At 39.6% G+C, this 102,057-nt stretch overlaps 1 protein-coding gene across 1 annotated transcript; it reads right to left on the reverse strand.

Moving 5' to 3' along the window:
- Positions 1 to 37,939: 37,939 nt before the first annotated feature.
- Positions 37,940 to 81,660, reverse strand: QRFPR (pyroglutamylated RFamide peptide receptor). The gene is made up of 6 exons (XM_046656727.1): positions 81,321 to 81,660; positions 45,548 to 45,706; positions 44,120 to 44,181; positions 40,696 to 40,931; positions 39,081 to 39,178; positions 37,940 to 38,340 (listed from the first exon to the last, which is right to left on the reverse strand). Exons 1-6 carry the CDS (start codon positions 81,658 to 81,660, stop codon positions 37,940 to 37,942), a joined length of 1,296 nt encoding a protein of 431 aa, XP_046512683.1.
- Positions 81,661 to 102,057: the final 20,397 nt, after the last annotated feature.

The raw sequence follows: 102,057 nt of genomic DNA on the forward strand, positions 1-102,057 counted from the left end.
CCACCACCACCATCACCAGCACCACCACCATTACCACCACCACCACTACCACCACCACCACCACCACCACCACCAAACGGAGAGACTTTTGCACTTTTCTTGTTTGAGGAGCCACAAACTGAGTGGCCACATGGTCAAAGTAGAGGGTCTGAGTATAACTTTCCAGGTCCCCATCAAACTCTGTGTGGCAAGAATGTATTTAAAACACCTTGAGTTCCCTTGGGAGGGATGGAGAAAATAGGCAGTGGTCCTGGTCTACCAGCTTAAGTGAAGGAGGGTTGTCAGTGCTGCACAAGCAAAATGCCCCTGGATCCACGGCTGCAAGCTAAGGTTCAAATAGGATTTGTAGCCCAACCTCAGGAACAGAAATGGAGTCGGTGAGAGCCGAGGTCGGGCAAAGTGAACAGGGAGGAGCCCTGAGAAAGCCGAGTTCATTTGCTGAAAAATTCAGCTTCATATGCCAATAGGTTGTACAGTAATCAGGTGGAAAGGACATTGTGTGGAAACCAGAAGAGCTGAGGGCTCTGCAAGGACCTGTGCAGAGATCCCCAAGACCCATCTCTTCTCTCTTGCTCTAAGGTTATTCAAGCTCTCCACTCCCCACCATTCACTGTTGGGAGTCTGTCTGTCTATTCTTTGGGTTCTATCTGTCTAGAGCATAGGGGTGGGGGAGGAGGCAATTTTTGAAAGACTGAGCATTATTCATGAGAATATTTCTAGTATTAGATCAAACTTGGTTTTCCAAGTTGGACTAAATGTTTTTCTCCACAGCTTAGCTGATAGGAGCTCATGAGAAAGATCAGATGAGTTCTGGAAAAGGAAGAAGCCACATTTTGCTTGAACATCTGGGTTAATCTGCATCTTTGCTACGCTTCCCTGAAAATACCCAGGAGGCAGTTTCTATGCTCTCTTAAGGGGGTTGACTCTGCAGGTAACTGACTTTGCCTCCAAAAATGTCCCCCAGTTGGTAGATTGGTGTAGCCATTTTTCCCCAGCAAAGGTAATGGGGTGCCTGCGTGACTGGCTGCTCTTCATTTCGTGTGCTCTAAATTTCCTTCCTTCTTAGATGCATTGTCTTTGCAAAGGAGCTAGCTGTACCAAGGAGAAAAGGATTCCTGCTAGTTCCATTGTTTCCTCAGTCAAAACAACGCAAAAGCCTTAAAAAAATTGTCTTTGGCCACTTTTCTGGTGGGAACTGAGATTACAACTCCCACTTGTGGGGCTGATCCTGCTGGCGGGGAGGAAGCCTGGTGGGGCTCTTGGAGCTGACGTTCCAGGCTCAGGCAGTCTGCGCTGGCTGCAGCCCTCAGGCAGCTCTGCTTCCTGGAGAACTTCAGAGCTGTGGTTCGCTTCCTCCTTAGTGACACGTGCTCCTCTCTGCTATAACTTCTAACTTCTCTAGTATGAAAACAGGGACCCTAATCCACTTAGATACACTGACAGGGTGTGCTTTCCTTTTAGATTTTTATCTAAAATTTTGCTTTATTAAAATTTAGCTCCTTCAGGCAGTTTTTCTTTCTTTGACTTTGGTTGGTTGAAAAGTGAAACAAGGTCAAGGGAATAGATTAAATACACACCTATATGGTCTTCATCTCTAGATTCGGTTATTACGAAGTACAGAGGAGCTGAGTCATGAAAAAAGCTCATGTTTAGAAAATTATTTGGAGGGAGGACATGCCGCACTAACTGCCTCGTTATCACACTTTATCAGGCTTTTTATATGTGTAAAATGTTATGTATAAAATTTAACATGCCATTTTCCTTTTTGCTTTGTATCAATAATAAGTAAAGAGTTCTTATTTGAACGAGATGCTCCAGGCAGTTCATTATCACTGTATCATGTAATTAGTGATTGCTAGTCACTCACCTATCCCTCATGGACTCAAAACACATTTATTAAGCACCCACTGTATTCCAGGCACGTGGTAGGCAATGGACCTGCAGAGGTTAACAAAATCTAATCACAGCCTTCAAAGAGTTCAGAGTGTAAGCAACGAGAAGAGTGTTCCAGAAACAAGAATGAACATTATGGATATCTCATTACAGCCAAATGGTGAGACATATGTAAGCAATATACCAGCTTGCATGAAATGCCATCTGTGTCCATGAACCAGAGTTTTCCTTCTGGACAACTTGTACATAAAGTTCAGAGGCCAGATCTGAATCCACACCATAACCCCACCCCTCAACTTATGGAGACCAAGACAAACCACGTTGACTAATTTACAAGACATTTTTAGATTACACAAGAGAAAATGTTGTAGGTGTTGGGGAACAAAGAGTGTCAGGGCTGTTCCTCTAAACATCATTATCAAATAAACAATCCGGGTGACCATGATGCATGGCGAGAGTGACTAATTGGTGGCCAGGCACATGTTTTTATCGTCTTTAGAGCTTTTTCTCAACGTTGTCCCCCTAATTCCCACTATCACCTGCCTTTCCAGCCAAGGTACCTGCCCTTACTTTCTAATTTCATGGTTTCTTCTTCCACTTCTATGCCTTCATCTAACACCAGTTTCCAAATTTGAGAATCCATTTTTTATCCACCTCACTGTCTCCCACTTTTTAAATCCCAGATTAATTTTTTCCCTAAACACTTGTCCTTCACCCTCCCTGCACTACCTTGGACAAGGAGTGAGGAGAACTGAGTTTTAATACTGCCACTGCCAAGCAGCGTGACAACTTTGGACACCTTTCTAACTGCACGAGTCTGGTCAGCCTCATCTGGCAAGGGAAGAGACCCGAATCACTGATCTCCAGTCTCCTTTCTGGTTCAATGATCTCATGATTCTGTGAATTTTCCTGGAAAAGTACAGTTCTGGAAACATCATTTATGTTTTTACAGTCATTCTTTGAAGTCCCTAAACCCTTCTTCCTTCCATTCTTTGGGTAAGATTTGCAAACAGAACTAATTGGACCTCTATGACCCTTAATCTTTTGGGGCTTTTGGCTCCCTAGAGTTGAGAAAGACAAATAAGGGGTTTCCTAGATATTTTCCGACACGTGGAAATATTCACTTCTGAAGCCCAGCTTGTTTCACTGTCTACTCACTGCCATTCCACCTGGTATTTTCATGTTTCTGAAATGCAGGCCCTAACACATGCCGGAAACCATTTACGAAGGCAGCCATGCTCTCACACAGCACCTATGAACGAAGGACTTGAATCTCAAAGACTGCCTGAGAGTTCCTCTCAGCCCAGCTGAGATGCTCAGCTTCTTATCTCTGCTTCATCTTGCCTCTCCATCTCAGTAAACCAAAGAACCCCTGGGCCTAGGCTCCTTTGAGGCTCCAGCTGTCCCCTGGGGTGTATATGGTAATTTGAGGCAGAATCTTTCCTTCAGTTTGAAAACTTTGTCTATATCCCTCGATGTTGTCTTTTTAAACCCAGGGTCTCCTGAGGCTCTTCCTGCTGACTGATTTCTTTGCTACGCCTGGACCCACTTCTATTTCACTTTCAGGTCACGATTCTCCAGGCCCTCATTTTTCTCCAAAACCCTGTCAGGCCTAGTTCATACTCTGGTTATGAGGGGTGCTAAGAGGGGCCTGTAACTGAGGCCAGAACTCCCGATTATTTGGGAAATGTGAGCTGGGCTCTGTCATGGAAACATCTGGCAGAAACTGAGCCCCAGGCTGGCTCAGACATTTCAATACAGTTCCTGAAGAATGTGCTCAGGTATCACTCACTTGTCCCCAGTCTTTCTGGTAAGTTCATTCTCCTCATCTGCAAGGTTTATTATCTATATAGTAGATTGTACTTGTCCAGCTAACATCAAAGGTTATCACCTAACTATTAAAGCTACAGTTTGGCCAGGACCTAATATAAATCTATGGCATAGTTTGCAAGGAAACAAAAGACATCCCACATCTTCTAACACATTTCCAGGTTCCTAGGTGGGTTATGGTTAGAGTGACCATATACCCCAGTTAACTCGGGACAGTCCCCAGTTTATGCCTGTTCTCCTATTGTCTTTAGGAACAGAGCCTCATTTCACTCTCTAAAGTGTGCCCAGTTTAAATGACAAGTTTTACAGCCTCCTTAGTCTGGACACCAAGTGGGTATCGTGTACTTGTGTGGCTAAAATCCTCCCTCCTCTCTTCTCCACGCTGCTGTCAAACGGCCCCTTAATTACATGTTGAGCCTAACGAAAGATGCGGTCACTTGTGTTTCTAACGTGCATCAGGCCTGTGACAGAGAGAAACTTAAGGAAATGTGCCTTGCAAAATTTCCTTGATTCCTTATAGAAAAAAAGGTGAAACTTTTAACAGTAGAGAATTGGTTAAAAATACTAGACCATTCAGTTGAATCTGTTCTTGCGAAAATTAGAAAGGAATCATTCTAAAAGGATGCAAACATGACCTGCTCTGGTCCCCACCCTCTGTCAGCCCCTTATATCCACCCACATACAGACCCAGCCAGGTGGTCTACAGGTACTTATGCAGGATGAGAGACAGCTCTTCACGGATTCGTGTTCAGTCAAGGAGCTGCACATTTGCCCACATGATCCACACTTGGCATATTTTCACATGGCAATGAAATTAGTAGCCAGTTCCACCTTTGCCAAAAAAATAAGCCATTCAGTTAAAAAGACAAATTTAACACTTTTGTTCCAACAAAGGCTAAACTGAATATTCAAGAGAGTATTGTGCTTAACTGATATAACTGAGTTATTTTGTGCAACTTAGTCATCCTTTGGAAAAAGATGGCCTTTCAATAATGGACCATGTTATTTTACAAAAGAATTCTGGGACACCCCAATGTCAAGAGAGATATGGCCATGTATTGTGTTGAAAAAACACTGCTATCTAAAAACAACAATAATAATAATGGCTAAAATTGATTGAGTTTCCTGAATGTAGGACATCACACTAAACACTTCATGTATAAGACCTCATTTAATCCCACAGCAACCCCACATCAGAAGTGCTATAGGGACACTGCGGGGTCACATTTGTGGATATCTCAATCTACTTACCAATGATGAGTTCTAATGATTTTTTCACAACTTTTCCAATGATATTTTAATGATCCTCTGCTTCAGGGCTGAGAAATATTCTCACTGGTGTGGATTACTATACATGGAGATTATAGATTATTTGTATTAGTCAGAAAGTAGATGGAGTGATAATAGGTAGGACTATTAAAGGCTCCCTCTAGTAACCCTGTAAGATGATCACAGAGAAGTTGCTAGTTAAAAATTTTGTGAATCTAAATCTGATGACCGAAACACCAATGAGAGCAAAGTTGTGTATAGTATTAAGCAAGAAGTATATGTCAAGGCAGGAACCCGAGTTTTAGAAAGTAGGTGGGTATTACTGGAAACCCTCAGAAAAATCCCCACCATGGGTCTGTGGCCCTCTTGGTACCACCATGTCTGACTTTTCCTTCTGAAGTAACAAGTTGGGTTCAACAGGCTTTGACATTTATCTATTGTTAAATAAAATGTGCTAAAGGTATCTGTATTTTTCCAAAAGCAAAGACAAAGGAAACAAAACCGATCTCTTAGATTACTTGAGGGAGGTGAACAAATAATTTGTGTTAATCTACTCAAAATTTATTTGTTTATAAATCTTGCTTACCTGGAATTTTGTTGTACGTATACTAAATGTTTTTCTCTAAGTAGTCCAAATATGACAGAAAAAAATTGTTATTGGATTATCACTGTGGGTTCACAAGGTGGCAAAGGCAGTAAAGAGGGTCAGAAGACTACCATCTCCAACCCTTCGGAGGAACAGTCCCCCAGTTACCCCCACATTATATTGGCCTCAGTCCTTACTGGGGTGAAGGCCCCATCTAGGTTCACACCTATTGACAAGTGAATGATGCCACCTGAGGGCCCAGAAATGTTGGCATCAAAAAATACTCTCCATTTGTATAGCGTTGAGTTGATGGAGTAATAAAAATGAATCAAACTTTTCAACTAGCCCCTACCCCTTGGTGTCCTACATTTTCTAAAGCATGGCAATAAAAAGGATCAACTGCCAATACAGCCCAGAGCATGGAGGCATCCTTAATTTTGGCAGGTTCTAAAACAGCAGGGTAGCTCCACAGGCCAGATATAAGGGTAGGCCTCTCATCCTAGCCTGAGGATCTGACACCTGGGATACAAGGTAGGTACTTTAAAATATCACTATTCTACAATCCGACCACGCCCAATTGAGTGGCTAAGTGTTTTGGCAACACTTCAAATCGGAAGAATTCCATTAACAACTTCTATCCTGAAATCCCCGAATTTTCTCTGTCATCTACTTAGTCATGGATCTCAGAGCTGGCAATACACTGATTTCTCGTCAAAGCAGAAAGCAGCTGGCCATCTAGCCCTGTCGCTCCTCTATACCTTTTGTTCTCTGGGTTCAAGTGGACAAAGAAGGGTTGGGAGGAGACTGTAAAGAAGTCACTTAGAAAACTAGGGCCGGCCTGGCGGCATAGTGGTTAAGTTTGTGCACTCTGCTTCAGCAGCCCAGAGTTCACCAGTTTGTGTCCTGGGCGCGGATATATACACCACTCATCAAGCCATGCTGTGGTGGCATCCCACATAAAGCAGAGGAAGATTGGCAACAGATATTAGCTCAGGGCCAGTCTTCCTCACAAAAAAGAAAAAAACAAAACTAAAAACCCCAGTTCATTTTGACTTCAAGTGCCAGCCTTGACTAAGTTCTAGGTAAAAATCAAAATTAAGGAGGAAAGAGAAATTTTATTAGTTTACTAAAGTTGTATTCAAATTCAATGTAAAAAAAAGATGATCACTTCTGTTTTACATATGGGAAATCTGAAGTAAATTAACTTGCTAAGCCAGGACTTTAACCCAAGTCTGTACTTATTCTGAAGTACATCTTCTTAACCAACCACATTTTTGGTTCTTTTAGGGTGTATTCATTGCTTAAGCCTTGGTGGTGATTTTGGCACAGAGAAAACATGGCAAATCACTTTTTCATTGCCTCATCTACAGAATAGGGATAAAACTCCATGTACTACCTAAAGGCTGAGACTTGACAAGTCTTTTTTTTTTTTTTTTTTTTGCTGAGGAAGATTCGCCCTGAGCTAACATCTGTGCCAATCTTCCTCTATTTTCTATGTGGGTCACCGCCACAGCATGGCCACCGCTGAGTGGTGTAGGTCCACATCTGGGAACCTGATCCAGGCTGCTGAAGGGGAGCATGCTGAACTTAACCATCAGGCCATGGGGCCAGCTCTGACAAGTTCTTTTTTTGAACACAGAGACCATCACTAAGGAGACCTTTCCAGTACTTAGCTTCTAGTTGCTAATATTCTATCAGGCTCATAATCCAAAACAAAGTTATATTATTTTATGGACCCTAAAAGGGCTCTAAGAACAAACACATCTGGGGCTATCTTCTCTTGGAGGTTCAAAACAGTACTTTTAGGTCATTGTTACCCTAATGGAAGAGAGGATGTCTGTAAAGTGAAGGCATATTCCTTTATGAGTCATTTTGATAGTAAAGGTTTCATAAAATCTGCTGGAAAGCAAAGAAAAGGAGTCTATTTTAAAATGTATGAGGCTGGTCTAAAATGGGCTCAGGGATTGCATTGTCTTGAACATGCTAGATTTATCTCCCTTTCTGCCCTAGAATTAAGTGGGTCTCAATGTTTGATTGAGGCTCCTCAAGTACCAAACATATGTAATATATTCACTTTTTAGGAAGAAATTCAACTCATAGCTAAATAAACCATTCTGGCATGAGTCTATAAATAAATAATATTTGTGTAGCTCAAATGGCTGTGAAGTGGTTACATGATAAAAAATAATAGTTGGAACATGAGAAGTGGAAGTGATAAATGGGGGAGGGAAATGGATTCTATATGAGCTATAATTTTCAAAAGAAAGACAGAAGCTTTTTCATTTTTGAGCTAATCTAGAAGCTTGTCTTTTTCTTTTTGAAAGTAAAGAGTAAAATAAATACTCTTTTTGCCACTAGTAATAATATTGTCACAAAAAGAAATGTAGGTGTAGGCATGGCTAAATGAAACTACTCCTGACTAATAAGCTGCAGGCAGCATTTTGTAGAATATATTAAGCAAGAACAATCCTTAGATTCCAGCATTTCATGCTTCCAGGCTGTGGCTAGAACAGAAATGCAGTGTCTCAAAACCCTGTTCTTAAGGTGTGACTTTCCAACAATTTATAAATAGAAAGAACTCCAAATTCTCTGCAAATGTGTTAAAAGTTGTGTTACAAAATGTTCTCTTCTAACACGGACCTCATAAGAAAGAAATGGTATTGAAAACAGAAGAGAATCTGAAATACTACTAAAAATCCCAAATAAAGTGGTGAATCTACAGATCTCAGAAGAAATAAATGGTATAGGAGATAGAAGAGAACCCGAATACTATAAAAACACAAAATAAAGTGGTGAATCCAAAGGAGAGACAAAATAAAATAGTCAATAGATACAAGCTTTGAGATGATCCAGAAGTTGTAATTAGCATGTAAGTCTCTAAGTAACCATGATTAATGAGTTAAAGAAAGTAGAGGGAGGGGCCAGCCCAGTGGCATAGTGGTTAAGTTCACACACTCAGCTTCGGCAGCCTGGGGTTTGCTGGTTCGGGTCCTGGGCACAGACCCACACCCAGCGCATCGAGCCATGCTGTGGTGGCATCCCACAGAGAAGAACTAGAAGGACTTACAGCTAAGATATACAACTATGTACTGGGGCTTTGGGGAGAAAAAAAAAAGATAGAGGGTTACAGTAGAGAATTAGAATCTATAAAGAAGAATCAAACAAACATTCCAGAAGTGCAAAATACAGAATCTGAAAGTAAGAAATCTTTCAGTGGGTTTGAGAGCAGGTTGATCACAGAAGACAGGATTTGTAGACTCAAAATGGGTCAATAGAAAATATTCAAAAAAGAATGGAAGGAACAAAATAGAACACATCAGAGATCTGAGACATGACTAATGTGTCTAACACACGTATAACTGGAGTCCCAAAAGGAGAGGAGAGAGACTTGGACAAAAGAACTATTTGAAGAAATTTTGTCCAAAAGCTTTTAAAATCTGGTGAAAAATAACTCACATTTTCAAGAAATTCAGTGGCTCCCAGAAAGATAAATACAAAGAAAACTTCAGTTCTTATTATTCTAAAAATTACTAATAAGAGAAAATCTTTAAAACAGAAAACAAATACCACATCGCCTTGAGAAAAGTAACACTAAGAAATACCGCTGACGAAAACTATATGCTAGAGGACATTATTAGAAACCAAAAGGGAAAAACAAAGCAAAACAAAACCTTCTAACTTAGGATTCTATACAAAGTGAAAATATCCTTCAAAAATTGAAGAAATAACCAATTTTTTACCAGATACCAAAGCTGAGAGAATTGTTACTAGCAGATCTACAATAGAAGAAATACTAAGGGATGTTTTTTATGTCAAAGGATAATGGCCCCAGGTGAAAAAACAAAAGTGCAGGAACAGAAGTTCAAGAGTTTATAATGATGCAGAGGGAAAAAATGTGACAACAATAGGAAAAATGATAGTAAGGGGATAAGTAGAGTTAAACCATTATAATCTCTTTATAATGTTGAGGACATCATAAAAGTAGACTGTAGCCATGGGTGCATTCTGTCAATTTCTAGGGTGACCTCCAAAACAGTGAATCAAAAATGTATAACAAAACAAGCTAATAGAGGAGATAAATCCAGTAATAAAATGTAAGTTATTAATGCAAAAAGAAGTAGTATCTTTAGTCAGTAAAGAATAAAAGGATTATATGACTCTGAATTTTTTTTAATACAAAGTTGTACTAGTTGAACTAAGAGCTTCTACTTTGGGTTTTTCACATTATTTTAATACCCTGTTAGAAAGAACACCTATCTTAGTATACTCTCCATTTTCTTTCTCACTCCGTATCACCATGCCCACAACTTGGGACTATTGTTGTCTATCAGTCAATTTAAATCATACACTGGTGTGCGTTAGATTCTACCACCTTCTCAATTCACTTGACAATTTCTGCATTACAAAGCTTATAGCACCAAGACACATAAGATAAATATGCTACATGCCTGATAGCCAAAGAGACAACTCACAAAGAATTGGGCCAGCAAAAGGATGATTATTTTTCACCAAAAGTATATCTGATTCCTCTAGTAGGCATAATCAGAAGATGAGCATGATTCTACTCTTAATATATTAAAAGGAACTTGAGAAAGAAAGAGATTTTCATCAAGGTGTCGTCAGAAGACAGTAAAGGGATTTAGATTCCAGGGTTTCAAAATTCAAGTCTCCACTTCGCATGCTCAGCCCATCCTTTCTTTCATTTCCAATTTTTCAAATGCAGCGATTTTTATATTGTATCACAAGTCCTGGGAGTGTAGCCACAGTCTTTCTGGTTTCTAGCATCAATTTTCTTACTCTTTCTCTAGAGGCCAGGCTTCTGAGACTTCCACATTCTTGGAGTGATTTACAGAGCATCTAGGAAAACAGATTCTCAAGTCTTGCCTCAGACCTGACTGCATCACAATCTCTGCGGGTGGGGCTCAGGAAATTTTTGTTTTAAGATATAGAAATCACTCTTCCAGGGTATTTTCTTTTTAGTGCACAAAGAAACATCTCTGCTTACTGAAAATGTACTTGCGCTCTACAAAGCATTTTCTTTGAAGCGCATAGCAGATCATAGTGTTGGAAAGACAATGGACTTCCCTCAAAAGAGCTGACCCACTGAGTCTTGGCCGGACGAATCTCCACTAAGCAATCTGTTTGATAAGGCCATTTATCCATCTGGGTATGTTACTAATGCAACTGCATACTTTCACAAATATGTGACTCAAACTGACTTCCAAGTTACTGGGGTTTTCTAGGAATTACTATTTTCGACCTATTTTCAAATTTGCTGGAGGACTTCAAGAGTTGAAAGGAATGCACAGAAGTCAATGATCCTCTTCAGTGACATTGTCTGGCATTCTGAATAGGTTAATGAGTCTCAGAATTTATCTTATTTGGGCTTTATTGCTCATGTTCATATTCTGCCTTAATTTTTCTTCCAAAAATAAAGTTTTGAGGGAATAATTTATTCAATAAAGCAAAAGTCAGAAACAGACACAATCGATGTCTTGTTACTAAGGTAAGAAAGGGCATCTGGGCAAAAGAAAGAAAAAGCATGAGTTTGCATGAAAACGGAAAACACCTCCCTCACTGGCATGTCTTCCTTTCCCAGGCAACTATCCTTGCTCACCTTCCCGCAGGCTAAGATGGACTTCTGAACAGGGTGTCAAGTTTTTATCCAGCCCAGGTGAGCCCTGAGAGGAGCAAAAGAAGACATGAGCTAGGCTGTCAAGAGCATCCCCACTGAGCATCAAGGAACCGAGCCTTCTCTCCTGCTAACAAACCTACTTGTGGATTGCAACCTCCAACTTGTTTTAACCTTTAATTTCCAGACAGTAGAGGCAACTCGCCAACATTTAACCACAGACTAAACCTGAAAATACTTAGCTCTGACCCGACCACATGCCAGAGTTCTAGACAGATCTTTAAAATTAACCTGTTCCAAGTCGTCGTGAAGGCCAGTTCTTACGCAACCGACCCGTCGCTGTGCAGCAATGGCGCCATCTACAGAACCATGTGTGAAAAAAATGACACTCGGAGATGGAGGTCACGTTTAGGGGAAGGAGAGGAATAATAAAAATTTTTTTATGTTAGCACTTCCCAGTGTAATTTCTGTATGCATTTGGAAGGCTAATGTTATCTATACTTTTAAAGGGCGGCTCTGCCTTTTTCATTATCAATAGTTTATTTTATTTAAAATATGAAAAAGAAAGGATACAAAAAGAAAATGGAGAAAATAATAAGTTTGGAAAACAAACCACAGTCCCTGTAATGCATGGATTGTGGTGAAAGAGATGGGGTCCTGAAGCCAACAATGATGGTGGTCTGTTGATGCCTAACCTTCCAGACTGTAGCAGAGGAAGCAGCATCTAGGCCATTTACGGGCTATTTACACCTTATGAGAGGAATTCCTGCAAACTCAGCCTAGACCCTTCTCCTCCAGCCCTTTTAAAATATTGGGAGTCACCCCAAAACTGCTAATTAATCTCTTTTTACATAAACTGACTAAAAGGTGTTCCATTGCCTTCAACCTAACCTGAGCTCTATATGTTAACATAGAGGTGAAATAGATCGCTGATGGAAGTGAGGCATGAGTCGAGGGGGCCTCTGCTGCAGCTGCCACAGAAAGCCACATGCTCCCATGGGCGTGCTTCCCCGTAGAGACAGCACAAACAGCAGAAGTAAGGCCTCCTCCTAAGTTCCGTTTATGCTCTTAGATGATTATAAAGTGAGTTATGAAGGTAGATAGGTGTGATAAGTGTGTCTCCTAGACCCCAGGCTGATGCTACATCATAGCAAAGCCTGACCTCTAAAGGCATCTTGGGAAATGTAGTCCTTAGCTTGCAGACTATAGTGTGCACTAAGGCCCATTGCATGCGAGTGGGCATGGAGGTAGTGAGCCAGTCTTCAGTACAAGCCTCACATGATTTCAGCCTAAAAGTTCTTTCTGTGATTCACGGAACTCCTCTTTGTTCTCATTCCAGAGGCAGTTTGTTTAGTAAGGCCAGCTGGGAGTGTACAGCGTTTTCTAAGCTTCACTCATTCTTACACCACAGTTAAGCTTAATATTTAATATTTTTAAAAATTTACTGAACATTTTATCTTAAGCGTTTTCCTAAGTAAGGATATCTGAAAAATTGTAAGCTTGATAGAACCATTGCATTTTTTTTTTTACAACACATTAGATAAATACATGACATTTAAATTTCCAAACGTTCAACTGCATGCCACCAAAAATTCATCTTGTGTGCCGTTGCTGAGCACCCTGGTGTGTGGAAAGAATGCAGAGTCTGGAGTTATGTCTGATCCTGGTCTACCTCTATTGACCTCCCTGAGCTTCGGCCTCCCCCTTCCCACGAGGATTCAGTCATGATGCATGAAAATGCTTGCCAGGTCAGTCACCCGGCGGCTCCAAACATGATAAACTATTAGATATTTTCTAATTTTTCAAGGTTTCTAATATAGGAACTGATTTCTCTGGAAATTTGAGGTGTTTAAATACATGCTATTTGACAATTATTTTCAATGGGTTATGCGGGGATTTCACTCAGTAAGAAAACATGGGGCCTAGTTCATAATAAAGCCAACATTAGTGTCGGCATAAAAAATGCTAAAATCGCTTTCATTCTTCCAGCTGTATGCTTACGATTTGTGTACTTTTCTCTATGTATATTATATGCCAAGAAAAATTTATAATAAAAAGAGAGAGTTGCTGAGAGATTTCATTCAAATAAACTTGGACATAGGTGGATCGAGCTAGAGACAAGGCTTTTTTTTTTAATGGAAAGAATGGCCAATGAATGTGGAATAGATATTCAGGTAGAATGAAGAGAGCAAGAAAAAGGTGTAAACAACTGTGTTCTGGGAATCTTCATACAGAGTTGTTTTTCAAATCCAAGAGTCTTTACTTTGCAGCATAATACAAATGGATTTAAGTTAGAAGAGAAAAAATTGTTGAAAATTACCCCTCATTTGGGGTTCTCAGTTGGCTATTTTCCCCACTGATTTGAATGAAGATTATAGTTTTCTTTATTATAGCTCTTTCCCCCTTGCCATATAATTTGTTTCCTTTCTTTGTGGCTTCAAGTAAACTCTCGTTTCTATAGCATTCTATCATCATAGTCACAGGTATTTAAAATGTAAGTATTCTTCTTTCAAATACTTGGAAAATAGCATTTTTCATCTCAGCAATGTGTAATGATGATGTAGAGAGGGAACCGAAGTAAACTTCAGTTCAGGGAACAAAATAAGCAAACACTAGCCGTTATGTAAATGAGTACACAAGAAAGTCTCTAAATATATGTAAAAGCTGAAAGAAACAACACAGTTTAAAAAGATACCACTGGACACAGATAGTTTCATCTAAAGACAAAATACTCTTAAAGGATTTTATGTTTCTAAGTGGCTCAAGTTGTGGTGACTAAAATCAATTACACCAAAAGCATTAGGGAATGAGTGTGTCCCCGCAGTATCACCTTGAGAATGTACAAAATTAGGCTGGGCAAAAGCCTGGATCCTGCTGGGAAAGCTAGAGGCATCTGGCTTTTCTGCGGCAGCTACTGCAGAGGGCCCAGGGCTGAGCTCCTCATTCTCCAGTGTTAAATAGCACAACATGGGATGTCAAATTCTCCTGGCATGGATCTCAGCAGAAGTGCGAGGTCCTGGAGCCAGCAGTGGGGCTTGGCTTCCCAGTTCCCAACCCATCAGTGTTGGGTCCCAAATAGCTGGCTTAAAAGAAAAAAAAAGAGGCTGGCCCAGTGGCATAGAGGTTAAGCTCGGCACACTCCACTTTGGTGGCCTGGCTTCACGGGTTCGGATCCCAGGCGTGGAACTCTACACCACTCATCAAGCCATGCAGTGGCAGCATCTCACATACAAAATAGAGGAAGATTGGCACAAATGTTAGCTCAGTGACAATCTTCCTCAAGCAAAAACAGAGGAAAATTGGCAACAGATGTTAGCTCAGGGCTAATCTTCCTCAGCCAAAAAAAAAAAAGAGCTGTTTTTCTTAATCTCACTAGGCTAGAGTCTATGTGTTCTATTGCCGGTAACTGATCCCTAACGGACACAGGATGACAGAGCAATAAAACAGATTAATAATAGAAAATGCAAATAATTTTTTAAAAAATTATTGAGCAAGAATTGTGGCCCGTTTTCAGAAAATTTAGGATTAAATCAACAACCATGTGCTTTTATGACTTAGTCAAGTCTTGCCAGATGCTGGGAAACTGAAGAAAATATTACTGCATTTAGGTCTATATGTCTATGTAGTAGAATGGAAGGCAGGATATTACTATGAATTTACAGAAATAGAAAGAATCGTAAGGGAATACTATAAAAATTGTATGCCAAAAAATTAGATTACCCGGATGGATTTAACAAATTCCTAGAAAGACACAAACTATTGAAATTGATTCAAGAAGAAATTAAAAATTTGAATAGACCTATAATAAGCAAAGATATTGAATTAGCAATCCATCAAAAAAATCCCACAAAGAAAAGCCAGGCCCAGAAGGCTTCATGGGTGAGTTCTACTAAATGCTTAAAGAGATAGTAACATATTCACAAACTCTTCTGAAAACGAAACAAAAACAGAAGGGCAGGAGCAACTTCCCAATGCATTCCACGAGGCCAGTATTACTGGGACACCAAAACCAGACAAAGTCATCACAAGAAAAGAAAATTACAGACCAATATCTCTTTTTTTTTTTTTTAAAAAAATTTTTTATTGTGGTCTAAATAACTGTGAAATTTCAGTTGTACATTAATATTTGTCAAACACCATATAAACATGCACCTGCACCCCTTGCACCCACCCACCCTTCCTTCCCCCTCATAACCACTAAATTGTTCTCTTTGTCTGTAAGCTTGTTTATATTCCGCATATGAGTGAAATCATGTAGTGTTTGTCTTTCTCTGTCTGGCTTATTTTGCTTAACATGATGCCCTCAAGGTCCATCCATGTGGTTGAGAATGGGATGATTAAGTCCTTTTTATGGCTGAGTAGTATTCCGTTGTATGTATATATATATATACACCACATCTTCTTTATCCAATTGTCAGTTGTTGGGCACTTGGGCTGCTTACACATCTTGGCTATTGTGAATAATGCTGCAATGAACATAGGGGTGCATAAGTCTCTTTCTATTGTTGATTTCAAGTTCTTTGGATAAATACCAAGCAGTGGGATAGCTGGGTCATACGGTAATTCTATTTTTAGTCTTTTGAGAAATCTCCATAGTGTTTTCCAAAGTGGCTGCATGAGTTTGCATTTCCACCAGCAGTGGATGAGGGTTCCCTTTCTCCATAACCTTACCAACATTTATTAATTTTTGTCTTGCTGATTATAGCCATTCTAACAGGCATAAGATGATATCCAAGTGTAGTTTTGATTTGCCTCTCCCTGATGATTAGTGGTGTTGAGCATCTTTTCATGTACCTATTGGCCATCTGTATATCTTCTTTGGAAAAATGTCTGTTAATATCTTCTGCCCTCTTTTTGATTGGGTTGTTTATTTTTTTGTAATTCATTTGTGTGAGCTCTTTATATATTTTGGAGATTAACCCCTTATAAGATATCTGATTTTCAAATATTTTCTCCCAGTTGGTGAGTTGTTTTGTCATTTTGATCTTGGTTTCCTTTGCCTTCCAGAAGCTCTTTACTCTGATGAAGTCCCACCTGTTTATTTTTTTCTTTTGTTTTGATTGGAGAATTCAATCCATTTACATTTAGAATGATTATTGATGTATGAGGGCTTAATACTGCCATTGCATGTTTCCCAGTTCTTCTGCATTTCCTTTGTTTCTCGTCCTGTGTATTTTAGACTACCATTGTATTTGTATTTCAGTCGACATCATATTTGTAAAGATCCTTTTAAGGATGATGTCAAAGAGTGTACTGCCTATATTTTCTTCCAGAAGTTGTATGATCTCCAGTCTTACCTTCAAGTCTTTGATCCATTTTGAGTCTGTTTTTGTGTATGGAGACAAATAATGGTCTACTTTCATTCTTTTGCATGTGGTTGTCCAGTTTTCCCAGCAACATTTATTGAAGAGGCTTTCCTTTCTCCATTGTATGTTCTTGGTTCCTTTGTCGAAGACTACTTGTCCATATATGTGTGGTTTTATTTCTGGGCTTTCAATTCTGTTCCATTGATCTGTGTGCCTGTTTTTGTAACGGTTCTATGCTGTTTTGATTACTATAGCTTTGTAATATGTTTTTTTTTTTTTTAAGATTTTATTTTATTTCCTTTTTTCTCCCCAAAGCCCCCAGTACATAGTTGTATATTCTTTGTTGTGGGTCCTTCTAGTTGTGGTATGTGGGACGCTGCCTCAGCGTGGTTTGATGAGCAGTGCCATGTCCACGCCCAGGATTCAAACCAACGAAACACTGGGTTGCCTGCAGCGGAGCGCGCGAACTTAACCACTCGGCCACGGGGCCAGCCCCTAGCTTTGTAATATGTTTTGAAGTCAGGGATTGCAATGCCACCAGCTTTGTTCTTTTTTCTCAGGATTGCTTTGACTATTCAGGGTCTTTTGTTGCCCCATATGAATTTTAAGATTTTTTGTTCTATTACTGTGAAGAATGTGATTGGGATTCTGATTCAGATTGCATTGAATCTGTAGATTGCTTTAGGTAGTATGGCCATTTTAGCTATGTTTATTTTTCCAATCCATGTACATGGAATATCTTTCCATTTCTTTATGTTATTATCAATTTCCTTCAGTAATGTCCTATAGTTTTCCTTGTATAGGTCTTTCACTTGCTCGGTTAAGTTATTCCTAGATATTTTATTGTTTTTTTTTGTGATTGTAAATGGGGTTGTATTCTTGAGTTCTTCTTCTGTTAGTTAGTTATTAGAGTATAGAAATGACACTGATTCTTTGTACGTTGACTTTGTATCCTGCAACTTTGCTGTAGTTGTGGATTATTTCGAATAGTTTTCTGATGGATTCTTTAGGGTTTTCTATATATAAAATCGTGTTGTTTGCAAAGAGCAAGAGTTTCACTTCTTCAGTGCCTATTTGGATTCCTTTTATTTCTTTTTCCTGCCTAATTGCTCTGGCCAAAACCTCTAGTAGTATGTTGAATAAGAGTGGTGAGAATGGGCACCCTTGTCTTGTTCTTCTTCTCAGCAGGATGGCTTTCAGTTTTTCCCCATTGAGTATGATGTTGGCTGTGGGGTTGTCATATATGGCCTTTATTATGTTGAAGTATTTTCCTTTTATACCCATTTTATTGAGAGTTTTTATCATGAATGGATGTTGGATCTTGTCAAATGCTTTCTCTGGACGTATGGAGATGATCATGCACTCTTTGTTCCTCCTTTTGTTAACAATGTGTATCACATTGACTGATTTGCAGATGTCGAACCATCCCTATGTCCCTGGTATGAATCCCACTTGATCATGGTGTATAATCTTTTCAATGTATTGCTGTATTTGGTTTGCCAATATTTTGTTGAGGAGTTTTGCATTTATGCTCATCAGCAATATTGGCCTGTAGTTTTACTTCTCTGTGTTGTCCTTGTCTGGCTTTGGGATCAGGATGATGTTGGCCTTGTGGAGTGTGTTAGGAATATTTCCATCTTCCTCAATTTTTTGGAAAAGTTTGAGAAGAATAGGTAATAAATTGTCCTTGAATGTTTGGTAGAATTCTCCAGACAGCCATCTGCTCCTGGACTTTTATTTTTGGGGAGGTTTTTGATTACTGTTTCAATCTCTTTACTTGTGATTGGTCTATTCAGATTCTTTATTTATCCTTGATTCAGTTTTGGGAGGTTTTAAGAGTCCCCTATTATTACTGTGTTGTCATTGATATCTCCTTTAAGTTTGTTAATAGTTGCTGTATGTACTTTGGTGTTCCTGTGTTGGGTGCATACATGTTTATAAGTGTTATGTCTTCTTGGTGGAGAGACCCTTTTATCATTATATACTGTTGCTCTATGTCTCTCTTTACCAGGTTTGTCTTGAAGTTTACTTTGTCTGATATGAGTATGGCAACACCTGCTTTCTTTTGTTTGCCATTAGCTTGGAGTATTGTGTTCCATCCATTCACTCTGAACCTATGTTTGTCTCTAGAGTTGAGATGTGTTTCCTGGAGACAGCATATTGTTGGGTCTTGTTCTTTAATCCATCCTGCCACTCTGTGTCTTTTGATTGGAGAATTCAATCCACTTACATTTAGAATGATTATTGATATATGAGGGCTTAATACTGCCATTGCACGTTTCCCAGTTCTTCTGCATTTCCTTTGTTTCTTGTCCTGTGTATTTCAGACTACCAGTTTAATTTGATTAGGTAGTTCTCTCTGTTGGTTTTCTTCTCTTTTTTCCTTGTTTATTGTAAATGTCTAATTATTTGTTTAGTGGTTACCCTTAGGTTTGTATAAAAAACCTCGTAGTTGAGATAGTTCATTTTCTGATAACCTCTTATTTTCTTTGGCTATATTGATTCCATCCCTTTCCTCTTCCCCTTCTAAGTTATTTTTGTCCTATCTTTTTCTGTATTGTGTTATGAGTTTGCGGTTAAAAAGGTGAGATCATTTTTGTTTTGGTGTTTTCCTTTTCTTTATTCTTGATGTTAGAGTTAAGTGTTTACTAACATGATCTGGTAGAGAGTTGCCATTTTCTGATTATTGCCTACCTATTCATCTTCTTGCTCAGGGCTTTGTAGCCCATTTCCTATCATTTTTTTCAGGTATGAGGGCCTTCTTGAGGATTTATTGTAGGGGGGTCTTGTGACAATGAACTCCCTTAGCTTTTGTTTATCTGGAAAGTTTTTATTTCTCCATGATATCTGAAGGAGATTTTCTCTGGATGGAGTATTCTTAGCTGAAAGTTTTTGTCTTTCAGGATTTTGAATATCTCATTCCATTCTCCCCTAGCCTGTAATGTTTCTACTGAGAAATCTGCTGAAAGCCTGATAGGGGTTCCTTTGTAAGTTATTTTCTTCTGCCTTGCTGCCCTTAAAAAGTTTTCTTTGTCCCTGACTTTTGCCAGCTTCACTACTATATGCCTTGGAGTGGATCTTTTTACATTGACAAAGTTAGGAGTTCTGGAGGCTTCTTTCACATGGATTTCCAGCTGCTTCCCCAGGTTTGGGACATTCTCATCTATTATTTCTTTGAACAAACTTTCTGCTCCATTCTCCTTCTCTTTCCCCTCTGGAATACCTATAATCCTTATGTTGTATTTCCTGATTGAGTCAGATATTTCTCTGAGAGCTTATTCATTTCTTTTTAGTCTTAGTTCTCTCTTCTCTTCCCTCTGAAGCATTTCTATAGTATTATCCTCTAACTGGCTGATTCTCTCCTCCATATTGTCAGCTCTGTTGTTTAGGGAATCCAGACTTTTCTTTATTTCATCCATTGTGGCTTCATCTCTAACAATTCTGATTGGTTCTTCTGTATGGTTTCAGTCTCCTTTGTTAAGGAGCTCTTGAATTGATTAATTTGCCTTTTGTCTTTTCTTGTAACTCATTGAATTTTTTTATGATAGCTCTTTTGAATTCTTTGTCACTTAGGTTATGGATTTCTGTTCCTTCAGGGTTGGTTTCTGGGTACCTGTCACCTTCCTTCTGTTCTGGTGCTTTAATATACCTACTCATACTGCTTGAGGGGGTAGATTTTTGCTTTCTCACGGTGTTCTTATCAGGTCACACGTGCTACATACCACCACGGGATGGGGATCAGGCACTCTATATTCTGCACCTGGCATGAGCAGGGGCTCCTCTGCTCCAGCCACTAAATGCTTTTCTGTCTGAGTGACTGATCGATGGTAGATCTGGAGCACCAGGCAGGGGGAGAGGTACTTTCCTTCCCCAGTGCTTCCCTCAGTCCCTGCTTGTCTCTCTGTACGGAACTCTGGGTGATTGCAGGACTGTGCACTTTCCCTTTCTCTTCCACAGCTGGCATACTCTCCACACCATGCTCCAGATGATTCTGGGGCTGGAGTACCAGGCGGGGGCCAGGCGCCTCTCTTACCTGTGCACTTTCCCCCCTGTGGCTGCCACACTTTCCACACTGTGCTCCGGATGATTCTGGGGCCGGAGTACTGGGCAGGGGCGAGATGCCTACAGACCAATATCTTTTATGAATATAGATGCAAAAAATCTTCAACAAAATGCTAGCAAACTGAGTTGGGCAGCATATGAGAATTATATACCTATGACCAAGTGTGATTCATCCCAGGAATGCGAGGTTTATTCAACCCATGAAAGTTATTCTATAGAAAACATATTAATTGAATAAAGAACAAAAACCACATAAACATCTCAATAGATAAGAATAAAAGGAAACTTTTCCAAGCTGATAAAGGGCACACATGAAAAACCCACAACTAATATCTTTATGGTGAAATATTGAAAGCTTTCCCCCAAATCAGTAACAAGACAAGATGTCCATTCTCAACACTTCTATTCAGCTTTGTTCTAGAGGTTCTCGCCAGGGCATTAGACAAGAAAAAGAAATAAAAGGCATTCAGATTGGAAAGAAAGAAGTAAAACTACTTTTACTCACAGAAGACATGATTTTATATGTAGAATATCCTAGGAATCCACAAAAAATAATTGGAGCTAATAAATGAGTTCAACAAGATTGCATGGTACATGATCTGTATACAATAATCAGCTGTATTTCTATACAATAGCAATGAGCAACGAGAAAAGGAAATTTTTAAAAATTCCATTTATAATCACATTAAAAAGAATAGAATACACAGGAATACTTAGGAATAAATTTAGTAAGAGAAGCACAAAACTTGTACACTGAAAGTATAAAACTATTGAAATAAATGAAGGAAAACATAAATAGAAAAACATCACATGTTCATGAGCTGAAAGACTTAATATTGTTAAGATGGAAATATTCTCCAAACTGATATACAGATTCGATGCAATTTCCATCACAATTTCAAGTGCTAAAACTCGTATGAAAATGTGAGGGACCCAGAATAGTCAAACGACCTGGAAAAGGAAGAACAAAGTAGTGGTCATACTTTCAGATTTCAAAACTTATTAAAAAGCTACATTAATCAAGATAGTGTGTTACTGGTATAAAAATTGGCATATATATCAATGGAATAAAATTGAGGATCCAGAAATAAATCTAAATGTTCCTGGTCAGTTGATTTTTGACAGAGGTGCTAAAAGCATTCAGTGGGGGATAGGCGTTTCAATAAATGGCACTGGGACAATTGGATATCCACATGAAAAAGAATGAATTTGGACTCCTTCCTCAAAACGGATCAAAGATCTAAATGTAGGAGCTGACTTGTAGAAGAAAAATAGATCTAATCTTTGGTACCTTGGCTTAGGCAATGGTTTTTTAGCTATGACATAAAACACAGGCAACCAGAGAAAATATGTCTAAACTGGACTTCATCAAAATTTAAAACTTTTGTATATCAAAGGACACTATCAAGGAAGTGAAAAGACAACCTGCAGAATGAGTGAGAAGATTTGCAAATCATAAATCTGGTAAGGAGCTAGCATCTAGAATATATAAAGAACTCTTTCAAGTCAACAATAAAAAGATAAATAATCCAATTAAAAACGGACAAAGTATTTGAATATACATTTCTCTAAAGAAGATATACAAATGGACAACAAGCATATGAAAAGATGCACAGCATCATTAGTCATTAGTAAAACACAAATCAAAATGAAATATCACTTCATACTCACTAGGATGTCTATGATCAAAAAATTGGAAGAGATGGTGTTGGTGAGATGGTGGAGAAATTCGAGCTCTTAACCTCTGCTGTTGGGAATGTAAAATGTGTAGTTACTGTGGAAAACAGTTTGGTAGTTACGTAAAAAGTTAAATATAGAACTACCTTATGACCTAACAATTCCATCCTAGGTATATATCCAAGAGAATTGAAGATACATGTTCAAACAAAAACTTATTCATGAATGTTCATAGCAGTATTATTCATAATAGACAAAAGATAGAAAAAAAACCCCAAATGTTCATCACTGTTGAATTGATAAAGAAGTGGTATATCTATTCAATAGAATATTATTCATCCATAGAAAGGAATGAACTACTGTTACATGTGGCAACATGATGAATGGTATATTAAGTGAAAGAAGCCAGACACAAAGGCCACATATTGCATGATCAATCACATGAAATGTCAGAATAGGCAAACCCATAGAGACAGAAAACAGATTCGTGGCTTCCAGAGGCTGGGAGAAGGGAGGGCACAGTGAACAGTGACAGCTAGTGAGTACAAGACTTTAATTTGGGGTGATTCTGAATATTTAAAAGTAAATTTTATGGTAAGTGAAATACATTGCAATAAAAAATTCTAGGTTTCTTTTAAAAGCAAAGGCAAATATTTTTTGCTAAGCAATAAAAAAATAATTTTTCTTACTGTTATGAAAATGAAACAAATCTAACTCTTCACACGTTCCTTTAGAGTGTTTCTTCCTCTTATCAACCAGGAAGGAGTCAAGTATTTCAAATTTTTTAGTTCTCAGAAATAATCTCTTGGAAAGAGTGAATTCTCAAAAACAAAAAAAATCAGAGGTAGAATAAGGAAGGGAGGAAAATATTATCAATGGAATAACTAAGTGTTTTCGTATGCATTACTGTGTCGTGCATTTACATAAATGTTTTCTTAATCCTCAAAACAGCACGATATGTTTTATTTATTTATTAATTTATTATAATATTATAATTATATTGTATATTATAATTATTTATATATATTGATTCATTATATTTATCATATTCTCAGAGAAAATAAGAAAAATGTTACATAGTAAGATGTGAGCAAGACAGAGTTTAACGAAGAAGTTCCACTTGGAAAAGGGTACGTCTTAATTTGAAGACTAAACAATCATTCTTATGCATAAAACGTAAGGGAAAAATACTTCAGAAAAATCTTGAAGCAGAATAATAGGAAAATAATAGAAACTGGTAGAGGACAGAAAAAACACATCTAGAGAAATTTTCTACGCATAGAAACTCAATATCCCATAAATCAGATTTTGACCAAAAGTACGAAATACTTTTAGAAAATATGTCTGGTAATTTAGACCTTTTTCCTTCCAATTTACAGTCAATTCTAGCGTTGGCTTGTTCCTGATTTCTATTCACCACCACCTATAATATAGCCCTCTTCCTCCAATTCCAAACCAGCCCATTCCTTTGTAGCTGTGTTGTTTGCTTCAACTTGTCCATTTTACCTGAATTTTTTCTCCCTTCCTTCACCAACACAGACTATAAGCTCCCAGGGTGAGCGTTTATTTTGTGTTGCATGCCTAGTGTATCAACCTCTGTAGGCACTTAATAAGTACACACTAAATTAAAAGTACATAAAGGACAATTTCACTGTTTTGGCCAAGTGATAAAAATTCTAATATCAAGCACAATCACAACATCTAGCACAATTGTAATTTAAATATACTTCATTCTAATACCAAATATAAATGGATTTATCTATTTACTATTCTTCCCACTACATTTTCCAAATGCGAGGCAATGAAGATTCATAATCTGAGAAAAGTAGTATCTAAATTTTAGTGGACAAAATCAGAATACCTGCTTTCCTTTTAGGTCTTGACTTTTGTACTCTCACTGATCTATAAAAGCAAGGTAATCATCAGATAAATGACCCTGAACAGCCGTTGGAGATAAAAATTTGCTTGAGTTACTCCAATTTAAATTATTTCTTTACTTAAATTTCTGTATTTTTATTATGAAGCCCAACTCTCTATTCTTTTTAGCAAAAGAAAGCTTACAGTCTGTCTCTTTAATCATCATTTAATCATGTGTCTAATCTGTCCTTATTTTAGAAAATCATGTTGCTGGAAAAACTTAGTTCTAATTGAGTAGGCATTTAAATTAAACCTGTACAATAAGGTACAAACTTCCAGAGCAGCAAAATATAAATAAATTAACATTTGCAGGAGGAGTAACCAGTGACTCAATGTTTAAAAACTGAATTTCCTACCAGCCTTGTAACGTGGACACTCTGTGGTTAGATTTAATTTATTAATTTACTTAAAGTAAGTAAATTAATATGGTATGCTCTACATTTCTGAATTTTAGGTTTTAAACTTTTAGCTCGCAAGTCTCCTTAATCTTTATATTCTGTATATATTCTTCGTTCTATAAATAGGAAAGGTGAGAATCAAAGAGATCAAGCAACTTACCCAGGCCAATTCAGCAAACAAGTGGCAGAGGTGGGATTTGAACTAAAGAATATGACCTTAGCCCATGTCCTTTCCACTATTCCACAGATGACTAACTAGACGAGGAATGGGGACAGGGCACAGGAAGGTATTCCAGGCGTCATGAATGTCCCTCCTTCCAGGTTAAAAGGCTCTGTCTTCTTGGAGAGAGCAGAAGTGCCCCGGTGACTATCGTCCCTCGGTGAAGTCTTGGTGATAACCAGGGAATTAACAAGGGCTTCTCCCCCTTCAGTTCTTCCCACACACCACGTTGGAGGACAATGGTATTTAAACTCTGACCCAGACCTTTGTTCATCCCTTATTCTGGCTTCCTACTCTGGCTAGCACAAAAGTTTCATTAATTGAAGATCTGAGATCTCCCACCAGAATTTTCAAGAATTTCATGATCAAGAGACATAAAGTGTTAAATAAGTTAAGAAAAAATTATGAAGTTCTCAAAAGGAATGATCCGGTGTCGCAGTTCATGTGCTTACAACCTTGTTCTCCTATACAGCATCCTTATCTTTAATAAAGCTTTAATAAGTATCTCATGCACTTTAGAACCACTGGGTTTTTGCTGTGCCATATAAGTTGTTTATAAATACAGAAAGAGAATAAATTCATACGACACTTGGGGATAAAATAAGCATACATATCAATTCAAATCAACTAGTAAATATTTTACCACTGTGAAGTACAGAGCCCTGTGCTTTGTATACCATATGTATAGGAATATATATGCTTTTCCCTTGAAGGAGACTACAGAGTCATTGGCAACATAAGACATAGTTGCAACTCAAACATTATTGAGTGTGAAATAATTAAATAGCAATTTCCTAAGCCATTTGGCAAAAAAAATGTTTAATACCTTTACCAATGCACTTAACCGGCCTTTTGGGATCTCTTGGACATTTCAAAAGCAAAACAACTTAGCATGTGGAAGGCATGAACTTCCTACTCTCTCAGGGATCTTCCACCTTAGTAAATGATGCCACTATCTAACCTGTTATATTAGATGGGAACCTGGAATCCATCCCTCTACACCAACTCCCCATAGCCAATGCACCAGCAAAGCCTGTCTATTCAACCTGCCAAGTATCTCTTCAGTCTCTTTGACTCTTGCCGTCTTGATTTCGATGTGTGTTTCTCTTTCATACATCTAGCCTCCACAGTAGCCATTAAGCTCCACTAGTCAGGGACCATATCTCTTTTTGCTCAGCACGTTATTCTCAGAATCTAACAAAATCTAAAAAAGTCTGATACAGACTACGCCCTCAATAAATGTGTTGAATAAATGAATGAATGAACACATGGAAAATATCAGGACAGTAGTAAATCAGGGGTCATTTTCATTTTCACTTTGAACTCCAAGCAATCAGCAACAGATTCATTCAATGGGTTTTGAAAACTATGTCCACACAAAAACTTGCACACAGATGTTTAAAGCAGCTTTATTCTTACAATGACTTATATTTTTTCAGTTGGAAATGACAAAAAAAGTTGCAAGTGACTTAAGCAAAATTGAATTTATTGACACAAATATTTGAGCATTCTAGGAGCTGTTTTCCCTTAGTGAAGCTTGATTCGGGGCCTGGTTTCTCTTTTTTCCACTTTGTGCCTCACTTCTTCAGTGGAGGCCTATTCTAAGTCACCATGTGGCATTATTCACAAAATGGCTGCATCCACACTTGCCCTGAGTCCAGCAAGAAAGTAAAAGCATTTCTCCTTCAAAGTTGGCAAGAATGTCGTGGGCCTGACTCTCATTGGCCAGAACTGGACCATGTGCCCACCCCTCGACCAGTCGCTGTGGTTTATACTAATCATGGAGCACTCCTGGAGTTGGGAGTAGAGACAATTCCAGTCAAATGCTGTAGTCTTCCCGGGGAAGGGGTGATTTCCCAAAGGAAATTTTTACCACAAAAAGGATGAATGTTTTCACTACGGCAAAAACAACAAATAACAGATGCCCGCTACAGAGCTTTCACAAAGCCCTTCAATTATTGTTGCCACCATGGCATAAAAATATTGACATCAACAGAAAAGCTGGTGGAAATAGTGAACTCAGATAAGAGAGAAAGAACTATAGGCCACCCCACAGCCCTTCAGTGGTGCAGGTGGCAGAGGTATTGAATTCAATATTTGGAACAAATAAAATAAAACACAGCCCCAAACCTACAAATATGGGCCTCAAACAAGCCTAGGAAGCCTCAGCAGATGAGACCATGAGGCCTGAGCAGCACGTCACAGAACAGAATGTGTGTCTTTACCCACCGTGGCTAGGGTTACTATTGACTGGCTGGAAATTTGGTGACTTGCTGAAAAATCCTGCCGCTTATATGCGTATGTTTATGGTTATTCAGATTCCGTTATCCAGAGTGGGCAAAACCAGAGCAGCCTACCCACCCCTCACTTTTACAGAAATATGTCTGTGTGTATATCTGTTACATGAGGACACAAAAGCTAACAAGATCTAAAACAGCAACAGAAGGCAGGGCAGGACTAATCGCCAGACAGGTGCTATGGACAAAAAGTGCCTAAGGGTTGGGAGAGAGATCAATTTACGCCTTGCTCTTCAGGGAGAAACAGAGACAATAAGATTTTGTCCTTTACTTAGAAAGATGATGCAGGAAACATAAAAATACGTGCTTTTACTTGCTTTTCTCCCCCCAGGAATTAGTAACATCTTGGAAGTGATTCAGCCATGTATTTTTACCCTCTCTCTCTTGTGATATGGGCATGTATTTCTAAAAGACTGGTCAATATAAGGATGTTTTCTACAACCATGGAAACACAAAGCTTCAATCAGTTCCTGGGCAATCTTAGGGGCTAACAATTCTCCTACCAAAGTTTGAAAGCCTCAATGAGATTCCATTCTCAGAGGACCTTATTACCAGCAAGTCCAGAGCCCCAAAGGAGAGAAAGATCCCTACCCCTTCCCCACCCAGAGGGGAGACGAAGGAAAGGCGGTGTTCAGAGGCTCAGTCACATCAAATTTTCAACTGGAAGAGTGATATCAGACAATCCTCAATCTCATCTATTCACGAAAGTCTCCTCTACCAGTGTTTTCTGTGCCACATCTCACACCTCCCAACCTCCTTCTGTATTCACCCCATAGCTGTGCCTGACCACAGAGGGGTGATCCTTCATAGCTACTCATTCCCGTCCGAATCAGTTCTCCTCCTCCTCACTTTCTATTTTCTTCAGTTTTCTCGTCATTTTTTCCATTATTTAGACTAGAACAGCTATTACATTTTCTGGAAAACACCTTGTATTTTAGTATTCACTTTCTCTGATGATCTGAATTTCCCAGGGAAAGCCATTTAGTCTTTGGCATGGTTAAAAAATGTTATAAGCTCATGCTGCCTTGGTTGCCCACTAAGTTGTGATAAACTTACTTTTATCTGGCCCACCTTCTCACTCAGTGACCCTTTCAATCATGCCTTGTTGATGGGTTCCCTGTAATTGACTGCTCTGGACCATTTCGACACAGTCTAACCCTCCAAGCACTATTCCCTATTCATAGTAGATGGCTTTGCTTTAAAACCATCTTATCTGAATTTTTGTAAAATTCTCTCTCACTGCCTCCAGGAATCTTTATTTCCACTACTTTCTTTACAAGGCTATTCTTTCTTCCCCAGACCAATCCAAAACAATGGGTCTAAATCCTTCAAATTTCAGCTATTTTACTATTCCAGGACCTGCTCTAAATATCCATGGTAACATTTGTATCTCTCATTTGACACAGCCTTTGTTGTCTAGTGCAAAATAAATGGGACGAGGAGATCAAGAGTTTAAAATAGCATCACAAATATCTTTCAAGAAATGTTAAGAAGGATTCTGGTGACATGAAGAAGAAACTAACAATTATGACAAAAAATCAAATGGATATACTCAGCATGAAAAATACAACATTTGACATAAAAATATCATTAAGTTTGGGATCCAAAGGCAGAGTGGATACAGAAAAAGAACAAATTATTGGGTGAGAATATCAGATTAAGAAACTCTCCCAGAAGACATCAAGGAAGTTCAAAAGGATGAAAAAAATCATTAGTGAAAATTGAGTGAAATGGAGAGTAGAAGTGGAGTTGTCAAACCCACAGAATAGAAATTGAAGAAGAAAAATAAAAATAAAGGGAAGAAAATATTTGAAGAAATAATAACTAAGAATTTTTCAAAATTATAGATTAGAAACTTCAGGTAGGAAGTACTCAAAGAGTGCCAAAGAAAAAATACACATTTAAATACACGATAGTGAAATTTTATAAGATTTAAGACAAAGAGCGAGTTTTAAAAGATGCCAGAGAGAAAGAAGTTATCTCAGACTGACATGAGAATTCTAAACAGCCACATTGGTATCAAAAAGACAAAACATTACAGACTTAGACTTATTGGAAGAAATGAACTTAGAATTTAGACTTTTCTATCCACATATGTTCAGGGATACATGTACTGGATATTTTCCATTTGCCCATCCGGAACCATCCACTGTGCAGCATTCTGCTCCATGCCCAGGTCAAGGGGCTCCCAAGTTTGACTGTGTTTGGGGAGTGGAGACCACCAGCAGATCAGAGGGAAGAAGGAGTCAGGTCAGCATATTTAAGTCCACGGCACCCTCCGTGAAGGCGAGCGTGGGCAGCCGCATGCCTCTACCCAAGGCCATAGCTCCCACTAGGGAGCTCTCTCCACACAGCTCTCGCTCTCTCTTAGTGTCTTCTTTTTCTCCTCCTGCTCCTTGTCTTCTTCCTCCTCCTTCTAGTCTTCCTCCCCCATCTTCTTGTCTCCTCTTCAGGTCCCAGGATGGGAAGAGTGCCTTGCTGGTATTGGAGGCTGGTACCGCACTAACCCTTTTGTTTTTGTGCACCCTGCTCACTCCTTCACGAATGCTCCCCTTATTGATCTTGCCTCAGATTACTTGGTTTGAATGTGCCACCTGTCTGCAGACAGCACTGTGAAATGATAAACAGAGCCTCAAGAGGTGTGCCATAGAATATACTTTAAAGATTTGAGTCTTTTCCTTTTTCTCCCCAAAGCCCCCTGGTACATAGTTGTATATTCTTCGTTGCAGGTCATTCTAGTTGTGGCATGCGGGACGCTGCCTCAGCGTGGTTTGATGAGCAGTGCCATGTCGCGCCCAGGATTTGAACCAACAAAACACTGGGCCGTCTGCAGCGGAGCTCGCAAACTTAACCACTCGGCCATGGGGCCAGCCCCAGAACACACTTTAGAAAACACTTTTCAAGGAAGTTTTGTGGAGGCTCCTATTAAATATATGGGAAATAATGATGAGTAAATTATCTACTTTTAATTTCAGCAATCTATTTCTAATTTCCCAGAGGTTTATTAATCCAATGCCTCCCTTTTTAAGTATGCTTTAGTTATGGCTTTATAAAGGCAGCATCTTCTTAAATCTCTAGGAGAAAACAAATTCAATTCATTTCTAAGTTCTCTTATGCTACCTTGAATTATTTAATTCTTCTAGATATGCTATCTCTTTACTTCAGTTTTGTTCCTTCATTTTTCAGAGTTTTCTAAAATGTCTGCTGATCCTTTAAGAATGTGGAAATGTGAAGCTGATCCAGCTCTGCGGACGGGCTGAGGGTGGCAAGTGGCTGGCTGTCTTCGATTTAGGGTAATTGGGTGTGGATTTGGTCATCACACTTTGCATTGGAGCATTCCAGAACACTGAGCTTTCTGCAAATATTCACGATAACTGCTATATTTCTCCTTCAATTTCTTTCAGGAGGAGATCTCTGTTTGTTTGGAGGGCAGTAGTGTTCAGGACTGAGAGGTAAACACCTTGATGGCCATTCGGTTCACGGCATATGATGGGATGGCCTGCCAGTGGGTAACTGTTCTGTAGACATGGAATCAGCGAATTCTCCTATTTTCAGCCAACTCTCTCTCCAATGCAGATACCATCTAAAAGATCCTAAGTCTCTCTAGGATTCTGCTGAAGAGAATAATTTTCACCTCGTATTGTGGTCTATTCTGGGTATGGTCTATTCTGTGATTTCCTCTATATTTCTTCACGATTTGGATGTTCATAATTAACATCCAGGTTTTTTTTTCAAGAAATTTATTTAAAATTCTCATCTACTGGGGCCAGCCCGGTGGCGCAGCGGTTAAGTGCACACGTTCCACTTCAGCGGCCCGGTGTTCGCCGGTTCGGATCCCGGGTGCAGACATGGCACTGCTTGTCAAGCCATGCTGTGGTAGGCATCCCACACAGAAAGTAGAGGAAGATGGGCATGGATAATAGCTTAGGGCCAGTCTTCCTCAGCAAAAAGAGGAGGATTGGCAACAGTTAGCTCAGCGCTAATCTTCCTCAAACAAACAAACAAAATTCTCATATACTGTGACTACCCTCTCTTTTTCATCACTATTTTCGGTTTATATATTTTGTCGTTCTTTCATTACCATTTGGGTAGGATCTCAGGAGGAGGGAAAATAAACATGTTTACACAGTCTGCTATCTTCAACAAGAAATTATTCCTTAATTATTTTGGAACCCACTCAGGCTTGTGGAGTTTGGAGAAAAACTATTACACTTGAAATGCCCACTCCCTACAGAGAAGAGATACAACCGTAGGTTTCCCAGAGGCTCTTTTTTCTTCAAATCCCCTTTGCAAAAATCGCCTTTGCCAGTTCATTAAAACTTAATTTTAAAACAATTTCTTTATATCTAGGTTTTCCTGAGTTAACAAAGTCTCATAAATGTAGCAGCAGCTGAGGAATCTGGCTTAGTGGCCAGAAGCAAGTGGCGTCAGAATGTCGTTCATTTACTCCTGGGTCTAGTGATTCAAGCAGGAGTACATTTTATGTCATTTTTCTCTCATTTCTTTCTGATTTTTTTCTTTTATAGATGAATCATAATCTCAGTTCTGGAAAACAAAAATTTTGGTGAACAAGAGGAAAAAGGGTCTGACATTGAAGCCAGTAAAGCTATGTATGTTTTTAAAATTTATGGATTCACCTGATTTTTGTGACTTTCCCTTATTCTCTCATTTGCCAACAAACCCTTTACAGACTCATCTAGTTCAGAGTACTATGATTTTCTTGATCTTGAAATGGAAATAGGGTGTCTAGGTCTGACGTTCATTAGGAGCTCCAAAAATATTTGTTGAACAAGTGAATGAGAACACACCGTCAGTCTACACTTTTTAACGGGTGGGTCTGTCTTTGTTTCATCTCTTCAAGAACTCCCCATAAAACCTACAAATACTACATTCGAAAAGTAGCTGAACTGCTGTTTTACTCACTGCTCATAGCAATAACTTCTCAAACATGATATTTAAAGAATCTGCTTGTCTTACAGATAATGGAATTAAATGGCTCCAGGTTGAATTTTAGGGCAATAAAGCAGAAGCTCATGTTAAGGCTACTTTAGTGAGCTGAGAATGGAAGACTGACTCTTTATGGAGTGATAAAGAAAGGAATTTCACCTTTACAGACTCTAAGGGGAGTGGAAGGGGTCAGGTTGAGTATTAGGAGGAAATTCCTGAATGTATGGTTTTCACATTTTACTAGTATGACTTCACCTGCCACACATTCTTTAAAAATAAAGATCCTATGGATTTAACAGAATGTATTTGATGATTCCTCTATTGGTAGGCACTCAGGCTTTTTCTGTTTCTGAGTTATTGTTTCTATCAATGAACAACAGTACACACCATTTTAACATTTTGTAAAATATATTTAAAGAGGGTCTTTTGATAATACTTTTTTTCTTTGAAAATTTCCCTGTTTCTACTGGAGATAAAAGGAACATTTCATACTGATAAAGTGGCCAATCATAAAGAAAGACGTGAGACTCCTAAATGTGCACGTACCTCATAATATAGTCTTAACACATTAGCAAAAGCTGGCTGATGTAAAAGAGGAAACAGACCAATGAAAAACCATAGTGGGAGACTTCAACACACCTCCCTCACTAACTGATAATCCCAACAAACGTGAGACCATAGGCATGAGCTAAAGAAGAGAGAGCCATTGGTGCAAGATTGATGAGTGATAGGGAGGAATGTGCCACCTGTTTGTGCAGCTCATCTGTGCCCTCTGGACCTGCTCTCACTGATCCTGGATGCACTACTTCCATTTTATCATGAATTGTTTCTGGGACTGCCCAACATATGACTTGGTGCATGTGACAGCACCCAGCTCATGATAGGCAGTTTTGACCACATGGTCGGTCTCCCCTGGGGCCCAGTAGCATGTCAGGAGCTTCATTTTGATGGTGAATAGTTCTCTGCTGCACATGACATGGGCTTGCTCCAGATATCCAGGGATATGCACTGCAACTCTTTAACTGGAATTTTCCAGAGGCTCCATACGACATCTTTACCTAATACAGATACTTGCAGTACAATGGGATTTTATGGGTCGTATGATCTAGGTGACAGAATTTCTCATACCTAGACCACTGGATCTTCTAGGTCATATGGTCCAAGTGACAGGGCTGCTTGTATTGCAGCCTAGAACTGCTGCAGAGCCCCTTCTCGCTCTGGGACCCACTCAAAACTGGCAGCAGATTATTTCACCAATAAATTGGTCAAAACAGTATTCGCTAGAGCAGAATATAATGCCTCCCGGGCCCAAAGAGGTCTACCAGCTATCCTTTGTTAGTGGTAGGAGGTTCAAGGTTCAAAAATCTGTCATTTAGTTTGAAAGCTATGTTCTGGCATTTCCCAGAACCTAAGACCCCTAAAAACTTCACCAATGTGGCAGCCTCTAAATCCTTTTAAGTTTTGTCTCTGTCATCTCGCACCCTCTGGGGCACATGTGATTATGAAAGGAGAGTCCTTGCCAGTTTTTTTACTTATCAGATCGAAGTCATTTAATGTCATAAGTATAATGACCAAAATGACCTTCTGTGGAATATCCAGATAGTTCACATCCCTTGGGACTATATTGTAAGGTAACAGGAAAATTAACATAATCTTGGTTAAAACAGTGGCATGTATACTGTTGTTGTCTTGCTGCTGATTCTCCTTTTTAGTAGGCATTGAAAACGGTGCGTTTGCCTGATCTATAGCTGCATACAGTGCACCAGAGCTGGGGCAGTCTGCTCCAGGACAGATACCACAGCCAGCACAGCAGCAGCGCTTGGGGCTATGACTTAAGTTCATGGTAGTCCACTGTCATTCACTGTGATCCATCCAGGCTTGGCAGGGGTTCGACTGGTCAATTAAATGGGGATATGATGGGCACAGTTACATCACTGAAATCTTTGAGAGTGGCGCTAATCTCCGTTGTTCACCCTGGGGAGCAATACTGTTTTTGATTTACTTTCTTGGCTGCTGGTGGTGGGGGCGGTAGGGCAATGTCAAAGGCTTCCACTAGGTTTTTCCTCCTACAGCAGATCTTGTTCTACAGGTTAAGGAACCAATATAAGGATTTGGCATTTTTGCATTTCAAACTGAAATTCCCTTACGTATTTTTAAAAATTGAAGTATAATTTGCATGCAATTATTTTATCTTTTTAATGTACACTATTCTATGACTTTTAACAAATGTATAAAGTCAAGTAACTGCAACCTGAATCAAGATAAACATTTCTATCATCCAAAAAAGTCTCTCATCCTTTGCATTCAATTATCTAAATTTAACTAGCCCCTAGCAACCACTTGCCTTTTCTCTATCCTTATAGCTTTGTCTTTTCTGGAATTTCATGTACATGGAATCATACAGTATATAGTCTTCTCTGCCTGGCTTCTTTCACTTAGCGTAATACTTTTGAATTTGGTCCTTGTTGTTGGATGTATCAATAGTTAATTCCTTTTTATTGCTGAGTTATACTCAATTGGATAGCTTTACCACAAATTATTTTGTGTGTGTGAGGAAGATTGGCCCTGAGATAAGATCTGTGCCAACCTTCCTCTATTTTGTGTGTGAGACACTGCCTCAGCATGGCTTGATGAGTGGTGCATATGTCTGCACCCAGGATCCAAACCTGCAAACCCCAGGCCACCAAAGCAGAGTCTGCAAACTTAACCACTACATCACAAGGCCTGCCCACCGCAAAGTTTTAATTATTCACTAGTTGATAAACTTTGGAATTGTTTCCAGTTTTTGGTTATTTTGAATTAAGCTGCTATGAACATTCCTGCACAAGTCTTTTTTAAGGTGGAGTTCATTTTATTTTTCAATTCTTTCTTGGAGGTGTCCTGCCTTTAGTGCCCTGTCTATGAAATCTTTGTCTCACCTAACCCAGGGCACAAACATCTTCTTCTATGTTTCATTCTAGAAGTTTTATAGATTTAGCTCTTAAATTTAAGTCTATGATGCATTATGAGTTAATTTTTATACATAGTATAAGGAGAAAGCTCCTATTTTCAGTACTTGGCTATCCCATTGTTCCAGAACCATTTGTTTGAAGTATTTTCCTTTACCCATTGAACTATGTTGCCACTTTGGTCAAAATAAGGTGACCATATATGTGTGCATCTACTTCTGGCATCTCTATTCTTTTGCATTTATTTATGTGTCTATCCTTAGCACAGTGCCACACTCTCCTGGTTGTTGGAATTTATAATGTCTTCAAATAAGGTAGTACAAGTCCTGAAACTTGGTTCTTCTTTTAAAAATTGTTTCGGGTTTAGAAATTAGTCTTTAGTCAAACTAGCATGCATAGCACTGGTGTCCTGACTCATACCAAACCATAGGAGAAGGCAAGTATGCTTTGGTAGATTGGAAAAAATCCACAGAGCTCTTTTTGGCATAATGATTCATAATGAAATAAAGGGCTAAGCAGTGATACATATCTTTTCACTGATTTCATAGATATTTTACCCAAATGCTAATAAGTGGAAGGCTAGTTTTCCGTCGCCCTCCTCAATCCCACCTCCTGGATCCAAAGAGATCTTTTCAATTCTCACTCCAAGGACCTGATAAGGGGAAACCAGATGGAATAAAATGAGCGACAGCTTGGGGCAGAGCGAAAATGGGGGAAAGAGCAGATCCCTGGGTGGAGGACAAAGAGGTTGGAGAGACTCAGGGGACTGGGAAGTTAGGGAGGGAGAAAGAAAGGCCGTAAGCAGGGCTCCTTGTGCAAATGCAGGGTGAACTCTCAGTGGACTCCCACGCGGGGCCACACCACTGTCCGGACCCAGTGTCCAGACCGGACTTGGAGCTGCTTTGGCTGATGGTTGGAGTTTCTCAGTAATGGGCTGGACTAGATTTCTCTTTCAAACTTCTATGACAGAGCAGAAGGTTTACATGTTTAAAGGACAAAAAAATGTGCTATAACTATCTTTGTTTCTGAAACAGCATTAATGCAATGTGAGAAAAAAAAAAAAAAAGAAGGGCTTTCACAGGCTGTCTGGACATTTTACAGTAAATATTTAAATTATTATCTAAAATCTAACTGGTTTTATATCAAGCTCTGCAATGTTTAGCAATTTAAAAAGACTATTTTTAATAATTAAACGGTGAGTAACCATGTTGATTTAGCTGTTTTTCATTAAGTCATATTTGGAGCATGTGTACATCAAATTTAGGAACAATCATATGAATACTTGCTGAAAAATAGGATAACCCAAATCAGTGAATCTGATTCATTTTTAATGGTTTAATGATTTAATGATAATCATTGTTTTGCTACAGAGTAACTAGGCATAATTGGAGGACAGTGTACATAAACAACCCATAGTGAGTCCATTTCAACACAAACCAAATCATCAGAGAGTTGTTCTTTCTTCACTTTGTTAACTTTCCTGTGTCATATTGACATTGTTTGCTAATACCACACTGTTTCATCCTTGCGTTCCATTAACTTACGTTACATAATGTGCTTACATTAACACACGTATAAAATTAAATGTCTGTATCTTGAAAGATCCGAATGGCAATGGTTCTCTGGTTCTCAAACCTTAAACCTTTCAAGTGAAATACCCTGAGAGTTCTCGAGCTTCTCTTCCTTTCTATTACCTGGCTGAAAAACTGGAGGCAGAAGAAACACTTTGGCCATGAGGCTGTGACCAGACTTTGGAATCTCAGATGTTGAAAGGGAAATAACAAAGCACTAGGATGGTGGCCACGGGATTCCTGACATTTGGGAGGAGGAAGAGAAGACTAAAAAGAGAGGAGTTGAGTTTAAGGGTGATTTAAGTGAAGAACATGGATGGGGAACGCAATTGTTCTTTCTGACCCAGCTCTCTCTTGGGGGTCAGTCTTGGGCACAATAAAACTGCATGGGCTTGTAAGGGATTCTCTCGTCTACTAACTGCACCTAGAAGCCTTTTTACATGACAAAAACTCTGCCATTCCACTAGTGAGAATAAAGGGCTTAAAAATATAAATATTTGAGATAGTTAGATTGGTCTAAATATATTACAGTCAACCTATAAAAGGGGATCTCAGAAACTTTCTTCTTTTGATTAGAGACATCAGTTCCAAAATAGGCACGAGTGGAAAGGTGGGCAGGGTTGAGGGCAAGTCTCAGAAAGGAAAAGGGAGGAGGAAGCGGAGGCCTGAGACACAAGGAGCTACCCTGATGTTTCAGAACCCCACGGTGTTTGCGAGGACACAGTGCTTTCCAGCGCATGCTCATCTGTTCTGGCAGTTGACTGAAAGAGAGGAGGTACCATCCCAGTTTACACAGGACGGAATGGCGACTTAAAGAGGTCAAATGACTCGCCAGTCATCACAGCAATGGTAACTGGTCGGGCTATAAGAAGCTCAAGCTCAGGCATCGTCCTCTAAATCTCATTCATCCATCATTCTGCTGCTTCTCCCTCTTCAACTGTACGATTCTTGAAAAGACCTCATTTGCAAGAGACTGTATCAGCAAGCTTCACAGCGCACTAAAAATTACATTCTAGTGTTCAGCTATTAAACTTTTTCAAGACAAAAAGATATTTTAAGTTATATTTTAAGTTGTTATTTTCTCGTTCAATTTAGCAAGACATAAAAAGCCACATTCCATTGACTGCATGGGGGACACACGCTAGCCAAGAATATTTATTTATGCACAAGATTTTTAAAAATTCACTTTTCTAATCTACAACGATGGTTTAATAATTGTTCATAATTCTGTTTCTATGTATAATGTCATATTTTTTATGGAAAAATGATTTAAAGTTCCTTCTTTTCATCATTCTAAGAATTAAAAAAGCCTTTGACCTTTGCTCAAAATAATTTTCTCTTCAGATTAAGATATGAATGGCATTAATTATGAAGACAATGTTATATTTAACGCCCACTGCCTAAAGCAGAATTCTCAGAAAGTTCAGAATTAAACAGGGCAAGATGTCGTTTGAGATGATTTTTCTCCTCTGGTTGCTCACACAATTTGACTTCAATGTTGCCATCACTGAAGGCTTCTCCTTTGGTCTCCTCTACTGGGTTCTCTCTCCGGGAAAACACTGCTTTCTTCTGCATCATTGTAATTCCCGAATTTCCACGCCTTCGTGCTGGAGATAAGGTTTTTTTTACTATGCAATAACAAACTGCAGATACAAAATTTTTTTTGAAGTTTTCATTCATAAATGCATAAACAATGGGATTACAGATGGAATTGGAAAATCCAATTATTTGCACTATAGCAAAAATCATCTTGATTGTGACATCATCATACTGCTTTTCAAAATTGCCTGAAATAAAAAGTGATACTTTAGAATGTATATTTGTTTTAATGAGCATAAAATAAAATTCCTGTTTATCATCTGTCTTTAGCGAACACTTATACTTGGACAAATGATTAAGGTGTGAAAAATTCTCAAGACCGCTTTGGGTAAGGCCGTCTGATGTCTGAAGAAAAACCACCTTTGTGATGAATCTTCATTCTTAGGGAATCTAGGCTTACAAGCACAGCCCAGTGCCAGGCACATGTTAGGGGGCTCAGTACATTTCAACTTGATTCCAAGCTTCATGTACACTGGAAGCAGCGGCTCTCTTCAAATGTTCTTGTGTTAGAGAAACACAACCATCTGAGAAGCATGTTATGTCTCAGGTTATCAGAGAGAGGACACTGAGGATCTGGCTGAAATCCTAGGTGTTATCAAATTCATGTGGTTCAAGTCAAGGGTCCTAAATAGGAACACTCATAGGATGTCACACCTCTCCCAATGTTTAAATAACTCAGGGAGAATATAAGGGGCAGCATGAGACAAGAATCTCCAAAGCTTTTCTTTATCTTCTGTAATTATGAAAGATTTAGTCATAGTCATACAGAATTATCTGCCAATAATGATCTGGTGGCACTGAAAACATGAAAGAAACCTACTAAACATTTGATTACCCAAGTGACTAGCAACAAACTTCAATGATTCATTGACCATTCTAGCAGGAAATGAACTACAACTTCCATCAAATGAGAATGGTAAACACTCACTGTATTCAATCATCATGTGAACGACGTGGAAAGGTGCCCAGCACACAGCAAAGAGAGCCACCACTGTCACCATCATAATAACAGCTCGCTTCTTCTTTCTGGACTCATAAGGATATACATTGTATTGGTTAACTTCTCCTTGGCAAATGTGGCAAATTGATAGCAAAGCTATTAAATAAACTTTGAGCCTAAATCTCTCAACCATAATTTCTCAAATATTAGTGAAGCTCATGATAAGTTAATTGTGGGCTGTTTATCATCTTTTCCCATTGCTATTACCCTCATCCATGTATTTATCATATTATAAACATCCTTATGATGTATGCTCTGATCATGGGTCTAGTGCTAGATGCTTGGCATGGATTTTGTTATTAATCTTCCCAACAAGACATTTGACAGATGCAGAAACTGAGGCACAGAGCAGGCTAAGTAATTTGCAAAGTCAGATGGCTAGTAAGAGATTTAAACTAATTAGGGCTAGTTTGGATTTAAACGTAGGCAGTCTAACTTCAGTGCCTAAGTTCTTATTCATTTTATATTGAAGAGCACCCATGCTTGAGACAGAAAACTACGGGACTCCCTCAGGATAGAATTAAAATGTAATCCTTTACTATTTATTTAAATAATATGATTAACCAGGGATTCAAACTAGTTTTCTCCATCACTCCTGTAAAGGAGATTAACATCTGCAAGAGGGTTACACGTTTGCATGGTGCTTTAAGTTTATAAAAATTCAAATTCATTATTTCTTATTTCAACACGGTAGGCCTTTTCCCGGAGGAGGTGGGAGAGCCAAATCAGCCCCAAGGCGAAAGACAGTCAGACCCTGTACCCTGAGAGGGAGGGTTTCTCTACAGACACTGGGCACTAGAGGTCGCTGCACACTTGAAGAAATGATAAAAGTCTCATCAAACGCCTAGACCTCTTGTAAGGTTTTGTTTTCGTTTTTAATAGGCATTCAGCATAGATTATAAAATAAACCATTGGGACTACAAGGACCATGGCAGTCAATTGTGTTTTGAAATTTCTATTAATGCATATGATCAGAAAGCAAAGCTCTTAGGTAAAAATAAAATATATCAATAATAATAAATTTAAAGTAAATAACATACTCTGGATTCCAAAAGATTTTCATACACATCATCTCACGTATTTCAGCATCATCCTTGGGTGGGAGGAAGTAAGGATGGCTATTATGCTCCCTGGTACACATGAGGAAAGCAGGGGCCTCGGGAGCAAGGAGACTGATCCACATCATGTGGCTGTTGAGTGGCAGAGAGAGGAGAGCACCCAGGACCACTGGGTCTTGACATCAGCCCACAGCTCTTCCTACCACGTCTTATTGACATATAGATAAAAATGTAACAATTTTCTAAATTCCAAGTGTCTATCTATACTGGTGGCTTCCCTTTGAGTGGGGAGCTTGTAATCTTGCTGCTTTTTCCTGCCATACGTAAAATCTCGGAAGTTTAAAGTCAGCCTATGTGCTGAACGTAACTTACAAATGACACTTTGACTAAATTGCCCAATTATCCTGAAATCCCTGGCCGCTGTCTCTTCCAGCGCAACTAATTAAAAACATTTGAAACAGAGATGAATATTTCATTAAACAGACCTGGCTATTTTGGACATTTCTTTTCCATGAATAGTTCGAAGCACCGAGCCATCTCCCACTCTTTTCTTTATCCAAAGTTCATAACCGATTTTACTGTACAGGATAAGCATCACCGTAAGAGGCAGGAGGAAGAGGATGACAAGGATGAAAGTAGTGTAGATTTTCTGGTGTGCAGGGCTGGCCCACTCTTCCAAGCAGCAGATGTGTTCTTTTTCATATAAGAAGTCATACTTAATCTTTAAAATAAGAATAATTCAGTTAGAAAGACCCACTAGTCCACGTCAAAAGAGCAGAAAGCAGCCAAGTACGATTGTAACGCAGGATTTGTCAGATCCTTCCATATTTACCATGGGTACATATTTCAAATGAGATAAAATTTTGATTGTTCTTTTGTTGTGAAGCGATTCTTTGACTTTACTACTTTAAATTCTTAAGAGTTTTATGCTTTCTTTGATTTTAAATGGAATTGAGGTCCATAGGCTGTTCAATTTTTTGTCTCTTTCAACTTTTATACTATGATTGTAAGTTTTCCAACTGGGCAAGAGAGCACTACAATGACCAGATTCGGAGTGAAAAAATATTCTGTACGGCATGCCAGCTAGTTTAGTGTTACACTATTTTGCTTCCTCGCTTGTTTAAAAGACAAATTTTGACAAGGGATCAGAGTTCTTCCAACTGTTAGGTACTGCAAGTCTGCATTTTGTTACGGCGGTTTCAGGGTGCAAGAATCAGGCTGCTGGCAAAGATTTCAGAAAGGCAACTGGTAGCTTTTCGATGATGAGATGAATGAGAAATTGGGATTCAAGCTATTGCCAATCTACAAAGGATAGCTTATCTACAAAATATTCAGACTCAATTACAAGCCTTGGAGGTATATATATTACAGAATGGCAATGCCTGTTTATTAATACTATTTCTGACAGGCTCATCTTATGAGTTCAAAAAATTATTAATAACAATATTAATAATAACAGCAAATGCTAGTAAAGGACAAACTAAACATTTAAAGTAGATTCAAAAGTCATTTCTCTAGATAACAGGAATAAAACTTAGAGAGTTTATCAAAACTATTTTCATTTTAGTCACTTTAAAGATTTCCTGATGAAGAATTTTAGACATATTTCTGCCTCCATTCTCAGTAAATTTTATCACTAATCTTCAAAGTCAGTTGAATGGGGGAAAAAAAGCTTTCTGGTATATGCATCAAAGGTATGAAAATTCAAGTTCTGATGTAGGGGTTATTTATAGATACAACTAGGAATGAAAACATGTACTGAATAATAATTTCAAGATCCAAACTCTCCAGGAATAGGATGTTAAAGTGAAATTCATTCTGACTTCCTGCAGGCAGAGCCCTCAAGGGCCAACAAGCATTGGGGCCACATATTGACACACGTCAAAGCACAGGGCTAGACCGGCAGTCTCCCAACAGGTGCACATTGCCCTGGGACAAGCAAACGCTTTCTGAGGACATGTCCAGACGGCTATATGGGAATCAATTTCAGATCTTCTATTTCTAGATGCGCACTTCTCTAAAACTGCACTGCCTAAGAGAATACCTGCGGTTGGAGCGTCATGCTGGGTCAACATCCAACCTCAGGCATTTTCTTAGGCAGTGCCTTTTTCCTAATCACTCTTCTTCCAATTTACATAAGTTATGTCTCTCACCCAGCCCCAATCTTACTATGGGGCACCAAAGAAAGAGATGGTTCAAATTACTGATGTCAGGACGCCGCCGTGATGAAGGCACCAAAAATCTGTCGGCTTTGTGCCTTTCGCTGTATTAAATATATTTCTATTTAGGGTAAAAGTTGGCATTAGAAAAGAGATATTTTTGACAGGTGTTCAGATGTTGTGAATTCACATTTTTCATACAGTGAAGGAGCAGAAGGGATCAGAATTTCAATTTAACCATCTCGTTGCTTCCATCCCCTGAAAATTGTCAAATGCATCACTCTTGAGAGACAGCTCAGTGAGAGCAAGCAAAAAACAATGGTAGAAATGAAGTCAGTGGTGTTTTATTTCATCCAGGTGTGAAATTCAGGCTCTGTGCATGCTCACACACACTCTAATAGAATTTAGGAGTGAGAAGGTGGCCGTGGGGATGGATATTAATACACTTATTTGACTTGAAGAATGAAATCATGTTTTTTCCTGACAGAAAGCAAATCTGATTTGGCTCATCTGTCTGACAGTGAGGACTGACTTTGCCAATTGGATTATATCCATTTTCTATGCATATGAGTGAGCTATATATTTAAAATATATTTAGAGCAAATGATAAAATAATTTTATTAAAACATGGACAAATCTCCTTGTGTCCTATGAACTAGAATTAGACCCCACAAATGGGAACTGGGTCAGGTCATTTATAAAAGGCTCCATCAGTCTGTGTTTCCCGCTGGAGATAAGGACAGCCTCCCAGAAAGGAGCCAGCCACATACAGTTGTGTGTGGAAGCTGAAGCGTCTTCCTTGAGCAGCCAGCTGGAGAAGGGAACAGCAGTCAGAGGCCTCAGTGGTGTTATCTTTGAGAAACCCATGAAGTAAAGAGTGAACCATGGGCAGCAGTCACATGCAGAGGGCACCGACACCAGAGGACACCTGCCCCTTCCACTTCCCGCTCCCCTCAGCAGCTCCCCAAGAGCCAGAGGGCAGCCAACTGAATGGGGAGAGGAAAGAAAACACAAAAGTAAAGAAGCAGAGAAGGGACCATAGCCCTCTCCATATTGCAGGATTCTAGGCTCCAAAATGGCTCAAGCTGGGAGAAGGAAGATGTTTTAAATTGACTGAGAATATGGACTTACGTGATTGTGACCCTGGACTGGATATTTTAATAATGGAATGAACACTGCTCTGTGACCAGTCACTGTTCTTGTGACTGAAAGTGACCAGAGGAATGTTATTATCTGAATGACTGGAAGAGTTATAGGGCTCCTGCAAGGCTTCATGCATGGCATTTCATCAGAGGGCTGGAAAGTCCTCAGATCACATTTTTTTTTCCTTTTTTTCTTTGCTGAAGATTCGCCCTGAGCTAACGTCTGTTGCCAATCTTTCTCTTTTTTCTTTTTCCTCCCCAAAGCCCCAGTACATAGTTGTATATCCTAGTTGTAGGTCATTACAGTTCCTCTATGTGGGATGCTGCCACACCATGGCCTGATGAGTGGTGTGTAGGTTTGCTCAGGATCCGAACCAGAGAACCCTGGGCCACCTAAGCAGAGTGGGCGACTTAACCAATTGGCCATGGGGCTGGCCCCAGGAAAAAGTCTTTAAATAAATTATTCTATTCCACTTAAAAAACCTCCAGTGAAATAATTGAGATCATACAAATTTGCTATAATGCTTTTGCAGGAAGGAAAATAATTACACTTAAGAGGAATGGGAAAATTTTAATAATTTGATTACCAGTCCCAGCCCCAAATCTACCTCAAGTCGTTGTACGTGCCACATGGGTGATCCTACGATGACTGCCACCAGCCAGACCACACCTGTAAAACGTTAAGATCATCAGAACACAACTCAGTGAAACAAAATACATCCGTGCGTAATTCTCTAACCATAAAGGCTCCCTATATTCATGGGGAGATGAATCTACTTGATTTAAAAAAAGCTTCCCGTCTCCTATGACTTTTTGAGTAGGAACTGCCTTGACTACCTACTATCATCTTTGCTTCCAGATGTGGAGGCTCCCTCTGCCTCTTTCTTTTTTTAATGACCTCTCTCCTCCACATATTCCTTTCCTTACCCTCTTTCCACACCCAAGTGATGTTTTCAGATATGCTGATGGTAGAAGGATGTCAATTATTAAAAGTCAAGAGGTCTGTGAATTCTTTATAGGAAGGATGTGACATAAATTTGAAAACAGCTAACTAAAACTGACAATTCCCTCCTATTTTGGTTTATCTAGTCATTTCAAACTACTTAAAATGAGTTTGGCATTGCAAGGCTTTCAGGAGTTCTTTTTGTAATTCCGCTATCCCATGCCGGATAAACTCTTACTGCGGATGTTTACTCATTCTTCTCAAGTGAGACATTAGTAAAAATTACCTTCTTTGTTTATTCTACTAGTCGCTTCCTAAATGTCTGATTATTTAGCTATAATACATTCAGACCACTGTGAAGCACATTAGGGTTTTAAATGACTCAATTATAGTTATTGGATAGAGAAATTCTTCCATGTTACTCTGCTAGGCTTTACCACACTGCCTTAAGTTAACCATTTATCATGAATTACATGCGCATCAGGTCTTGCTGACCCAGGAGTGGGTCAGCAAGCTGAAGATTCAGAAATGCCTAAAACTAAATTATGATGTGGGTGGAATTTGTCTTGTCAGCATCTCCAGTATCTGGTACCCAGTGCTCCCTCTGCAGCCTCCCACTATTGTGTACTCACCTCTGGGGCCACCTCTGGGCAGCACGCCTATTCTCTGCTTTTCTGAAAACACCTTTCCTGCCCCCTATCAAAGTCTACCTGCCCTAACAAGGGCATCTGAGCTTAGAGACCTCTTACCTCAGCATGACAGTTTACCAATCTAATGAATGTGAACGGGGCGACGCCACTAATAGGTTATCTTAGATCAGCTGAAAGTAGTGCTTGAAAGCTCAAGACTTAACTGAAGAAATAAATCTGAAATGAGAACTTTTCTGTACTGGGGTAGACCTAAAGGGGAGAAGGGGTGAGGGCAAGGGTAAATGGGGAGAGAACTGAAATCCTGAAATTACACCCCAATGCCTACAAGCTAGACAAGAAATTACTCCTCTTGTTTATAAATATAGTTCACTTTGAAGAAATTCTCTTTGTTCTATAACGAAGAATGGCATTAACTCTGCCACTGGTCCATCCCATGGCCGCACCTAGCATTGTGAAAGCCCTTCGGTTGGTGTATTGCCACTTCATTTTAAAAGGATGCACCAGGCCCTGGTGCCTTTCCACAGCAATGCAGGTCATAGTGAGAATTTCTGTCACGACAGCTGTAGACTGGACAAATGGCACCATCTTGCAAATGAAAGCACCTGCAACAAGGAAACAGGACAAGTTACACATCAAAAAGAATGAAAGCTTTCTCTGTCTCTTTTTAATTATTGCAGTTAATTAATTGAGTCTCTGTTTAAAATTTTATGAGTATAATTACATTATAGACCCAAAACAATTGAGAATGTTTGCATTGGTGATGTTTTCTCCCCCTAACTGGATTCTAAGTTCCTAAATTATATGTAATTATATATAAGACAATGAGAGGACAAGTAAGTATCTGACTACTGATAATAGGCAGACAAAAATCAGTGTGACTCTGGCTTGAGAAAGAGCAGAGTCAGCGTGAACTGGTCTTGCAGAGTCATTTTTGATTCTTTCTCCCCTCTTGGTTCCACATCAAATCATAAGTAAGGAATAATTCTCATCAGAGACTTCCAAATTTTTTCTTTTATCTTCTGTTCTCCTTTGACTTCCTGTCCAAGACTTTATATCTGGATTACACCATTCCACTGTTAACTGACTTCACTTTCTCTAATGCAAAGGTCTCGAACTGGTGGCCTCTGGGCAAGATTTGGCCTGCAAACATGCTTCATTTGGTTTACATAATATTTTTAAAATATCTGAACACGTTGCCAATGTTTTTAAATGTTTACGCTATCCGTCTGGCTCCCTCACCATTGGTATTTGTGAGGCCTGGTCTGCCATCTCTGCTCTTGAATCTGCCCTGCTGACTGCTACCAGATCAATTATTCTGAACTCTCAGAGAATCATAACTCAAGGGATATAAAAAGCTGGAAGAGACCTCATAAATCACGTAGTCCAAGCTCTCACCAAAGCAGAAATCCTCTCTTCACCTTCTCCCACAAAGGCTCTGCCACGCTCTGCTTCAACACCTCCTTGCTGACACACTCCCACCTCAGGCCTTCGCATGGCTTTTCCCTCTGCTTGGAATGTTCTTCCCAAGATAACTCTCTCACATCCCTCACTGAAGTCCTTGTGTCCCCTTTTCAATGAGCTGACCTACCCTGACAACCACAGCTGTCATGCAGCCTGCCACGTTCCCTTCCCACCTCCTCACCTCTCATTTTATATCTCTGTAACTCTTTCACACTCCAACATACTATATCATTTACTGATTTGTTTGTCTTATTGTTATTGATGGTTTCCCCACTCCTAATAGAATGTAAACACTCCAAGAGCAAAGACTTTTGTCTGCTTTCTTCACTGATGTATTCCAAGCATTCGGAACACACACAGAAGGTTCTCAACCAACATTCACTGAATTGAAGAGAATGAGTCACTAGGAGGCTTCAACCTCTAAAGATGCCTCTGTTCGACTCTGGAGAGGCTCTCATCGGAACAAGTGCTTTTCATGATTCCGCCCCCTTCCTCCAGTTTTGCTTTCTGAGAGTTCCAGAACTAACCAACTATCTTTTCCAAACAGCAGCTCTTCTTACATTTCAGAGAAGCTTTCATGTCACTTTTAAGTCATTTCTTGTTGCCCCATCTGTTCCTCATTTGATTGCTTTTCAGATCTTTCAACTCCCTGGATGCCTCCCGTTGCACTTTCTCTAGCTGGTAACTCTGTGATCCAGAAGGGACTCCACTGTGCTCAGGAGGCGGCAGAACGCTCAGGCTGAGGCAAAGACTGTAGGAATATACTGCCTGCCTGAGTCTGAACACCCTCTCCTGTGACCGTGACCACTATTTACTCAGCCTTTTGTGCTAGGATTTTCAAATGGTTGGTTTCTTTTGAACTTGAAATCGACTTGAAATGAATTGGGTCCATTTAACAGAAAATTTCTGTTAACCCAAGATTCCCTTAATTCCCATCCTGTGACTTAGAGAAAAAAATATTTTTAGAGATCAGTCTAGATGCTCCCTTTCCAGTCCTTCTTGGAAGCTCCAAATGGCAATCCAAGAGCCGATCCTACCCACTCTCCACCTCTGCTCCAGTTCCCCAAATCCCAACCCGAATCAAAGTTAAAGCCGTTCCCTGTCCAGCAAGATAGTTTAGATGCTAAGTGCAGAAATTTACATTCCATAATAATATCTTTCACTGTTTGAATGCTGATCATACTGGAAATGAATTAGTTTACCTCCAATCTTGTTTAGATATGATAATTGAATAAATGAATATGTAAGTAAATTATTCATCTGGATATTTCCCTTATTCTTTTTTAAATTTCATCAGAATTTCTTCTATGTTTTCAACCAAATTGTTCATAAAAAAAGTTGGACAGGCCAAGGTTAAAGGTACACCAAAAGAAACTTTCCATGAAATGGACATGGATCCATTAGCAACACATTTTAGGTATCACCATCCAAACAAATAAGAATTATTGTTGTAGTGTTCATTGTAGAGTTGTCTCATTTTAGTGTTATCCATCCTAAATCTATTCATCTTGTCCATCATAATAGCATGGGAGCTTGGTCAACTGACTCCCTGATACCAGTATACACTCTGATCCTGACTCATCTCATCTATTAGTTTGCTACTCTCAACCCAATTTCATCATTTGTAAAAAGGGATTCATACTACCCACCTGTCATAGGACCAAAGTGAGTACTTCATAAAATGACAGAAGCATCCAGTATAGAATGTGTTCTTTAATAAATGGCAGCTCTTTTATCATCAGTCACATTAAAAGAATGGAGGTAAATTTTGCACACTTGGAGGTGACAGATTCTCTGTGGCTAAACTGCCCATTAAAGGACATCTAATTCAACAACTTTATTTCCCAATTAAAGATATTGCAGCTCAAAGGAGTTCAGTGATTGCTCATGTCCACACAGCTGTTAGTGACAGAATGAGGCCATGAGCCCCAGTGAAATGACTCCAGCTCTTTCCACCACATCACCCTCACTTATCTTAATGCACCCATGCTATGTGGCAGTTTTCTTATCTACATGCTCACAAATCGTCTATTTAATAATCCACTCAAGAATTCTGCACCAACCTGTGGTTCTATAATCTGTCATCTTACCCTTTTTAATGAATCCAGACAGCAATTGCCCAACTCATTACTTCTGACAAGTGTCCAACCAACTTTCTATGAAATTACTGACAGTGTTTGCTTGATCACAGCTCCAAGTTTCTTTAGTGTTGTGGCGTGTAATTTACCTAGGCTGAAGATCTGAGTTCTTTCAAACATGAGTGGATGCTCTTTTGCTATCTAATCAATTATTTTGGATGTTTATTTTCATTCTAACCATCTTTGCTTTGCCCTCTTATATTTGGAGGTCATTTTTCAAGGTCTGGAAGACTGCAGCAAAACAGGCATCGAAGAGTTTTGTTTTTTCTCTGCCTTTCATTAAATTTCTATCACAGAGCCTCCCCTTCTTTTTCAGCTCCTTGTTCTCGTAATCTCCCTGATGACTCTTCAATCAGCCCACCTACACTTTAGCCTTCCCAATGTGAACTGTGTAAGTCTAAGCTATTTTGCAAGAATATGTCCTTTGTGACATTTCTTCCCATAAATGACGATTTTAAACCGGGATAATCATAGAATTCCCTATCTGGGGCACTGTTTTCTTGGGATGTCTTTCTCTTTTTTTCTTGTGGGATTATCTGATTTTAGTATTAGAGTTGTGTTTCTTAGAGCCTGCCTCAAGTGGTTATTTCTCCTATTTTGTCCAGCATCCACTTGCATTTCCTAATAGCAACACAACTTCCTCTGGTGCATAAAGTCTCCCCTATGTGAGGCCCCACTAGGGAAGACAAGGCAGGAGCAGGATAGATTCTCACAAAGAAATTATTGGCTCCAAATTTACCTCAATTTTTTTAATCTGTTGAAAGAGTGCAACGATGATGAAAGGGAGGTGTGCATGGTGTGGTCCTGTGCTCACCAGATCATGAACGCTAACAGACCACTGCTAAGTTACTGCCACTGACCTCTGAGCACCCTCGGCCCCTGCCTGTTGCAGGCCCATTCCTCCAGCTTCACACTGATCCTGTGAGCCTCCAACATCCTTTCAGTACATCCCCTTCTCAAGCTACTTAGCTATCAACTGTTGCTTGTAACCATGTACAGTCCTCCCCCGTATCTGAGGATCCCAGCAGACACCAAAATCCACTGGGAACCTCAAGTTCCTTATATAAAATGGCATAGTATTTGCATATAATCTGTGTACATCCTCCTGCATACTTTAAATTTTCTCCAGATTACTTATAATACCTAATACAATGTAAATGCTATGTGAATAGTTGTTATACTGTATTGTTTAGGGAATGATGACAAGAAAAAAAAAGCCTGTACATGTTCAGTATACATACAACCATTGTAGGCCTTTCAGCCTGTATTTGGTTGACACCATGGACGTGGAACTCGCGGACGCAGAGGGCTGACTGTAAACTTGATACACTTCTCTTTTATTACCTTTTCTCTAGAAAGGACATTTCCTTAAATGTAGAATACTTGGTCAGTGTTCCTTCTGTGTATCGTTAACGTTAAGACACCACCGTCCTAATCCTACCATTACAGTTTGCCTCCACTGCTGCTTCCATTTCGACTACGTCTGCCTCTTGTGTAAGAAGCTACAATAACTCTCCTTTGCCTACTAGATTAGGAACAGATGCTTTGGTTTAGCATTTATTGTCTCCTATTTCCAACCTTAACTTATTTATGCAACTTTATTTTCCAGAACATGAACTTTTTGCTCTAGACATGACTCTTATCTACCCCATGCCTGCCACTATCTCCTACCATACACAGTACAGGTCTCAAAGATTCAAATAGAAACAAGACCTCATTATTTCTAAAAAATGATACTTGGAAATTGAAAAGAATTTGGCCAATATATATTTTCACCCTAGTGTTACAGTGACTTTAAAAAGGATCCAAGTGGAAAGAAAAGAGTAAAAAGAACAAAATATTCATATGTAGACAAGATTAAAAAACATTCTTTTATTAATTTAGATAATAATATAACAAGCAATAATTGCATGAAAGTATCTAATGATGATAACCATTCTGTGAAGAATTTATTCAAAAGTTGGTTAAAAAAAAAGTGTATAGACATTTGCAGTTTTATAAAGGAAAGGTTACTTTATGCAAACACTATTTGAAACAGTAGTCTGATGTATTATAAAATAATCTGGCACATAATTACCATAATTTCTTGTACCAAAAAAACAAGCCATAATCAAAGAATCCATGCACCCTATCCCAATATAGCCTGTAAATTTCTAGTTTTGTCCAACATATTTCTTAAGCAGCTACTAATGAACAAATTTACTAAATCCTGAATCCTACGTCATTCCCCTCAAGCACATCCTATAGCAGGAGAGTAGGGAATAAATTAAACATAGCCAAAATCAGAATTGCTATACAAGCTGTGGCTGCGAACCACAGAGGAACAGAACCATGGAATTCTCCAGCAGGAGGGCCCTCCCAGAGACGACCCAGGCTGGGGCTTTCCATCACTGGTGCACGGAGCCCTGTGTTTCTGCAGGGGTGCTCTCGGAGCTGCCAAGAAGGGAGAGGGGCAGGCCCAAAGTGGGAGGGGAGAGGAGCTCCAAGCCACAGCCCTGCTTCAACGGGAGCAGCTCCAACTGCATGTAGTTTAATTTGTTGGGGTTCCAGCATATAAGTCACCTGCAATTTTAAAGAATTTATAAAAACCCAAAGCAGATTTACACAATATTCCATAAAGACTGAAGAGGAGAACCATAGTTGCTAAATATTTTAAAAGAGACGTGTGGCCCATCTCTCCTAGAATCTCAGCCCTCCTGATAATTATTCCTATTTAGCATGAGACCGTTACCAAGCACTCTAGTAATTATCCTATGACTTAAGAACTTTCCACTAATGCTGTATTTGTGTAGCAGGGAATAGGGAGGAACAGCCTAGGGGAAGGAAATCTGCCTCAGGGCAAAGGAGGAGGCAGAAGGATTCTTAGCTCCTGCAGAGTGGAGGGACGGGGAAGAGACTTACAGCTCCCAGGTGCCAAAGGAACACTCGGTATAGAGATTGCAGTAGGAAACTGATAATGAAGAAGATGAGCCATTTTTCTCCAGAATTCTTGCTGGACTTAGGGAAGAAGACAGAAGCTGCCTAGCTGGCTCTGAGAGGAGACATGTCTCAGTTTGTTTGAGCTGTTATGTCAAAATACCACAGACTGGGTGGCTTACAAACAACAGAGATTTATTTCTCGCACTTCTGGAGGCTGGAAGTCAAAGATCAAGGTGCCAACATGGTTGGATGAAGGCCCCCTTCCAGGTCACAGACTTCTCATCGTATCCTCACTTGGTGGAAGGGACTAGGGGGCTCAGTGGGATCTCTTTTATAAAAACACCAATCCCATTCTTGAGAGCTCCACCCTCCTGACATAAGCACCACTCAAAGGCCCCACCTTCTAACACCATAACACTGGGCGTTAGGATTTCAACATACAAATTTTGGGGGGACACACTCAGACCATAGCAAGACACCTCCCCCAAGTGGAACTGAAGAGACACTGGATGAAATGAAACACTGCTGGCCCTGTCTAAAGTGCAGGAAAGAGTGAGAGGTCCATCTAGGAAGAAGGAGAGGGGTTGTGATGGCTAAGTTTACGTCAACTTGTAAAGACCAATCCATGGGCTGTGGCGAATGAACTGGCTGAATGGTCAAGGATATGGAGGAAACATGATTGGAAAATTGGTGACAAAGAAATTTGGGGAAGAGGTCTGTGAATAGATCTTTCTGAATGGGCAAAAAAATCAGGAAGATATTTGTGTCCCGTGTGAATGCCCACCAAGGGGTGACATTGGCAAAGGAGGATTTTAATAACCAAGTGAATAAGATGGCCTGTTCTGTGGATACCAGTCAGCCTCTTTCCCTCGCCACCCCAGTCATCACCCAATGGGCTCATGAACACAGTGGCCATGGTGGCAGGAATAGGGGTTATGCATGGACTCAGAAACCATCCACTCACCAAAGCCCATCTGGCTACGGCCACTGCTGAGTGCCCAGGCTGCCAGCAGCAGAGATCAACACTGAGTTCCTGACAAGGCACCATTCCCAGGGGTGATCAGCCAGCTATCTGGTGACAATCATTGGACGGATTCCATCACAGAAGGGGCAGTGTTTTGTTTTCACTAGACTAGATACTCACTCTGGGTATGGATTTGTCTTCCCTGCATGCAATGTTTCTGAGGAAACTATCATCCAAGGACTTATGGAATGCCTTATCCACCATCATGGTATTCCACACAGTATTGCTTTTGATCAAGGAACTCACTTCATGGCAAAAGAAGTGCAGCAAAAGATCCATGTTCATGGAATTCCCTGGGCTTCACCATGGTCCTCAACATCCTAAAGAACCTTGCTTGATAGAACAGTGGAATGGCCTTTTGAAGACTCAGTTACAGCACCAGCTAGGTGGCAATATTTTGCAGGGCTTGAGCAAGGCTCTCCAAAAGCCTGTAAATGCTGAATCAGCATCCCATACATGGACTGTTTCCCCCATAGCCAAAATTCACAGGTCCAGGAAGCAAGGGGTGGAAATACAAGTGACACCTCTCACTATTACCCCTACTGATCCACTAGCAAAATTTTGCTTCCTGTTTATGCAACCCTATGCTCTGCTGGCCTAGAGGTCTTAGTTCCAAAGGGAAAGATGCCTCCACAAGAAGACACAACAATGATTTCACTGAACTGGAAGTTAAAGAAGAGAGTTACTGTGCCGGCTAGGGTGACGGATCCCGACTACCAGGGGGATATTGGACTGTCACTCCACAAAGGAGATAGGAAAAGCACATCTGGAATACAAGAGATCCTTTAGGGCATCTCTTACTATAACCATGCCCTGTGATTAAGGTCAGCGGAAAACTATAACAATCCAATCCAGGCAGGACTACTAGTGGCTCAAACCTGAAAGTCACTCCACCAGGTAAAGAGCCATGACCAGGAGAGGTGACGGTGAAGGTAAAGGGATAGAGAATGAGTACTGAAAGAAGGCAGATACAAATACCAACTCTAGCCATGTGACCAGTTACAAAAACAAGGACTGTAACTGTCACGTGTATTCCCACTTATTGTTTTATGAATATGTTTCTTTGGGTGTGCATATATATTAATATCTATATTAAGCAAATATCTTCATTTTTTTCCCTCTCTTATTTCCTTATCATGTAACATAAAATGTATTGACTTTATCTCATAGTATTTAAGTATTACTAATTTTACATTTTAAATACATTGTATTTAAGTTATGGGCTACCAAGGAGAACAGTAAACATCACTCCAGCACTTTACCTTGTCGTCTGGGGAAGGGATTAGTGAGTTCTTGGTTGTATGCAGGATAATTGTATCATGTTAGGCTGAATTATGACCATGTTATTGTATTTATCTGGAGATTAAGTATGGTTTAAAGAGATGCATATGAATGCCAAGTTGACAAGGGGTGGACTTGTGATGGTCAATTTTGTGTGTCAACTTGACTGGGCTATGGGGTATCCAGTTATTTGGTTAAACATTATTCTGAGTAGATATATGAGGGTGTTTCTGGAAAAGATTACTATTTGAATCAGCAGACTGAGAAAAGCAGATTTCCCTCCCCAATGAGAGTGAGCCTCCTTCAAGGTGTCGATGGTCTGAACAGAAGGAACAGGCCGCGTGCAAGGGGATTCTCTGTCTCTGCCTGTCTTCAAGCTGGGACATAGGTCTTCTCCTGCTGTAGGAGTCAGACTTGGATTGGAACTTACACCCTCAGCTCTCCTGGGTCTCAGGCCTTTGGACTCAGACTGGAACTACGTCATCAGCTTTCCTGGGCCTCCAGCTTGCCAACTGCAGATCTTGGGACTTTGCACCTTCCATAGTTGCATAAGCCAGTTCTCATAGTAAATATCTCTTTTGAGAATATCATATATATATATATATATTTGGCTCTATTTCTCTGGAGAATCCTCACTCATACAGATGGGACTGAAGAGCAGGGCTCCAACAGTGGTCAGATGGCCTTGGCAGCAGAGCAGCCCAGTGTAGCACCCTTGCCCTGGAGCAGCAGCACCCTGCCCCTTTCTGGACTAGACTCACACCTGTTCCACGTGGGTGCTGCCTATTGCTTAGGGAGACGCTCAACCCAGATGCACAGAACCTCGGGGATCACTGGGTTTGCATGATTGAAATGATGCTTCCTGAAGCAAAGCAGGATTATTTGTTACGTTACCATTACTGTGACAGATATTCCTTGATATATTTTTCACTTTTTCTTTCTTTTCATTAATTGAAACTTTTATGAGATAACTGTAGATTCACATGCAGCTTTAAGAAATGATACAGAGAGATCCCTGGACAGGCTGCCCAGTTTCCCTCAATGGTAACATTTAGCAAAACTACAGTAAAATAGCACAACCAAGATATTGACATGAATACAATCTACTGACTTTATTCAGATTTCCCAGTTTTATTTGTACTCATTTCTCTGTGTGTGTGGGTGTGTCGTATACCACCTTATTTCTTGTGTAGGTTCAGTCAAGTTGCTGAACAGCACCAACACCACAAGGGTCCCTCCTCTTGCCCTTTTATAAGCACACCCATGGCCCTCCTGCCTCTGTCCCTAACCACTGGCAGTCACTAAACTGTCTTCCTTTGCTAAAATTTTCTCATTTCCAAAATGTTATATAAATTGAGTAATACAGTACATAATCTTTTGGGATTGGTTTTTTTTCTTTTGGCACAATTCCGCGGACACTCACAAAAATTGTTGCACTTATCAATAGTTTGCTCCTTTGTATTGCCAACTAATATTCCACAGTATGTATGTACCACAGTTTAACCATTCATCCACTGAAGACCACCTGAGAGATACCAGTTTTTGACTATTAGAAATAAAGCAGTTATGAATATTCATATACAAGCTTTGATGTGAACACAAGCTTTCATTTTTCTGGGATAAATGCCCAAGAATGCAATTTCCTGGTTGCGTGGTAATTGCACGTTTAGTTTCATCAGAAACTGACAAACTATTTTCTAGAGTGGCTGTATCATTTTACATTCCTGCTGGCAATGTATACGTGATCCAGTTTTTCCACATCCTTGCCAGTGTGCGGTGTTGTCACTATTTTTTATTTTAGCCGTTCTGATAGCTGTGTAGTGATATCTCATTGTGGTTTTTATTTTCCTTTGCCTCATTTCTAACAATGCTGAACACCTTTTCATGTGTGTATTTGCCATCTGTACATCCTCTTTAATGAAAAGTCTCTTCAGGTCTTTTGTCCATTTTCTAATTGGATTGTTTGTCTTTCTGTTGCTGAGTTTTAAGAGTTCTTTATATGTTCTAGACACTGGCCCTTTGTCAGATAGACGCTTTGTAAATCTTTTCTCCAGTCTGTAGCTTGTCTTTTCATCACAAGGGTTTTCACAGAGCAAATGTTTCATTTTAATGAGGTTCAATTTATCAATTTTTCCTTTTAAAGACTGTGCTTTCGTGTCAGTTAAGAACTCTAAGAACTCTATGCCTAGCCCTGAAGATTTTCTCATACTTTTTTTCTGAGAGTGTTACTTTTACATTTAAGTCTACGATCCATTTTGAGTCAATTTTTGTATAAAGTGTAAGATTTAAGTTGAGGAGGGTTTTTTGTGCTTTTTGTCTGTTTGATTATCTTGGACTATGAACGTCTATTGCTCCAGCACTACTGAACAGTCAATCCTTCCTCCACTGAACTGTACCTTTGTCAAAAATCATTTCAGCATAATTATGTAGCTCTATTTCTGTGGTCTCTATGTCCGCCCCTCTGCCAATATCTGGGATAAATCTCACTTGGTCATGGTATATAATCTTTTTTATACATTGTTGGATTCTGTCTGCTAATATACTGAGAATTTTTTTGTCTTAAGTTCACGAGAGATGTTGGTCTGCAGGTTCTTTCTCTTGTCCTGTCTTTGTCTGGTTTATGTGTCAGAGTAATAGAGGCCTCATAAAATAAGTTGGGAAGTGTTCCCTCCTCTCCTATTTTCTGGAAGAGTTTGTGTAAAGGCGGTGTTAATTCTTCTTTAAATATTTGATAGAATTCTCCAGCGAAATTATCTGGGCCTGCAGACTTCTTTTTTGGGAGCTTTTCAGTTACAAATTCAATTTCTTGACCTCTTCTTTTTAAAAAATGTCTTGTTAGGCAAAGAATTATAAGCAAATGGTTCAAAATCAGAAGGGCTACAATTAAAAAGAATAAGCCTCTGCCCATCCCCACTCACCTGCCATCCCACTCCCTGACACCTGCTTGTTTTCAATTCTTCTGCTGGGTACCTTCACGTCTCTAAATAAATTGCTTCATATAGCCTATTCTTGATTCACTGACTTTACATGATACATATTGACTTCTTTCTAGGATAAATGGGCCTTTTTTCACTTTTATTGCCTTCTACCTGCACAGCTTCTAACTTTCTCATAGTTATAACACTGTCTTCCATAACTTCTTTGGAAATGTTTTGGGAGATGTATTTCCTAAATTCTTGCATGTAGTTTGCTCTGCCTTTGACTGATAAAGCAATATACTTAAACTCCTATTCTTTGGTCTATCAACTTCCATCAGCTTATCTTGTCCGTCACTTTGTAAGGTGATGATACCTCACCTCCTTCCTCCGTTTCTCTCTCTCTTCCTCCAAATTTCTATCAGCGATAACTTTACACTTACTTTTTCAAGACTGATCACTTTTCATTCTGTTTCATAGCCATCTTCAGTCTTCTGAACTTGGTCTACATTTTAATTATAAAAGACTACAACTATGAACTGCATTTTCATTATTATGACTATTTAAATATAACTACAAAGCCAATATATATGTTCTAAATACGTTTCTCTTTCTCTGATTTTATAGTCACGAGTCCCAATCCTTGTGAATTTACTTATTGCTGTAAAGTATGCCATATTTTAATTTGCTTTATATCTGTACCATAGCTTTTGTGTAGAGTTTTTTTGTTGATTTAATTTTTCCTGGGGTTTTGGATTGCATTTCTTTTTTTAGTTGAAAGGAAAAACATGCACCTTCTTCAACACAGTATACTGGTTTAGAGTATGAACTCCGGAATTAGATTGCCTGGGTTTGGATCCTGGAGTCACCACTTGTTAACTCTGTGATCTAAAGCAAATTACCCTACTTCACTGAGTCTTGGGTTTTCTTACCTATAAAATGTAGATGATAATAATAGTACTTGTCCCGTAGGACTCTTGGAGAATTAAAAGAGATAATAAGTATAAAGTGCATTTGTGAGTGTCAGCTACAGTTACTGCTGTCATCATCATTGTCGTCATCTCAACCATTGTCATTATTTTTACTATTACATCTCAACTTTTCACATAAGATACTTACTGCTTGAAATCAATTCCAGTATTTGTTCTAAGACCTTCTTCTAGAATACTACTGACTTTCAATTTTTATGACTGCAGTTTTTGATTTGTTTTAAAAGACTCCTCTATAGCTGTCATCTTGCAATTCATTTTCAATGAATTCCTTCTACACTGTTTCTTTAATTTCACGGCTTCTGATTTCTTGTACTTCACTCTGGTTTTGCATGAATCTTTTTCAAGTTAACTTCTTCAAATAACAAATTTCAAGTAAGCTCTCTAAGTTATTGCAGATCTAAAAATGGCTATAATTTAACTTTAAGTTCAATATTGGCTTACTTTGGAATGTTAAGAGCCACTTTATTAACTTTTGGCATCCATTTTTCGTGTTAATGTGTCTATATTATCAGTTTGAGTTTTGCTCCCTTATAAGTATCCTGGTTCACTATTCGGGAGCTTTTATTGATCTCCCTGTAATTGAAATTCTGAAACGTCATGGGGATATGTGGAAGCATGAGTCAGTTTTTACTCTTTCTCCTTGGCGCTGTGTGTGCCTTTCGAATTTGAGGACTTCTGACTCCTTTATCTCTGTGCTTTTCTTTGTGCATTTTTTGCGGATCTCCTATTAACCAGATGTTGGAATTCCTGGATCGATCCTCTTATGTTTATACCTTTTGCTTATATATGTACATTTTGCTTTATAAATTCTCTTTGCCTATTTGCTCCACATTATGGAGATTTTCTTGTCTTTGTCTTCCAGTTCTTATAATTTATATGTAAGCTCAGCAATCAGATTTTCACTTTCAGGGGCTTTCCCTTATGTTCAAAATGTTTCTTTTCAGAGAAGCTTGCTCTTGATTTATGAAGTCAATATCTTCTTATATGCGGACATCTCCCACTTAACATCAGGAACTTATTCATGAAAACGAGACACTCTCTGTGAAAATGTGCCCTGGCAGCCTATTTCTCATTATTTAAAATGCCAAATTACGCTCCCAACAGATTTCCTTAAGTGTACCTAAAACACAGCAAAACCATCATTTAGATGTAAAATGCTAAAAATATTGCTCCCTATTGCCAAACACTTAGAACGGTTATTATCAAATGGTTTGCTTGCACGCTGCTCTGTATGCAGTGTTTTCATGGTGCATCATGAATATTTTTTTCCAGCAAGGCACAGCAACCAGCGCACAGAAATTAAGAAATATGTTAGAAAAATGCAAGTGAAATTTGCAACAAGAACAGGGCAATTACTTGGGATGACCTGTTACTCATGAAGAAAGGAGAAGACAGGAAACTTGAATAAAGTTGAAAGGGGAGGAGGGCTGAAGTGTAACATTGCCATTGGTTGTGGAAAATGATATCATGGTGAACAAGTTGCAAAAGGACAATTTCAGGCAAACTATGAAACTCAGAAACTAGCAGAGATTTTTTATCACTTTCATTCTGGGGTAGGAACTCCTGAATGTATCTTCAGCGGCGGGGGTGGGGGTGGGTAGTTGATCCTTTAGGATGAAAAGTTGCAGAATGGAGTTTTACTTACTCTCCTCTAGTTTACAGAATTCTTTTCATGGTGCTGTAAGAAATATTAGGCAATAATATCTCCACAAAGTTCAAAGATAACGTTTACCATTGTATCTTTGTAGCCTACAAATTATTTTCAGCAAAGAATATCTAGTGGTTTAACTGAATGCTTTCCAGGTTATCACTGTAATTAACTTTTTCAAACTGATATTCTGAACAAATTCAGTACTTAATTTCTCAGCGTGAGATTTACAGAAGACTTCAACGTCTTTTTCATTGACCTATTCTCAAAGTCAGTCTTCTTTGCAAGAGTAACAATTGCACAGAATTAGTAAAATAAGCTGCTTCTCTCAGTGTCAGCACCATTCAGCACACACATCCCTTTGTGGACACTTAGCATGCTTTTCAAATCATCTTGTGATTCTGAGGTTCTGCCAAATGTATTTGGAATATAGGTCGAGACTTTTCCTATATATCATTTTTTTTAGAATGTTTTATTAAGTTCGGGGACATAAATTTTTCATATGTAAATATCAGCTAAAAAATCGTTTTTTGAGTAATACATTTATTGTCGAAGTTTGAGACGTAAAAACCAATAGGAATTCCACTGGGAAAATATCAAATGAGGAGACTTTCAGAATAGTCTGTAAATATGAAAATACTACTTAGAGTTTATTTCTAACTTAATCTATAAATAATCCATTTCTTACAGGTTTCATTTATCTGTTTATTTTCTTCCCTTTTATTCTGCAAACTTTCTTCAACTATCTGACAATCTCTGGTTGGGTTTACCTATTTTAAGAATGAGGAAACATGAAAGACAACTAGCTTCTCTGTGTGCATGCTCTGGAGTTGTTCTCAGAAAGACTTTGATTTGGACGAGTAGGCCTCCACTGTGGGCTTCACAAATCGGAAAACTTTGAGGTTTTTCCTTGTGGAGCCAAAGCTCACACTAACTCTGTGGTTCTCCTTGGAACGCGTCATCCTCGGATTACTTTATAAGCAGCACCTTTTGGGTGCATATTTGTGCCAGAAAATAAGTTCACCAGAGTAAAATTATATGTTTTCTACTATTTTCCTTCTAACTGTCATTATTCTAACAGCTACAAATACTGTTTTAGAAAAGTAACTGAATTGGTTTTTTTATTTTCCACTAATGGCAATAATTAGACTTCCAAAAGAATACAATAAAGTGAGCCCAGGTTAAACATGAGGGCAAAAAAGCATAAAGCAGAAATAATATGGTTTCATTATGTTCCAAATATTAAAATAACTCACTGTCAAGTAATAAAGGAAGAATTTTCCTTATATATATGTACACACTAGGAAAGAAATATAGAAGGTCATATTAGGCATTAGAAAAATCTTCTGGAATGTAAAGGTGATCAGCCCACAAAACGGATTATAAAGTGTCCTTCCCCAGAAATGTTTAATAAAATTATAGGAAGATTTATGTAATTTACGTACTCAGTTGCTCACCAAACATATAATAACCTCTAATTAGTATAAACCAATGTCAACCAATTTATTTAATAAATTGTGGTATGTCAATATAATGTAAATTACCAAATCATTAAATCAACAGGCAAAGGATGTTTTAAAATGAAACAGAAAACTAACTGAAATCAAGCAGTAAACAAATGATATGTATGTGCACACACACAATCACCCAAACATGAAAAGGTTTCCACTTTGCTAAAAATATATGTAGGAAAAAACTAAAATGTGACACACTAGAATGATCATAGTAATTATCTCTGGATGTTGCAATAAATAATTTTTATTTTCTTTATATTTATTTGTTCTCTATATTAATTAGGATGTTTTGAACTGCAAGTTAAAGAAAATTCAACTCAACTGGCTGAAACAATAAGGAAAATGTATTATTTCACTAAAAGGGATTCTAGAGGTAGGGGAACAGCAGGGCGGTGAATTCCACAGTTGAATGATTTCACCACAGTCGGTCGGCCATCGGGGTTCTCTCCATGGGGTTACTTCGCCCCTCTCAGCGTGGGTTTGCATTTGTTCTTAGGATTATTTCTTTGTGCAAATAAGACGTGTGCAGTATCTTTAAGCACTGCATCTCAAACAACAGTCAAAGGCCAAAAGAAGAAAGGAAAGTACATATTTTTCTCAAGCCCTTTATAAAAGTGAGGAAGACCTTAGACCCCACGGCCAACATGGGCTGCACGCCCATTTTAAAACTAATCATTGACAAAGAGAATGAAATTAAAAATATTGGCCTAAATTAATGAAATCCAACTCCTATGGCTGAGAAGGGGTCCTAGCCTTCCCTGAAGAACATCCAATACCTGAAAATAGCAGGTTTCTGTCAGCAAGGAATAACATCAAACAAGACCCGAATACATGGAAAGCTATGCTCTATGCATAGGATGATTGCATTAGTTTCCTGTTGCTGCTGTAACAAATTACCACAATCTTAGTGCTTAAAAGAACACAAATTTATATCTCACACTTCTGTAAGTCAGATGTTGAAAATGGGTCCGCAGGACCTCCATTCCTTCTGAGGGCTCCAGGAGAGAATCTGTTTCCTTGCCTTTTCCAGTTTCCAGAGACTGCCTGCGTTCTGTGGCTTACAGCCCTGCAGCACCGTGACCTCTGACACGGCTGTCACATCTCCTTCTCTGCCTCTGACTCTACTGACTCCCTTTTATAAGTGCAGTCACGCGTCGCTTAACAACAGGGATACGTTCTGAGAAACGCGTCATTAGGTGATTTCCTCAATGTGAACATCAGAGTGTACTTACCCAAACCTAGATGGTGATGGCATAGTCTACTACACACCCAGACTATATGGTACGAATCTTATGGGACTACTGTCGTATATGCAGTCAGTGGGTGACCAAAACATCGTTATGGGGTGCGTGACTGCATCCTGGTGATTAATTGAACCCACATAGATAATCTAGGATAATCTCCTCATTTCCAGATCCTTTTGCCATATAAGAACCCTTTTGCCATGTACCGTAACACAGTCACAGGTTGTGGGGATTGGGATGTGGACATCTTTGAGGGACACTATTCTGTCTTATCACACAGAATTAACATGATTTACTATCACACAGAATTAACATGAATTATTGCAAAGATGTCAATTATTTCTGAAACTACACATAAATGGAATACAATACCAATCAAAACTCCAGGGGGATACTTTAGGAAGTTGACAGGCTTATTTTTAAATCTATATGGAAGAACAGAAGCATATGTATCTAAATCAATTCTGAAAAAGAAGGTCAAAGGAGCTAGGGACTTTCCCAATGCAATATTTAGATATGCCAAAAGTCTTCGCAATAAACACTATAGCACTGGTGTGGGCACAGGCAATTAGACAATGATTCAAAATAGAAAGCAAAGAAGAAGGTGGGAAATGGGTTTATAATCAAAATGGCATCACAAATCAGTGGAGAAATTGTGAACTGTTTATAGGTGGTACAAAGAAGCCTAGTTCTCTACATTCAGAAAAATAAGCCAGGGTGCCTCTCTTACATCATGTACAAAGGGAGACTCTAAATAGATAAATTGTCTGCTAAGAATAAAAGCATTAGATAAACACAGCAACATGGATAGGTGTTGAAAACAGCACTGAGCAAAGTAACGAGGCACATCTATACATACACAACAAGGACACAAACAAATTTAAGGATACCTGTCAAACACATCATTGTAGCCACCTATTCAGGAGGAGACGAATGAAAGCAGGGAATGAGGATTCAAATATATATATATATTTTTATATATATTTATGTTTATATACATAATAAAACAAGAGAAGATCATTGCCCAGGATGACAGTGATAACATTTTATTAACTCAACACTATGAACCTGAGATAGAAAGAAAGAGCTTGAAAACAAGAATGAGAGAAAGTTGGAAGTGGGAAGGAGAAAGAGGCAGAGAGAAGTAGATACACGACTTTTGCAAGAGAGAGAAAGTGAAATGGGAAATGTTTTTCAAGCCATAACCAAGACTTCAGACAAGGTCATATCTGAAGATGGAAGCAGTCACCAGCAGTTGCACACTCAGCAGTTACTTCTAGGTGGATATTCAGACTCCCTTCCCAACAACAGGTAAATGTGTGTGCTGGGAATTCCGAGACCCAGCCCCAGATTCCAGGCCCTAGAAAGCACTGGTCCTCAAATTTGGCTACATGTTGGAATAACTTGGAGATCTTTAAAAGAAATTGATGCCTAGATCTCACTTTGAGAGATTCTGATTTATGGAGTAGGAGTGAGCCTTAGGGTTTTAAAAAGTTCCCAGGTGGTTTTAACACCCAGGAAAGTTTGAGAACCACTGGGCTGGAGAATGGATTTGAGAGTGAGCCTTCACTTCACTGTTCACCTTTCTAACATTGCTCGCAACTCCTGTGGGGTTAGAGAGGGCTTAGGAGGATATTCTTAGTCTATCACACAGTACTTGCATCCTGTACTCTATCTTCTCATTCATGCATGTGTTTGTTCATTCATTCACCTACGGGTCCTACACTACTCCAGACTCTTTGAACGCAGACCAAGACAAGACATAGCCACTCCCTGCTTTTCTTCAATGGAAGGAGAACAGACATTAAACAAGAGCCCACAAATGAACATATAATTACAAAGTAATATTGCAAGCAATTCTGTTTGAATACAGACAAGGATAAAGGAGTTGAAATATTTTTTAAAAACAAAATTAAAATGCTAGATTAAAGCTGATTGACAGATGACAAAAGAAAATATGCATGAAAGCAACAATGGTGAGTCATACCTAGAATGTCGTCAATTGCTTATCATCTACCTTACAAGGGTACAAGCAGTGGTGTGCTGGTAAATGTTAACAATCAGCTCTCCAACTTAAAAGAAAAAAAGTGTCCTGATTCATAGTGTTTGCTAATTTCCCTGGTGTAAATATTCTCACTATGGCCACTTCCAAAATACCAACATGATATCCATGAACATGAAGTTGAGAAGAAATGCACACAATTGGTTTTCATGAGCTGGTACAAACTAGCTCTAGCATTCCACTGATACCTAATAACGTTCAAATAAACAGGAACGAAAAAGCATGTCAACTGATAGATGTTTTACGTCTTTTTTTGTTTTGTTTTCTTCTCTCTTCTTTCTCTCTGTGTATCTGAATCACTCTTTATTCCTTGAAAGACTAGTTGTAAAGGAAGTTTGTGTTTTATAGATGACATTGTGAGAGGTAATTGTACATGCTATCACATATATATTATCAACTTGACTAGACTGGACCATGGGATGCCCAGATGTCTGGTCAAACATTTCTGAGTGTGTCTGTGAGGGTGTTTCTGGAGACATTAGCAGCTGAATTGAACTAAGTAAAGCAGACGGCCCTCCCCAGGGTAGGTGGGCATCACCTAATCTGTTGAGGGCCTGAATAGAACAAAAAGGTGGAGGAAGGTTGGATTTGCTCTCTGCTGGAGTTGAGAAACTGATCTCCTGCCTTCAATGTCCCTGGTTCTCAGGCCTTCAGATTCAGACTGGAATATGCAGCATCGGCTCGTTGGCTCTCAGGCCTTTAAACTACCAACACCACCTGCTTTCCTGGGTCTCCAGCTTGCAGACAACAGGTTATGGGACTTCTCAGCCTTCATAATTGTGTGAGCCAGTTCCTTATAATAAATCACACAGGGATACATGTAGATACAGATACACACTACAGTCACACCACATAATATTTTGGTCAACAATGGATCGCATATATGATGGTGGTCCCATAAGACTAGTACCACATAGCCTAGGTGTATAGTAGGCTACATCATCTAAGTTTGTGTAAGTACACTCTTGGATGTTCACACAATGAAGCTGCCTAACAACACACTCCTCAGAAGGTATCCCTGTCGTTAAGTGATGCGTGACTGTATTGGTTCTGTTTCCCTGGAGAACCCTGACTAATATGCTTATCTTTATCTCTTTCCCGACACTGCTCTCATTAGCCTCTGTAGTTCTGCAACATCAAGAAAGTCTCTCTCTGCTCTCCTCTGCTCTCTCTTCTTTTTTCCCTGTTTATGCCTTATTCCTGCTAGGAGTGTCCTCGGTTATGGCTGGGCCACACTGATGAAGTGTTCAAAGTTAAAAGAGTAACTTCCACTCTAGTAACATTTATTGAGCATTTATCATGTGCTAGGTATTGTTCTAATAAGCACTAACTTGTAACTCATAAAATCTTCATAGCAACACCTTGTAGCAGGCAGCTAATGCTATATCTCTATCTGGAGGAAGAAATGAGGAATAAAGCAACTTCCCCAAGGTCGTTCATAACCCATAAGCAATGGAGCAAGTAGTCTGGTTCCAGAGTCCATGTTCTTAGTCACTATAAAAACAAGCCCCCACAACCACAGGTTTTCCATAACTAGAGTGGAGGACGGGCCTTACAAAAGAAGTGAGTATTCAGTGTGTCTCAATAGTTTGGAAGCATTGATGCTTTTTCTTTTAAATTACTTCCCTACTTGCCAAATTAGTACAACTCTGTTCTCTCCTTGTCTGTATATTTACATTTGGAAGACAGCTGATTATCATTATTTTCCTTCTTTTCTGCATCTCCTCTCTATATCCTTCACATTTCCCTGCTTCTTTCCCACTCTATTTTTCTAAACACTATTTTAATTGTTGGGGTAACATTTTTCTAAAATTCTTTGAGTAGTAAGGCTCCTATGTTACAATTTAGTAATCTCTGTGCTTAACCCCCAAATTAAAATATATCATCTGGAAAGAGTACTCAATAAATTTTTTTAAAAGTAATAGGTCTGTTTTTACTGCAGTAATAAAAACAGTCAGAGAGCTAGGAGGTCCTGGGCAAAAATCATATGTTAAGAGAGCCGTTCTTCCACTAAGCCGCACTGACATCTCTTGACATAATCTAAATAGTTTGCCTTTGTTACAGTCTCATCCACACCAACACATTCCAAGATGGATAAAAACTTACTACTATATTAGCCAACCAACCACAGGGAAATCAACTTTTTAATTATCTATGTTCCTTATAAATTACATAATCAATTTCTCCAGTTTAGAAACCCAATTCTGAGAATTGTCTGAAACAGAGTATTGCCACTGGGTAGCACTGGACCATAATTATGCCACTGCTGAGTTCTGATGGGTTTAATTTGCTTATGGTCAACTGTACTTGCTCTAACTCAACACCCCTTACAGTAGCAGTTTTGGCTGCAACCCACAACAAGAAATACCTTTACATTATACATACAATACATATGTGCACACACACATACATGTAATTTAAAGGTATTTCTAACTGTGTGTACATATATTTTTATACACACATGTATATATATACACATACATATACGTATATGTGTGTGCATGTGTACACACAACCAAAAGTTTTACTATGTCAATGCTCTTTGATATTCTGTATTCTAATATATTTCAGTTTTTTTAAATTGCTAATCCTGACTCACCAAATGACTTCATGACTCATTAATAGGTTGCAACTCCTAGTTTGAAATTCTCTGCCTCAGAATAGTGATGCTTCTGCTCCAAAACGAAGTTCAAACTCCTTAACACAGCACCAGCAGGCTCTTCATGACCTGTCCTTCAGAAGCAAAAGTGGAACACAGCAATGATGTATTATAAACAGGGCGTCTCAAACTTTCTTGTGCGTATGGTTCACTAGGGGCATTTTGTTAAAATACAGATTCTGATTGAGTAGGTCTGGGATGGGGCCTGAGACTGTGTTTCTGACAAGGTTCCAGGTGACGCTGATGCTGCTGGTCCATGAAGCTGACTCTAAGTAGCAAGAAAAGTGCATCATATTTGAAAGACTTTCTGTTCTGCAACTAGGGAACGTTATTTCTTGACTAAAATATTTTTGTTACCAAAGTAACTGGGCCACAAGTGGGTCCTGTGACAACTTGACCTAACGACTTGTGCTGGAGGTGTTTATCAGAGAAGCAGCCTCTCCTCCCTTAGTCTCCTTCGCCCACACTGAGCTCCTTCTCCCTTTTCAAACTAAAAGAAACCAGGACTGTTCATTCCAAAATAAAGTGTTGTCTAGTTACCAGTGAAGCAGCCAATTTTTACTTACCTCTTTCTACTGGGAACTTTTTAAAAAAAATAATAACTTCTATTGGCTGCCATACTCTCCATTGTTACTACCCAGAACTGAAACATGTTGAAAAGATGTATAAAAGCCATGCAGAACCCAAATAGCTCAGTGTACAATTTTGGCTCATATGCCTCTCACTTAATAATTTTTTCTGTTAGAGATTTCCTTAAGGTTTTTAACAGAAGATAATCAAATCCCATTCTCATATAGTCAGACTCCCATCTGTCAGTAACATCTGTAAGTCAAGATTGTCTGACACTAAAAGAAAAATGTGGGTTTTTTGTTCCAGTTCTTTCTCTTTTTTAAAAAGCGTTTTGTTTTTTGTTTTTGTTTTTGTTTTGCTTTTGCTATACACCCTTCTCCAGGAAGTGAGAAAAAGGGGTCACATGTATGGAGTTGCTTTAACTACAGGGAAAGTCTTTAGTATGTTTACTACAAGAGAAACCATTTAAAATGAAGTCTGCCAAGGATAAAAAGCAAATCCAATTTAGATAACAAACCAAGGTTCATACTTATCTGACATGAAATTCCCATCATTGTTATTGAAGTAACTTTGCAAATTATCACAAAGAACTGTTCATCCAAAAACTTGAGAATTTCATAGATAAATTTAAAAGAAATAAAGTAGTGAGTTAACCTCTGGAGTCATGCAAGCCTAGGGAATTTTGCAGCCTCCAGGGGTTTCCTAAAGAAGCAAAGCTACATCCTACTTCTTATGCCAAGCCTGCCAGCCGAAGGCACTGGCCTTTCTCACCAACTCTGCTGAAGGAGAGGTCCTGTGCGGGATACCTGACCCTGACCTTTCCCCATAGCCCTCTGCTGGCTGGACCATATTGGACTCCACGCTGAGAACAAGGAATGAGAAAGATACAGTGGGAGATGAAGCCAAAGGATACACAGAAATGCCCTGAGTACGAGTAGGGGCCACAAGAGTTATGAGACAGTCGAAAACCAAGAGACAAACCAATAAAATGGGGATGAAATTTACTAATGCTTGAGTTTTCCGAGTTTCTTTCTCTCCTCTACCCTTCACTCCTTAATCAGAGAAATACTGGCTGGAGAAATTTCCCTCTATGGGCCATTTTACTAACCAGATTGTGTGGAACAAATGGGGCTGGATATCAAGATGGGATATTTGCATGAATAAATCTGAGATTTAAAGAGAGCGACAGGAAGAGGAAAAGACAGAGAGAAAGAGAACAGAAACAGGGAGAATAGCGAAGAAGGAAAAATGAGAAAACACTAACTGGAGTGGAGCGCAGGAACTAGACAGCAGGAATGTGCACAAGATAACGGGCAGCCACGTTCATCAAGGAAGGCTCCGCTGGGGTGCAATGAGGAGTGTGGCTCAGAGAGGCTGAGGGAGCTTGAGGTCCTGCATTACAAGACGGGGGCACAAGTTGGTGGGACAGCTTTGTATTAATACTAGTTAGTGTGGCAACATTATGTCTATAGTCTGGGTGGCCTGGAAAGAGCCTTGCAGTTGGGAAAAGTTTTGTGGGACACTAGTGACTGTAATAGAAAAGAGCTGAATGGAACAGAAGAAAGGGGTTTTAAGAAATAATTTTGTGAATAATGAATTGAAACCTTTTAAAATTTCTTGAGACACATAAGCAAAGATTAAAACTATTTGACCTCAGTGTTGGTCATGGGACTAAGCTTTTTTGAACTTGACACTGTACTAGCCTGGGCCCGTTGGAGCACTAGGATTTTATTCAGCCTACCAGAGTAAAGCAGGAGGGAGAAGATATGAGACAGTAAAAAGAATGAATAAACCAAAAGATTAAACACTATGGCAGTAAAAAGCCCTCAGACTTAATCAGTAGGCCTTTGTCCACTGCTGGAGAGCAGCAGACTCACATTTATGGCCGAGCCCCAGAGCTTCCTGAATTCTTCACACTAGCTCCACACAGCAGGTGCTTTGGGTCCCATGTCAGTTTTCATGAGACCTACCTGTCACTGTCCTTAAATCAAGAGACCCCCCTCTTCTTAACTGCTACGAAACACCCCTGCCATAACTCCAAGTATTTGAGGTAAACTGAATCTTCATTCATTGCAACCACAAAAGCAAAAATATAATATACACAAAAGATAAACACAATCTCCTTCTTCACATCGCAAAAACAAACACATCTGATTCCTTAAAAGCTTCAAACATTAGGAAAATGACAAATAAGATGATATCCATTAATTCATTCAAAAATATTTATCGCGAGGCTCCTATGTGCTATTGAGAACATTCTACTGCTGAACAACAACCTAAGTGCCGGATAAAGAAGAGAGAGGAAGTTTCTGACCTTATGGAGCTTATATTCTAGCAGAAAAGACCAAAAGTAGACAAACTGTGTCTTCAAAGTCATAAAATTCAGATGTGTTATTTCCTCAACGGTGAAAATCTCATATGAATAATGTGCTGGCGGAATTAACCAGTTGTTTTAGCATCTTGCAAACACAGTGTGAAGATCTATAGTTTATACCTCATGATTCTATTTATAGGTAATATAAAATTTTAACACGATCTACATTTTGCCCCTCTCGTGTTGTTTTATTTCATTAAGTCTCCACTTAGTTTGTTTTAAGCCCCAGACCAGCGCTAATTTCTAAGGCTCCATCACTCTGTTCTCTAAAAAAGTAAGACCGCTCTTTTAAAATACATTACCATTGTTTCTTCCTCAGAACCCATGGAGGAAATCGCTGCTTGGATCAGGTTTATATTGATATTTAGATTAGATTTTAATCCTATAAAATTCCTCCTCATAAAAATAAATCCTTTATTGTTTGTGGATATTGCAGTAAAGGAAAATTTTTAAAAAGCCAAGCAGGGGCCTGCCTGGTGGCGCAGCGGTTAGCTTCATATGTTCTGCTTCAGCAGCCCGGGGTTCACCAGTTCGGATCCCGGGTGCGGACATGGCACCGCTTGACAAGCCATGCTGTGGCAGGCATCCCACATATAAAGTAGAGGAAGATGGGCACAGATGTTAGCTCAGAGCCAGTCTTCCTCAGCAAAAAGAGGAGGATTGGCAGCAGTTAGCTCAGGGCTAATCTTCCTCAAAAAAAAAAAAAAGCCAAGCATATTGCTTCATTGGTAGAATAGCTTGACAGTTACTTGTACATCTGAGTCAGTATGGACTGCTCTGAGTATGCGTGTGTACCAGGGGTCCAAGTGTGGGTGGAGTGGTGGGCAGAGCTACTGAGAGTCAATTTTTAGGAGCCCATTTTCAAGAAGGTTTCTGAGGAAAAGACCATGGCAACTTCTTAATTTCAGAAATTTGTCCTCCAGGTCCCAAACTAGCATCTGAGCTCTAGGGGTCGAACCGTGTGGGCAACACTGTACACAGACCCATTGGATTGGGATGTGGAGTTTGGCACAAAGAGGCTGAGGGACCCTGAGGTTCTGCATTACCAGACGGTGGCACAAGTCAGTGGGAAGGCTTTGTATTAATACTGACGTGGTAACACTGTGCCTACCGTCTGGAGTGGCTGCAAAGACATATGAGCCTTGCAAGGAATTATAAAATCTTATCAGCCCCTCAGATTTTTCACCACTTAATCCTCCTCTAGGGATGTCTTACTGCTTCTGAAATAAATGAGAGCAAGCACTCTTTTCTATTTTCTGAGTACAGGTGACTAGTTTGAATTTTCATATTTTGAGTATAAAAGTAAATATTTTCATGGTAATTATTCAAGATTTTATTAACCAAAATAACCTATAAATGGACATGATTATTTACCATTGTTTTATTTAAATGCATATCATATGTATTTGAGATACTACTAATATGGTAATTACAGGTTTTTTTTAACTCTATCATCCCCATTGGCTATAAATCTACTCTATAAACCATCGTATCTAACGCTTTAAACAGTAATACTCTGCAGCTGTGAACAAGCACCCTCCTTTCGTTGGAAGGCATGGCCAGGTTGCTGACACAGGACTCATTCATTCTCACAGCAGCCCTATGAGATGGACATAGGTTTTCCCAAGCTTACAGATGAAGAAACTATAGCAAAGAGAAACTACATAATTGTCCCAACGTCCAACACTGTGTTTGCCAACCTATAACGTTTGAGGTTATTAAATGCATTTCAGTTTCACAAGGAAAAGTTGTTTAAAAATAATGTTAGTGTCTTTTCATACGTGTATTGAAAAGGACTTTCAAGTTTTATAGGTGAAAATACGTACATACTTTATGCTTCATACTGAAATCCAATGAGAAATCCTAACAACTGGATATGCATTAATATTTTTGTTAAAATACAGCATGAGGTAAAACTTGCCTCTTTGTTGTATTTTCTGCTGCTGCATCGACCACTGGGGGGGTTGATGATTATAAAATAATCATCCATTATTTTATATCCTTTCTTCTTGGTCTCCTACGGGCACATATAATGCGAGGAACTGTAACTTACAACCGAGTTAATACGCTAACTCACAAATGGTGGAAAAGGATTAGAACCAAGACTGTCTGACTCTAAAGTACATGTTCATTTCAGTACACCAACTGTCTATCTCTTCTATTTCTCCCAGGATATGAGAACCCGCTGTCTTTTAAGGAGATTCCCATTAGTCCTTAATAATCTGCAATCTCTCTGGTATAGTTGGTGATACATATCTCAGAAACCCAGCCACAGGAAGAACAAATTAGTTTTGCATAGTTGGATAAAAACAATAAGCACTTGAGTACTTCATAATTAATCATTAGAAATCCTTAGTTTTAAGACAAGAAAGGAAACAACAAGTTGAGCTTCTGCTGAATCTTTCGTAGAGACACGACTGAGAGGGAACTGCCAAGATGAAGGTCCCAGACCCCATGCACTGACTTTCAGTAATTCCTTAGCAGAGTGAGAAGGCATATGTCCAGCAAAGGGGATAGCGCAGCGCGGAGGCTGAACCACCAAGGAGCATGTAATGTGGTGGGAGCAGCAGGCGGAGATGCCAGCACCCATCCCAGACCAGGAGAGGGAAATAGGAGAGGCTATGCAAAACTCTGGTTCAGCAAGATCTCAAAAACCTGTGGGAGGACATCAAAGAAATCAAAGACAGAGGACATATGTTCAGGGAGCTTGTAGTCCCCAATATTGAACTCAGTCCAGTAGACACATGCAGACAACTCTATTAAACATCCTTATCTACCCTGCACACCTTCCTTCAGGAGAACTTCCTGTCAAGCTTGTCAAGCATCCCCAAGCTGCAGTGTGGCAGCTAACGGGCCACAAGTACCACTACTGCAGTCGTTAGATTCAGTCCACAGAGTCAGCCAGGAAAGAGACAACGAAGTTTGTTACACAGATGGCAAGGTGAGATCAACACAGTGTCAGTTCCAAGCCCCATAGGAAGACACCAAACCTGTAAGGCCAGATGACCGACAGCACGGGCAATGGTTCGCTCTGCTGGGGAGAAGCCCCCATGAAACTACGACCAGGTAATTTTACAGATTTACACAAAAGCTTGTAGCTGGACCTTACATGGGAGCACAGTGGGAAGTCCTGTGCTCAACTGAAACCACACTAGGGAGATGGATGAGAAACGCTCAGTCTCCCACAAGGCCGAGAAAGGAAGTGTTTGTGGTGGCTACTCACCAGGCTTTTCCCCTTGCTCCAGGAGGTGTCTCCAGGCATCGTGCCAAGACTCCTGTGAGACAGTGGTTAAACCTTGTCTACATGGCCTAGGTGGAGAGGAGTAAGGCTGCCAGGATGCCATAGTGGAGCTGTCCCCCGGTTTTTCTCCATAGTAGAAACTCAGTCCAAGACATTCAGGTAGGGGTGACCCCCGGTCCCTACCTCCACCTCCCTACCAGCATGGGGCACATGACCAAAGCTGAGCAGAGGATTTCATAGCTTGGGCCACAGTCCACAGTGATTGGCTCTACGAGGAAAAGAATGATGCCAAGCTGGTTGGAATCCTCCAGAATTTTCTGCAGCTACTAGGAAGGATCCTCTCTTACCTGCTGAGATAGGGGAGTTTTATTTTTTTGAAATTTTTTTATTGTGGTAAAATATATATAACATAAAATTTGCAATTTTAACCATTTAAAAATATACAATTCAGTGGCCTTAAATACATTCACAACGTTGTACAACCATCACCACTGTTTCCAAAATATTTTCATCACCCCAAACAGAAACCTGTACCCATTAATCAGTAACTCCTCATTCTCCTTCCCCAGTAGCCCCTGGTAACGTCTAATCTACTTTATCTCTCTATGAATTTGCCCATTCTAGACAGTTCATAAAAGTGGAATCATATAAAATTTGTCTTGTGTCTGGCTTATTTCACTTAGCATAATGCTTAGTATCATAACTTCATTCCTTTTTATGGCTGAGTAATATTCCATTGTGTATATATCCACTGTTTGCTATCCATTCATCTGTGGCTACTCACTTAAGTTGAGACAGAAAGCTTTTTTTGGTGAGGAAGATTGTCGCTGAGCTAACATCTGTGCCAATCTTCCTCTATTTTCTATGTGGGATGGTGCAACAGTGTAGCTTGATGAGCAGTGTGTAGGTCCACACCTGCAATCCAAACCCATGAACCTCAGGCTGCTCAAGCCGAGTGCATGAATTTAACCACTATGACACTAGGTTGGCCTGAGATAGAACGTTTTAAAGACAATGTGACTCCAGAGACCACTTTTCACACTACCTGACAAAAGACAGACCAAGAATGAAACCAGTACAGAAGGAAGTAAAGATGGGCACAGAGAGGGAGAATGGCAAAGGCCTAGAGGCACTATTGGAGGACCTAGATCCAGCTGTGCCTGAAGCTAGAACTAAGCCTGAGCTTTTCAGTTCCATGAGGCAGAACATCCTATCTTTTTCTTAAGTTAGTTTAAGTCAGGCTTCCCTACTTGCAAACAAAAATCCTAATGAACTGACCACTTGTCAGTGAACATGCTGAGCTATGCTCTAGAAAAGCAAATTAAAAAGGGGATTCTTTTTATGTCTCCTAAGTGCACAACGAAGTTTTTCAAATTTTCTCATTGCTAAATCCTTTCCTGTCCTTATTTTAACTGTAAAATGTTGTTGTCCAAAGTAGAGAGAATCTTTTATAGAAATCCCTTTGCTGTTACTATCCCCGGCCACCTCCTGAGAAAAGTGAGTGACTTTCTTGACCCGTGGCATCTTTTCCTCTCAAAGTGTGTACACCATTGACTCCAGGGAAGCTCATCCAGAGGCTGCCCCAAGGCACAATTTTTACGCCTCCCTTTGATTTCTTTCTTTTATTTCTTTACACTTCTCTACTCTAATGAGACAACTCTTTGTCAAAGGCTTTCATCGTTCCCATTAAAATATGTTTTAAAAGCCCCATAATACTGTTGATTTTATAACAATTTCACCATATTTAAATTTCCCCAGGAACTCTGTAGTTTCTGAAATGTTACAGAAAAGGGAAAATTATTATAACAAGTGTAAGTGATGTTTTCTAACCACTAATCAAATAATAGAAGAGCAGTCTCATCCCTCTGCTCTGAACTGGCCCAAAGAATTAAGATCTTTTGACCAAATAAGAGATCAACAACTTCCTTTAATAACCCATTTCACAACTCATCAGCTAGAAACCTCTAAAAACTCACCTAAAATTTTTAGCTGTGTAGAGTGAGTGCTCTTTCTTGCCCTCTCTCTGGTTCTTCCTTCCAGGAAAATCTCTTTTTTCCCCCTGTGAAATCTTATGCAAAACTCTATCTATTAAAAAGAGGGAAAGGGGCTGTTCTGAGGAGGCCTGGGAGCTCACACTGCCTCAGCCACCCACAGCTGCCACTATGGCTCTGGATAAAACCGACGGAAAACCTTGCTGTGGGCTGTGCTAATTTAGAATTAGATTTCTATTCCCCAGACAGCAGAATAATTCTTCTAATCTCTCTTTGTATGTTTTATATCCCAACATTTTCATCACTTTTGACTTCTTTCCAAATCCATCTTGAAAGACTCCAAAAACGTTAAGGGCTTTAGTAAAGATGTCACTGGCTGCGTCCAGTGGAAGAACAGCCTCAGAGCTCCATATTGGACTCCATTTTATGCAACCTACTTCTGCATTTTCTGAGCATCCTAACTCCAATTGCTATTTAAAAAAAATATAATAGCTATATTGTACATGTGACTATTTAAGCCCTTTACATCCATTATTCCTTTTAATCTTCATAACAGCTCAAGTCTTGGTGCTGTCAGCATTGACACTATGTCGGTGGTTCTCAACCTGGGCTGCAAATTATAATCTTTCCTATTGGGGAACTTTTGAAAATCTGATACCTACATCACACTCAGAACCAATTAAATCAGAATCTTTTGGGGGAGGAACCAGGTATTATTTTAAAAACTCCCCAGGTGATTCCTGTGGGTTTCTAAGATTGAGAACCACCGCTTGAAGAGAAATTTTCCTATCAGATGCTGAGAAAATTAATTTTTACATTTTCTTACCCAAGCGAGCAGTCTTCAAATGTAGTAAGTGTATACAAATGTGCACTTCTGCCAATGACTGCCATTACTTAGGGTATTTTTGGAATTGCTTTTAGTCAATTTGCCTGCCTCCATTAAAAAAATTCTTTTCAATGCCCACAGCAGGATTGCGCGGAGGGCCACAGAGCTCTGGGGGCACCTGCGGAGACCATCCTTTCCCCTGGCTGTGACTGCACCCACAGCAGGACGAAAGTGGGCAGAGAGCCCTGCAGGCTCCTAGCAAGGCCACCACTCTACTCCTCCCCCAAACACCCCACCTCACCTTATTAAGGCTGCAAGCCAAAAGAAGGCTAGAATGAGAACTGATTTTCTACCTCCTTCTGGGAGGTCTTCAAACTTAATCCCCCCATGCTGTAGATTCACATTTACCTGAGTCACTATGAGTTCCATTTTCCCCATCCCTCACTCCTGGACCCAATCCAGTCTCTGAACATCCCCCATTCTGACTCAAGCTCCCTCCTCCCCAACGCTTCCAGTGTGTTTTCTCCACTGTGCACTCCAGAACCCTAACAACAACAATATCCACCGCATTCTCCATCTTTTCTTTGAATGCTTCCTTCCCCTCTTGCACTAACTGAAACCTGGATATTCCACAAGGACACAGCTTTCTCAATACCTACAATATCCCAGTGCACACAGCGATGCTCAGGAAATACTGAATACAAGAACAACTCATGGTACTATTAATAATAATTTAGATGTTGGGCAGAGGGACAAGATAGGACGAGAGAAAGCTGGATGCTGATAAGACATCCATGTGTAAATGCTTAGGTTTCAGATCAGGTGAGAGACTACAGCTTAAGATGATGACTAGATACTGATTTGGGAATCATCATCAAAAAAGTGCGAGTCCTGACTGTAGCCACTACACAGAAACGAATGATGAGAGAGAAGAGACTGCATCCCGGGCTTCACTGGCCCACACCAAAAATAACAGGAAGTGTGAGAACTATCAAAATGCACAACATAAAGAAAGAGACAGAGACAGAAAGAAAAGAAAGAAAAGAAGGAAAAGAGAAATTCATGGAAACCTAGAGAAGAGAGCAAAATGTTCCGGAACATTGTTCAGAAGCAAAATCTTATTGTACTGAATTTAGTTGGAAAAAACAGAACATGTTCAGTCAGTGAATTTGGAGGAAAATTCAGATATTGTGAAGAAAGAGATAAAAGGAGGAAGAAGAAAGAGACAATTGAGGAGGAACAGGCTGTAGATAAGGCTGGGTAAATTCCGTGGCACCAACAGCGCAATGGGCAAGTTCACTGCTGGAATCTGACCAAACAGATCAGAGAGTAAGGATGGAGATGGAACTTCCAAGGACCAACTCTTAATCGCTATGGCAACACAACCCCATCTTCATATTAGTGATAAAAGAAAAATCATAAGAAAATGCTATTTTTTATTCCTGGGGGAAGAGAATCCCCGCTCCTGCTAGCTCCATGTTGGAAGAAGTTCTGGGGAGTAGTGTGTGAGCGAGTCAATCGGTAAACCAAAGTCGGTTGACATTAAGATGGTAATGGAAGTATATAAAAGGGATCGTCCACCAGCTTGGCTCAGTCCTGGCCAACACCTAGATGCTGATGACCAGCTGTATCTCCTGACTGAGTGTAATTCATGTAAACACACTAAATGATTACGAATACACTTTGTCTCACCTGTCATTCATAGTGTCATCACTGCACAAAAGGAAACCCAACGTCTTTCCTCAGTGGCATGCTGGAAAACAACTGTGTGTGTTTTTTTAAAGGTCTAATTTGTAGCTGCCGATTTCCACATGTAAATACTCCTGCCATGACCGATTTCAAGCCAACAACATGTCCTTGATTGGGGAACTGGATAGAGATGTGCACAGTGGGCTCCGGAAGTCAGTGCAGTAGAGTCAGAGGTAACTAGTCTGGACTGTGGCTGGCAGACATCATTTGTAAAGGCCCTCAGGAGACCCTCTGTGCAGCCAGGTCTGAGAACCATTATTTGAAGCAGTGCTTTTCAGACTTTCATGTGCATATGAACCACCTGTGGATCTTGTCAAAAACGCAGGTTCTAACTCAGGTGCTGTTGGTCCCTAGCGAAAGAGATGAGAGGACTGAGAGGAAGAAAAACCAGTCCCTCCCAGCCCCGCCATTGTCAGAAATGTTTGAGACAGAGGCTTTGTGGAGAAGGCACAAACTGGAGGTCCAAGAATTATTTGTGGCCAAACCCACAGAGAGGTTTTCTTTCACCCAATTGTATTTTACTTTTTAAATGTGAATTAAATGTCAATATCATAAAAATATGTATTCCCAGCTTCTCTGAAAAAAAATAACAAAAGCAATAACAACAACGACAGAAGATGTGACAAGGCATCCTGCCCCCTCTAGGGGGGCACTGAATGTCTCTTCTGCCACTGTTGGCTCCTGGTGGTCTTCACTGCTTTATATTTCCTACCTCATCTCTGAAGGAATTTGAGGGGTATTCATATTTTAGGTTTTAAATATCTTACACTATGCTTGTTCCTCCCCAGTTGCACTAACCTACCTTTCTGTCTCATTTCCCACCATCCCGCATATAAACTGTATATTCTTGAAATGGCTTACACTGTATTTTTGGAATACACACCTTCTTTTCCTCCAAACTTTGGGTTGACCCCTGCTCCTAGAGCACACCTCATCCTTCTTTCCCTGCTGGAAACAGCCTGAATTATTCTTCAAGATCAAGCCCGCACATCCCCGCCTCGGTAAAGCCTTTCTGACTCTTCCGTGACCCCACAGCAGAGCGGATCCTTTTCTATCAAATCCTATGTTTGCTCATTTGGGGTATTTCCTATTCTCTGAGGCCCACAAAAGCACAGACGAGCTTTATTCATTTTTGTATTCCCAAGGTAGAATGCTTTGCCATAAAGGGGATCTTCAACAGCTTCAAGAAATAATAAATTGTGAATTAATGTTCAACTCTTAGATTACAATCCCTGAACTCTCTTTCGTTAATTTAAAAGGGACTTTTGCAATGACCATCCTATCCGATAAGGTACAAGTCAATTCTCCTTACATCACTATCTCCCGTCCTTTGCAAGCCCTCCCCTTCCCTGAAGTTCCATTTTGCTGTTACTTGATTTACAAGAATGTTAATTCTGTAAATCTGGTCCCAGATAAACATAAGCCACCTCCAATTAAACACTCCTTCATAGAATTAATACTTTACATTTTCATGGAATAGTCAATTTTTTTCAAAGCATTTTTACTAATACACTTTATCCTCACACTAACCCTGTAAAATACACAAGCAACCTTTTACCCTTTTTCAGCAGTTCGAAGCTCAAGTGAAATGTCCTTCATGAACTAGGAAGCAAGGAAAGCAGAAAGTCTGAGAAAGGCCCACCTAAGTCCTCAGGAGGGAAGACCTGCCAGGCAGTGTTCCCCAGGCATCACTCTCCAACACGGCTAGGGGCTGAAGATCTGCCTTATTCCACTCCCAAGCTCCTAGAACCCCTAATATTTAATTGAAAAACTGAGGCCCAGGTATGTTGAATTAACACGTATTAGAGTAAAAGTAGTAATTCGGGTCTTACTATTCCCAGTATAAGACCCCCCTTAGCTTAAATATGTTCACCTTTACAAATGGAGCTATAATTACCCAGAAATACAAACATGCTTCATAAATCTGCCTTCATAAACATTTAGAAATGAAAACTCCTGTGCCCTTTTTCTCAAAAAATAATTTATAGATGATGATCAAGTTTCCCCATTATTATTATTTTTTTTTGGTGAGGAAGATTGGCCCTGAGCTAACATCTGTTGCCAACCTTCCTCTTTTATTTATTTATTTATTTATTTATTCCCAAAGCCCCAGTACGTAGCTGTATATACTAGTTACAAGTCCTTCTAGCTCTTCTGTGTGGGATGCTACCACAGCATGGCTTGAGGAGCAGTGTGTAGATCTGCGGCCAAGGATGGGAACCCAGGAACCCGGGGCTGCCCAAGCAGAGTCCACGAACTTAACCACTACACCACCAGGTGGGCCCCCTTCCCATTAATTTTATGGTGTTAGCTGTACTGGGCAACTTTAAAATGCCTATGCACAATGATTTCATCAGAGTGCATAGCAGAGTCTATAATCCATAAATCAACTTAACTTTCTGCATCGTGTGTCACTTTAAGTCAATGCTATGTATTCTAATGTTTAATACATTTTTGGAAATATTTATGTTATAGGTGAGATGAGAATCAAAGATTTTAGCATCCTGATCCACTAACAAAAAGCCTAGTGCAAATTAATGGAAAAAAACAAAGCCAGAGAAATAAATCGAAGATCTCAAATTGGTAAAGATGGGATGAAAGAAACACCCTCCATGAGATTAAAAGGAATTAGCAAAGGGGTGGAAATGCCAGGGCTTGAAGTAAAATGATCCATTTCTCTCACATTCTCTCTGTATTTCCAACTACTTTCTAAGAATTTTGATGTGGCCACAAGAATACACCCACCCATAAAAATGCAGATACAACCAACGCTTCCTCCCCAGGTACACCATAAGACTGAGAAAACAACGCATTGCTGCATGTGGGTTACAAGGACGCACTCTCGAGCTGTTTCTCTTTGGAAAGACTGGCTCATCTGGGACGTGCAGTGTCTATTTCTTCCCAACCTCCACACACTGCTTCCAACTCCGTGATTCCGAACGCTTCTCCGCCCCTCTTCTAAGGACGGAGGAGAAACAAGTCTCTCCTCCTTTATCAGTCAGGAGGGGATATGTTTTCGGTGCTCCTTCTCCCTGTGTGACTCTGTTAATCCAATTTTTAAAAAGAAGGACTAGTCCATGATATTTTTTCTGCAAATGTATGTTTGTTTTTAAGAAGTTTTAAGTCCATGTATATACTTGAGCTACAAGTACCTGTCTGGAAGCCATACGGGCAACTGGGGACGGAGCCTGGAGATTAGGGGAATGAGGGGATGTTGCGGTTTTTATTATTTGAAATAATTTTACCTTACTTTTATTTTTAAAAATAGAAAAAAATTCTGGTAATTATGGAAAAGGGAGCTGAAATAACCGGAGAGCAGTCCGACCCCCATCTCACTGCCTGGACCTTTCCCAAGCTCTTCCGTAACCCGCATCTCTAAAGGACAGGGAGAAAAAACGCTGCACCGAATCAAAAGCGGCCAAAAACTTATCTCCGAGTGAGCGCAGGCGAGGAAGTTCTGAGAAAGGGCACTGGATTCATTTGGTACAGAGAGAAATGTAAGAAGTCAGAAGAATAGTGTGTGTGGTGGTGGCGGGGAGTGGGGGGTGGGAGGTCAGTGTCCCCTGGAAGCCCGCGGATTAGGAGAGAAGGAGCAGGCGCGGACTCACCTCCCAGCCAGTTGTCAGAGATGTTCTGGAGCATAGTGACCGGGATGCAGAAGAAGGCGATGAGCAGGTCGCTGAGCGCCAAGGAGCAGATGAAGATGTTGGTGACGGTGCGCATGGCTTTGCTGCGGGTCACCACGTAGACCACCAGCGCGTTGCCAAAGAGTGCCAGGGCAAAGATGAGCACGCCGGTGAGCAGGAAGGCCAGCTTGGCGCGCCCAGGCAGTTCCGAGGTGTAGACGAGCGGCCGCAGCCGGTACAGCGCGATGAACTGCTCCCGCGTCAGGTTGTGGTCCCGCAGCAGCCGGGAGAACTGCTCCGGGGTGATGTTGAGCGACTGCATGCCACGCGCGCCCCGAGCCCCAGGCACCGCCCGCTACCGCCCCGCAACCACCGCCCGGGACGCGGACTCCTGTGCGGCGGGGCGCGGGCCGCGGGGGGACCGGCGCGGCGGCCGCCTCTCTCCCTCGGAGGCCGGGACAGCTGTGCTCCGGACTCGGGTGCGCGGGAGGGCTCCCGGCTGCACACCGGGAGGTTCGGGAGAAGGAAAGCAGCGCAGGGATCAAACCCACAATCAAAAGGCGGGAAGCCAAAGAGGGAGACTATCCCATTCACCAAGAATGTTTGCAGTGCAAAGAAAGTTCTTCTTTGGCACTTCTCCAAGGCGAGCGCTGCGGCTGTCCGGAGCCCGGGGCGCTGCGAGAGCGTACCCGCGCCTCTGGCTCCCCAGCCTGGTGGCCGCGCGGGGCGGGCACCTCCCCAGCTCCGCGCGGCGAGGGCGGGGCTGGAACTCGGCCGCGCGCGCTCACCTCGGGCTCCGCGGCGCCGACTCCGCCTCCCGTGCGCTCGGCGGGAGGGAACCTGCGGTCCCCTCTCTGCCGCCCAGCGCCTTACTCGTGCCCCGGGTTATGCTTCTGTGTAAAATTGAGTATTGGGGTTTTCCACAGTCTCACGGTTTCTCCTCCTACGAAATAATGTGGATCACAGGTAGCCAATGCAAAATAGAATTTATTAAAAATTTTTTTTTCTGTATTTAAAAAAATAATTATAGCACACAGGAAATTGCAAAGATAGTACAGAGACGTCCCGTGTATCCTTCGCCTAGCTTCTCCCATTGATTACACTTACTTAACTATGGTACAAATCAAAACCAGGTATTTGACAAACGCACAATGTGTGTGTATAGGTCTGTGCCATTTTATCCCAAGTGTAAAGTCCTGTAACCACCACCAAAATCAAGATAGAAAACTCTTCTATCACCGCAAAGATCTCCCTCCTCCTACCCCTTTATAGTCTCACCCAGCCCCTCCCCCCACCACGTGTAACCCCTGCAGATCACTATTTCTCCATCCCTATACTTTTGACAGAAAGTTGTATAAACGGAATCATACAGTGTATAACTTTTTGCTATATGAATTTTTTTCACTCAGCATGATGCCCTTCAGATCCATCCAAGTTGTTGGGTATATCAATAATTCCTTTTTATTGCTGAGGGTGTACCACAGCTTGTTTGACCATTCACCCAGAGTAGGACGTTCTGTTTTTTTCCAGTTTGGGGTTATTACACATAAAGCTGCTATGTAGAATCATGAACAGATTTTTGTGTGGACATGCATTTTCATATCTCTGGGAAAAGCCAAGAAGTTTGGTTATTGAGTCTATGGTTTGTATATTTAGGTTTTTAAGAAATTACCAAACTGCTTTCCAGAGTGGCCGTACCATTTTGCTTTTCCACCAGCAACGTATGAGAGATTTGATTTCTCCACATCCTTGCCAGCAGTTGGTATTGTCATTATTTTCTATTTTAGCTGTTCTAATAAGTGTGTAGTGACATCTCACTGAGTCTTAATTTATATTTCCCTAATAGCTAACAATGTTGAACATCTTCTCATGTGCTTATTTGCCATCCCAATATCTCCTTCACTGAAATGTCTTTTCAAATCTTTTGCCCATTTGGTAATTGAATTGTTTGGTTTATTAGCTCTTGAGTTTTAGGGGTTATTTTTATATGCTAGATACCCTTCATTTGTCAAATACGTGGTTTGCAAATATTTTCGTCTAACTGAACCTTGTTGCTTATCCTTTTGACAGAGTCTCTCACTGATCAAAGTTTTAATTTTGATAAAGTCCTATTTATCAATTTTTTCTTTTATTGGTTATACTTTTGATGTCCAGTCTAACAACTCTTCACCAAATCCCATGTCCTCAAAATTTTCTGCTACGTCTTTTTCTAAAAGTTTTACAGTTTTACAGTTGACCTATTGAGCTCTCTATTCTGCTCTATTGATTTATATGTCTTTTTGCCCTCCAATACTACACAGTCTGGAACACTGTAGCTATTTTATAGGTCTTGAAATCAGGCAGTGATTTCTCCTTCTCACTTTATTCTTCTTTTTCAGAATTATTTTAGATATTCTAGGACCTGAACCTATTCATATAAATTTCACAATAAACTTGTCTATGTCTACAAAAAAGCCTGGCTGGGATTTGGATAGGAATTAACATCTATTATTATCTTGAGCCTTTCAATTTGTGAAAAGAGTATGTCACACCATATGTTTAGATTTTCTTTGATTTCTTTCATAACCATTTTTCAGCTTTCAGCATAGAAATCCTGTGTATGTTTTGTTAGATTTGCACTTAAATATTTCCTTTTTTTTTTTTAGCATTTGTGTATGGGATGGTATTTCTAATTTTCACTTCCATATGTTCATTGCTAGTATATAGAAATGTGATTTACTTTGTATGTTGATTGTGAAACCTACAATGTGGCTGAATTCACTTATTAGTTTTAGGGGGTTTTTTTTGAGATGTCTTGGGATTTTCGATATAAACAATCATGTTGTTTGAGAAGTTTTATTTCTTCCTTTCTGATCTGTATGCCTTATATTTCCTTTTCTTGCCTTATTGCAGTGGTTAGAGCTTCTGGTACTATGTTAAATGGCAGTGATGAGAGTGGACATCCTTGCCTTATCCCCAGTCTTAGGGGGAAGTATTCAGTCTTTCACCACTAAGTTTGATGTTAGCAACAGATGGTTTTTATCAATTTGAAGATAGTCCCCTCTATTCTTAACTTGTTCAGAAATATTATCATAAATGACATTGAATTTTGTCAAATATTTTTTCTGCAACAATTGCTATGATCATATGATTTTTTTCGTTCAGCCTGTTAATGTGGATTATAATGACTTTTTTGAATGTTGAACCAACCTTGAGTATCCAAAATAAACAGTACTTGCTCAAAGTATGTAATTATTTTTACATGTTGCTGAATTCTATTATTTTTTTAATGATTTGCATGTCTATCTTCATTAGGGATATTGGTCTATAATTTTCTCTTTTTGTACTGCCTTTGCATGGCTTTGGTAATATAAAATAATAAAAAAATACATGTTGGTCTCTGCCCCCAGTTTCTGGCAAAGAGCTCCTGCAACCGAGGTAATTTCCTAAGTGGTAAGAACACTGGGAGCATCTTTTTTTCTAATATTTGGTTTTTGATTCCAGTTCCTGACACAGAGCTCCTAAATCCCTTGGAATTTCCTAGTTGATTGGAATGTCTTTTGTTCACGTGAGGTGACTCTTAGTGGGCTCCTGGATGGGGGCTAGTCACCCTAAAGAGCAAGCCATGACCAGAAGCTTGGAACTTTCAGCCTCATCCCCTATTCTCCAGAGAGAGGAGAGAGGCTGGAAATGGAGTTAATGATCTATCATGTCTATGTGACGAAGTCTTCATAAAAATACCAATAGTTAGGGTTTGAGAGTTTCTGGGCTGCTGAAGACATGAAAGTACTGGAAGGGTGGTGCACCTGGTGAGGGCATGGAAACTCTGTGCCCCTTCCTATGACATAACTTGCCCTGCAAATCTCTTCCATCTGGATGTTCATCTGTATCCTTTATCATAGCTTTTTATAATAAACCAATAAATGTAAGTGTTTCCCTGAGCTCTGTTGGCCATTCTAGCAACTATCTCCAAGTATATAGTGTCAGAATTGAGTTCAATTGTAGGTCACAAAGCTGATGTCAGAGAATTTCTTGATATGTGGTAAACCCACACACCTGGTGTCAGAAATGTTGTGAGTGTGGCAGTAGTGTGGGACTAAAGGAGAGATACACAAGAGTGTGCTTTTCCTTTACAGGTATCCAGGTAATACTGGCTTCATTCATAGAATGAATTGGGAAATATTCCCTCTTTTTTTATTTACTGGAAGAGATTGTGCAGAATTGGTGTTAAATCTTCTTCAAAATTTGCTAGAATTCTCTAATGAAGCCATCTGAACCTGGAGATATCTTTTTAAGGAGTTTTCAAATGTGAATTGAATTAACTTGATAGTATAGGGATGTTCAAATTATCTATTTCAGATTGGGAAAATTGTAAGTAAGGTTTAGTAGTTTGTGTTTTTGGAGTACTTAATAAATTTCATTTATCAAATGTATGTGTGTAGAGTTGTTAATAGTATCTTCTTATTATCCTTTAGATGAATGTGGGGCACATTGTGGCAACCCATGTTTCATTTCTAATGTTGGTAATTCTTGTCTTTTCTCTTTTTTCTTTGTCAATCTTGTTAGAGGTTTGGCAATCTTACCGATATTTCCAAAGAACTAGCTTTTTGCTTCATTGATTTTCTTTATTATATTACTATTTTCAATTTCATAGATATCTGCTCTTACTCATATTATTTTCTTCCTTCTACTTGCTTTCAGCTTATTTTGCTGCTTTTTTCTTCTAGTTTCTGGAGGAGGGAGCTCAATTTATTGACTAGAAATTTTTCCTTTTTTCTAATGTAAGCATTGGGTTCTAGAAATTTCCCTCTTGGCACTGCTTTAGCTGTGTCTCATGAATTTTTATGTGTTGTATTTTCATTTTCACTCAGTTTAATATGTTTTCTAATTTCCTTTAAGATTTCTTCTTTCACCCATGGATTATTTAGAAGTGTGTTTTTTAGTTTCCAAATGTTTGAAGATTTTCCTGTTGTCTTTCTTTTTTCTAGTTTTATTTCATTGTGGTCAGAAAACATACTCTGTATGATTACAATTCTTTTATATTTGTTAAGGTTTTTTTTTTTTTTTTTTTGTGGTCCAGGCTATGCTCTATGTTGGTGTATGTTCCAAAGGCATTTGAAAGGAATGTGTATTCTGTTGTTTTTGGATGGAGTGTTCTCTAAACATTGATTAGATCCTGTTGGTTAATGATGTGGTAGAGTTCTTCTATTTCCTCGCTGACTGTCTCTCAACTTATTCTATTAATTGTAGAGAGAGAGTCTTCAACTATAATTGTGGATTTGTCTATTTTTCATTTCAGTTCTTTTACTGTTTGTTCCACATATATGGTAGCTCTGTTGCTTGATGAATGCACGTTTAGAACTGATATGTCTTCTTCTTCTTTTTTTTTTTGGAGGAAGATTAGCCCTGAGCTAACATCTGCTGCCAATCCTCCTCTTTTTGCTGAGGAAGACTGGCCCTGAGCTAACATCCATGCCCATCTTCCTCTACTTTATATGTGGGACGCCTACCACAGCATGGCTTGACAAGTGGTGCCAGTCTGCACCTGGGATCTGAACCGGCAAACCCTGGGCCGCCAAAGCGGAACATGTACACTTAACCGCTGCACCACTGGGCCGGCCCCTGACATGTCTTTGATGCATTGACTCTCTAATCATTACATAATGTCTCTCACTGTCCCAGATAATTATCTTTGCTTTGAAGTTTATTTTATGTCACAGTAATATAGTGGCTCCTGCTTTTTTTAAGTTTTCTTTTGCTTTATTCACCTCATTATTTGTACTTAGATTGTAGAAACTATTGTGTGTTTCAACTTAAGCAATTTCAATAACTCCAGAAAGCCTGATTAAAACTTTGCTGAAGCCAACAAATATTTTGAACATTATTGACTTGGCAACATTTCCAAAGGTTTAATGTAATTTTTTTTCTATAGAAACAGTTTTTTCTAAAACACAATCTATATATCTCTATAAGTGATAATATTGTAAAAAAGGGCTATGTTTGAACATAAAATTAAATATATTAGACTAGATATTATGCATTCTAATACTTTGGAAATTTTCTTACATATGCATTTCACATACTTTGCATTTTTAGTAATTTATTAATCAACATTTAAATTATATGCAAAAGGTATTAAAATATTGAAGTAAAGCTAGACTTTAAAAATGCATGTACCTTTAATATTTTGAAAATACGCATATATATTGCATATATGCTCTAGAGTACTATCTTATTATTTTTCTGTAAGCACTAATTAAACAGTTTATTACTTCGTTACTTCACTCTATTCCATCGGCAAATGTGTGTTGAATTCTTACTATGTGCAAAGAGGTGTATATGTGCATGTATTTATACATATACAGTACTTGTAATTCTTTCTGTATTTTTAGATGCTCTTAAAAGTTCAGTAACTTCAGTAAGTAAATGTGATCATGCTGAGAACATCGGTAAAATACAGCTCTGACAGTTATGTTTTAAATGCAGAAACTAAAACAACTATGCAATTGTATATATTGATATAATAATGCTTTGGTAGTGTTATATCTATTTATATCACTGAAACACATGTATATGTTAAGGAAAAATGTAAAGTACTAGTATATAAGTTATATGCTATATGTATGTGTAAGTTATATGTTCTTTTTTTTCCTTTTCTCTTCACAGGTTATTACTTATAGATCTAATTATTATTATTGCTTTTTATTGAGGTCGTAATAGTTTATGACATTGTAAAATTTCAGTTATACGTTATTATTTGTCAGTCACCATATGTATGTGCCCCTTTACCTCTTATGCCCACTGTCCAAATCCCCTTCCCCTCTGGTAACCACTAATCTGTTCTCTTTGCCCATGTATTTTTTTATCTTCCACATATGAGTTAAATCATATAGTGTTTGTCTTTCTTTGTCAGGCTTATCTTGCTTAACATAATACCCTCAAGTTCCATCCATGTTGTTGCAAATGGGATGATTTTGTCCTTTTTATGGTTGACTAGTATTCCAGTGTGTGTGTGTGTGTGTGTGTATGTACACACAGGACATCTTCTTTATCCATTCATCAGTTGTGGGTACTTGGGCTGCTTCCACGTCTTGGCTATTGTGAATAATGCTGCAATGAACATAGGGGTGCATAAGTCTCTTTGAATTGTTGATTTCAAGTTCTTTGGATAACTACCCAGTAGTGGAATAGCTGGGTTGTATGGTATTTCGATTTTTAATTTTTTGAGAAGTCTCCATGCTGTTTTCCAAAGTCATTGCACCAGTTTGCATTCCCACCAGTAGTATGAAGGTTCCCTTTTCTCCACATCCTCTCCAACATTTGTTGTTTTTTGTCTTGGTGATTATAGCCATTCTAATGGGTGTAAGGTGATATCTCAATGTAGTTTTGATTTGCATTTCCCTGATGATTAGTGATGTTGAATGTCTTTTCATGTGCCTGTTGGGCCTCTGTATATCTTCTTTGGGAAATTGTCCATTTATATCCTCTACCCATTTTTCGATCAGGTTGTTTGTTTTTTTGTTGTTGAGTTGTGTGAGTTCTTTATATATTTTGGGGATTAACGCCTTGTCAGATATATGATTTGCAAATATATTCTCCCAGTTGGTGGGTTGTCTTTTTGTTTTGTTCCTGGTTTCCTTTATGCTACAGAAGCTCTTTAGTCTGATGAAATCCCATTTGTTTATTTTTTCTTTTGTTTCCCTTGCCCGAGTAGACATCGTATTCAAAAACATCCTTCTAAGACCAATGTCTAAGAGTGTACTGGTGTTGGAAATGCAGGGGATGTCTAAATCTAACTATAGCATCTACCCACGTGTTAGTGAAAACATCTGGGAATGTTGTTGTGGTAATTTTAAAAAATAATGCAACAGTTTCATGCTATTGTATAAAACATGTCTGGCATTTCAAACAAGCAATGATAAGCAAAGGGTGACATTGTGACTACTGAAGGAAGCCTAAGGAAAGACGATGTCTTGATGGTTGCAGCCTACCTAAACCTCCTTGAAGGAGTGATAGCCCACATCTGTGAGCATGATTCTCTGGGCTGTGAGTTGAAGGTTTGGGTCACAGAAGGCAGCCGCCAAATGGTGCAGAGATGGAAGATATCTCTTTGGCTCTTGGTATTGGGATCAAGGAAGGCCAGCAGCAAAACTGCACACCAATCCTGACCCCAGGTGTTCCAGGGAAGTTTTCGCAGGATTTCTTAGAGGCTGGAGTGACTCTGGTGTCACCATATTCAATACCTTGTGCCATGTGGACACATGTTACTATGGACAGCAGTAGCACTGCCCTTGATGTCTCAGCCCTAGGGCTACTCAGCACTCTTCAAAACAGGTGAAGGAGTGTTAGAAAATCAGGGAGATGTGAGAAGCAAAGCTTAGCTCCCTCTGTTGCTCCCTGGGATGTATTGAAAAGCCCTGTGGAGCCAGAGAAGGAGAATTTTAATCAAAATAATACTTGATTGATGTTAGTGTTGTATTGGAGCTAAATATGAAAAAAGATGAGAATCACCTTTGGAATTTCAAACTTTCTCTTTGTTCTTCTTCCCTCTATTGCAATTGCACCAGTCCTCATTTCCACCCCTTCTCCACACCTCTTTAACCCTCACTCCCCAATCCTCTCAACCCACTCTATCTTACCCATGCACTCCCAATCCCCATCTCAATGAAAACAGCCCTATTAAGGCAACCCAAGCCTGATCGCACAAGGCACTCCCACTACTCCTGACCTTCTCCACCATCCCAACCCCATGAACCCTTAGTTGGCCCAGTTCCTCAGATTTCTGCTTACTGCTAGAAAACTGAAAAAGTAAATGAACATTTATTCCCCCATTCAATAACTTTTTTTATGTCTGCAGTATACCAAGCGCTGTGCTTGTCATGGGGAGTGTGGTGAAGAAACAGGCCCAGGCCCTGCCCACAAGAGGTAACTCCTGCTGGGCAGAGCACTGTGGCATGCACACAATGGCATAAAACACAGCTCAGCCTTTGGCAACTCGTAATCTAGTTCAGGGGCCAGCAAGCTACAGCCTAGGCTAAAGACTATTCACTACTTGTGTTTGTACAGCCCATGAGTAGAGAATAGTTTTTATACTTTCAAATGGTTGAAGAATTTTCACAAGGAGAATATATTTCATAACACATGGGTATTGTATAAAATTCAAATTTCGGTGTCTATAAAAATAAAAACGTTTGATCGGAACACGGCCATGCTCATTAGTTTATGTGTTGTCTATGGGTGCTTTCATGCTACAATGACAGAGTCGCATATTTGTGACAGACTGTATGGCCCTCAAAGCGGACAATATTTACCCTCTGACCTACCGCACAAAATGTTTGCTAATCCCTGCTCTTATTGCAGAGGCAGGATGGACAAATATCCACAGCCCGAAGAAAGGTGGCAAGTGCCGCATCCATACACAGAAAAGACATGTTCCACAAATTCAAGCAAAGACACATCCACAAAAGCTGCATAGAGAAAGGAGAGTGTGACCTGGGCCTAAAAGGAAAGGTAGAGACGAAGGGCAGGCCACTTATTTCACGCTGGGGGAACAGCTTTCTCAAAGGCACTGAGGTAGAAGTGATGATGCTAGAGATAAGATATGCTGGGAAATATAAAAAGGGAAGGTAGGATTGTCTTCTGATACTTGTTGCCAATGCTCATGACTGTAAGATAGCAGTGAAAGAGGGTCCCTTTTCAAAAAGAAGCAAGCTAACCGAGTGAAAGAGAAGCACAGAAGAGCTCTCTACCCTTAAGGTAGGAACAAGGGAGAAAGTGTTTGGATAAATGTAAAAGAAGAGGCAAGTGGTACTTTTCTGGGAACATTCTAGAGTTTATCTTGCCAGTCAGAGAGTGTAATAATCAAGTCTTCCTTAGAAAAGATTACAAAATTGTCAGAAGTGGGGTATTAACTAGACATGGCTGAAGGTATAGGTAGTCTAAAAGCATAGTATGTGGTAAATGTTTTCTTCACCTGGCTGAGAATTTTGTCACTCAGAAGGAAGAAGGATCTGGGACAACTGGTATTCTGTTCTTAATTCTGACCAATGAGGAAAGAGTTGACAGTGTGGTGGGAGTGATAGAAAGTTTGAGAAGAGTGTTGTAAACTCTGAGTGTGAGGTGAGGTAGGATGTGCCACATACAATCAGAAAGGGATTCCAAGCTTCAAGAAACCAAATGAAGGATGTTTAGAAAGGTCCATACAATCTCTTGGCCAGAGTTTCTAAAATAGAAACTCGCTAGGGAGAGCTGAGGAGCTCTAAAATTAAATTTTTTTTTTCTTGCTTTTTCTCCCCAAATCCCCCCAGTACATAGTTGTATTTTTTAGTTGTGGGTTGAGTTAACACTCAAAACTACAAAATGTTGCTGACAGAAATGAAAAAAGATACAAATAAATGGAAAGACATCCTGTGTTCGTAGATTGGAAGATTTAATATTGTTAAGATGTCAATACTACCCAAAGTGGTAGACAGATTTAATGTAATCCCAATCAAAATCCCCAAGGTATTTTATGGAGAAATAGAAAAATCCATCCTAAATTCATATAGAATCTCAAAAGACCCTGAATAGTCAAAACAATTTTGAAAAAGAAGAACAAAGTAGGAGGTCTCACACTGATTTTGTTTCTTATATATTAATTTTTTTGTTGTTGTTGAGGAAGATTGGCCCCGAGCTCACATCTGTGCCAATCTTCCTCTATTTTGTATGTAGGACACTGGCACAGCATGGCTTGATAAGCAGTGTGCAGGTCATACCTTGGATCTGAACTGGTAAATCCTGGGCTGCCGAAGTGGAGTGCACCAACTTAACCACTATGCCACCAGGTCAGGCGCTCACATTTAAGAATAGATTAAGAATAGAATAAGATTTTAAAACTTAGTACAAAGCTACATTAATCAAAACAATGTAGTACTGGCATAAAGACAGACATATAGACACATGCAATAGAATAGAGAGCCCAGAAATAAACTCTCACTTATATCATCAAACAATTTGGATGAGGGTGTCAAGATCATTCAATGGGGAAAGGACAGCCTTGTCAACACATGTTGTTGGTAAAACTGGATATCACATGCCAAAGAATGGACCCTAACCTTATACAGTGTACAAAAATTAATCAAAAATGTAGCAAAGACCTAAATGTAAGAGCTAAAACTATAGAACTCTTAGAAGAAAACATAGAGGGGAAAGCTTCATAACACTGGATTGGGCAATGATTCCTTGAATATGACCCAAAAAACCACAGTCAACAAAAGTAAAAATAGACAAATTGGGTAACATCAAAATGAAAAACTGTACATCAAAGGACACAATCAGCAGAGTGAAAAGCCAACCTATTGAATAGGAGAGAATATTTTCCAATTGTATATCTGATAAGGGGTTAATATCCAGAATATGTAGAGAACTCCTACATCTCAACAACAACAAGAAAACAACCTGATTAGAAATGGGCAAAAGACATGAATAGACATTTCTTCAAAGAAGATATACAAATGGGCAAGAAGTACATGAAAAGATGTTCAACAACATTAATCATTAAGGAAATGCAAATCAAAATCATGAGATGCCGCTTCACACCCATTAGGATGGCTACTATTAAAAAAACAAAAGCAGAAGATGTGTTATTAAGATGAGACTTGTACTCTGTTGGTGGGAATGTAAAGTCCTGTAGCTACTATGGAACATGGTATGGCTTTTCCTCAAAAAAGTAAAAATAGAATTACTGTATGGTCTAACAATTCCGCTTCTGGGTATACACCCAAAAGAATCAAAAGCAGAATGTAGGAGAGCTATTTGTACACCCATCTTTATAGCAACATTATTCACAATAGGCGTAAGGTGGAAACAGCTCGAGTGTCCATTGATGGATGCATGGATAAACAAAATGTGGTATAAACATACAATGGAATATGATTCAACCTTAGAAAGGAAGAAAATTCTGACACACGCTACACCCTAGACGAACCTTGAGGACATTATGCTAAGTGAAATAAGCTAGTCACAAAAAGACAAATACTGTGTGGCTCCACTTCTCTGAGCTACCTAGAGCAGCCGGATTCATAGAGACACAAAGCAGAGCCGGGGCTGCGGGGGGTTGCGGTGAGGGGCAACGGGGAGCTGTTGTTTAATGGGTACCGTCTCAGTTTTGCAAGATGAAAAGGGTTCTGGAGATGGATTGCACAGCAGTATCAGCGTACTTAACTCTACTGAGCTATACACTTCAAAATGGTTAAGAAGGTAAATTTTATGTTATGTGTATTTTGCCACAATTTTTTAAAAAGGAAAAGAATGCAATAATAACATCTTTTGAACCATACTTTATTTGCATTATTTTATTTATTTAATTTTCACAGGCAGGTGGTTTTATTACCCTTGTTTTTTAAATGAAAAAGGGAGGCACAGAGAATACTGTGAAACTTGCTCAAGGTCTCACAGCTAAAACTGCTAGTTTGTCTCTCAAAATTCTAGGCAGTCAGACTCTTAAGCCCATACTGTCTTTAATCACAAGCAAAACGCTGTAAACCTATCAGGACAAAACAAAAAGAAGGAGAGGGAGGGGATAGAGCTCTGAGGTTGATAATGAAGAAAGCCAAGCAGGTGTTCCTATCAGTCAACCAGGTTACAGGAGGCTGCAGCAACGGAGTAGAATGTTTAGCTACCAGCTTCCTGACAACGAGGGAGTCAGTGCCGAAAGAAAAATATAAAGGAGTATTATAGTCTTCATTACCTAAAAAAGAAAAGAGCCATACCGGCATGTCAGAAGAGACCAGTCTTTTTCTGGCTCTGTACTCTGGGAGGAATTTACCACATTAGTCTTTATATAAGAAACATTGAAGTACATAAGGCATGGTGTCTTCAATAGCCGCAGACATTCTGCACGTCCCCATCGGTAACAGCAAACTCGATGCGAGCTGATAGCATAATTCAACTCATAGTTCTATAAGATGATTTGTACAGAGAGTCAGAATAATAAAAAGCAGGGTGCTGCTTTCTGATGATTTGACTCGATAGGAGAAAGCTTAGAGAACGTATAACCATTCATGTCTCATGAACCACCAGCCCTGCATACCAATTGTCTCTGTCAGACTTTGGACAGGAGCCCTATAGGAAATGCTCTAAATTGAGATAAATGGGGTAATCTCGGCTGTTGATTGCAAAGAGACCCATGTGCTCTGGACACAGCATATCCACCAGGTAGTGGATTTGTTAGGAAAGATATGGGGCTCAGCTGTGTTGTCCTGCTCCTCAAGGGGACCCCTCCAATTCTGCACGGAGGTCAGCAATGGATTGTGTAGCTATAAAGCATGAGAAGGACTAACAATAAACGTGGCTGAAGACCCGCCACTGAAAATCTTTAGATCAGAAGACCAAGGAAAACAGTGTAGACCAGACATGGGTAAGTTCTCAATCTCCCCAAGAAGGAAAATGGGGATTTTAAACCATGAATGTGAGGCCAGCTCCAGTAAAATTCTAGAGCGATTTGATAAAGGGAGGGAGATTATCAGCATAGGTTTTTAGAAAGAACAATTTTCGTCAAAGTGCTCCTTTTTTTTAAGTGTCGCTGGACTAACAGCAGAACATTGTGGTCAGGGAATAAGCTGTTTATCCATGAATCCCAGCTCTGTCACTTACTGGCTGCAGAACCCAGATGCCTTTCTTAACCTGTCTAAGCTTCCATTTTCTTGACTATAACCTGGGGATTGTAATACCTACTTAAGGGTTCCATTGTGAACGGTAAACAAAATAACCCATGCAAATTGTTTACCAGGGTGCCTAACGAAAAGTGGTTGGTAAACATTAATTATTGTGATTTTCTTCTGTCAAAATAAAAGAGCAAACATAGGTTTAAAAGAATGTTATGAATTAAAGACTCAAAACCCTCAGGAAATGTTTTCATTTTCAGTAAAATTCTTTGTTTGTCCCTATATGTAGTCACTGGAGAGTGACTTTATTTTCCAGTTTCTTAAGGTTCATTCTTTCAAGCACAGATGTTATTTAAGGATTCAACCACTAATGGAGAACAAGAGTGATGTAACTGAATGTCACAGAGGTCTTCAGGTCTTCTAAGGAACTTTTACATTTAAGTTTTAACCTCCCCAATGTTTAACTGACTTGTCTACAAGTTATGTCTTAATAAAACTGAGATTTCACACAACATTGTGCTGAATGAATAAGGTATGATTCAATTTAATATATGCAAGAATTCCTGTGCATAGCAAACGGGAAGATGATAAAGGGTTAACAGTGATTTTTTTTCTGGGTGATATCAGTACAGATGTTTTTTAGTTACTTTCTTTTAGTTATCAGCATTTTCCTTTTTTTTTCCTACAATGAATATATATAAATGGGGAAAATATTTTGAATTTTAAAAAGTAGAGTGATCAAGAATGTCAAAATCTAAAATTTCTATAATTGGATGTGAACACTCTTGGAATGTATTTGTTTAAATTTTCCAGCCAATTGGGTTTCGTGGACAGGAATCACAGCCTTCAGCCTTAGGAAAAAGTCATAAACACATTTCAGAATATCCATTTATTTATTCATCAAACACACATTATTCCCAAGACATGCCACATGTTATGTTATATATTAGGAATAAAATTAGATACAGTGTGATTCTGGGTGGCAAAGCCTTTTGGCTTTCATATAGGAGAACAGAAATTTTTAGAAATTTTCCTAAGTCAGAGGTTCTCAGGCTTAGAGGCACATTAGAATCATCGGAGGATGATTCTACCCCACCAATGCCCAGGCCCCGCTGGCAGAGATTCTGATTTAATTAAAAAGTGATTCAGGTGACTCTAATATGCCACAGCCTGAAGAATGGATATTGAAACTGATGGATGAGGGATATGAGGAGGAGCGTGCAGGGGTGAAGGGAAGGATGAGCCCGAGGTGGAGGCTGGACCATGATGGCAGAAGAAGTTGAGGGATGCGGAGTGCATGGGAAGAAACGATGCTCAATGATGTCCTAAGAAATACTGTGCACCTACTTACAGGTATGCCCTGTTTGAGTGAGGTTTTTAATGTATTGTAAAGGATTTTACATGTTATAAATTGTTCCTTTAATACAGGAATAATCTGTGCCAACCATCCTGAGACAAATGGGGAAAACTATGACACAGCTCGATAAAAACAAAATTCCACTTGCATGTAAATAATTTATCACAAACCCCAGCTCCAGAGGAGTGAAGGCTGACAGACCTCACGCTCAAACGGCACTTGGGATGGGTCAGGCTAGAGAAGACCAATAAGCAGAAACACATGAGAACCCCAGCGGCAGAGAAGTTCACTGCGACGTCTCAGCAGTTGGCAATAAAGCAAAAAATGTCCAGGGAGATTGGCACATGGCTTCCCAAGGGCCTCCCAATAGGCCTAGGGCCACGAGAGCAGGCTGTGGGTGTCAGCAGGTCTGGTGGCAGTGGTCAGTCTAGGCGGGGGGCTGGAATTATGGGCTCAGACTGCAGACCCCAGAGGAGCGAAAGGGGATAAAAAAGCGGTATTATCGCAGATCAGGGCTTGTATCAGAGGCTGGAAAGTAAGGGTAAGCATGGAGAAAAGAAAAACAGAGACAGCGTTCTTAAAACTAAAATATAAAGAAGGATGTGACCATAGAAGTAAGTCGATAGCCTATTTGAGAGTGGACTAAAGGTCAGATTTTGATCAATGACTATGAATATGCCGATTTTTCAGAGTGACTTTTTATGCTAGTCCCGGAGGAACGGTTGAGGGCCCCCAGCCAAGCGCAGCTGGCAGCAGCAAGAGTTAAATGGGTCCAGCTGCAGATCCTCAAGGGTCTCCAGTCAGCGAGCCCTGCTGGTCCATACAAGGAAGAGTAGAAACGGATTCTAAGGAGAAGGGAGCAATCAGAAGTCCCCCTCTTCTTGGGGTCTAAGGCTGGGCAAGCCCTTCTCTGCGTCCTGTTGCACACCAGAGGGAGGTAAGTTCTCCTCCCTGAGTCCTGTGGTCCAGAAAGCTGAAAGGAGGTAAATCAGGAATGTCAGGAAGGCAATCAGATGGGGTAAGGATGCCTGCCACCCAGGAGAGCTACTAGGGATCGCTTTACAAGTTCTGTGACTGTGGGACTGTAGGCGAGAGCAAAAGAGGTTTGCTCGTTTTGGGGGGAAGAATCACTTGTTTATTTAAGAGAATGAAAGGCGGGACAACTATATTCATAAGATTTTCATGGGAATGCACATGGTGGATGTTAACAAATGGTTTTAAGCTAAAGTCTCTGGTACGTGGTATGTGGTTTAATATCAGTTATAGAAACATTGGAAAAAGAGGTTTGTTCTGAGAGTAGAACAGTAGAAAATAGAATGCGGTTCGTGGTAAGAGCTGACATCTATTCAGGAAGTTTTGCGTTATTATCAACGTATTTCTGTATGTAAAAAGCACTTGGAAGTATGCCTGTGAATGTCTGCTGCTGCCACTGCTACAACTACTCTATTTAAAAACATAAAAATGTAATAGGAGGCAGAATAATAAGGGTCAAGAGCCAAACTGATGGAGCAGAAATCATGACTCTGCCACTTAGAATGTGGGTGACTTTGGACAAGCCACTTAATTTCTGTTCCTTATCTCTGTCAACTGTGACATGGAGATAAGGCAAATGTTAGAGGGTGGTATGGAGAATTAAATGAGCATATTCACTAAATGCTTACAGCAACACTTGGCACGTAGGAGGTACAATGTAACAAGTCTTTCCTTTTATAAGTCTTATTAGATAATATTATCACCTTAAAAATCTCCCTGAGAATCAGTAGTTCCCAAACTCAGTTACGTGTTGGAATCTTCTGGGGAACTTTAATATGTACGACACCGGGATCCCACCCTCTGAGATAATGATGTAACTAATTTGTATGTAGCCTGGGGACCAGATAGTTTAAAAGCTCCCTAGGGGATTCTAATGGGTAATCAAATTTGAGAATCGCTACTGTAAATAATGACTCCCTTGCTCTAGGTAATAAGACAGTTTTGTTTAATTAAATAGATCATTGTTATAATAAATGAGGCTAATCTATCTACTAATGACAGCTAATCAAACTACAGATATAGAACCAACTGGAAAGAATGAGCTTTGTGACCCAAATTTGGGAGATGATAGCTCTGAGTCCATAATACTTGTTTTATGGATTCTAATACAATGAGAATGACCATAAAAACCATGCAAACCAATAAATAATTGCCAAGTTGCTGGAGCAAGGGATCAGCTGGCAGATAGATGCTTTGCCAAAGGAGCCACAAGAGGGAAAATATCCTCTCTCCTTAGAACAGTGTGTGGACTCATCCAAAGACTGTACTCGAAAGCCTTTATTATTCCTTTATTATGATGGGGTAACACATAGTTGCTGATGTGCCCATGATAGTGTAGCCCGCATGCTACTGGTTTGAACAGAAATTCTCCCCTAGGGCTATTTCTGAGTCACTCCTACAAAAATTGTCACTGCTGCTACATTTTCCAGGAACTGCCAGAGTGTCATGGAATGAGAAATCACTTTTTATTTCAGAATCTGAGTAGCAAATGGTTCTTTTGGTTAAAGGGAGATCAAAGTATTTGAGTCACCCATTAGTGCAGCAGAATGTGACGACTGCAGAGAGACCACAGCCATGAAATAGCGTGCAGACGTGGGGTGTTCAGATTAGACAGGGAGCTGCAGAATTCCCAAGGTTGGTAAGCAAGGCAGGCAGCCAGAATTTTGCACAGTGTTTTGGAAGGAAGCAGCATTTTCTGAAGATATTGATTGCATGCTGCTTAACCGAATTTGGAATAACAAACAAAGGCAGGGAAGTTCTGTATGATTCATATCAGGAACTCTGAAGCGCATAGAGCAGGCACTGATGTATGGGAAGAGTCTTTCAGCTGCACTGGCCAAAGGGTATGGCTAATTCTTTAGTGAGGAGGTAGACGCCATCCACACCTAGCGTATCACCTTCTTGTAATCACTTATATGGTTAAATGTGCATAACTGCCATCGCAGAATATATCTACAGTCAGTCTCGGCAAGTCCGTGTGAGAGGCTGCACGGCACAGCATGACTGATTCAGACTTCCCAGGTTTGAATCCTGGCTCTGCCAAGTACCCACTGGGGAAAATCGAGCAGTTTCTTCATCTGTCAAATAGAGACCATAAAAGTACCTTCTCTCAAAAAGCTGTTGAGAGGATTAAAGAAATTCATATTTGCAAACCACCTAGAAGAATGCTTTCACACTGCTATGGAAAGGCTTCTTAAATAAGTAAATCTTCATCAAGCCTCAAACTAGAAATTCCTCTTTGACTTTATGTGTAGACACCTGAACCAGGAACATCCTATTGATAATTAAAGTCCCAACTCTGGCATCCCAAAGTGGAGAAAATAGGAGAAGCAGTGCTTCTTTCAGAACCATGTTTTGCTAGGATTATTTCCAAGTGGATGAGGACTGTGTTACAATAGCCACTCAGAGGGTATCGGGATGACAGTGGCTCTGAGGGCATCATTTGCCTATTATTCTCCTATCATAAAATAGGCTGTAAATAACCTCTCTTGGATTTCTAGAATCCAAAACAGCACATGAGATTCATCCATTCATCCTCAAAACTCTATCCAGTGTTCGTATTTGTTTGGCTGGCTGGTTGGTTTGCTAGTTTGCTTATCTGGTTTTTGTGTTTACTGTTCAGCATTTTTACAGTCTGGAGAAGAGACATGAAATTGCAGAAGCCTATGCTTCTCAGAGTTTTCTGGAGTTGGCAATGCTCATGGCAGAGACAGCTCTTTCAATTATGGGCCTTGGTAAGCGCCCGCCACCAAGAAAAATAAATTGTGACTAAGGCCACACAGTCTTAGGGGGCCAGTATTTCTATATCACATAGAAGCTGGAAGCCAAATTCACCTGGATCTGCAGCTTGGGGTTTGAGGGTTCATGGAGCTACCCAGTGATATCCTGTTCCCAGTGCGCTCTGGTTAACTTGTTAAAGCCTTGTCTCTGATCGGCCAGGACTATCTCAGCAGGTTTAGTGGCAAGATGCTGTTGACACCATCTCTCAGAAAATGGCTGAGGATCATCATGGGGGAAGAATGGCTCTAACCGGCTCCTCTGGCTACACCTGCCTGGAGAGGGTAGGAAAGGAATGCATGACAACACCATGAATTCTGGATGTCATAAGCAATTGACACCCTGCGCTTGGGTTTATAAGTTTTCATCCTTTTTAATGTGTACAGTACAAGTGTCATAAGAATCTGAGTCAACACAGATCCCAGGATTTCTAGGGACATTTCCAGAAGAGCATTTGGCCTCAAGCCCCACTGCTCTGGACTGGCCCTCTTTTCCCTCTTTGCTTTTCTCTGTCCAGTTGGATTTGCAGGGTAGATTTATGTGAAAACGGTGAGCTAGAAAATGGAGATTATATGAATAACACAGGTCAAAATTTACCTTATTAAAGAAAAATCCTGGAGTGAATTCTCGAGTCTGAACTGTAAACGGATGCTCTGGGAGGCTTTGAGAGCACCGGCGCAGTCAGTCTGCTGACTTTATCCCAAAGTGGACTGAATGTTTGTGGAATCAGGCCTATTGAAGACTGTGCTAATTAGACTGCCTAACACATCCCATCAAATTTTATTTTCTGCACACAAAATTTTTCTTTTAAATTGATATCCATTTTCCATTTTCTTGCCTGTGATTATAATTACTGGGCTCCTGCACCAGTGGATGTACAACAGAAACATGCAGTGCATTCTTTTTTGTATTATGCTCCCGACCCTGTTTCTAAGTCCCAAACAAAGAATGATCATCCTAAATTAACAAGTTCCCATTCTTAGAGAGTGGGAGTTTATTTGTGTGGACTGAAATAATAGAGTGAAAAATATTTGCACTAGAGAATGTTTTTATCCTAATTTTATATTTTACCTAGTTTTACAAAGCAGTTAGTATTATCAAAAGTAAGCATTTAAAAGTATACTGCAAAATTGTATGGTGTTGTTACCTTCTTGGCTTTATGCACATATATATATTTAATTAAAATAGGCACTCATCGGTTTAAGTTTTAAAATATGTCTTGATTCTCAAAGGGTATTTTAGAATTCAGTGATCAAACATTGCTCTCATCTTCCACATTCACTGAAATTTCTAGTTTCTGTATATGTTACCACAATATCTTATGTAGTACTTTATAGCATTTGAATTGATTTCCTATAGACTGTTCTTTTTGTCTTCATATCTACTCTTTAAAAGGCAGTCAGGCATTTTCTGCCTTTTCGTGTGTAGCTGTTCAGAGTGTGAGGTCCCACTGCCTGCGTTCAATTCTTGGCTGTCACTTACTTGCTGTGAAATTTGAGCAGGTTGTTTCATCTCTCTGTTCCTCTCTTTTCATGACAAAATGGAGATGTAGCAGGACCTACCTCATAGGCTACTGAGTTATTTCATATAACATCTTTGTACAGTACCCGATACATGATAAACACTCAACCAATGCTAACTTCTATTATTTAAAATTGTGGAAACTAAGATCCAGAGAGTGAATGCCTCGCAATGGCATTAATCAGTGAAAATGGGCCTTGACAGAAAGTCTAAAGTGCTTCTCCCAATTTCATCCATCATCATTTGATTTGCCAAAGTGAAAATGCTCGTTTCTTTCTTTATGTATTCATGGAGCTACTTGTTTTTAAAGTTCATTTTGTACTCAGAATTTACAATATTAACTTAGGAATTTTTAAACACTTTTTTCGAGTTATGGCTGAAGTATATTTTTGTGTAAATTTTAATGTAC

Source organism: Equus quagga, chromosome 3 (genome assembly GCF_021613505.1).
Source record: "Equus quagga isolate Etosha38 chromosome 3, UCLA_HA_Equagga_1.0, whole genome shotgun sequence".
NCBI classification, from domain to species: Eukaryota; Metazoa; Chordata; class Mammalia; order Perissodactyla; family Equidae; genus Equus; species Equus quagga.

Excerpts from the sequence above, each read along its gene's own strand:
- QRFPR (XM_046656727.1), bottom strand. The coding sequence starts at position 81,660 with ATGCAGTCGCTCAACATCACCCCGGAGCAGTTCTCCCGGCTGCTGCGG. Across the intron at positions 45,707-81,320 it reads CTCTGACAACTGGCTGGGAG|GTGCTTTCATTTGCAAGATG; the intron begins GTGAGTCCGCGC and ends TCCTTGTTGCAG. Across the intron at positions 38,341-39,080 it reads TCACATGATGATTGAATACA|GCAATTTTGAAAAGCAGTAT; the intron begins GTGAGTGTTTAC and ends TTTTTATTTCAG.